Source organism: Podarcis pityusensis (genome assembly GCF_964106645.2).
Source record: "Podarcis pityusensis genome assembly, chromosome: 8".
NCBI classification, from domain to species: domain Eukaryota; kingdom Metazoa; phylum Chordata; class Lepidosauria; order Squamata; family Lacertidae; genus Podarcis; species Podarcis pityusensis.
In genome coordinates, this window is record NC_138033.1 from 9,608,911 (window position 1) to 9,731,648 (window position 122,738).

Genomic DNA, 122,738 nt, shown 5'->3' on the forward strand with positions numbered 1-122,738 from the left:
TAACAACTGCTCCGGAGCTGGGGCCACAGTTGGGGGCACAGCGGTAGTGTCCAAATCCCCAACCCTGCGCCTTAGCTGGTCTATGTGCCGGCGCCATAAGCGTCCGTTCTCTTTTTTAAAAAAAATATTTTTTATTGATTTTCCAATAAAAAACATCCAATTAAATATCCGATCATAATACTTCAATTAAAAACTAAAAAACTAAAATAAAAAAGATCAAATTATAGTTCAAATCGTATTTATTAATTTCTTGGGGCTCCCCACGGTCTGGATCTCTAGAACATATCTCCGCATCTTAGTCCTGCTTCTCCTTGTCGTTTCCACATTTTCCACATCTCGATATTAATGCTTGGTAATTTTTTGTCCCTGGGTCCAGGATTCTCATTCATGTCAAACACCATATACTTTCATCTGCCGAATACAGCTTTGTTAATATAAAATTTTTCCAACTGCCTTTTTATCAGCTCAGCTTCGTCTGATTCCGTTCCAATTCCGGGATGTTGTCCAAATCTGTTATCTTTTATGGCGCAGCAACTCATTAATTGTCCAACAAGCGTCCGTTCTCGAGTGTCACCTGGTACGAACGGGGCCCTGTGACCCCCACTACTGTGGCCGACACCCAAGGAATGTCCCCCACAAAGTTCTGGGCAAAAACCTGGAATAAATGACCGTGGTGTGTTAATATATAACAAGACTGTTAATATATAACAAGATGCTCTGGCTGGCACAGAGCATCCACTAGCATGTCCATTCTAGGAATGTTGTACTTGATTGCTATGTGCTTCACATCCCTCAGGTTTCTCCCCAGAACCTGGTTGGCCAATGGGAATGCTGGACTATCTAGTCCAATGCTGGACTAGATCGCCTGATTCAGCAGGCTTACCTTATGTCCTTGTGTGCTGTGTGAAGGTAAAATTCACATTTGCTGCTCTGTGCACTTTTGTCTCTGGCGCTGACCACCATGTGCTCACCCCCAGAAAATTGCCCAGAAGGGACTCTCACCCCAGACTGAAAAAGATTCCCTTGCACCTGGGCTAATTCCTCCTTATGGTGGTCAATTGATCATTGCTTGATAATTTGTATTCACAATCCCAATGTTTAAGATGCAGGTTGCAGATGATCCGTCACTAACTTGTCCTTCCCTTGCCTCCTCCCCTCAAGGGTTCAAGGCTAGAAGAGAGGAGGTAGAGCGGTCCTCCTTGTCCTCGTGCGCCGGCTTTTGGCCCCTTCGTTAGGGATTGTGGAGAAATTTGATTCAGTTTGCATTTAAAGACGAACACACCTAATTCACACTTCCCATAACAATATGAGAACCGAAACGCAGCCCTCCTTTGGAACCTACTTCTCTGAATTTTGCAATGTAGCAAAATAATATGCACAAGAATACTGGGGTAATGCGGAAATAAAAACACACAAATCAAAATAATATACAGAAATGTGTTGTGTTAGGGGAAATCAATTTGCAAAAATATGTGTACAGTCATACCTTGGATTCTGAACGCCTTGCAAATCAAACATTTTGACTCGTGAATGCCGCAAACCCGGAAGTGAGTGTTCCGGTTTGGAAACGTTCTTTGGAACCCAAACGTCCGACTTGGCTTCCGTTTTAGTGCAGGAAGCTCCTACAGCCAATTGGAAGCCGCATCTTGGTTGTCGAACATTTTCGGACATCAAACGGATTCCATCCAACAACCAAGGTACAACTGTATTAGGCATGACTGCATACGAATGTGTTATAAGGTATATTACAAGAAATTCGCACCAAAATGCTGATTAGTTTTCATAGGGCTTCACAGGAAAGAAACTGATGTGCAAATGTGGAGAGCTATACTTAAGATTGGGATGCGGGTGGCGCTGTGGGCCTAGGACTTGCCGATCAGAAGGTCGGTGGTTCAAATCCCTGCAATGGGGTGAGCTCCCATTGCTGGGTCCCTGCTCCTGCCAACCTAGCAGTTTGAAAGCACGTCAAAGTACAAGTAGATAAATAGGTACCGCTCTGGTGGGAAGGTAAACAGCGTTTCCGTGAGCTGCTCTGGTTCGCCAGAAGCGGCTTAGTCATGCTGGCCACATGACCCGGAAGCTGTACGTTGGCTCCCTCGGCCAATAAAGCGAGATGAGCGCTGCAATCCCAGAGTCGTCCGCGACTGGACCTAATGGTCAGGGGTCCCTTTACCTTTACCTATACTTAAGACTGGGAAAATGAAAAATCGAGAGAAATCAAAATGGACAGACTGGCCCATCCGTCCCTTCCACAAGGATGTTCTCCCTGTGGCCTGAACTTTGCTCAAAAGGAACTGCCAGCTTTGTGTCCCACCCCTTTCCTGAGGAAGGTTGATGCTTGCTAGATGAGGCTTTGCTTTCACTTTCACGCCAGGAGAACGTGAGAAGAAAAGCTGACGAACTAGCTCCAAGATGGTGAGTGGGGTGCAGAGAAAGGGCATGTCAGAGGGGGAACCACCCTTTCTTCATGTGGGAGTGGGGTGGTGCTTCTGGTTCAGCCTTAACATGTGCTGTTGATCCCCAGCACTGAGCTGTTGCTTTATCATCATCAGGAAAAGCGACAGCATCTTTCTTGACATGTGATGCAGTTCACTCCTAAGGAAAGGATCGGCTCTTAACGGCCTCGTTTTAGCTGGCACAGCCCCTATTTAATGCCCCTTTCCTTAGCAGAGCACTGCCCCTGTTTTGCCTTGTGGGAAAATCATGTTGTTGACTTCTCAAAAGTTTTGTGAATCTGCGTAAGAGTTTCTTCAGGATAGAATCTTCCTCTCCATCCCATGTTCCGTGACATCACCTACACGGTTGAAAGTTTGGCTACTCTGAAGTAAGTCCCATTGTTAAATGTGGCTTGCAGGGTATGGGAAAGCAGCCTAAAGATGTTTGGGGAAAGTAGAAGAGCCTTTACTCTCAGGAAGTCAGGTGAGCAGAAGGCAGACTGAGATCTCTCAGGAGTTATTTGTGTCAAATCGGCAGATGTTTATGGCTCCAGGATCTAATAGGATCTTTTCTAACTGAAAAGCTTACCTGACCCCAAGTTAGGTTGCTGAAAAAGGACACGGGTTTGGGGGTGGAGAACCAGGAGTGGGTTTTGGGCAAAAATACTTTTGATCTTGGTCCTGGTACTGATCATAAATTCCTTAGCTGAAAATGTGCTCTGAGGTTTCCCGTTCCTTAATTTTTAGTACTGAGTCTTCTATGTTTTATGTGTTTAATGTGTCTGGATTACCTGTGTTTTATAGATTCCCGCCTCTCTTTTATGATTTTTATTGTCTAAATTATGCCAATAAAGGATGAATGAATGAATATTAGTATATAAATGCAGGTTACACTAGCACAGAAGATGGGGGTAGACTCTCAAAACCTGAGCTGGGGTTCTGTGCAGTGTTCTCGTCTCTACCCTGGGCCCTTGAAGGCCATTCTGTTAAAACAAATTCTCGTTTTAAACAATGGATACATAAAACTCTGCCTTTAAAATACATTCAATGCATCTTTTCCTAGTCAAAGAATCCTGGCATTCTGACTTCTCTGAATTTAGCAATGTAGCAAAATAATATGCACAAGAGTACTGGGGTAATGCGGAAATAAAAACACACATATGAAAATAATATACAGAAACGTGTTGTATCAGGAGAAATCAATTTGCAAAAATACGTGTATGAGACGCAACTGCATGAAAACGTGTTATAGGGTATATTACAAGAAATGCAAACCAAAGTGCTGATTAGTTTTCATGGGAGCTTTGGGGAAAGAAAGTGCACCTGATGTGGGAGTGTGGAGAGATATTGTTAGGATTGGAAAAATGAGAAATTGAGAGGAACCAAAATGGACAGACTGGCCCATCTCTCCCTTCCACAATGGTGTTCTCCCTGTGGCGTGAACTTTGCTCAAAAGGAGCTGCCAGCTTTGTGTCCCACCCCTTTCCTGATAGATAGATGAGGCTTTGCTTTCACTTTCACGCCAGGAGAATGTGAGACGAAAAGTTGATGAACCAGCTCCAAGATGGCGGGTGGGGTGCAGAGATAGTGCCTTTCAGAGGGGGAACAACCCTTTCTTCATGGGGGAGAGTGGTGGTGCTCCTGGCTCAGCCTTAACATGTGGTGTCTAAATTATGCCATAAAAGATGACTGAATGAATATTAGTATATAAATGCAGTTTATTTTTGAATTATGGTGCTGGAGGAGACTCTTGAGAGTCCCATGGACTGCAAGAAGATCAAACCTCTCCATTCTGAAGGAAATCAGCCCTGAGTGCTCACTCGAAGGACAGATCCTGAAGCTGAGGCTCCAATACTTTGGCTACCTCATGAGAAGAGAAGACTCCCTGGAAAAGACCCAGATGTTGGGAAAGATGGAGGGCACAAGGAGAATGAGATGACAGAGGACGAGATGGTTGGATAGTGTTCTCGAAGCTACCAGCATGAGTTTGACCAAACTGCGGGAGGCAGTGGAAGACAGGAGTGCCTGGCGTGCTCTGGTCCATGGGGTCACGAAAAGTCAGACACAACTAAACAACAACAACAAATGCAGTGTATACTAGCACAGAAGATGGGGGTATACTCTCGAAACCTGAGCTGGGGCTCTGTGCAGTGTTGTCGTCTGCACCCAGGGCCCTTGAAGGCTATGCTCTTAAAACAAATTCTCATTTCATACAACGGATGCATAAAATTCTACCTTTAAAATACATTCGACACGCCTTTCCCCTCCTCAAATAATTCTGGGCATTCTGGCATTACCCCTGAGAGTTATGATTCTCAGCAACCCCTAACAAAGTACAATGAGGTGAGGAGAGAATGTGCTTCCAATGTGCTTTAAAACTATAGCATGTATGCAGCCGATATAAACAGTTTCCATTAAAATTTGAGTTCTCTTCATGACGGTTGGGATGGTTCTGAGGCTGAGTTTGAGGCTATTGGATCGAGAATGTGATGACCTTATTTTTGCGCTTTCCTCCCCACTCCACAGAGTTTTCCCATTGCTGCTGCTTGGACCAATATTGAAGGCCTCAGTGAGGGAAAGAGATTTTTAATCCAAGGCTTTGTCCGACCATACACGAAAAGGTTTGTAAAGCCTGCTGGTCACGTTCGATTCCCTTTGTTTTTTGGGAGCTGTTCTGCCCCATCCATCTCTTCCTCTCAGAACTGGCCCTTCTTCCTCTGTGACCAAAATCATGGATGTGGGGTGATGCATGCAGTCCGTCAGGGTAGTGAAGCTGCCGTGTTCTGCTGTTGAATCTTCTTGAGTTCATTTAGGAATAATTTACAAAAATAGTACTCCATAAAGAAATGCTGATTTAAAATAAAATTTAAAAAAGTTTGAAAAGCGTTGTTGCTGATTTGAATGTGTTACTGTGGGGCTTATTTTGCCGCTTGATTTCGTTGCCATTCGTTGTTGTAATAGACTACCACAAAAAAGACACAACAAACAAATAAAAGTATCATAGAAGTGTAGAGTTGGAAGGAACCACGAGAGTCATCTAGTCTACCCCCTGCAATGCAGGAATATTTGTTCAGTGTGAGGCTCGAATCCACAACCCTGAGATTAAGAGTCTCGTGGTCCACTGGCTGAGCTAAATAATCATTTTGAGGTATTCAACACACACACACACACACACAAACACCTGAAAACTAATAACACCCCCTTGCACTGTCAGTTTGCCTTTCTTGGTGCAGAAAGTACAGTGGTACCTCGGGTTAAGTACTTAATAAGTTCTGGAGGTCCGTTCTTAACCTGAAACTGTTCTTAACCTGAAGCACCACTTTAGCTAATGGGGCCTCCCGCTGCTGCCGCGCCACCAGAGCACGATTTCTGTTCTCATCCTGAAGCAAAGTTCTTAACCTGAGGCACTATTTCTGGGTTAGTGGAGTCTGTAACCTGAAGCGTAGGGACATGGGTGGCGCTGTGGGTTAAACCACAGAGCCTAGGACTTGCCGATCAGAAGGTCGGTGGTTCGAATCCCCGCAACGGGGTGAGCTCCCGTTGCTCGGTCCCTGCTCCTGCCAACCTAGCAGTTCGAAAGCATGTCAAAGTGCAAGTAGATAAATAGGTATCGCTCCGGCGGGAAGGTAAACGGCATTTCTGTGCGCTGCTCTGGTTCGCCAGAAGCAGCTTAGTCATGCTGACCACATGACCCGGAAGCTGTATGCCGGCTCCCTCAACCAATAAAGCGAGATGAGTGCTGCAACCCCAGAGTCGGCCACGAGTGGCCCTAATGGTCAGGGGTCCCTTTACCTTTACCTTTAACCTGAAGCGTATGTAACCTGAAGCGTATGTAACCCAAGGTATCACTGTATTGATCTGACGTGTAGAGATCTTTCGTATTTTAATTAATTCAAGAGGATTCTGAAAGCTTCTCTGTGTGAAAGAAACAAGCAAGAAGGTTCATGATGTTTGAGTACTATCTCCAGAGAAGCTAGTACAGCTGGTTTAAACTGGTTCTCTTATCTCTTTCTGTGAAGGTCATGCTGACTATAAAAGTAGGGCCAGAAGGAGCCTGGACTTCCCTTTCACTTTCTATCTCTTTTCCTTTTGGTGTGGTGTTCTGTATACCGTATAGTGTTAAGGTGTAGACTTAGTATAAATTATCATATGTTTAAGTTAAGTCTGCTGCAACTGGATTTCTTAGGGACAGTGCCAATCCTGAATGTATTGGATTTGTGACCATTATGCTCACCTGCCTTCAGTAGCAGTAAAGCTCTGCTGGATGAACTATTAATAGCCTCTGGTCTATTTTTAGGGAATCCTGCAACGTGTTTAAATTTTTACTCTGCTAACTATATCTTATGTACTAAGCCTGGAGTATATTTCACTGTACATTGGGGTTCTGCTCTGGATCAGTATTAAATAGAATTCTATGACATGCATATCACACACTGTAACTCTTCAATAAGCTATAAAGTGTTAATATTACAACAGAACAGAAGCACACACACACACACCAAGTTTCTTGGAACCTGGCTTGCATTTTCTCAGTGGCCAGAGCAAATCTTGAGACTTGGATGTTAATGAATATGTCTTCCCCTGGAATATATATATATATATTTACTGTTTTTGCGTTGTTATAGCTGAGAGCCAGTGAGCATCTTATCACAGAGGTGTATTGGACTGCAGGGGCACATGCACCGGAAGTCCTGATTCAAGCTGTTCCCTCAGCTCTCTGTTTTGTCAAGCAAGGAACTGGGAATCGGGGATAAGGATCTGGGAACAAACTTCAGCCTGTTATTCTTTGGAGGGTTAATTCAGAGCACTGTCAAGTACATGCCTTGATAGAATTATATTCATGCTTAAAAGACTCGGTGAGGATAATCAATGGGCATGCTATAGGTGCACAGAAACTTTACTGTGGTGTTCCCACTTCCTTTTGCTGAGTCCCAGTTGTGCTCCTCCATGACTCCTGCCCTTTCCAAACCTTGCCTTTCTCTCTTGCTCCATTCTCCCCTCCATTTGGCCTTTTCTTTTTTCTTTTTTGGTTTGCATGTTTGTTTTATTTTTGTTTAAATAATACAGAAAAAAACAAAACAACAACAAAAAATTGAAAACAATCCAAAAACATTGAAAACAAATATTACATACTTATCATATAATACGCCCCCCACCCGCAGCTTTCTTCCACCACAATTCGACTTCTTTGAATCTCTATTTCCACCTTTATCTTTGCATTCTCCAAATGTATCATTCTTTGTATTTCTTTTATCTCTTCTCTTTTCCAATTCATAGATATACTTTACATTTTTATTCTAGGCAGATTAGCATATCTTTCTCAGAACAAGATTTTAACATATAATCTTACAAACATTTCCATTCCGTTTTAATTTTTGATTTGACTGATATCTTACGATTGAGGTTAGCTTTGCCAGTTCTAAATATTCATTTAATTTGCAAATCCACTCCTTTTTTGAGGGCAAGATTTGAGATTTCTGTTTAGAAGCAATCACTACCCTGGTTGCCGTAGTTGCATACAGTGGTGCCTCGCAAGACGAAAAGAATCCGTTCTGTGAGTCTCTTCGTCTAGCGGTTTTTTCGTCTTGCGAAGCAAGCCCATTGACGGATTAGCGGATTAGCGCTATTAGCGCTATTAGCGGCTTTTAGCGGCTTTTAGCGGCTTATCAGCTTATCGGATAAGCAGATAAGCGGCTTAACGGCTTAGAAAAAGGGGGGGGAAGGGAAAAAACCCCGCAGGAACTCGCAAGACATTTTCGTCTTGCGAAGCAAGCCCATAGGAGCTTCGTTTTGCGAAGCACCTCCAAAACGGAAAACTCTTTCGTCTAGCGAGTTTTCCGTCTTGCGAGGCATTCGTCTTGCGGGGCACCACTGTATAGAAAAATTCTTTTTTTCCACTTGCGGTATAGCTTTCCCTATCACGCCTAGGAGATATGCCTCTGGCTTTCTAACAATTGGGATTTTCAACATTTTCTTTAATTCCTCATGTATTACTTCCCAAAATTTCTCAATCTCCTCACAACCCCACCACATGTGTATTGTTGTTCCTGCTTCTTTGTCCACTTGGCTTTTCCAGTTCCTTTCCCTCTGCGATCGGCTGCTCTCTCCTTCCTCACAGTGCTTCTGCCCTTCTTACATTTCAGATTTGCAGTGAATTTTCTGTGCGCCAATGGCGACATCGCCTTCCACTTCAATCCGCGATTCGATACGCTAAACCCGATGGTTGTGTGCAACACTCAAATGAAAAGTAAAAAACGGCTCTGGGAGTCCTGGAAGAGCGACGAAGTCTTCTGGGGGGAAGAGGAAATTGCCCCCAGCACACCTTTCAAGCAGAACAGTTCTTTTGAGATGACCATCAATGTTGAGAGTGGCTGCTATCAGGTGCGGTGGGACTGGGATGGTGAGCTAGGTTACTCCATTTGATAGCAAGCAACCTGGAGTGGCGTGGGTGGCGCTGTGGTGTAAACCACAGAGCCTAGGACTTGCCGATCAGAAGGTTAGCGGTTCAAATCCCCGCAACGGGGTGAGCTCCCGTTGCTTGGTCCCAGCTCCTGCCAACCTAGCAGTTCGAAAGCACACCAGTGCAAGTAGATAAGTAGGTACCGCTCCGGCGGGAAGGTAAATGGTGTTTCCATGCGCTGCTCTGGTTTCGCCAGAAGCGGAATGACCTGGAAGCTGTACGCCGGCTCCCTCGGCCAGTAAAGCGAGATGAGCGCCGCAACCCCAGAGTCAGCCACGACTGGACCTAATGGTCAGGGGTCCCTTTACCTTTTTAACCTGGAGTGTCAGCTGGAAAAGGAAAGGCTGAGGAGGAGAGGAAGACTCTCCTATATTCCTGGAACCAGAAATGTTTTAGGATTTAACCAATCCCCAGATGCAGCAGTTGCTGAGACTAGCCGAGTCGCTAAGCAAACAAAGCAGGGATATGCGCCATTAGCAGAGACTCTGTACCAGGCAGCAGAGGGATGCGGCCCCTTCTCCATCTCTGTGTCAGTTAGCAGAGTTGCGCTTAGGATCTCAGCTTGCCTGAAGTGAGCTAGGGGGGAAAGGTGTCAGTTTGTAAGAGGCGGCAGGCTGGAGAAAGGCAGGGATCAGAGCACCATGTGGGCTGGCAGCTTGAATCCAGAATCGTGGCCATGAGAGAAGCAGGACTCATCGTAGGCTCAGGTTGAATATATGTGTAAATAAACCATCTATTATAAAGACACCACAGTCTTCGCTGTGTCTCGTTCCCAAAGGAAACACGAACCCTGCCGGGACCCCTGGAGTCTCGCACTGGTGTGGAGATTGGGGTGGCGTGCAACAATGCTGGGTAAATAACTGGGGAGAAATACAGGGGTTTGCTTTTTTAAACTATTATTTGTTTAAGCCATAAAATTTATATGCTGCTTGATTTTTTTTTGGGGGGGGGGGAAGCCTCAAAGCAGTTTATTTAAGGATCTAGAACTAACCAGCCAATCAGAATTCAAGTTACCTCAGCATGGATTGTATCAGGGCTTGTCCACACGTGACTTGGCTCCACACTTTCTAGGCACAGGTCCAGGTGGCTGTTGTTGTTTATCCACCACCACCACCACCACCCAGGAAAAACCAGTGTTTTACCATTAATCGGAGCAAAATGCAACCCACAGAAAACCCTATTGCTGTTTGCTCTGATTCAGCGGTAAAGAGTGGTTTTCGCCAGGGAAAAGCAGCAGGAGGAGAAGAAATGTGGGATAAGCTCTCAGTGTGAATGTGCAGGCCAGCAGTGAAGTGAGAGTGTGTCCCTGTGGGTAAAATACTGTCTTCTTCAGCACTGTGGGAGTGAAGCTACTGGCTTAAAAGGAAATAATAGGCATAGCTGTCAACTTTTCCCTGTTCTTGCGAGGAATCCTATTCGGAATAAGGGAATTTCCCTTAAAAAAATGGGAAACATTGACAGCTATGATAATGGGGCTAGTGAGCTTGCCTCACCACAACTCGGCTTCCCTACCTAGCCAAAATCTTGTTTCTGACTCACCCACACACTTTTCTCAGGCTTGGGCTAAAACAAATGACACCAGTTATTCTTAATTAAATTTCTCAGTTGCAACCCAAAGCATCTTGCAACCAGTCTAACTTCTGAGCTATAAGCAGCGAAATATTCAGAATTGTTTTCTTGACTGCAAATACGGGATTCAAATCTGTGTGAGATATTATGCAAACAAAGGCAGGGGCTGAGGGGGTAGAATGTTGGGGAAGTGGCAGGTGGAAAGTGACAGTTGTGTTGCATTTTTCTTTTTTAAAATTAAATGTAAAGCTGTAGAGAAAAAAGAAAATGCTCCATCTAGTGGTGGAAGCAAAGAGTATAGAGAAAACAAAAAACCTGGGTAGAAATAAGGCTAAAACAGGGCGAGGATCTGCTCCTTTTTTTTAGGGTGGAAGTTTTAGACATAGAACAACAGAGCTTTCCAAACTGTGAGTCACAGCACATCAGTGCGTCGGCCGCGGTGTGTAGGTGTATCGTGCGAATGCTCCCTGCGCTCCTCCCGGGGCTGGAAAGGGGTTAGTTTAACCTCCGGTTTGTTAGTAAAGCTGAATTACTGTGTCACGGAATGATTCATGTCTAAAAAGTGTGTCACCAACATGAAAGGTTTGGAAAGCTCTGAGGTAGAAGCTTAGCCCCCCCCCCCCCAAGGCTGTAAACCTCTGTAGCATGGGTAGGCAAACTAAGACCCAGGGGCCGGATCCGGCCCAATCACCTCAATCTGGCCCGCGGACGGTCAGGGAATCAGTGTGTTTTTATATGAGTAGAATGTGCCCTTTTATTTAAAATGCATCTCTGGGTTATTTGTGGGGGCTGCCTGGTGTTTTTACATGAGTAGAATGTGTGCTTTTATTTAAAATGCATCTCTGGGTTATTTGTGGGGGCTGCCTGGTGTTTTTACATGAGTAGAATGTGTGCTTTTATTTAAAATGCATCTCTGGGTTATTTGTGGGGCATAGGAATTTGTTCATTCCCCCCCAAAAAAATATAGTCTGGCCCCCCACTTTTAGTATCTTCAGCTCACAGGCAGAGGTACCTGGCCTCCCCCGAGGCAATTGAGCAAGATACTGTGTTTACCGTCCGTCTGCGACCTCCGGCAGGCTAGGTAAACAAACCCGGCGATTCTTCTCATTAGTCGTGAGATAGAACACACCCTCTGCTTCTCTGCTTCTCTCTCCCTCCCTGCATTCTCCCAGGGAGGAGAAATGAGACAGACAGGAGTCCTTTCTACATGTTTTATTCCTGTCACTCAACAGTACATAGAAATGTGACTGCACCCTTCAGTCTCCATTAGAAGAGTCACAACTCCTCCCCTGTACTTCCAGCACAGGTCAGATGACACACTGAGCTAACATCCGGTGCTCAGTACAGAGAATAGGCTCCACCTTTTCTCCAACAGTACATCTGCAAACCATAACATCCTGTTTTGCATTCCAGCCATCTGGAGCTGGCTTTTGCCTTGGTGCTTTTTCCCCAACATCCTCCCCCAAAAGCATCAATTGGCAAAACATGATCCAGAGAAGAGAACAAACAGTTGTTATACATATAACAGTCCCCTGTTGTTTCAGTTCCACCCTTGGAACTCCCCACCACTGGTTTCACCAGTGTACCTCTCTGGTTGTCTGGCTTCCAAGGAATGAGTGCTTCTGCATTACCTTGGCTAGCTACTCTCTGTTGTGTCTTTGTCTCTGACTTAGACACTGCTTTAACCTGCTTTGAGTTGTTAACAATAGCAACACATGCAACAGCTAAGTTAGCAAACTCTTTTGAATACCTCTTTGATGGTACACCCTTTGTGACTCTCCCAGACCTGCGTTTGAAGTTCTGATCCTCTGTGCTCACTGGTTCAACCTTTGGACTCTGTTGAGAACCAGTAGCTATCAGTGGTTCTTCCTTCACCTGTGAAGGTCTATCCATTGTGTGAGATTTTCTCTCAATGACCGTTACAACTGAACTCTCTGAGCTATCACTGTCATCGTCAGTACCACTGTAATCTGTGACATCAGAAAAATCATCAACATCATCTGAATTGCCACCTGTGGGAAATGTTTGTTCTACAACCCGCTCTTGCTCTGGAGCACTCTCTAGAAACTTTGTGAGAATCACCTGACCAGATTCAGACAAAATTACTCTGTAGAGACCCTTTTCATATCCCACAAAAATGCCTCTGGCATTCTTTACTCCACCTGGAGCTTCTGTTCTCACATGAGACCCGAAAACCTTAAAATAGGCAACAGAAGGTTTTCTATTGAACAGCTTCTCAAAAGGAGAACATCCCAACTCTGTTGAGACTTTTCTCAACCACACATGAAGATAGGACGCTAGCGATTCGGCCCAATATTCATGTGGCAAATGTGAACTCAGCAATTGCGCATTCATCCCCTTTTGCAATTCTTTGTTCACCCTTACACAGACCCCCCTGTTCCACGCTTCTGGCGAAACAGCAACTTTGTGGTCTATCCCTTTTCCATCCAGGAACTTCTGAAACTTCTGTAACAGAAAAACTTGTTTGTCATCTGTGAAAAGACAATCAATGTTAGCATCATGCATACTTTTAACCTTGTCACAAAACTCCTGAAACTTTTCTAAAGTTTCTTGCGGTTTCTCCATCATATAAACCCAAGAATAATTAGTGAAACAATCCACACACAAAAGGTAATATTTTGCATTGCCCCTAGATGGTTCTAGAGGACCAATCACATCAGCATACACCCGCTGAAATGCTCTGTCGACCTTCTTGGTCACCTTCCTGGTGCTCACACTGGTCACACCTGCAAGAGAGATTTCGTTAGAATCAGAAGAATTACATTTCATGTAATCACTTTGATCAAAAGTCAACAAATACAGTCCATCTTTCTCTTTGGCAGTAAGAAACAGTTCTCCATCTTTGTAGATCTTGCAGCTTTTAGCATCATAGGTCAGTTTCAGTCCTTTCTTTGCAATCTGCGACACACTCAGCAGATTAAATTTCAGTTCTGGAACCAGGTAAACATCACTTATAGTCAAGTTCAGACTCTCAAGATACACAGTCCCAATTCCTGTTGCTTCCAACTCTTGACTGTTGGCCTGTTTCACAGCGAAGCTTTGCTTCTTCAACGTCGAAAACAGTTGTCTGTGCGGGCACATATGAACCGTCGCGCCCGTGTCAATTATGAACGAGTTCCCAACATCTGGCGTGGTTCCTTTCACCATCATAGCCTTTGCAGGTTTCACCTGGCACTTGGAACGGCTTTTGCCTGACGCCTCAGGCTTCGTAGAGCTGCTCTTTGCTCTTCTTGACTGGCGCGGCTTCTTACAGTTTCGCTGTAGATGCCCAGTCTGTCCACAATTGTAGCATCGGACAGCACTCAATGCTACTCCATGCTTCCCAGTAGCATCAGCAGTGGGGGAATTAGAACTCCGTTCCTTCCTCTCCCTGTCAGCAACACCCATTGCACCTTGTTCAGGAACACCAACAGTTCCAACAGCCACAGTTCCTGCACTCTCCCCTCTGGGGTCAAAGCTCTCCTCAGCTTTCGATGAGCTCTTAGGAACTTGGCCAGCATCATCTTGGCTCACCCCTTCTGGGGTAGTTATCCATCCAGACCCTGATGAATAACTGTCTCTGGTCAGGGGAGATGAGTTAGGCAAGTCTCCCCCCTTCTTGGCATCCATTTTGAATCCAAGCCTCTCTCACTTTCAAACAAGCTGTAAAATCCAACAGTTGTTTTTTTCTTTCTCACGCAGGCAAACTGCAAGTTGTTTACGCTCTTTTGCACCTGGCAGCTAAACTCTGGCTGCTATGGAAAGTCCCTTCCAAGGGCACGTAAACTTGTAGCCAAAACACTCTCTGGTTTTGTTTCGCTTTCCCAGGCTCACACTCACAGTCCAGCCCCTTTGCCAGTAACTTTCCAACTTTCCGTTACTTAGCAACAATGCATTCCAATAGGACAGTTTATCAACCACAAGAATTTGTGGAATGCAGGCTTCAGCCTTTAAGCTGCAGGCCTCTTCCTCCCGGAGCTTTTGTTTCCGTTGAAACGCAGCTCCGTGAACCAGTGAATTAATCAAACTGCGTTCACACTTCTAGCCCGAAATGCAGCATACCTTGAACTTTGTTGCTCTGGAAAACACCTCTTCTTTCCACCAGCTGTCTGTTGAGCCTCTGGCTTCTTTCAGACGCTTGCCTTCTCCCTTGGAGCAGAGGAGGACAATCCACCAGCCTCTCATTCAGAGGTCGATGGATCGAAACCATCCTCTGCTACCATATTTTAGTATCTTCAGCTCACAGGCAGAGGTACCTGGCCTCCCCCGAGGCAATTGAGCAAGATACTGTGTTTACCGTCCGTCTGCGACCTCCGGCAGGCTAGGTAAACAAACCCGGCGATTCTTCTCATTAGTCGTGAGATAGAACACACCCTCTGCTTCTCTGCTTCTCTCTCCCTCCCTGCATTCTCCCAGGGAGGAGAAATGAGACAGACAGGAGTCCTTTCTACATGTTTTATTCCTGTCACTCAACAGTACATAGAAATGTGACTGCACCCTTCAGTCTCCATTAGAAGAGTCACAACTCCTCCCCTGTACTTCCAGCACAGGTCAGATGACACACTGAGCTAACATCCGGTGCTCAGTACAGAGAATAGGCTCCACCTTTTCTCCAACAGTACATCTGCAAACCATAACATCCTGTTTTGCATTCCAGCCATCTGGAGCTGGCTTTTGCCTTGGTGCTTTTTCCCAACACCCACAAGGTCTGAGGAACAGTGGACCGGCCCCCCTGATGAAAAAGTTTGCTGACCCCTACGTGTAGTGTAAGCTGCGCTGATTATCTAAACGGCAGAAAGGAAGGGCAAAAACATGTTAAATTAAGTAGAAAACATTTACATTACTCTGGAATAAGCTTCGGTGAAATAGCTGACAGTCAGATATATCCCACGAGAACTTACACTGTATTACGCCTGGTAATCTTTTAAACACCTGAAGCCTTCTTCTTGTCCCTGCCAACTGGTAATTGAATGCTTTGTTTCATTTTTCCTGTAGGTGTATGTCAATGGAAATCGCTTTTTGGAGTACAAGCACCGTGTTCCCCTCAAAGAAATCCAGACCTTGGAGGTCAAAGGTGATGTCTCAGTGAACTGCTTTGAATTTTCTGAGATTAAAGTGAGTTGGTTTTTCTCCTCTTTCGTCCTTAGCTTAAACTTGCCAGTCTGGTTTATGGGGCATCTAACCTGGGAAACAGCCATTTGTCAAAGAAATGAGGCTCCCCAAAAATAATTTGAGGAGGCCCTCACCTTTTTACCTGCAAAATTCTGGACAGGATATTAATGATTTCTGGGAGAATGCCTGATTTCTGCTTTTAAGTGATTCAGCACAGAGTTGGAAAAGATGGATGAGACTGCATAGCAGTTTCAGGTCTCTGAGGATGAAAAGTTGAAACAAGAAAACAGTTATGATGCAGGTGGCTGGATTTCTAAAGCTTAGTCCCCACTATCTGAAGCCATGCACTTTTCAACATCTGCTCTCATCCCCTGGTATCTATATTTTTGTGTTCCAGGCTCCACCCCCTTACAGCCCTCCTAATTCTGGTGACACCACATATAACAAAGTAAGTCAGTCCCCTGTGTTTATTTGTACTTCTCTCCCAATAATGGATGGAACTGGTAAAGATTTTTCAGTAAGCTCAATTCTGCACATGAGTTTATAATTTTTTTTAAAAAGTCCTCATGAAGATTCATTAGCAGTTTAATTGAATTTATTGTGATATGCATATGTGTGTACAATTTTGCCTGATGGGGTTTTCCCCCGCAAAGCAACTTCCCCTAATAGAATGCACATTCTTGTGTTGTTGTTTTTAAAAATATACTATATGCATCTTTGTACACATTATTTGGCTTGGAAACTGCACTGCAATATTTGGAAAAGTGGCTTTCAAAGAATGCCCGTGTTTTGGTTTGCGTACCCTTTAGGAAACTGTGAATTAGGGAGGTTCACTTTGTGAGTGCAAACTGAATCAGATTTCTCCCCCACGCCAGCCAATACAGTGTATCCTAACTGAGATTGCAGCTCTGCCTTCCATCTCAACACAGCCTGCAGGGCTTTACCATGATGTCCAAAGGCATATTTCCCCCTAAAAGTCACTGCCTCTGCTGGATAACAAAAATTTGGGATTTCTTTGGGTTTGTTCAGAGCAATTATCCTTAAAAAAACAAACAAAAAACTTTGCTTTTACTCAACTTTTAATGCCATATGTATTGAGCACTGTAAGGGACGCGGGTAGCGCTGTGGGTTAAACCACAGAGCCTAGTGTTATGTACTGAAGTTCTCACCCTGGGCCAGCAGGGGGATACTGTAGATAGTTTTCACTCAGGTCCACATATGCAAATAAGGGATTGAAAGTGACTTTCAGTAATTGGATAGTTACAGAAAATGGTTACTGTTGCATTCTAGTGGAGCTCTATATAAGCAGGCTGGCTGAACCCTTCAGTTCAGTTCTGTTCTGGCTTTTGAATAAACAAGAGCTGTTTGAAGAATGATGTGCCATCTGATATGTTCACCCACAACTTAACACCTAGGACTTGCCAATCAGAAGGTCGGTGCTACTTTCAAGGGACACGGGTGGTGCTGTGGATTAAACCACAGAGCCTAGGACTTGCCGATCAGAAGGTCGGCGGTTCGAATCCCCACGACGGGGTGAGCTCCCGTTGCTCGGTCCCTGCTCCTGCTAACCTAGCAGTTCAAAAGCACGTCAAAGTGCAAGTAGATAAATAGGTAGGAAGGTAAACGGCATTTCCGTGCGCTGCTCTGGTTCACCAGAAGCAGCTTAGTCATGCTGGCCACATGACCCGGAAGCTGTACGCCGGCTCCCTTGGCCAATAAAGCCAGATGAGCGCCGCAACCCCAGAGTTGGCCACGACTGGACCTAATGGTCAGGGGTCCCTTTACCCTTTACCTTTATTGAGCACTGCAACAGCAATAAGCAGTCACCCCAGCCTCCTCATGGTTGGGCAAGCTTTGACCCCATTTCCTTTATGGCAGTCTTCCATAAGCCCACCTAGGTTGGTTGGTGATAACTTGGCATTGACTTCATTCTGTGCTTTTCTTTTGTCTCTGCCACTCAGCAGGAAGAGAAGCGTGCCCCAGAAGCAAAGTCAACCAAATAGTGAAGACCCAAGATGAGCCTGCGTGGTCCTTTGGAAAACGGAAGCCCTGGCTGGTTGGGTAAAGGGATGGGTGCTCTTTTCCTGACCTCACTGAGGATAGAGTTCATCTGTTATGTGTGGAATGAAGCAAAATTAAGTAGTGTCATAAAAACCAGTAGTTAGCAAAATATTTGCATGTTTTCTATATACTGTACTTTGTTATTGTTGGCTGTTGTGAGGGCAATGGGAGATTGCAAAACGACAAGGCTTGGGGAATAAACATTGTAAACACAAGTAAACCCAAGGCCCTTCAACAGTCACCACCAATGCTTTGTTACCAGCAGATCCTGCTAGCCGTCCTCAATACATTTCCTGGAAATCATTTGTCAGGCAAATGTTTGCAGACAAATCCACAATTTCCATTGATGTCTTTGGGAATCGGTTATCTCTGTCCGCTCCTGCCATGGTTTGTTCCTAAAATGGCTGCAGCCAACCAGGTAAAGGGAAGCAAAGCAAAAAAACAGATTTGTCCAATCTCTCTCCCCACTCCCTTTCCCCACGGTTTCTGTCCAAAAATGGCTGCCACTGACCAGCCAAGCACAATGAGTGAGGAAGTGGGCAAACTCTGGCTTTTTGGATATCTGAATCTGTGGAGTGTATAGCGAGGTTTGGGCATGATTATTTCTGTTTGGATAAGTGAACTGGCAGATAGTGAGCAGGTGGACAGCAGGACCTGCATGTACTTTATGCTGCTTGTGTTTATGCTCGCTTTTAGGTTGCTTTTTTGTGCTGACTGGTAATTCCATTTTAATATTCTTCTGCTTTAATTTGCCATGTTAATAACTTTGTTAACCACCCACAAAGGTGGTATAGAACTGAAACAAACAAGCTTGGAAATTTGAAATATATAAATAAAAGTGCTATATAAATAACAGAAAAGTGAAATGTGTGAGCCTTTAGGAATTATTGCATTACTTTTATGTGATTTCTCTAAAATGCATGTTACATCTGGGGCGATCCTCCTTTTGCCCATGCACAACCAGGAGCACACTTTAAGACTGCCATTTGTGCATTGGCAGCCATGTCAACTGTTGGGCCGGTGGACGTGGTTTGGGGGAGGAAAGGATTCGTAGGCCATATTGGGACCAGCAGCCAGCTTTACACTATAAAAGATCAAACAGAGACTTTTGATGATATTAAGGTTGGCGGAGACCATTTTCAGCCCACATGCCAGGGGTAGATACGGCCTTCGGCAAAAGCGAGCAGAGCAGGAATTTAATGTTTGCCGTCCTCCGGTAGGCTAATTTCTGCACAAGCACACACCTGTGTTCTCCCTCCAGGAAAGGAAGTGGCATTATAGGAGTTCAGGGAGGCATTCCAGCCAGACAAAACACTTAAGGAGCGTTCATAGTGGGGCCAGAGAGAGATGTGGGGTTGTGGCTGGGTTTTTCAGAAGCAAGTCAGGCAAAGTTTGAACCTGCTGAGTCTACCACGATCTACAAAAATGCAAACGCAACACGCTGGCTAATAACTATTAGTGAATATATAATTGGTTATGATGTCATTCAAAATATACGAATAAGCCACATATATCATACAACACATCAATGAATAGCGAGGAACGCCAAGCCATCTCTCAGTGGAAGACATCTCACAAAAGTCTCGAAGGAAGATGTCTCTCAGAAGTCTCAAAAGGACAGTATATCCGGAATAGTTCAACTGTTTCGGAATAAAGTCTTCATCAGCTGGAAATGGAATACAAGGCATTGCAAGCAATGAATGACAACAAAACTGAGCAACCTGCATGTAAGTTATACAGTAGAACAAAATATATAAAGAGGTACATACTGAATAATTATCAATGAAATATACGTACTAGTAAGGATCATACTAGTGGATCAGTGTTCACTGGATAGTGTCGCTGCTGATGCTTGCAACACAAATGCGTAGGACATATAAAGTTGACCACAAGTGTCTCAAATAACAATTAATTGCAGACAATGTAAAGAAACTTAGAGGAACAGTACGTCAATTCCGGCATCACAATGCAAAGACAACCCATAAAGTGACAGACTTAAAACAGAACAGATTTGGATGGTTTTGAAATAGTATTTAAATACAACGGATTTTATGTAAAATAGATTTTAAATAAAACAATTGAAGTCGAGTTCTGAATTCAACCCCCCAGGATATGTGGATTTAAACAAATAAACAGGTTTCTTGTTGATGCAATAGCTGTTCAAAATCTCGCCCAACGCCACGTTTCTTCTGGTTCACCCATAGTACTGTACATAATAAATCTGTATCCGAATGGTGATGTGTGATGAAGTGTTCAACCAGAGGTGCCTTCATGAGGCTGTCAGGGACAAGACATATTCTATGATGGCCCCATATATTTGGAATTAATCTGCCCAAGCCCCCACTTTGGACCCTGCAGACTCATTGTTTAGTTTTCCCCTGAATGATTTTATGGCAGACCTGATGGATTGGATGGGTGGATCCTGGTCGCAAGGATGTGGAATAGCTGCCTGGGAGCTAGATTGGTGTGCGTCTGTATCCAGAGCTGTAGAAGTGACAGTCAGTGTTATCTTTGACAATACAGACTTACCGTATTTTTCGCTCTATAGGACGCACCCGACCATAGGACACATCTTGTTTTAGAGGGGGAGAACAAGAAAAAAAAAATCTCCCCCTGTCTGCTCAGCGCCCCTTCAGCGAAGCGGCAGGAGAAACGGAGCCCCTTCCATTTCTCCTCCCGCTTGGCTGAAGGGGCCCGGCGCAGCTCTCCCTCTCTGCTGAAGCCAGGAGAGTCTTGCTCTCCCGGATTCAGCCAAAGGAACCCGAAGCCTCTGGCTATCCCTGAAGCCTTCGGAGTGCAGCACGAGTTCTCGCTGCGCTCCGGAGGCTTCAGGTTCCTTTTGCTGAAGCCGGGAGAGCAAGACTCTCCTGGCTTCAGCGAAAGGAACCTGAAGCCTGCGGGGCACAGCGGGAACTCGCGCTGTGCTCTGAAGGCTTCAGGCAGCTATCCCTGAAGCCTGGAGAGCGAGAGGGGTCGGTGTGCACCGACCCCTCTCGCTCTCCAAGCTTCAGCGAAAGCAGCGTGAAGCCTCCGGAGCGCTTCGGAGGCTTCGCGTTGCTATCGCTGAAGCCAAGGAGCCTGCATTCGCTCCATAGGACACACACACATTTCCCCTTAATTTTTGGAGGGGGAAAAGTGCGTCCTATAGAGCGAAAAATACGGTAACTCTCTGCTGTGTGCATTCCTTTGAGTGCAAAGTGCCCTTGGCACTTCCCCTGCTAGCTTGGCCAATGGACAGGAATGTTGGGAAGTGTGGAGAAATACTGTATACAGTGGTACCTCGGGTTAAGTACTTAATTCGTTCCGGAGGTCAATTCTTAACCTGAAGCACAACTTTAGCTAATGGGGCCTCCTGCTGCCACTGCGCCGCCGGAGCACGATTTCTGTTCTCATCCTGAAGCAAAGTTCTTAAACCGAGGTACTATTTCTGGGTTAGCGGAGTCTGTAACCTGAAGCGTCTGTAACCTGAAGCATATGTAACCTGAGGTACCACTGTATATCTCTCTGTGTATGTTTGCAAACGCGTTAGAAAGGAAAAAGTTGTTCCCCACACCCACACATGTAGGGTGACTGGAAATAATCAATCAATCTGGAAATAAATTAAATTTCAGTTAGTAAGAATTTTGGGTTATGAGGCTCCACTGCTTCCAACTATATTTTTATTGAATTATTTGGGAGGGTCAATAAAGAAACAACACAAAGGATTTTTTTCTTCTTTGCTAGCAATGGCTGGAATCTTCTAGGCCAGTAAATGAAGAGGAAAAACAGCCCCAAAGGTCAAAGAATGTCAAAATATGAGGCTATATAGCAGTGTCTTTCATTTCCAGTAGGTTGAACCAACCCTAGCACTTTTTATAAGTGAAGAATTCACAAATACTATGGCCCAATGTGTTGTTTTTACATAAGGTTTCCTACCAGTCTTGGTCTAAATCAGGAACAACCAACACAGAGCCCTCCTGATGTTGGGACTATAGCTCCCATTACTCCTGACCACTGATTATGCTGACTAGTTAGGGCTGATGGGAGTTGTAGTGGGACATCATCTGAAGGGCACATTGTTGGCTTCTCCTGGTTTAAATGGTAGGTGGTAGGTGGCAAAGGGGTTTTCTGGAAACCTACCAGAACCTGAACCCTTCGCACCCACTTTTCTCTCTCACTGCAAGCTGCCGCACTTCAAAAATGCAGACTGGCTTCTTGCTTTATGGCTCATATTCATAAGTTGCTTCTTCTGCCCAGCAGAGTGTGCTACACCATTCACCATGTGAACAAATTTCAATATTATTACTATTTCTGAATGCTTTTTTTACATCTGAACACATCCACAAGGTGTGCCAACCTTAAAAGACACAAGGAGTTGTCAATTAATGGGGCATATGCTAACAATTTATCTCTCAAGAACTTTGTGTTGAAGTTCAAACGGCCTTTCAAACCCTTTTCCTCATGGCAGTCACCTCACTTCTATGCGTAACCACAGAGTTTTGTGTTCAGAACCCAATTCTTTGCAGACAGCTTCTGTCGAGAGCACTAGTTTCGACGAAAGTAACAATTTTCACATGTCATCCTAGGACAGAATGCAGGACTTTACTCATGTGTTTGGAAGCTTGTACTGCAATGCGCTCTACGTGGGGCTGCCTTTGAAGGTGACCCGTAAACTGCAATTAATCTAGAATGCGGCAGCTAGACTGGTGACTGGGGGCGGCTGCCGGGACCACATAACACTGGTCCTGAGAGATCTGCATTGGCTCCCGGTATGTTTCCGAGCACAATTCAAAGTGTTGGTGCTGACCTTTAAAGCCCTAAACGGCCTCAAAGGCCCAGTATACCTGAAGGAGCGTCTCCACTTCCATCGTTCAGCCCAGACACTGAGGTCCAGCGCTGAGGGCCTTCTGGCGGTTCCCTCATTAGGAGAAGTGAGGTTACAGGGAACCAGACAGAGGGCCTTCTTGGTAGTGGCGCCCACCCTGTAGAACACCCTCCCTTCAGATGTGAAGGAAATAAGCAGCTATCTTCTCTTTAAAAGACATCTGAAGGCAGCCCTGTTCAGGGAAGTTTTTAATATTAATGCTGTACTGTTTTTAACATTTGATTTGGAGCCGCCCAGAGTGGCTGGGGAAACTCAGCCAGATGGGCGGGGTATAAATAATAAATTATTATTATTATTATTATTATTATTATTTGTGGAGAAGAAAGCAATGAATCAGAGTTGCTTTCTGAACAGACTGGATCCAACCATTCTTCCTTCCTGTCGCATATGGAACAAAGTTTCCCTGCTCTTCTAAAACTGGTTGTCCAGGTTTTTTTGAAAATAATAATAAAATCTCAAAATGGCATGCTTTGTTTCTAAATGAATGAATGAACAGCTTTGATGGTTGCAAATTTTCATTTGCTAGCATCTCACCACCCTTCACATGCAAATATCTCGACATGCTATTTTTTCCCAGTACGTGAAACCATATTTCATGTATTGTTGGTCAAACTTTCAGTAGTTGTGTTCTTTCTCTGCTTTCTGGGGTTTTTCAGAGGATCATCTTCTGTGTCTTCTACTACTTTCTTTTGCTTTCAAAACCTATTTTCCTTCTCTGTCACCTGCCTTTATTTCTCCTACTTTATTGCACTTCTTGTCCTCTGTCACCTGTCTTGGTTTTGTTTTCCTCCTTTTGCTTTGCCTCCTTGCCCTTTCTCGGCACGTTTTCTGCTGCCACTCTGTCCCTTGTCTCATCTTCTTTCCAAATCCTTTATCCCCCCCCCCCCATTTTTTTAAAAATAATTTTTATTAAATTTCCAATTAACAAACCAATCATATCACATTAGTTCCAAATTATACCAATACATAACAAACTCCAAATTTTTTCAAATATTTAGCCAAATTTTAAATTTTTGTTGGGGGTACCCATGCTTCGAGTTCAGAAAGGGTCCAATTCTCTCATATTTCTGCTGCTTTGATGTTCATAAGTCCCATCTTTCCATCTCTCTGTTGTTATCCTTTACAAATCCCCTCTTCCAATCTTCTTGTTATCATTTTTTCCCTTTCTTTATAACCTCTGAGATTATCTCCACAAGCGAGTTGAAGCAAACACCCCCCCATTTTTTAAATTAATTTTCACAAAATTATAAACAAACAAACAAATAAACATACAAACATAAATCATAACCTTATTAAAATTACACTCATTAACATTGTTACATGACTTCCTTACGTCCCCTTGGTTGAATTTCCATGCATATCCTTTTAACAGCTTTCCAAATCATAATTCTTATAAACTTAACTTAGTCTATTAACATCCTTATATCTTTTCAATTCAAAGTTAAACATGTTAAACATCACTTAACGTATATAAATTCCTAAGCCAATCTGTTACCTGCAAGCTATTTCCAATTAGTTTAACTTAACAAATTTAGCTAAATCATCATTAAATTTTGTCTATTCTTCCTGATACTTCTCCTCCTTCTGGTTGCGCACTCTTCCTGTTAGGTCGGCTAGCTCCGAAAAATCCATCATCTTCATCTGCCATTCTTCCACCCCTGGTAATTCTTGGGTTTTCCACTTTTTAGCTAGTAAAATTCGAGCAGCAACTTCCCAAATCCTTTATCAACAGCGGCCTGCATGCTGCCTTTTCCCCTCTGCTGGCATTTTCTTCCACTTTCTCACCCATTTCAATCCTTTCCCCCCCCCCCCCATGTTCTTCTTTCTTTCACCAGGTCTATTTACCTCTTGCAGTCTCTGGGAGACAGGTAGGCAAACTAAGGCCCAGGGGCCGGATGCGGCCCAATCGCCTTCTCAATTCGGCCCGTGGACTGTCCGGGAATCAGCGTGCTTTTACATGAGTAGAATGTGTCCTTTTCTTTGAAATGCATCTCTGGGTCACTTGTGGGGCCTGCCTGGTGTTTTTGCATGAGCAGAATGTGTGGTTTTATTTAAAATGCATATCTGGGTTATTTGTGGGGCATAGGAATTTGTTATTATTATTTTTTTCAAAATATAGTCTGCCCCCCTGCTGAAAACGTTTGCTGACCCTCAGCCAGGACTTGCAAACAGAGGAGGCAGATTGTGAGGGATTGGCAGAGGAAACCGAAGAGAATGAGCTTGTGTCTTTTGGATTTAAGGTAATAATAGATTGCAGGCATTAATTAACTAATTTTAACTAATAAAAATTCAAAAGAAACTTTCAAAGGGAAAAATTTGAAAGCACTTTAAGAAAGATTTAGAAAAGTGGGCCCCCCAAATTCTTTGTTGTGGGACTATATATATATATATATATATAATCACAATTCACACCATTCTAAAAATGGAAGTCCTATTGGACCAGAAAGAGCCCAGATGTGCTAACCACATGGGAGGTGCTTGTCTACTTCCTCCTAGCCAAGGGGAAGTTGTGAAGTACCAAAGATCTTCAAATCAAATCGAAGAGAGATCTGAGAATTAAAATGGAGAAGTCACCATTCACCCAATTAACAATTGTTCGAGTGCCTTTTTAATAACATATATAAATGCCTATATTTCAGGCATTTGATGACCCCCCCCCCCCGCACGAGCTTTGGATATAGAATAGGGCTCCAAAAGGCACCATTGTGCCGCTATTAAGCTGCCCTTTGTCCCCGGATTCCAGAGGGCATGCTATACCGTTCCTCAGGAGGCAGGAACAGTCTGCCAACTTTTGGTTGCTCCAGAAGGGGACAGGCAGCCTCTCCTCATGACTCCAGACATCTCAAAGGAGATTTAGGTCCTAGACAGAGCTCTGGAGATATCCACCTTCTGGAGTTACAGCGAAAACAACAACAGGAAAATAATAATAGAAGAATTTATTATTCATCTAATTTCCTGCTCCCCACTTCCCTTTCCTGGACGATTTAGGAACGACAAGGAGGACACCAAATAAGGAGGACAAAGACTCTTCTTTTGCCATCACAGCACCCTCATTGCAGCCACATTGAGTGGAGTGCTAGACAGGGGGGAAGCAGATGGGTCTCCTTATGCTTGCTCTGCAATTAGATTATTCACTCCAAGCATATTTTGGGGGAAATGTAGCAATCAATCAATATCAAATGAAAGAGTGTAGGCCAGTGAAATCTCACCAGCTCTTTGACACAGAAAATCTTGGTTTCAGCACCATTTTTCTGTATGTGGGTTGCAATGTGATGGGGCAAGATTCATCAAATTTCTAGTCAAGATTAAAAAGCGCTGGCTGCGATTCTTGCATCCCCATGTTTCTTTATGTTATGCTTATGGACAGGGATGAGCGAAGCTGTCAACATCCGTTTCTCTCAGTTTATCATTTGTCCTCATTTCCACATCAGTTTGCAAAAAAAGAGGAAGCAAAAAAAAGCTCCTTGTGATGACCCATCAGCATTTTAGTCTGAATACTTCCTAATATACACATTTTTTACGTAATTTTGCCTGAGACACACATTTCAGCAAAGCAATTTGCCCTAATATTTTGCCCATTGGTATGCTACTTTCCACCTCCTGGCAAATAGAAGGGGAAGAAATGGAGGCAGTGAAGAGATTTTACTTTCTTGGGCTCCATGATCACTGCAGATGGTGACAGCAGCCACAAAATTAAAAGACGCCTGCTTCTTGGGAGAAAAGCAATGACAAACCTAGACAGCATCTTAAAAAGCAGAGACATCACCTTGCCAACAAAGGTCCGTATAGTAAAAGCTATGGTTTTCCCAGTAGTGATATATGGAAATGAGAGCTGGACCATAAAGAAGGCTGATCGCTGAAGAATTGATGCTTTTGAATTATGGTGCTGGAGGAGATTATTGAGAGTCCCATGGACTGCAAGAAGATCAAACCTATCCATTCTGAAGGAAATCAGCCCTGAGTGCTCACTGCAAGGACAGATCCTGAAGCTGAGGCTCCAGTACTTTGGCCACCTCATGAGAAGAGAAGACTCCCTGGAAAAAACCCTGATGTTGGGAAAGATGGAGGGCACAAGGAGATGGGGACGACAGGACGAGATGGTTGGATAGTGTCCTCGAAGCTACCAGCATGAGTTTGACCCAACTGTGGGAGGCAGTGGAAGACAGGAGTGCCTGGCGTGCTCTGGTTCATGGGGTCACGAAGAGTCGGACACGACTAAACGACTAAACAACAACAAATGCTACTTTCACCTGTATACATACACTTCACCTCGGAATGTGCAGTTTTGTAAACATCGGAGAACTGCAAAATTCAGGGAAGTGTGAATTTCAAAGGATGGGTGTGTTCCAGTTGTCTCAGAATGGACAAATTAGGAAAGTTCACCTTTAAATGCAAGCCAAATCAAATGTCCCTACTTGAAACTAAACTCATGCAAAACAAAAAACAAAAAAAAACCCTACAAAAATGAGAAGTGGAAGTGTCACTGAGCTCATGACATGACACGTAACGTCTTTCTCTCTTTTACAGTCCTGGTTTTTCCCCCTTTCTGATGTCTCTCCACCTGGCTGCAAAGTAAGCAAAGTGCGAACTCAGAAACTGCAACGAGAAGAGGGGAGGTCAGAAAACCTGCCAGCCTTTTTCGTCGATGATGAAGGTGTGAAAACGAAACTGCCATGTGTGACTTACTTGGTCTTCCTGTTGAGCTCCGTCGTGCCAATCAGACTGGGGAAAGGCAGAGCCGATGCTAAAAGGACCTGAGCAGGTGTCGAGATGGTGTGATAAAGATGTTCAGAACTGAAAAGCTCAAACAACTCCACACCACGAGCCCCTATTTATTTATTTAATAATGTTTCTATACCGCGCGATCATTGAAAGAAATGCTCAAAGTGGTTTGTGTAAAGAATAGCGCAAAAAAATTATTGGCAAAATAGGTAAAAACAATTGTTTTAAACATTTGAAAAATAATACCAATAGTAAGCTTAAGGTAAACGTAAAGGTCCAGTCGTGACCGACTCTGGGGTTGCGGCGCTCATCTCACTTTATTGGCCGAGGGAGCCGGCGTACAGCTTCCGGGTCATGTGGCAGCATGACTAAGCTGCTTCTGGCGAACCAGAGCAGCGCATGGAAACGCTGTTTACCTTCCCGCTGGAGTGGTACCTATTTATCTACTTGCACTTTGACGTGCTTTCGAACTGCTAGGTTGGCAGGAGCAGGGACTGAGCAACGGGAGCTCACCCCGTCGCGGGGATTCGAACCGCCGACCTTCTGATCGGCAAGTCTTAGGCTCTGTGGTTTAACCCACAGCGCCACCTGCGTCCCTAAAAACAGATTAAAACACATGCTAATATTCTATATATCTGAACAGGCTTGCAATACTCCACCTACCTGCTTGCCTACCTTTTTTTAAGAACTGGAATGCAGCAGACCATATGAAGAATGAGGGGAAGGAAAACTGAACCAGAGAGTTACTTCCTCCTACGTCTGCTATGCAAATTGGGAATCTGAGCTCAGATTGTAGGGGGAAGAACCTGCTGAGCAACTGCTCTGTGCATATTACTTTTGGTTTTGTTAGTTTGAATGATTTTTATTAAATTTAAAGAAAGGCACACAAAAGGAACCGTCTCATTCAATGCGAACCAATTAGCTGAACGTAAAGTGGCGTTGGGGATTGTTGCAAATAAATCATCTACGATAACATCATCACTTGGAAGAATTGAGCAGACAAATAAATAAAATCTCGCTTGTTCCACTTTTTAATTAATAAGCATCTTCCTTGCAGGTTCCAGGCTGCCTTTGGCACTTTTTTCTCCCTGTTGCTCTCATGTGCCTTCAGCTCGACTGAAGATGGTTGAAGCTGCATCAAAGAAAAGTGGGGGTCTGTTCAACCTGGCACGTTTGTGCACCAAGAAAAAATCGTGGTGGGCCTTTCTCTGAGAGATGGTGTCTGCAGATGATGCAACTTTGACAGCATACCAAGAAGCTCTACAGAGACCCATCAACTCTTTTGTCCAAGTCTGCAGAGAGTTTGGTCTTAACTTCACCCTGCCATGTGTGAATCCCTTGCATCAGGTTGTACATCCATAGCAGTGACCAAAGGAGGGATGACCTCTGGGAGGAACACAGAGAGAAGAAACACCATGGTTCGTCTGCAGAAGCACAACCAGACACCTCCATCTGCCCCAGCTGCAACAAAACATGTCTCTCCCATATCAGTCTCTAAAGCCACAGCGGGCGCTGCAACCTTCTAAGCATTTGACTTCACCCCCAAAGGCCCTCTCCTCCATTAACTCCCGAGGCAGACGGACGCCAACAAAATTCAAGGCTATTCGTTTGGAAATCTTTCCAAGCACTTGGAAATTGCAACTCTTGTTCCCTTGGTCTTCACTTCAGATCACCTTTGTCCACATCCCAAACTCTCATTGCTGCACCACATCAACCCTCTTCTGGGTTACACTTTGACTTTGTCCCTCTGTTTCTTCACTGGGTAAAGGTAAAGGGGACCCCGACCATTAGGTCCAGTCACGGACGACTCTGGGGTTCCGGCGCTCATCTCGCTTTATTGGCCAAGGGAGCCGGCGTACAGCTTCCGGGTCATGTGGCCAGCATGACTAAGCCGATTCTGGTGAACCAGAGCAGCGCACAGAAATGCTGTTTACCTTCCCACCAGAGTGGTACCTATTTATCTACTTGCACTGCGTGCTTTCGAACTGCTAGGTTGGCAGGAGCTGAGATTGAACAATGGGAGCTTACCCCATCGCGGGGATTTGAACCGCAGACTTTCTGTTCGGCAAGCCCAAGGCTCAGTGGTTTAACCCACAGTGCCATCTGCATCTTCACTGGGTAGGTATTGTCAATTTTAGATTACAGTGGAACCTTGGTTTAGAAACTTAATCCATTCCAGAAGTCTGTTCTTAAACCAAAGCATTCTTAAGCCAAGGAGTTCTTTCCCATAGCAGTGGGGGACTCAATTTACAAATGGAACACACTCAACAGGAAGCGAAACATGTCCTTATTCCAAGGCAAAGTTCACAAACCAAAACACCTCCTTCCGGGTTTGCAGCGTTCTTAATCCAAGTTGTTCATAAACTAAGCTGTTCTTAAACCAAGGTACCACTGTACTTGATGTGCAAATCCCTGTCTAAGGAACTGGAGGAAATGTGGATGTATCACCGAACTAGAGTGTAGACCAAGTTTTTGTACACATTCCTTCAGAGTCTATCTTTCAGGGCCACACACCAACTGAGGGCAGGATGAAGCCTGTAGCAGGTGGGGCCGGAGCAAAAGTGGGAGGGACCACCCCTTCTCTCCTTCTTTCTGCTACCCCTTTTATCTGTCTTTTGTTTTGGCCACTCTGAGAACAGGATCCTGAACTAGGTGGCCATTTTGTCTCACCCAGAAGACACTTCTTACCACCTGCAGACAACAGCTTGACTGGATATTTCAAATTAGACAGTGACCTTCAGTGTTCCTTATCTCCGCAACTCTTGCCAATGTGAACCATTTTGCTCTGCCAAATCTCCACTTGCGGCTTTTGAGCGGCTCCTGAGCTCTTCCTCCTCTGTTTCCAGAGATCCACCCCACACACTTCCCACTTTTGCTGAGTGGAAGCAAGAACCAGTTTCACACCATGCTCCTGTGCATGCATGTGTCTGAAGTTCTCAAGATCTTGGAGTGCAGGAATGGCAATCAGCCCTCTTGGGATCTCCGTGGAGAGGAAATGAGGTCCCCTCAAGAATTTCAGCAAGAGGCCATGCGATGTGGATGCTTCTGTCACTTGCATCAAAGGTAAGTGTGCTGGTCCCGTGGGTTACCCAAGAGGCGAGGTCCAAGTCCGGTCCGTGGTCAAAGGTGCAATGTGGAGGCAGTGCGTAGTAGCTGAAGCTGGGTGCAGGGCAGGGAGTCGGGTGAAGTCAGGAACAGGCTTGCAAGCAGGGAACCAGGGCAGGTCAGGAGCTCAGGCAGAAAAGCAGGACAGGGTTCAGGCAGGAACTAGCAACCAACAATATTGCTCCCGCAACTTGGGACTGGGGCTGGCCGGCTTTTATCTGCCCCGAGGCATAGGGCGGCCCCGATCCTCTGGTGACTCGCTTTTCCTGGCCTGGAGGCGAGCACTCCTCCTGCGGGAACTTAGTTCCCTCCGCCTCTCTGCCCTGAGCCTCTGCAGCTCAGGAGAGGCTGGAGGGTTATCGGACCCAGAAGCAACCTCAGCTTCCCCTGACAGGGCTGAGAGTGGAGCACCTGCAGGCAATGGGTCCTCCATCAGCTCAGGAGCCAGAGCAGACTCACCTGGTGCCTGCACCTGAGGATCCAGCACAGGTGAGGACCCTTCAGGCTCATGCCCCAGCCCCGGCTCAGCTGGTTCTGGAGGTGGGGAATCCTGTGCAGGCTGGGATCCCTCAGGGTCAGCATCCGAGTCTGAATCCCAGGCCATCACAGTAAGAGGCACAGCATCTTGCCCCACCCACCCCACTTTGCCTCTGGAACCTGCGCCTTTGGCACTTGGAAGATTGGCCAGGTGGGAAGCCAACTCTCAGGCTGAAAGAGGGTTCTCAACTCCTGCTGCAGGTAGCCAGCTTGTGTGAAACAAGTGTATTGGCTAGAATGTTGGACCAGGACCTGGAAAACTAGGGTTCAAATCCTCCCACTCAACCATAGGCGCCGACTCCTAGGGGCTGAGGCAGTTTCACCGCCCCAAATATTCAGAGGACAATGTTTGATGTCACACAGGGCTCCCCCAATCCTCTGGAGAAGCTGGCGCCTCTGAACTCAACTCACTGTGGGCCAGTCCCAGTCTCTCTAAGCCTGACTTGCTTTGTCATGATGTCAGAAGCCAGTGTGGTGTAGTGGTTAAGAGCGGTGGACTCGTAATCTGGTGAACCGGGTTCGCTTCCCCGCTCCTCCGCATGCAGTTGCTGGGTGACCTTGGGCCAGTCACACTTCTTTGAAGTCTCTCAGCCCCACTCACCTCACAGAGTGTTTGTTGTGGGGGAGGAAGGGAAAGGAGAATGTTAGCCGCTTTGAGACTCCTTAAGGGGAGTGAAAGGCGGGATATCAAATCCAAACTCTTCTTCTTCTTCATGAGGACACAAATAGGGAGGGGGAGAACCATGCGTGCACCTCCTTGAGCTCCTTGGAGGAGACGTGGGAAATAGTAATAATAATACTAGCAGCAGCAGAAGCAGCAACAACTTTCATAGAGGAAGTTGCCTTACATCCGGCAGAGGTTGGACAATCTAGCTTTTGTCTACATTAAATGGCAGTGGCCATCCAGGAATTCAGGTGATGAACATTCACAGCCCTACCTGGAGATGCTGAGGGTTGAACCTGGGACCTTCTGCATGCAAAACAGATGCTCTTGCCCTTTCCCATGATGCACATGTATGTGTGATTCAGTTTTTTAAAATGACTGGCCAGGGTAGGGCAGGGGACAATGGGCAACCTTGGGTGCAGAAAAGAGATGGCCAGCTTGTGGGCCTCCTGAACAAACTCAGATTGGTTGAGTTACGAAACAGTGGTAAATTAGCTGTACATATTTATTCCTGTTCTCTCTTGGCATGTTTTATTATTATTTTTTAAATAATTTTAAAAAACATCAACCAGAAATGTTTCTGATGGCTGTCCACAATTGAATGTTTTCACACCTCTGCTAGTTAATTGCGCCTCCTGGTTTCATCAGTTCTACAGATATGACTTCAAATTCCCGGTCGGCAGAATTCAGGCTGAACGTTCATTTATGCGTATTGTCTTGAGTGTACAGACACAAGTCACCCCTTAAAGTTTCTTGACGATCTGAGCCTGGAAAAGAAACTGTTGCGTTTCTTAAAATCAAGAGTTTCACTTCTCTTCAGTCTGGCCTGGGTTATTCCAGTACAACAAAAGAGGTTTAAAGATGCTCTCAAGGCAAATCTAAAAAGAAATGCACAGAAAATTGGGAAACATTGGCCTGCGAGCGCTCCAGTTAGAAAATAACCTTTACCAAAGGCATCATGGACTTTGAAGAAGCATGAACTCAGGGTGAAAGGGAGAAATGAGCTAAGAGGAAGGCAAATTTGACAAATCCTTACTGTGATCAACTCCTACCTGGAAACCAATGTCCCCACTGTGGAAAGATGTGTGGATCCAGAATTGGCCTCCATAGTCACCTACGGACACACCGTTCATGGAAGACAATCTTACTCGGCTACGAGTGATCGCCGAAGAAGATTCCAAATGTCAATACAGCCAGCCAGTACACTCCCTCTGATCCAGCTACTCCTGTTTGTTTCATAATAAGGCAACAGATAAAGTAGAGTTGACTGCAGGCACATAGCAAGAAAATGTGCAGCTGTTAGGGAGTCTTTCACCAGCAGAATCCCAAATGGCTCAAATCTACTCAGATAGGGAGTGTTTCAATTCGGTTCCAATTTGGGTTGCACTTTGCCTAAGGTTCTGCCTGTTGGGTTCAGGTTCAGTCCAGCCAAGGTTTGGCACTGGATTCAGCCTACCTTCAGGACAGTGTTGCCAACCATTTTACCAGTCCCTGCTCCTGCGCTTATAATAATGAACCACGAACCTTAGCCCTGTGCTAGAAAGGGATTCGCGTCATCGATCCTGCCGGGCAAGCTGATAAAACAGGGGCTGGTGGGAATGCACAGAGACCTTGCTCTGATTTTGAAGTTCAGGCTCAAGGCAGAAGCCTTGCTGTGATTCAGAGTGAGATGAAAGGAGAAGGTGACGGGTAGGGAGACCTAAACTTTTAGTGGCCCCTGTGAAGGTTGCACTATTGTAACTGCGTTACAACCACATTGCAGTGGAAGACCTTAAAAGGTAAAGGGTAAAGGGACCCCTGAACATTAGGTCCAGTCGTGGCCGACTTTGGGGTTGCTGCGCTCATCTCGCTTTATTGGCCGAGGGAGTCGGCGTACAGCTTCCGGGTCATGTAGCCAGCATGACTAAGCCGCTTCTGGTGAACCAGAGCAGCGCACGGAAACGCCGTTTACCTTCCCGCTGGAGCGGTACCTATTTATCTACTTGCACTTTGATGTGCTTTCGAACTGCTAGGTTGGCAGGAGCTGGGACCGAGCAACGGGAGCTCACGCCGTCGCGGGGATTCGAACCGTCGACCTTCTGATTGGCAAGTCCTAGGCTCTGTGGTTTAACCCACAGTGCCTTAGGTGTTAGCTAAATATGAAAAACAGGGGGAGTTGCGATCTGAGGCATGATTGGTTCTTTTGGATTCAGGAGCCAGTCTATGAATACTATGGCAATATGATGGTATCATTTGACTGGAATTGCAGGATCTACTACTTGTATAGCTAGCACATGTGAAAACCCATATTGATACTGTGATGTGTGATATTTCAGTGAATCAGGCATAATTGGTGCAGACTGGGGACTCCTCCAGAATTCCCTTTGTGCCATACTATCTCTTTTTTTGGTCCCTGTGCTTTTGCTGGGCAAACCCATGTTTTACCGTTGAATCGGAGAAAACGGCAATTTCCCCCCCGGATTTGCCTTTTGCTCTGACTCAGCAGCAAAACTGAGGTTTACCCAGGGAAAGAACTGGACAGACCCCCCCAAAAAGAGAGAGAAATAGAATGCTCAAAGAAAGAGATTTAAATACTGGATCTGTGCTTGGAAAGTGTGATGCAAAAGGTAGCCTGGATGAGTCCTTACTGATGCGAAACACTTCTTCTATATGTAGCGATGCCTACACACACACACACACACACACACACACACACACACATTTTTATTTATTTTCATGGTACAGAAGATACATTTTGAGAAAACAGTTGTTACAACAGTAAACAAGTAACTTGCCCTGATAAAATCACAGGCTTTTATCATATCATGTGTTAAAGTTTCATTTGATTAAGAGATGGTGCCACATTTTCCCACGAGTGCTGGGTGGATTCCTGCCATGTTCTGAACAATTTATGTGTTTAATAAACATTTGCGATGCCTATTCCGGGTGACTCGGGTGATCTACACTTAGGAGGAAGAGTTCATCTTCTCATGCACTTGAGACAACACTCTCTTTCTTCTACATGCGCTTTAAAAATACAAGATCTCTGTACATGTTTGCATCTGGTGAGGGGAGCAGGCTTGGTAAAAACAGCTGGTGATCCTAAATCAATTAATGATTCATTGTGATGAAATATAGTTTATCAGCTTCTGGCTTCAAGTATGCATGCGCGTGCACACACACACACAGCTTTCTTTCTCCTTTTTAATGTACATAATGGATTCCACTGAGGGAAAGTAGGTTTCACTCCTACTTTCCACTTGATGCTGAATTTCTTATTGAGAAGTGCCTCTTTCAAAGCCTCATTGGGAGGTTTCTCTCTGCCCTGGATTCTTCGACCCATCCAGTCGTCGCTGAGAGGAGGGAGACATGCACTCTGCACGATGTCAGGAGCCTTGGCAGGCCAGGGGGAGGCAAATCTCCAGCCCCCTTTCATGCTGTGCAATCACACCATACTTTTACCTCAACAGACTTCCTGCCCTCCGCTCAGCAGAGAGAGGATATAAAATAGTCTAGGCCAGATCAAAGGCTCCATCTTCTGAAGAACCTCCTCCCGTGTACTCCGTTGGGCTGCGTGAAGTCTAAACACTTCTAGCTATGGTGAGTTTCTCCATCTCTGGTTATATTTGTGATTATATAATCAAATAAGGCATAGACAGTGCTGAATCTAATCTACTTTGCTCTTAAAACTGGGTTAATTGTTACGGTATGTGTGTGTGTTTGTGTGTGTCATTTTCCCCATCCACAGAGAAGTTGCTTAAAGTGGGTTACTAATATGAAAGAAAACCTACCAATAACACTTAGCTGATGATATTGTGGTCTGGGTTTTGATGGGGCTACGCAGGTTTGTAGACTGCACATCCCATAAAGCGGTGGGCAGGGAACGCAAAAATTAACAGAGCATGGGTGGGTGGGGAGCCTGATGCCTTGAAAAAACAAGCGCGGGGACAGAATGATAGAATGGCAGAGTTGCAAGGGGCCGCAAGAGTCATTTAGTTCAACCCCCACCTTGCAATGCAGGAATATTTTGCCCAGCATGGGGCACAAACCCACAACCCTGGGATTAAAAGTCTCGTGATCTACCCACTGAGCTACCCCATGTGAAATAACTTAGGAACACACAGTTTGCCAGAGGGCATTGAAGGTAGGAACTGTTCTCACTAGACTGCTAGCCTTGTTGGAATGGAGCTGAATATCAGGCTACATTCAGATCAGACATGGGGAATCTGTAGCCCTCCACATGTTGTTAGACTGCAACTCCCAGCACTGACCATGCTGGCTGGGCTGACGGAAGTTGGGAGTTCAGCATTGCCTAGAGCACCCCAGGTGCCATATCCCAGATATTAGATTCAAACTTCCAGCATCACCGTTCTAATAAGCCCCTCTGAGACATTTAAAGAATCAAGAGTTGTGCCGCGAGAAGCAACATTGCCAAAAGCACGGACAGCCACCCATCCAGATTTGCCTTCTGAGATTATTTTGCAGCCTGATCCTTGTTGCTGTTGTTGTTGTTTAGTTGTTTAGTTGTGTCTGCCTCTTCGTGACCCCCTGGACCAGAGCACGCCAGGCACTTCTGTCTTCCACTGCCTCCCGCAGTTTGGTCAAACTCATGCTGGTAGCTTTGAGAACACTGTCCAACCATCTCATCCTCTGTCGTCCCCTTCTCCTTGTGCCCTCCATCTTTCCCAACATCAGGGTCTTTTCCAGGGAGTCTTCTCTTCTCATGAGGTGGCCAAAGTATTGGAGCCTCAGCTTCAGGATTTGTCCTTCCAGTGAGCACTCAGGGCTGATTTCCTTAAGAATGGATAGGTTTGATCTATAAGACATTCCCTATGTTTCCCTCCCTGGTCGCACTGCCCTAGAGGCATGTGCAGAGTTCTTTTAAGAAAAACCTGTGATTGTTCCTATCAGCCTGATCCTATGTGCATACAATTGGGGAGCAGGGAGTCCTACTGAGCTCAAGAAAGCTCACTCCCTGATGTTTGAAGGATTCCAGTCTCAGATTTGTTTCCTCTAAAGCTACAGAGGAGCAAAATGGAGAACCTCCTCTAAACCTATTTCAGGTGACACTATACATGTCTCTAATCTTCAAGAAGATAACTCTCATGAGCAACAAACCAACGTTACTGATGAAATGGATAAGCCACATGGGGATATTTATGACACTTATATTGAAATAAATGGGGTGGGTGCTTGCAACTGTAGAACAGAGATTCATTCATAACTATTTTAGAGACTGCTGCTGCTGCAGTTGACTTTCATTTGCAACTCATGACCTGTAATAGCTTTTCTTGTTAGTCGCTGGATTTTGACTGTGCTTGCCATGATTGTAGTAATGGTTTTGCTATTTTTCTTAAATCTTGTTTCAATGTATTACCTGCCCTTCACCCTAAGGTCCCAGGGTGGGTCACGACATTTTAAAATACATTGAAAACAGTTTAAGTTTTGGAGAGCGACTGCAGGTCAGAAAAGACGACGCTGTGCTAAGTGGGTCAAGATGCTGACAGAAAATAAGGCATCCCGTATGCTTCCCTCCCCGATCCCACTGCCCTAGAGGCATGTGCAGAGTTCTTCTTTTAAGAAAAATCCGTGATTGTTCCTATCAGCTGTTTGGAGAGAGGCAAAGGAGCTTGATTGCCTCCTTCCAACTTGTGCAGGATACAAACCAGGTCAGGCTATTTATCTGTCCATCTGTGACCTATGCGGCGTGCATTTATGGGATGTCACACCTCAAGGCTCTTCAGCTATGCACACAACCAAACATTTAAAGCACATGCATGCACCCCAAGAAATCCTGGGAACTGTAGTTTGTTAAGGGTGCCGGGGAATGCAGTTCTGTGCAGGCAAACTACAGTTCCCGGGTTTCTTGCGGGGGGGGGGAGTGCTATAAATGTAAAGTGTGTGCCTTTGCTGTTTTTGCCAGAACAGACTTATCAGGGCTGGAAACTGTGACTGACGGGGCTCTCTGGGGTGACTCACCTCCTGCCTGATTCTTTTCAGATTTGGAGGTGCCAGGAATCGAACACAGGGCCTTTGCTTTCGTGGTTGCTCATGTGTTGTTGCCCCTGAACTCCCAGGCTTGTCCACATTTATCTTTGTACAGAGCAGCTGGCTGGAGCAACGGCTGCATTTTGAAGTGCACAGCTCTGGCAAGAGTGTGGTGCTCACAGCTGAATGGGAGCGCATGGTTCCCCCTCCCCCAGCGCACTTTCACAGCAGGAGATCTCTTTGATCTCTTCGCATTCCATGATCGTTGCATCTTGGCCGACAGTGACAAAAGTAGTTTTCTTCTTCTTTTAATCTTTTTAACCGGGCCTGTTTGAAGCTGTAGAGCCCACAAGACGGCTGCCTACGGTGATCAGATTTCATCTCCTGGTCGACTTGAAACGAGTCGGCCGGAATCAGGAGCGGCATTGGACCTTAATTCAGGAGGAGGGTGGAATTTGACCCAGTTCACACTTAAATGCAAGCTCACTCAATTTGCTGTCCAAAACAACACAAAAACTGAAAGGCAGCCATCCTTCGAAACCCACACATCCGAATTTTGCACATCCGAACGTCTACAATTTAATGTTGTATTTTAATCTTGCTTTTAAGTTGTATTCATTCAACTTGTTTTTATTATTGCTTGTTAGCCGCCCTGAGCCCAGCCTTGGCAGGGGAGGGCGGGGTATAAAAAAAATATTATTATTATTATTATTATTACAAAAATGCATATGCTAGCATAAAGTGTGCATTGCATTGGACGTATTAGGGAAATCAGACATTAAAGTATATAACATTGCTTTGGAAAAAAATGTGTAAAATGAGAAACTGAGGAGGAACAAAAAATTGCCATACTTGTCCCTCCCTGAGCATAATGACAATTGATTCTGGGGGGAAAGCTCAGTTAATTTAAAAGGGAAGATTTACACTGGAGTAAAGGATGCAAGATGTGTGTGTGGCTCTTTCTTTTTCTTTTCTTTTTTCTTTTTGCTGTTACCTGCATTGAACTTGTTTAGAGCAACATTTTACGTGTTTCCTGGAAGTGTGTGTGTGCATTTAACCGCGTTCTGGAAAGTTACTATTCTTGGGTTAACCCAAAGTTGGTTCTCTTGCAGGAATGCAGCCCACATGTGTGTTTGGTGTGTATGAGACAGAGCAGAAGTATTATTTCTCATGGCTATCACACTCCCCCCCCCCTCCTAAACTGCCATCTCTGGCATGCAGTCCTGCAGGCCAGGATCGTTTACTAGAACTAATTATGTACAGTGGTGGATTCAGGAGCATCGCAAACGATGTGCAGCAACCATTGACTTGTGCTTGTGGTGGGGAAGCTGCTTCAAAGGGTGCGATGTGTCAGGGCGGAAGTTGAGGGGGTGAGGAAGGGAGAGGGACCAGTGAGAAGGTAGCGAGGGAGACATGGAGATGGGCAGTGGCAAAAGAGAGAGGGGAGAGAGAGAGAGAGAGAGAGAGAGAGAGAGAGAGAGAGAGAGAGAGGAGGTGTGGAGAGGAAATGGCTGCTGACAATGTAGGGGGAGAGATAAGGTTGCAGATAAGGTTGCAAGAAATAGAGATGGGTGGGGAGGTGATGCGAGAAAGAGGAGGGGGTGAGAAATTGAGAAAGGAAGGGGGGCAAAGCTGTTCTTTTGTGTCCTGCTCATGATGTTCCTAAGAGTGCTTTACCTGAGCACTGTGGGAATCAACATTCTAGGCCCGATAAGTGCTGATTCAGCAGGGTTCTTGCTGCACCCTTAGGTGAAGCAGGCTATCTGGAAGTATGAATTTAGGTAATAATAATAATAATAATAATAATAATAATAATAATAATATATTTATACCCCGCCCATCTGGCTGAGTTTCCCAATCAAGTGTTAAAAACAATACAGCATTAAATATTAAAAACTTCCCTGAACAGTGCTGCCTTAAGATGTCTTCTGAATGTCAGGTAGTTGTTTATCGCTTTGACATATGATGGGAGGGCGTTCCACAGGGCGGGTGCCACTACCGAGAAGGCCCTCTGTCTGGTTCCCTGTAACCTCACTTCTCGCAATGAGGGAACCGCCAGAAGGCCCTCGGTGCTGGACCTCAGTGTTCGGGCTGAACGATGGCAGTGGAGACGCTCCTTCAGGTATACAGGACCGAGGCCGTTTAGGGCTTTAAAGGTCAGCACCAACGCTTTGAATTGTGCTCAGAAACGTACTGGGAGTCAATGCAGATGTCTCAGGACCAGTGTTATGTGGTCCTGGCGGCCAGTCCCAGTCACCAGTCTAGCTGCCACATTCTGGATTAATTGCAGTTTCCAGGTCACCTTCAAAGGTAGCCCCATGTAGAGCGCATTGCAGTAGTCCAAGTGGGAGATAACTAGAGCATGCACCACTCTGGTGACACAGTCCAAGGGCAGGTAGGGTCTCGGCCTGCGTACCAGGTAAACGTCGCATAGGATTCACTGCCCAGTCCTGATTTATTTTTGGGTGGGTGGGTGGGTGTCAAGGAACTGGGCAGAAGAGGAATAGTGGAGACCGCCTCCCCAGCCTGACCCTAACAGGGAGGAGGAAGAGGAAGACAGTATTACAACAGGGGTTTGTGGGAGGTCACAGCTCAGAGGCAGAAGAGGGGGGAAGTTGGGAAATAATGGGAGTGGAGCAGGAGGAGGAGGAAGCAGGGTGACAGCTGATGCACATGGTGTCTTTGGAAAGCATTCCAGACCCTCCGTCTCCCAGAACCCGGCGAGCCTTGAAAGTAGGAGAGCAAAGAGCTCAAAGACAGAGAGCACATAGCAGCACTCGTAGAAGTGATGAATGAGGAAGTGGGAGAGACAGGGGTGTGTGGAGATTCACTCGGGACAATGTCATTATCCAAGAGGCTGGGTTCTACAGCCCCTCTCTGTAAATATTGAATAAAAAAAGGATGGTGAGAAACCTTCCCTTGTCTTTATACTTTCCTGGGCAACCAGCCAGGAGCCGCTGACAGCATCCTGACAGTGGGTTTCCTACTGCTTACGTAACTTCATTTATTAAACTATTAGACTATACCTGTGACGATCCTGCGATGGATGGGATTGCAGTTATACAGTGGTACCTCGGGTTACATACGCTTCAGGTTACAGACTCCGCTAACCCAGAAATAGTACCTTGGGTTAAGAACTTTGCTTCAGGATGAGAACAGAAATTGCGCGGCAGCAGCGGGAGGCCCCATTAGCTAAAGTGGTGCTTCAGGTTAAGAATAGTTTCAGGTTAAGAACAGACCTCCGGAACGAATTAAGTACTTAACCAGAGGTACCACTGCAGATGAGTACAAGCTGAGTGATGTCGGACTAACGAACATCTCAAAGTTCACTGCTCCCCTATCAGATTTCTAGGGCAATGCTGCCATCACCCCCGAAAGGGCTTTTGGAGTCTAAAACTCAGCGACTATTTCTGACTAATTCCAAAACTGCCCGTCTTTTGTTCTCTTTTTTACACACACACACACACACACACACACATGGTGATGACATTACTGTATTTTTTCTGTGTATTAGATGGGGTTTTTCCCGCTGGAAAACTAACCTCAAAAATGGGGGGCTCGTCTTATACATGGATAGTGCATCGGGGGGGGAGGGCAGCTGATGAGAGACGCGAGGCGGAGATCGCCAGTGGTGTTTTTGCGAGTGAGTTTTGGATGCGTCCAGGGCTGCTGAGGATTGGCTGCTGTTGCGGCAATAGGGTGGGCGATTTGTGGTTCCTGTTGTGTTGCATTCATTGACGCGTGCAATCCTCCCCCCCCAAAACTCAACAAGTCTGGGCAACTTCCCCCCATTTTCTTAAATTTGAGTCCCCCAAAATAGGGGGCATCTTATACATGGGGGCGTTTTATAGACAGAAAAGTACAGTACCTCAAGCAAGGGCAGGGGAGTCAAAAGACAACTCTGTTTTTGCCATACTTTTGCCGCAGTAGGGTCCTTCCATCAGGTTTGCCCCCAAACCAGCTCTATCAAGCACCTCCTCATGCTCCCGAGCTGAGGGGGTCATTATAAGAACTATTATTTAAGAATTGGCACCTAAGTTTTCTCAGAGAGGGGCTGTCTAGTTTTGATTGATTGTAAGCCACTCTTGGAGCCTTTTTTGGGGTGGTAAAAATGCTCTAATTAAATAACAAATCAATAATACCACACTTGGGGAGGGGGAGACAAACTGCCAACATGTGCTAACTTTGGAGAGCCAAAGGTACAACGAGAGAAGCATCTTCCTCTGTGCCGTGCTCATTCGTTCCCCGAATGACTCTGTTGACAGGTTTCGAAAGATGTGGTGGTGTCTTGAAAATCTGCAAAACCGCCTTCACCAGAGATGGTTGAGGGGCGAGTGAAATGAAGTGCGTACACCACAAGGAACCAACGAGCTAAGCGTCCCCTCTTCAACTCTCAAAAATAAGCTTTTGAATTGTGGGGCCGGTGAGGCGACGCGGGAGTGGAATGAGGGGCAGATGAGGGGAGGGGTCCCAGTGGAACAGCTGGGGAATCCTAGTGGTGCTTCAGGTTAAGTGGTGCTTCAGGTTAAGAACAGTTTCAGGTTAAGTACAGACCCCCGGAACGAATTAAGTACTTAACCTGAGGTACCACTGTATATGCTGCAAGCTGCCCAGAATGGGTGTGGCAACCCAGTCAGATGGCCATGGTACAATTATTATTATTATTATTATTATTATTATTATTATTATTATTGACATATACTCGGAGTCGAGAGTGGATTTCATGCTCTTTATTCAGCTCGTAGTGGTGAGGAGGAATCATAACAATTATTATTATTCCTTTTTAGTCTTATGTCTGGAATCCAGGTGAGGAAGCTGACATTGCCTCTTTCATGGACAACAGCACAGACCTCAACTACTACTATAGCAACAATGACACCTTGCTCTGTGGCCCCGACACCACCCAGGCCTTCAGGCGCTATTTCCTGCCTCCCTTCTACATCCTGATTTTCCTCCTGGGGCTCTGTGGGAACGTGATGGTGATTGCTGTCTTGCTGCGTGCCAAGGAAGCCCTACCTGGGACGGATGTGTTCATCTTGCACCTGGCTGTCGCAGACGTCCTCCTTGTCTTGACCCTTCCATTCTGGGCCGTCCAGGCCGTGCACAGCTGGGTCTTTGGGGACGTAATGTGCAAGATGGTTGGCAGCGTTTTCAAGATCAACTTCTACGCTAGCATCTTCTTCCTGGTCTGCATCAGCTTCGACAGGTACCTCTCCATTGTTTACGTCATTCGCATGTACAACAGGGGCAGGTCCTCTCTCATCTTCCTCAGCTCGTTGGCCGTTTGGGTCCTCTGCATTCTCCTCACGCTTCCCGATTTCATCTACCTGACCTCTGAACCCGATTCCCGCCAAAACGCCACCTCGTGCACCCTCAATTTCCCCCCGGGCTCAAGCTCAGCCAAGTTCTTCATTCGCATCTTCAGCCAACTTCTTGCCTTCTTCCTCCCACTGGTAGCGATGACCTGTTGCTACATCAGGATCATCCTCAGCCTCATGAACTCCAAAGGCTCCAAGAAGAACAAGGCCTTCAGAGTCATCCTGGCTGTGGTGGTGGTCTTCTTCCTCTGCTGGACTCCCTATCACTTGGTGGAGTTTATCGAGAACCTGATCGACTTCAACGCCCTGCAGAAGGATTGCGAGTGGGAGGCCAAACTGGACATGGCCGAGACGGTCACCACCAGCTTGGGGTTCTTCCACTGCTGCCTCAACCCACTGCTCTACGCTTTTGTGGGCGTCAAGTTTCAGAACAGGTTCCTCAGCCTTCTCGAATCCTTTGGCTGCGTCAGCCATGCGTTCCTGCAGAGACATGCCAGGAGCTCCAGCCACAGGAGAGATTCAACTTGGTCTGAAAGCACAGAGGCCTCCTACTCAGGGCTCTAGGAAGCCTAGCGTTTCCCTGTTCATCCAGAGTTTCCCTGTTGTTGAGCCAGCCAGCCAACAGCTTTTAAGAGAGTCAAAAGTGGCATCCCTTCTCGATGCACCCATGCATTTACATTTGCCCCACTCTCAACACCAGCCAACCTGGGTTTACAGATTTCTGAAATAACACCCACACACGCCCTTCACAACCTATTTGCCAGGGGTGACAGTCAGATGAATGTTCACACTGTGAGCAGCGGTTGTTTCTTTCGTACCGCTTTTTAAAAACAGTGAAAAAGTTATCACTAGGCTAGTGCTGAATGGAGCCTCCTGAGGTCTGGGCCTCAATGTAATTCAAAAGTAGGCTTCCAAGATTCCAAAAAACTACCCTTCAAAATATGGGTTTGGGGATTTTGATTCTTGAAACGTCCGTTTCCATCCACAAGGATTTTCTAGGGGGGGTTGCTTTCTGGTGAACATAGCTATATCACACTTCACTTAGACAAGTCACACCCCTTTGGTGTTTACGTTCAGGTTTTGTTTTTTTCTTCACTTCCTCACCACAAAGTCTCAGACGAAGAGTTGTGACTTCAGAGTTTCTGAGACTCGCACCCAAGACATTTTGAATGTAAATATTTTTGAAACTTTAAAGTTTGATTCACCTTCTGCCCAGTGAGCAACATGGAACCAGAGAGCTCTCTTGAGCTCAATTCTGGCTTCTGAGATTCCCACAGATGTCTAGTTGGCCGCAGTGAGAGCGGGATGTAGGTCTAGCTAGGTCAGGGGTATGGAATCCTTTTCCGCCAAGGGCCACAATCCTTTCTGGGGGCCACATTCCAGTGGTGGGTGGGACCAGAGGCAAAAGCAGGTGAAGGAGCAAGTCTGCATTTTTTACTTTTGTATTGGGGAGGGGCAGAGAGGGAATTCAGCATACTGTGCAAAGGTGAGGATTCTGATATGCACAAACATTTCTCCATCCATGCAAGTAAAGGCAGGACCACAGGCCAGGGGCACATTCCTTCCAGAGAGGGGAGCCAAGTGGGGGGGCAGGGGGCCGCCACCCCAAATGTCCCCATGACACACCCGCATGCCCTGCTGTGTGTGCGAGTGATGCCAGGACGCCCCGTGACATCCACACATGCTGGGGTGAATGCTGACATCACGTGGCCTAGGGCCACTCAGTCACGGGGGCAAGGCAGCTCGCATGCTTCCATGCAAGACCCTCCAAGTGTCCCTGTTTTCCAGGGACGGTCCCAAATTCACAGAAGCCGTCTCAGCTTCTGACTTGATCCCGGAATGTCCCACTTTTCCTTAGGACGTCCCTATTTACATCAGAGAAATCTTGGAAGGCACGGAGTTTTGCGACCCCCCCAGCCAAAGAGATAAGTAACTATACGACCTTTAGAAGACGTCTGAAGGCAGCCCTGTATAGGGAAGTTTTTAAATGTTTAATGCTTTATTATGCTCTTTTATATGTTGGAGGCTGCCCAGAGTGGCTGGGGCAACCCAATCAGATGGGCAGGGTATAACTAATAAAACTATTATGGAATAAGACGTCCCTATTTTCATCGGATAAATGTTGGGAGCATGCTCTGAGATAGGTGTTTGGCCTGATCCAGCCTGGTTATATTTCCATGGGATGTCCAAGGGAGCCTGTTGAACCGGGTGCTGGAGCCAAATACGTGGGGAAGACTGATGCCTTCACACCCTGGTCATCAGCTTCCAGCTGTCCTCTGTCAGAAGCATGATGCTAGGCTAGATGAGCGCTTGGTCTGACACAGCAGGAATCTTCTAAGGTTTTTCGGTCGGTTCCATGAGCGCCTGAGCATCTCATCTGCCACAGCTGTGCTCACAAAGAAAATATGTCATGGGTAAGTGCCTGTACCTGCAGCTCCCAGAATTCTTTGGGGGAAGCCACAACTCTTCATAGTGGTATCATAGCACTTTAAATATGTGAATGTGGCCCTAGTAGATCACCAATTAAAAGGGAGTCCAGCTGAATGAAGGCCCCTGCGCCACCTTGTGGACAATGTCGAAAACTACAGACACCCAAGTACCAGAAAAGGGTTGTTCACACAACAGGTATACAGTGGTGCCTCGCAAGACGAAATTAATTCGTTCCGCAAGTTTTTTCTTCTTGCGAGTTTTTCGTCTTGCGAAGCACGGTTTCCCATAGGAATGCATTGAAAATCAATTAATGCGTTCCTAGGGAAACCGCTTGCCAGGCTGGCGGTGCGGAGAAGGGCTTTTCTCCCCACCGCAAGCCTTCAGGACAGGTACGGGAACAGAGGGGAAGGCGCGCAGCGCTTTCCCTCTGTTCCCGGGGCTTGCGTGGGAGGAGGGTTTTTCCTCCCCACCACCAACATTCAGAACAGCATTCTGAATGTTGGCGGTGGGAAGGAAAACCCTCCTCCCACCCCAAGTCTTCAGGAAAGCCATCCGAAGCTGGGCGGCGGGAGAAGGCGTCCCCCCCCCGCCCGGCATCGGAGCTTCGTTCCGAAGCCGGGCGGCGGGAGGAGGTCCGAGGACAGTGGGGAAGACGCGCTGCGCTTCCCCGCTGTCCCGGAGATTTCCCTATGGGCTGTCGTCTTGCGAAGCAAGCCCATAGGGAAATTCGTTTTGCGAAGCGCCTCCAAAACGGAAAACCCTTTCGTCTAGCGGGTTTTCCGTCTTGCGAGGCGTTCGTCTTGCGGGGTACCACTGTAAATACCTGTACAGTATGCACTCTTTAGATGTTCAAATAAACACGTTTAAATCAGGGTGTGTGAACCCTTCCTCCGGAAAGCTCCATGCTTGTTTATTCTAGATGACATAGGCTGCAATACTCACCCCACTTACCTGGGAGTCAGCCCCACTGAATTCAATAGGACTTATTTCCACGTAGACGCCGTGAAAATTGCGCAGTAAAACATCAACTAAAATTTACACTCAGGCGGAATATGCAGGTGGGGAACAGGATCTCATCCACCAGCCCAGTGTGTCCAGAGGCAAAAGCAGGCAGAGCAGGGAAGGGAAGGTTTCACCTTTTTACAGCAGGCTAGTTTTGACACCTGTCACTCAAACATGTCTTCTCTATCCCGGCAAGCAAAAGGCGCAATCACATTTCAAAAAGGCATTTGTTGTTGCTTCGTGACCAAGTGGGGATTTGAACCCTGGTCTCCCAGTTCCTGGTCCGATACGCCAACCACTGTACCATTCCAGGCAGGCAAAAAAAATAGGGTGCAAAGCAGGCCTGAGGGGAGGGTGTATGGGTAATGAGGGGGCCTGGCCTGTGGAAGCATTCCCAAGGGCCTGATAGAGCCTGTTTAGCCATGAAACATCGCATTGCAGGGGGTTGGGCTAGATGACCTTTGGGTCCCTTCCAACTCCAAGATTCTATGATTCTGTGAAAATATTTTCTGTTGTTCTAGGCTGCATCAACAGAAGCATAGTGTCCAGATCAAGAAAAGTCAGAGTACCACTGTCAGAGCTGCTTCCAGATCCTAGCTCACAGAGGATCACGCTAGCCAGCGATCATTAAATAAAAGTCTTTATTGAGTTACAGTTTCCATTCTCAAGCTGCTGCGTGCAACTCTACGTCTAATGGTTAGATCGGCGAAGCTCCATCTGAGTCTCCGCCCCTTGTACACCAACTTAATATCCTAGCCTTGCTCCACCTTTTCCGCCTGACTGTTCTCCTCTGGGTCCCTCTGCCCCCCGGGGTCTCTTCCTTCCGGGATTCCTCTGACGCTGACGCTGACCCCCCTGACTCTTCTCCCTCCTTTCGGCGGGCTTTAGGACCTGGCTCCCTTTCCGGGCTGCCTACTGCGCCACCTTCCTGTGCATTTGAACTTGGCGCGCGCGCCCAACCTTCCACCTTCCGTCTGACCGTTTCTTCGCTCCCCGATGGAGGTGTGGCCACTCCTGACTCGTGCCCTCCCCCCTGTTGTGAGCTGCCAGCGCTTGATCCCTGGCGCCCTTCCTCTTCCCTGCTCTCTGGCGGTGACGCTGGTCCCGATTTCCAACTGCTCCCCTCTGAGTCCCCTCTGGCTCTATCTTCCTGGGGTGTCCCCCTAGGCTCCCCCCTTGCCCTGGCCACTGGTGCTCCTTTCTGTGAATCTTCTGATTCACTGGAAAGACTCGGAGATCTCGGGTCGTCGTCATCACTCATCTTTTCTTCTGCCTCCTCTCCCTCGCTCTCTGTTTCCTCCCTTGCCCTTGCCTCTGCTCCTGAACCCCTGACAACCACTCTATTCTGCCTTGGTCAAACCAGACCTGGAGTACTGTGTTCAGTTCTGGGCACCACAATTTAAGAAGGATATTGACACAGAGGCATCTTCCCCTTAGGGCTTAGTGGCTCGTTGTGCCAGGGCACTGGTCTCTCAGGGGCGCCCCAGCAAGTGGGGGAGCTGTGCAGCTTTACTGGCGGCCTCCCCTTTCCCTGCACGCCGCCAGATGGTTGGCAGGGCGCAACGAGCCACTAAGGCCTATGGCTCCTCCTCCGACGCCACCTCCTCTCCCTCGGCCACGGGAATCCCCTCAGTCGCTGCCCGCCGAGCCATTGTCGTCTGAGGGAGTGGCGGGAGCGGTGGTGGTGGGAACGGCTCCTGAGGGACCTCGTCCGCGTCAGCGGTGCCTGCCGCCCCACCACCACCACTCTCCGGGGCACAGGCGGCGGCGTGGCAACCACCTCCTGCCCCTCAAGCCACTGGGCAGCAGCGATAGCGCTGGTAGCGGGCTGTCGTTGTCAGGCAGCAGAGGAGGAGGAGGCACCCCAGAGCCTCACAAGCAAGCGCGGGGTTCCGGCAGTATGGCCAGCTACGCCGCTGCAACAACATCGGCGGTGTCTTCTATCAGCGGTGGCTCCCGGAGCTGCAAGGTGGTCCGCAAGTTGGGCCTCAAATTCTAAATTCTGGGGAAGGGAGGGATATTTACACAATGGCGCCAGATGTGCTTAAGACGGCCCTGTATTGACAAGCTGGAATGTGGGCAGAGGAGGGCAGCCAATATGATCATGCGTTTGGAAACCAGACCTTATGAGGAACGGTTGAAGGAGCTGGGTATGTTTAGCCCAGGAAAGAGGAGGCTGAGAGGAGATAGGACAGCCATCTTCAAATATCTCCAGGGCTGCCACATGGAAGATGGAGCAAGCTTGTTTTCTCCTGCTCCGGAGGCTAGGACTCGAAACAATAGCTTCAAGCTACAAGAAAGGAGATTTCGACTCAACATCAGGAAGAACTTTCTGGCAGTAAGAGATGTTTGACAGTGGAACGGCTCTCCCTCAGGAGGTTGTGGACTCTCCTTCCTTGGAGGCTTTCAAGCAGAGGTTGGACGGCCATCTGTCATGGATGCTTTAGCTGAGACTCCTGCATTCCGACTCTACATTTCTATGATTCTATGGAGACTCAGCAATAATAATAATAATAATATATTATTTGTACCCTGCCATCTGGCTGGGCTTCCCCAGCCACTTTGGGTGGCTTCCAACAAAGATTAAAAAATACATTAAAATGCCACACATTAAAAAATGTCTTCTAAATGTCAGGTAGTTGTTTATCTCTTTGACATCTGGTAGGAGTTCCACAGGGTGGGCACCACTACCGAAAAGGCCCTCTGTCTGGTTCCCTGTAGCTTTGCTTCTTGCAGGAAGGGAACCGCCAGAAGGCCCTCGGAGCTGGACCTCAGTGTCCGGGCAGAACTATGGGGGTGGAGACGCTCCTTCAGGTATACTGGGCTGAGGCTGTTTAGGGCTTTAAAGGTCAACACCAACACTTTGAATTGTGCTCAGAAACGTACTGGGAGTCAATGTAGGTCTTTTAGGACCGGTGGTCTCAGTGGCTGCCCCCAGTCACCAGTCTAGCTGCTGCGTTCTGGATTAGTTGTCGTTTCCGGGTCACCTTCAAAGGTAGCCCTTTGAATGGAAGGAAAGTTGAATACTCTTGCGTTAGACTGCCATTAAATGCACGGGGCCAGGAAAACAGGCTCACTGCTTTTTGACTTCCCCATCTGGGACGCTTTTGCAATGGGGGAGGGTTTCTTGGGTTTCACCTTGTTTTCCGTCACTGCAGCAAACGTTGGTGTCTCCTCCGGAATTACGACTTGGGCCACTTCCACATTTGGAGGTGGGGAGAGGAGATGTGGGGAAGGTGCAGCAGGGCCAGGCTTACCCCATAACTCGAGGGCTCAAAGCAATGGTTTGGTAGCAGAAGCAAACATGTCCGACGACTGGGGAGATTACTCCGATTACATAGAGGTACGTAACTCTCCCTTCGTGTAGCAATGGGGATAGCTCCCTGCTCTGTCAACGTTTGGGGTTTTAAAAACTGGCCCTGCTCCTCTGCCTTTAAGCCAGGGTGAGCTGGTGGGGAGTTGAGAAAAAGGGCAAGCATCCTGCGCCTTTAATAGCGATGCAGAAGAGGAAGGTATAGCTTGTTGCTCAGAGCACACGCTGTCAAAATCACCTCTTCTACAACATGCCAATTAAAAGCACAGGAGCCCCTGTCCTGTTTGTCACTTGGCCACCTTTAAGAGCAGGCTGAGACACAACGTTAGCGATGTTCACATACACACACTCACAGACGCCTGTTTACCTGGGGTTGGCTTGGAATAAGAAAGCTGTTTCCCAAATTGTGAAGGGTTGCCAACTTTTCTTTCAGCCAGGGCTCTTCTGCCTCTCACCGGTGAATTATAGGCTGGAACCCATTCGTTCAGCACCTGCTTAAAGTCCTCCCTTATCAGTGGGACTCCAGGCATGGCTATTTTGGGTTGGATCCTGTGCCTTTGCTGCCGGGGGAGGAGTGCTAACCTTTTTGGGGTTGGCTGACACATTGGCCCAGGGTCAGTCCTGGGTGTTGGGATGAGGGTGTCACACGTTAAATTGGGGGGGGGGGGCTTGGTGAGAACATGTGGAGTCCTCAAGGCAGCCTACCGAAAGGCTTTCCCACCGGCGACCCAAACTCTTTGACAGATTCCCCCCCCCCCATTCATTCATTGTGAAATATGGTAAATAATGTCGAAGTTAAAATTTGGGGTGGGGGGGATAACAAAAACAAAACAAAACCTCTCTTCTTTACATTCCAACTCAGAATTTTTATAATTCATTCATAGTCAAATCTGGCAAATAAATAAATAAATTCAAAGTTTGAAATTTGGGAGGGTGACCCCCCAAAACGATTTTTACATTACAAGAACAGGGACTCACTGTCTGTGAAAAAATGGGGGGAAAATTGAAAATGTTTAATGGACACATTTTGATGGGACTGGGGATGGCATATAAAGCCCTTTTGGTATCACAGTATCACGGGTCTAGGTCAGCAAACATTGCCGTTGCCATTATTTTAATCAACATTTTGTTTGTGTTATATGTGTATGACGCAGTGGAGGGCTGGGTGGAGGCACCTAAAAAGCTTTCGGCATCTTGACCCCATAGTAGGGGACTCTCAGGAGCAGACAGTTTTATTAAAAGCTGAAATAAAAACGGCGAGACATTTTTGGTGGCGGTGGGGAATGTATTGAGTGACCACGAGAAAACCCTTTTGTGGGGGTGATGGCGCCAGATGAAACCCACAGACCAGCTGCTGCTGCTGCTTCTGCATTTGCCTCCAAACCTTTGAAAATTATGAAACCCAGTGGCTTTGTCCCAAATTAAAAAAAACGTGCCGTGAATTTGTGCTGGAAGATTTCCTTCAGGACGAGTGAGTTGAATCCCCAGAGACTCCCCAGCTCACTGTCTCCCTCTCTCCTTCCTAGTACCCCACGGGCTACCCCGAAATTGACCCCGGAACAGCCCCCTGCACACAAGATGAGGTGGGCGCCTTCTCTCGTTATTTTGGCCCAGCGGTTTTCTCCGTGGCCTTTGTGGTGGGCTTGGTGGGCAACGGCCTTGTGCTGGCCATTTTGGGCCGGCGCCCTTGCCCTTGGCTCTTCGCGGACTGCTACCTCTTCCAGATGGCCGTCGCGGATCTGCTGCTAACCTTCACTCTCCCTTTCCGCGCCGTCCAGTTCACCCAGGGCTGGGTGTTTGGAGAAGTCTCCTGCAAGCTCGTGGGCGCCATTTCCACTGTGAACAGCTACAGCACCGTCTTCCTCCTGACGTGCCTCAGCGTGGAACGCTACCTGGTCATCATCCACGCCATGCAACTCCACCACCTCGTGAAACTTCCCCACACGTACCTGCTCTCCACCCTCGTGTGGATCGCCTGCTTCGGCCTGTCCGTGGTGGACCTCCATTTCCGTTCCGCGACCTACGCGCCGCAGGCCGGAGCCGTCATCTGCCACCTGAGATTCGACGCCCGACAAGCCGAGTCTTGGCGGCTGGGCCTGCGCTTGGTTTCCTTCCTCTTCGGCTTCTTCTTGCCTCTCCTGGTAATGGCGGTCTGCTATTTCCGTGTCTTCCATCGCCTGCGCCAAGCCAGCATCTTCTGCAGGCACCAGGCTGTGCGTATCCTGCTGGTAATTCTGGTTCTCTTCGTCCTCTGCTGGGCGCCCTTCCATGGATTCATCTTCGTGGACAGCCTGCAGCGCCTGGGCCACGTGGCCCGAGACTGTGCCAGGGAGAAGATTCTGGATTTTGGGTTGCTTTTCACAGAGAGCATGGGCCTGGTCCACTGCTGCCTCAACCCCCTGGTGTATGCCCTCATGGGGGTCAAGTTCCGGAGAGAGCTTTCCATGTTGTTCTGTTGTCGGGACAGGGATGTAGAACGCCAGCGCAGGATCTCCGACTGGGAATTCAGCCAAGCCACAGAGCACACCATCACCCGACCCGCAGACTATTCCATCATGATGTGAGCATTAGGGGCGAGAGGAAGCCTAATTCAGAGGACCAGATCTCTTTCTCAAAGAACTGGAACCCCAGGAGATAGAGAAACATTCTGGTTTGTTAAGTATAGCAATTCACTGAAATTGTAAATGCTTGTTGTATACATTTGCTACGCGTCTAAATTGGATTGGTTCATAACGGAATTCTGGTGGTTCTCATGTGATTGGCTAATGTTGGTCACAAGGGAGGTATCCAATGAAGGAGAGACTCTTTCATGCGAAGCACGAGGACTGTGTGTTAGAATCCACTGTGAACACTGCTACGTGGAGTAGAGCGTCGGGGTGCTTCTGCTTGAAAGAAAGAGAGTAAAGCTGCAGGAAAAAGTAAAAGTGGGAAACTCTCATAGGACCTGTGGCTGTAAATGTGATGTTTTCATTCATCTATAATTGTAAGTTTCTGCAAGTAAAGTTTTTGAATGTTAAAATCTGGACATGGGTTTGATTTCCAAATAAGGGTGTCCGTTAGATATACGATTTAAGCTACTTAGCTGTGATTTCACTACTCTTACTTCAACATGGTTATGGTGGAAATCAATATTTAGTATCATTCATTGGTTTATAGATATATAATATAGATCAGGGGTAGGCAACCTAAGGCCCGGGGGCCGGATGCGGCCCAATCGCCTTCTCAATCTGGCCCACAGACGGTCCGGGAATCAGTGTGTTTTCACATGAGTAGAATGTGTCCTTTTATTTAAAATGCATCTCTGGGTTATTTGTGGGGCATAGGAATTCGTTCATATTTTTTTTCATAATATAGTCCGGCCCACCACATGGTCTGAGGGACAGTGGACCAGCTCACGGCTGAAAAAGGTTGCTGACCCCTGATATAGATAGATAGATGACAGATGATAGATGATAGATAGATGATAGATAGATAGATAGATAGATAGATAGATGATGATAATAATAATAATAATAATAATAATAATAATAATAATAAATTTTATTTATATTCCGCCCTCCCCAGCTGAAGCCGGGCTCAGGGCAGCTAACAACAATCAAATAATCAAACAATCAAATAATCCAACATTCTAAAACATTTCATTATAAAAATTAATTAAAATCAAATTAATGGCAACCGTTAAGCAAATTTCTGTGCAGGTTGCCAGAGGAGGGAGTCAGGCTGGGCACTGACCAAAGGCCTGGTGGAACAACTCTGTCTTGCAGGCCTTGCGGAAAGATGTCAAGTCCCGCAGGGCCCTAGTCTCTTGTGACAGAGCGTTCCACCAGATTGGAGCCGCAGCCGAGAAAGCCCTGGCTCTAGTTGAGGCCAGCCTAACCTCTCTGAGGCCTGGGACCTTCAGGATAGATGATAGATAGATAGATAGATAGATAGATAGATGATAGATAGATAGATAGATAGATAGATGATAGATAGATAGATAGATAGATAGATAGACATAGATGATAGATAGATAGAAAGATAGAAAGATAGATAGATAGATAGATAGATAGATAGATAGATAGATAGATAGATGATAGATAGATGATAGATAGATAGATAGATAGATAGATAGATGATAGATTAGATGATAGATGATAGATAGATAGATGATAGATGATAGATAGATAGATGATAGATAGATATAGATAGATAGATAGATAGATAGATAGATAGAGATAGATGATAGATAGATAGAAAGATAGAAAGATAGAAAGATAGATGATAGATAGATAGATAGATAGATAGATAGATAGATAGATAGATGATAGATAGATAGATGATAGATAGATAGATGATAGATAGATAGATATAGATAGATAGATGATAGATAGATAGATAGATAGATAGATAGATAGATAGATAGATGATAGATAGATAGATGATAGATAGATAGATGATAGATAGATAGATATAGATAGATAGATGATAGATAGATAGATAGATAGATAGATAGATGATAGATAGATGATAGATAGATAGATAGATAGATAGATAGATAGATAGATGATAGATTAGATGATAGATGATAGATAGATAGATGATAGATGATAGATAGATAGATGATAGATAGATATAGATAGATAGATAGATAGATAGATAGATAGATAGATAGATAGATATAGATGATAGATAGATAGAAAGATAGAAAGATAGAAAGATAGATAGATGATAGATAGATAGATAGATAGATAGATAGATAGATAGATAGATAGATGATAGATAGATGATAGATAGATAGATGATAGATAGATAGATATAGATAGATAGATGATAGATAGATAGATAGATAGATAGATGATAGATAGATAGATAGACAGCCAGACAGACAGACAAACAGATAGATCCCAGAGACAAAGTCTAATTTCTTCAGTCTGTCTCTTCCCCTCCTGCTGCGTCTTATCAGAGGCCGGGTGAAGAAAGGGAAACCTCCCCCAAAGTGGAAGGTTCCAGCCTTGCAACAGCTTCAAAGGTGGTTACAAAACACCGAGCACGCAACTGACATCACCCTCACAGGAATTACCGTAAAGATCATCTCCTGTCTTGGTCAGAGGAAGTCGATTGTGCACACCCCCCTCATCCTGAGAAGTAGGTTTCATCATCACCCTTCAAGGTGTTCGGTTTGCGGAGATATCTCTGAACCCTTAACTGCTGATTGCCACTTCCCCCTCTCTCGTTGGCCTGCTCCTGTGCCTTTAAACATCACCCCAGAAACGTAGGGATGCCGCAGGTGAAGAAGCCTTGTCTTGTAGGAGAAGCTTCAGCTACCGAATGCCATGTGTCTACCGTGACAATTTGAGCAACAAGGATTGCACACCTGCTACTGTTGGACCCGTGTCTTGTCTTGGCAATGGACTGGATTACAGCCAACAAACTGAAGCTCAATCCAGATAAGACTCAGGCTCTGTTGGTGGGTGGTTCCCTAGACCAGATGACTGGGAGCTCACCTGCTCTTGATGGGGTTACACTTCCTCTGAAGGAGCAGGTTTGTAGCTTGGGGGTCCTCCTGGATCCTCTGCTGTCGCTTGAGGCTCAGGTGGCCTCAGTGGCCTAGAGTGCCTTCCATCAGCTTCAGCTGGTGGCCCAGCTGCACCCCTATCTGGACAGGGACAGCCTAACTCCTGTTGTCTATGCTTTGGTAACCTCAGGATTAGATTGCGTGTTTAGACCTTTTAACCTCCCCCTTAAATAAATTCACTCAAATTTTGGTTTGGTTTTTGACAGAATTTAGGCCACAACTTTATTGATTACAGAAAGTGACTGGTTGCAAAGGCTCTAGTTCGACTAGCTCCCTGCCATGCAGGTAGCGCTGACCCTGGGTACCAGCATAGGTCAGCCAAGGATGAACACCTGGATAAGCGGAAAGCCGGGAACCGACTATGTCCACCACCCAGATGTCTCCCTGGACTCAGGCACAGGCACAACCCCTCTCAGGGTTGACCAAACTATTGAGTCCCTGGATTCCTTTAACGGAATGCCCTTCACATAGGGATGGGGAGAGTGTTCCCCCATCTCTAACACCTGAACTAGAGCCTATCCGCAACCTTACAAGTTGTGACGATTTGCTATGCGGCAGGCAAAACCCAAATGGCAACAGCCAATCAGCCAAGTGGGGAAAATTCCTGCCATGCCCCTGTCCCAATGACAGACGACACACGACTGCATAGCAAGGTCAAGCGCAAGCCCTAAATATAGGGAGAGGTGGGCGGGTGGTCCGATGCACTGGCCCAAAGAGGAAGCTCAGGGTCACGTGCATGGGCAAAAAAAGGTCTCTCGATCCGTTTGGCTAGTGTCCCATTGGCCTGATTAAACCCAGAATCGAGGGACCTACCAATAGAGTGTTGTGGCTATCCAATCGTACCCACCCACAACACAGGGTTTGGTTGTCAGGTCGCATGGCAACACGTGCCCTCTTTGAAGGAGGACACAATTTACTGCAATGCGTTATACGTAGGGCTGCCTCTGAAGACAGTTTGGAAACTTCAGCTAGTGCAGAATTCAAAGGCCAGATTGCTCACCGGAGCAAGATGGTTTCAGCATATGACCCTGATCCTGGTCTGACTGCACTGGCTGCCAATTACCATATTTTTTGCCCCATAGGGTGCACCGGCCCATAGGGCGCACCTAGTTTTTTTGGGGGGGGATAAAGAAAAAAAAATTATTTCCCCCCCAGGGGCGGGGCTGGGGCGGGGGAAGCCCAAGCTTTCCCCGACCCCAGCCCCCAGAACAGGCTGCTATCCACAAGCCTGGGGAGACCGGCGCGACTTCCCACCGGTCTCCCCAGGCTTGCGGATATCTGCCCGAGGCACACTGCACAGCGCGCCCCAGGCTTCGGTATACAGGCTGCTATCCGCAAGCCTGGGGAGACATGCGGGAAGTCGCGCCGGTCTCCCCAGGCTTGCGGATATCTGCCCGGGGCACGCTGCTCAGCGTGCCCCAGGCTTCAGGATGCAGGCTGCTATCCGCAAGCCTGGGGAGCCCGGCGGGAACTCCCGCGGGCTCCCAAGGCTTGCGGATAGCTTCCTGAAGCCTGGAGAGCGAGAGGGGTCGGTGCGCACCGACCCCTCTCGCTCTCCAGGCTTCAGCGAAAGCCTGCATCTGCCCCATAGGACGCACACACATTTCCCTTTCATTTTTGGAGGGGGAAAAGTGCGTCCTATAGGGCGAAAAATACGGTAGTTTCCGGGCCCAATTCAAAGTGCTGGTTTTGACCTATAAAGCCTTAAACGGCTCAGGACTTCAATACCTCAAGGACTGCCCCCTCCCATATGAACCTACTCAGACCCTGACATCATCTTCCGAGGCCCTTCTTCATGTGCCTCCTCCTTAGAATTGATGCACCACGCTGGGTTCAGGACTGAGTACCATAATATACGACTTTCAGATATCCTCATACCTTAGGAATTTGTCTGTACCTACGGTACCTATCGGCGTTTATTTACCAAAGCCAGACTAAACGTATTTCCCTCGGAAGTTCTAAATGGCGGGCTGAGAGGCATCCCCTGTCGGAACAGGCTTTGTTTATGTTCCCAGGACATCGATTGTACGAAGCATATCCTACTGCATTGTGGGCAATATGAGCAAGCAAGGGGTTAACTGATCAAACCCCTACTGGCAAATTTGCCAGGAAAATCCGAAGCCTCCCATATTAAATATCTTTTGGAAGACAGGTCAAATGATATTACACTGGCCGTGGCTAAGTTTCTTTTGGAGGTTATAAGAAACGAAGATGATTGTGCCCTAGATAAAACAAAATGACTTCCTTGGTTCCTTCCATCTGTCTGTCTGGTCGTTTTAACTGTATCTAGTTTTGAAATTGTTTTGTGGGTCTTTGGGCCGCAATAAAGTTTTGGTGATGATGAGTACCATAATAAATAAACCTGACAATGAGGTAGGGTGCCCATACTAAGTTTTATTTTTTAAACACAGCAATGTAGTGCAAACTCCTCCTAGTCTTTTCCGCTTTCTGATCTTCCCACCAAGTCCATTCCAGTTTTCTACCTGTTGAAGACTTCTCCCACCTTTAAATCTTGGGAACTTTAGTTCTGTGATTTCCCTAAGAACTACAGCTCCAAAGAAGGCACACTTTAGAGATTCTTAGTGTACTCACAAAACTACAATTCCCAATATTGGGCGCCACAGTTTTTTGGGGGGGCACCAGCTTTCACACTTTTACGCAGGCGGTTTGTTTTGCTGCAGGGAAGATAATCAGTTGTAGCCTTTTTCCTAGATGAGGAACCCCCTTTTCCTTGAAGAAAATCCTCAAGTATCTCATTCGTTGGCAAGCACCTCTTGGATCCAGGAGTGGTAGTTGCACACTGTTGTGTACACGCCAGGCCTGTTTTTCTGGGCACATCCAGCACCCCAGGACACAACGCCGGTCAATTTTCCATTACACACCAGAGGCCCACCAGAATCTCCCTGCAGCCAAGAGCAGACAAACAAAACATGACTGTCTGAACTAGAATAAGGGGAGAAACTGAGCCACACAAGAACACCTCTCTCTCTCTCTCTCTCTCTCTCTCTCTCTCTCTCTCTCTCTCTCTCCTTAATCCTTCCCTCCATAGGAATCAAGTACATTTCCCCGCAAAATATTAGTTATTTGTGTAGCCGAAGCTGTTATAAAAAATAAAAAACATAAAATGGAATAAAATAACGTTACACGCTTAAGATCATTATTGAAGCTGGGCACCATGTCAAATAAGAGCTTGCTCCCCTAAAGAATTTAACTTGTCAACTGTACAAACTTTTGTTCTTAAAATTACCGCTCTAAAGGCAAGGTAGGCCACAAGAATTAGAGATGAATCTGTCGATTTTGGTTTCTCTCACTTTCCCACTTCTCTAATCCTAAATTGAGTTTTCCATGTTTTGGAAGCAATTTGCAATAATAATAATAATAATTCCTAGAGAAAAGTGGTGAGCTTTTTAGCGCAAATTTCTCCTAATGTACTTTTTTTGCAGTTCTGACAAATATGCACACTTTTTGCAAGCCGCTTTCCCTAATATAATGCTATTTTCAATGCTATTTTCACCAAAGCGTGCCTTTTAATGGACACTTTGTGTGCATTTTTGTTTGGACAAGTGCAGCACAAAATTCAGAGACGTGCAAACTTCGAAGGATAACTGCATTACAGTTCCCGTATTGCTTTGAAAGGCACAAATTAAGTAGTTTCTCATGCAAGGAGAGGAACATCAGAGAGAAAGTGTTAGTGTTGTTCATGATGAGCTGATTTACTAGTTTCAAGGAATGGATCTTGAAGTGATGTGCAAATGGCTTTAGATACCTGTTAGATCCATAAATTACCATACAGGATATATTCAACACAAACAAAACAGCGACAATTTGTTGTTGACAAAGCACAGCTGGACATATAAAGGGCCCCATTACCTGATTCAGTAGCTTAGGGCCTCATCAAACCTAAATCCGGCTCTGCTGATGGGGCTTCTCCTTTTTCCCCTTCCCACCCCCCCAGTTCAAGAAACCCAGTTTCCCTCTTACCTGGCAAGAGTCTTTGCCGCCCTCTATGTAGCCAGCGCAAAACATGTTTTTAGTGATGCGTCCAGGATAGGAAGTCTGGCAGGCAGAGGAGGACAGAATCGGCAACTTCAGGCATTGCAGTTTGTCTGGGTATTCGACTGGGGGAAGAACAAAGGTGAGTCTCAGTTAGCGACGGTGTGAATCTGACCTTTTCGGCTCCCCAGTCGTAAGTTCAGCTCTTCACAATTCCATGCTGGTTTGCCACGGTTATTATTTTGTAAAGAAGGGTCTCAGGGCAATATCTGGTACACAGGCTGAGACCCTACCTGCCCGTGGACTGTCTCGCCAGAGTGGTGCATGCTCTGGTTATCTCCCACTTGGACTACTGCAATGTGCTCCATGTGGGGCTACCTTTGAAGGTGAGCCGGAAACCACAACTAATCCAGAATGTGGCAGCTAGACTGGTGACTGGGAGCGGCTGCCGAGACCATATAACACCAGTCTTGAAAGACCTGCACTGGCTCCCAGTACTTTTCTGAGCTCAATTCAAAGTGTTGGTGCTGACCTTTAAAGCCCTAAATGGCCTCAGTCCAGTATACCTGAAGGAGCGTCTCCACCCCCATCGTTCAGCCCGGACACTGAGATCCAGCGCCGAGGGCCTTCTGGCGGTTCCCTCACTGTGAGAAGCCAAGTTACAGGGAACGAGGCAGAGAGCCTTCTCGGTGGTGGCACCTGCCCTGTGGAACGCCCCTCCACCAGATGTCAAAGAGAAAAACAACTACCAGACTTTTAGACGATATCTGAAGGCAGCCCTGTTTAGGTGAGCTTTTAATGTTTAATAGGTTATTGTATTTTGGTGTTCTGTTGGAAGCCACCCAGAGTGGCTGGGGAAACCAAGCCAGATGGGCGGGGTATAAATAATAAATTATTATTATTGTGAGGGATAAACGCCGTACCTCCTGAAGTCCGAGTGTTCCCCCAGCCTGAGACGAGGCAGTCCTCTCCTGCGCTGGGGCAGCTTGGGGAAATGTCAATGGGCTGGACAAAGGCGTTGAAAGTGACCGGCTGCGAGAGTTTGATCAACATGAAATCGTTGTCCGTGGTGCGCGCATCGTACCCAGGATAGCGGATAGCTTTCTCCACCTGGATGTGCTGTTCAGTACCTTCCTCCTGACTGGTGTCATGCTCCCCAAGGTGGGCCATGAGAGTTCGGGGGCTGGAGAGAGAGAGAGAGAGAGAGAGAGAGAGAGAGAGACTTTGGTGTAAACTCAGAGTGATTCACAGTAAACCTTCTCGAGAGCAAAGAAGCACAAAGCCAGAAGCAGGCAGGTCATGATTTTAACCCGGCCTCAACCTTGTGCTCCATCCAGAACCTGTGTTTTTAAAATCACGGCTCAAAATCACTTCATCAAAAATATTTTAAAATCACGCCATCAAAAATATGTAAGAGAGCAAAAGCAACAAAGAGGGGCTCTCTGAGCCTGCGCAGAGTGCCTTTCCTGCGCCACTACTTCATACCTGCCAAGTGCCCCAGGAAAAATGGGACACCCTAATTTTTTTCGCGCAGCAGCCAGCCTGCTTATATAGAGCTCCACTACAACGCAACAGTAACAACTTTCTGTAACTATCCAATCACTGAATGTCACTTTCAATTCCTTATTTGCATATGTGGACTTAGTGAAAACTATCTACAGTATCCCCCAGCTGGCCCAGGGTGAGAACTTCAGTACATAACAAAAAATATATTTTGCTATCACCTGACCCACTGGGCCAGCCAAAGTCCTCTCTGATGCCTTATCCAAATAGTGTCCAGCATGCATGGTAAGTTTTCCAATCGGCAGATGATTGTCTTTTAAAGAAAAGTTATTTGAATGTCTCCTAGTTTCTTTATGGGAAGCAGGGAGAGCAATATGGGGTGTGACTTTGAAGCAGATTCTATGAAAGTTCTGGACCCAAAACTGTTGTTTTCTTAGTGTACACATCTGGCTTTCCCCAATATACTGCCAGTTCTGTAACTCAGTTGAATACCCCTGCCAAGCCCTTTCTGCCCCAAGGAGTCTGCAATGCAGCCATGCTTGCTTTTTAAAGAATGATCCATATAAACCCACTGACCCTACACATTAAACTCACGTTTTGTAGCAATGGGCAGCCGAGATGACCCAGCGGTCATTAATGAGGGAACCGCCACACCACCGGTAACCAGCACCGTAGGTTAAGAAGACTTGCCAAGGCTGGGAGTGAGCCGGACACTCGTACCCGGCGATGATCTTATCGTCGTCATCGTAGCCATTGAGGGGTGTAGCTGCTGCAGGAAGACAAACAGGCGTGCACCGTCAGTGGAGATTGGGGGTTGCCAGTTCCTCCCCCTGGCAGGGGCTCCTGCACCTTAACACAAATGACAGGCCTTTGTGCAGCCCAACAGGGTCTTGAGAAGCCTTCAGATTTTAGTAGTTGTCTGGGACTGGGAAGGCAGATCCCGGACATCCTGTTTGTTATCACGAGAGAAATGATATATAATGAGATGAAAAAGATGTTGAAATATACATTTATTAAGAAACCAGAAGCATTTTTACTTGGCATTGTAGGAGATGATATAAATAGACAGGATTGTAAGTTGTTTTTATATGCAATGACGGCGGCAAGAATATTATTGGCGCAAAAATAGAAACAAGAAGAACTACCGACGAAAGAAGAATGGAGGATGAAACTGATGGACTATGCAGAGCTAGGTAAACTAACAGGAAGGATTCAAAACCTACGGGACCAGAGATTCTCAGAAGACTGGAGTAAATATACGAACTATTTGAAAAGTAATTGTAATGAAGAGATTACGCTAGTAGGATTGCAAGAAGTTTTGTAAGGAGGGTTATGTGAAATATTGCAAAAAAGACTATGAAGAGAATTATTAGTTAGTGATAATTAAGAGTAATAGAAAAAAATAGAAAATGCAGAATAAGTGATAAAAACAGAAAATCACCAGAGGAGCTGACGGAAGTCAAAAACATTGTATAAGATAAGAAATTCTATTATATGAATGTTGGAAATGATATGTTAAAAAAACCAATAAAAATATTTTTTTAAAAAGAAGAAAGAACAGCGGTCGTTTTGGTTGCCACGATCTCACATGATTTCTTGTTGCAATTCCCTCCCCCACCACGTGTGGCTTTTTTGGGGCCGCGATCTTGCATGGCGCCCCAACACACACGTTTGTGAGCATGGTGCCTTAAAAAAACCCCACTTTTTGGGGGAGGGGACCATGATGTGAAATTGTGCGAGATTGCAGCGACCAAAATGGCTGCCACGCTCTAGCAATGAAAAAAGGGGAAGATGTTGCTTCAGAAGATGTCGCCCTGGATTTTGCCTTCAAAGTGTTGGAGGGTATGAAACTAGGGAGGGGCTACAGATGCATGGTGGGCAGAAATACAAAGCTGGGAGACTGAAACTGATTGGAGATGGAGATGTTAGAAGGAGAACCCACATACTCAGTGACTACTACTAGGCTAGCCATGATGGCTAGGCTTTACTCCATGGTTGGAAGAAGGAGTAGGCCTCTGAATGCTGGTTGTGAGGAATCACAAGTGAGAAGAATGGTCTTGTGCCCAGATTCCTCTTGAGAAATTCCCATTGGGTCATCTGGTTGACCAACATGAGAACTGGATGCTGGCTGATCCAACAGATGTTCAGATATTCTTAAGAACCACATCGCAGCTTTGGCTTGAAACCCCCAACAAAACCACAACCATGAGCTGTAGTTCTGTAGCTAAATGTGCAAAGCCCTCAGCCTCAGGCCACTTAGCTGCCCAAGTCACGGAGGGGGTTCCCATGACCACGTTAGACTCATGGGCGTGCAGTTCCATCACTATTATATAAAGCATTGATGTTGTTGTTGCAAAATAGGAGATCAATCCCTAGTGCTCTCTATAGGTGAAGGAAATTGAAATTGAATTGAAATACTTTATTGTCGCTTGTACAACTTGTATAGATTGAGATTACACGAGCACTCCCCACTCAGCTCTCTTAGTCTTATTTCCCCTCGTTTACTGACGCACACACACCAAATCCGAAAGTCAGTTGCCCTGTTGTTATCTTTTCATTCAGCAGCCTAACAGCCCACGGACAGAAGCTGTTAGTCGCCTGTTAGTGCAACTAATCCTGCTTCTATATCTTCTGCCTGAGGGCAGGAGATCAAGAAACTGCCGGCCAGGGTGTGAATCATCCCTGAGAATTTTCCTCACTCTCCTGAGGTAACGTTCTCCCGCTATTTCATCCAGTGGATTCACGGGACAGCCCATAATATCTTGTGCTGTATTCACCACCCTCTGTAGGCACTTCCTATCAGTTGGTGTCAAACCAGAGTACCACACCGTGATGCATTATGAAAGGACACTTTCTATTGTTGACCGGTAGAAGATCATCAAATGTTGATTGACATCGTTCTTTCTCAATATTCTGAGGAGATAGGGCAGGGGTCTGCAACCTTTAAGACAAAAAGAGCCACTTGGACCCGTTTCCGAAAAAAAACAACTGGGAGCCGCAAAACTCGTCATTATATAAATAACTTTTTTGTCACTTTCTAATTATTTCTTTGTTTGACCCCTCAGAATTACACCTCCTCATAGAAATAAACGTTAAATTAACAAGTTACCTTTTTGTGTGTGTGTGTTCTTCACTCCCCTTCAAAACAGTGACCAGCGTACATGCCCCTTTCAATGCAGTGACCAGCGTACATGCCCCTTACAATGTAGCGGGCGGGCGGGAAGGTGACGTCGGGACGGTGCGTGACTAACGCACGCACCGCCCCCATGCGACGTCACAGCCAGTACAGCGCCCGCCACAGTGGGGAGTGTCGGGGCGCACAGTGCGCCTCCTCCCCTCGCTAGTATCTGCCCCGGAGCCGCGGCAAAGGTGTAAAAGAGCCACATGCGGCTCCGGAGCCGCGGGTTGCAGACCCCTGAGATAGGGAATGCCCCTATCTGGCAACATCACCTCAGATGTTAGGAGGGGGCTTGGACTAGATGACACTTGGGATCCCTTCCAAATCTACGATGCTAAGCTTCAGGAGAAAGAGAGAGAGAGATCTTACCTGCAGCACCCAGGAGAACTGCCAACAGGAAAATCGCCATTGTGTCACAACGAGACAGAACAGTGGTCACCCTGGATCCTTTATATTTTAGCCATCGCCTCCCCTAATCTCACAGCTGCTCAGTTGACAGGCCAAAAATAGAAAGAACAGCCCCCACTATCTACGTTTTGAGGGAAATAGTTGTCAGTTCCACCTGACACATTCCCTGGATGGGAATTTTAAAATAACCCAGAACGGCGCACCCTGTTCTAAAAGCAGTCAAGGTAATGTAGGCCTTAAAGCAAAGAGTTGTTTCTTCCTCCTCCTTCTGCAGTCCGTTCTCAGCACTCAGGCTTCCATGGACTATTTGCCTTCTCTCTCATAAGCCGCTATTTGGATTTTTGAGACCTAAGGGTGTTAATGGCAGCCACAGCTGGACAGAGCAACCAATCTGTAGGCAAGTGAGGCAAATGGAGTTTCGGATCCAGGAGATGTTGGGTTCTCCTGGCTAAAGTGGGGTTGTGCTGGTGTAAATTCAGCTGGCTTAAACCCCTCAAATGGGACATCCGGGAGGACTTGCACCAGTTCCAATCCTCCCTCACTTCAGCCATGTGGACCTAGTAACCCGTGAAAGAGGGCTGGGAAACTGTGGCCCTCCAGATGTTGATGGACTCAGGCATAGCAGCTTGGCCCTGCAACTGTGGCCTTGGCGCCGCAATCTGTGGGTGCCCGGCCCCTTCGTGGGGAATTTTGTGGGTGCTCGGGCACCCAGGACCCCAGGGAGCTGGCATCTATGGATGGACTCATCTGTCACCTGGGAGATGGAGCAAACTTGTTTTCGCCTGCTCTGGGAGTCCACGTCATCTTTCATGCCACACACAACACTTCACTCTGATTGTGATGGTGAACAGGCTGGCCGATGTGAGCAAACAAAGCTATTCGCAGTCAGCTGCCGGCCTTGAATGTTGCTCCACGATCGATGAGCCTCACTCAGGCAAGACACCTCACTTCCCCCTGAGGGTTGGACTGTCCTGCCATGACTTTTAATAAGTACAGGTTTTTGTCCCCGCGCCAAAGAAACGGAAAGGGTCAAGTTTACTCCGACCGCAATTAAATTACTAGCGCTTAATGGGTTGCTAATTTCACCAAAGGACAGCTTGACTGGCGACCCTGGCACGGAAACACAAGGACCAGCTTGTTTGCCAGCAGATGACGGTCTGGGCTTGGCAGATGACGTTTCTGCACCTTGCCAAGTTAAACACACTTCAAAGGCACCTGTCTGGGAAAAATATGTACCCTCAGAGCAGGGGCGAATTTCTGAGGGGGTCAGGGAACAAATAGTATTTGGCTGCAAGCTGTAAGATATCCCAACGGCAATCTCACACACATGCCATGTTTGAAAGCTGGTTTAAACTAACCACAATTACCTTGAATTTCTGCTTAACCCTCAAGAAAGAAAGGCATTTTCGCTGGCCAGCTTTAATTCAAATCCATCCAACCTCCTTTGGGGAAGATTCTCAGAAAGGGTGGAAGAACTTGCCCATGTGAAGACCACCTGGTGGAAACCCTTACACATATGGTTCTTAATTGTAAACTGTATGCTGATCTCCGCCAGCAATTTCTAGATCAACTCTGCATCCCCAAATGGAAACCAGAGTTGGAGGTCATACATTTTCTATTACTGGGGAATGATCAGGAGCTCACCAAGTTAGTGGCTAAATATCTCTATTTGGTTTTTTGTCGTTGAAATACACTGCAGACGTCTGATCTCCCCGGAGACCTAGAGATGTGACGATAGACTGCTCTGCCTCCTTTCTTTTAGCACATGTTTTGTGCCACTGGGGAAGTGGTAATTCTGTATTGATTTGTTTTGGTTTAAAATTATTTCTTGAATGCTGGTGCCACAATAGGTAAGAATTTAAAAATATGCACCGGTGTGAAGGTGTTCAGTGCAGATGTGTACGGGTTCACGTGGGTGTGTATTACTTACAGAAGTGTGTGCTTCTCCACACAGTGCATAACTATGGGAACTCACACTTGCAGGAGGCTGTGAGGGTCACCAACTTGGATGGCTTTTTTTAAAAAAAGGATTGTTGGACAAATTCATAGGGGAGAAAGCTATTGATGGCTTCCAGCGGTGATGGCTCTGCTCTGCTTCCATGGCTTCTGGATACCAGTACAGGAGGGGAGAAATGCTCTTGTGCTCAGATTCTTCTTGTGGGTTTCCCATGGGTGTCTGGTTGACTGCTGTGAGAACAGGATTCTGGACCAAATGGGCCATTGGGTTGATCCAGGTGAAAGAGGAGAGCGCAAAATATGCGCTGAAGCTCAAAAAAACGAAGATCATGGCCACTGGTCCCATCATCTCTTGGCAAATAGAAGGGGAAGAAATGGAGGCAGTGAGAGATTTTACTTTCTTGGGCTCCGTGATCACTGCAGATGGTGAAAGCAGTCACGAAATTAAAAGACGCCTGCTTCTTGGGAGAAAAGCAAGGACAAACCTAGACAGCATCTTAAAAAGCAGACATCACCTTGCCAACAAAGGTCCGTATAGTTCAAGCTATGGTTTTCCCAGTAGTGATGTATGGGAGTGAGAGCTGGACCATAAAGAAGGCTGATCGCCGAAGAATGAATGCTTTTGAATTATGCTGCTGGAGGAGACTCTTGAGAGTCCCATGGACTGCAAGAAGATAAAACCGATCCATTCTGAAGGAAATCAGCCCTGGGTGCTCACTGGAAGGACAGATCCTGAAGCTGAGGCTCCAAGACTTTGGCCACCTCATGAGAAGAGAAGACTCCCTGGGAAAGACCCTGATGTTGGGAAAGATGGAGGGCACGAGGAGAAGGGGACGGCAGAGGACGAGATGGTTGGACAGTGTTCTCGAAGCTACCAGCATGAGTTTGACCAAGCTGCGGGAGGCAGTGGAAGACAGGAGTGCCTGGCGTGCTCTGGTCCATAGGGTCAAGAGGAGTCGGACACGACTGAACGACTAAACAACAACAGGAGCGATCTTTTTCTGTTCTCATGTTTTTATGAGGTGGTCCCACTCGCCCACACTCAGCACCCCTGTCCACAAGTTCCCTGTGAAGAGGGATTGACTGTTAAACCATTCTGGGAATTGTAGCTCTGTAAGGGGGAATAGCGGCCCCCCCCAACAACGCCCAGCACCCCTAACAAACTACAGCTCCCAGAATTCCTTGAAGGAAGCAACGACTGCTTAAGGAGATGTCATATTTTAAAGATAAGGGGCGCATGACGCCTTAGGTCCTGGTTGTCTCAAGGACAAGGTGAAGCTTTATATCCCAGCTCAGTCATTGAGGTCATCTGCAGGAGTGAGACTGGTTGTTCCCTGAGCTGGAAAGGCTCATTTGACCAAAAAAGGGGGGGAAAAGGAGCCTTTATTGTCATTTGCTCACTGTTGTGAAATTCTCTGGCAATAGAGAAAGCAGGTAACTTCCGCTTCCTGGGGGGGGGGGGGGAATCTATTCTTTCAGGCCTATGCAGTCAATAAAGAAGGCATCTTTCCACAACAGTTAGCTGATTTCTGGTTTTAACTTGGTGTATGTTGTGTTTCTTTTTAATTGTGGAGGTTTATGTAAATCTGTTGCAGTCTGCTTTATCTTTTTTTTGTTTTTTAAAAAAATAGAAGGTAAAGGTAAAGGGACCCCTGACCATTAGGTCCAGTCGTGACCGACTCTGGGGTTGCGGCGCTCATCTCGCTTTATTGGCTGAGGGAGCCGGTGTGCAGCTTCCGGGTCATGTGGCCAGCATGACTAAGCTGCTTCTGGCGAACCAGAGCAGCACACGGAAACGCCGTTTACCTTCCTGCCGGAGTGGTACCTATTTATCTGCTTGCACTTTGACGTGCTTTTGAACTGCTAGGTTGGCAGGAGCTGGGACCGAGCAACGGGAGCTCACCCCGTCGCGGGGATTCGAACCGCCGACCTTCTGATTGGCAAGTCCTAGGCTCTGTGGTTTAACCCACAGCGCCACCTGCATCCCTCATTTTTTAAAAAATAATTGTTTATAAATATATTTGCTTTAAAAAGAAAAAGAATTAAAGAAGTCTTGGATGCACCAGATGATGGTCTTATTATTTGCAGCGCTGAGTGACCTGAGGTCAAGCCTTAATAAAAAAACATTTTAAGCAGCGGTGACACCAGAGACTAGCAGTTTGTTCATAATTGGTAGTGGCGTGGGAGTAAATTTTGAGGGGCAGGAACTTGTCATGAAATCTTCAGAACAGATTACGGGGAACCTCCAGCTCCTGGGCCAAATTAGGCCTGACAGGAATCTTCATATATTTTTCAGGGTGTCACCTGGTGATTGACAAGAGGGCAACCCCACCCGTCTGTCAGCGTGGCCTGTGGAGGAGCTCAGGATTTAGCCAGCCTAGATCCTGCTCCTCCCTCCCACCCTATAACCATCAAACCTGTTCCTAGCTAGACTTCAAGGCAACACATCAGATTTTATTATTGCCTGTGGCATGACTGCAGCTGTACAAGTGGTTGCCTGGGAGTAAGCTCCATGAAACACAGCAAGGCTTACTTCTCCGACAATATAATTTCAACTTGCAAAACACACTGGGCTTTAACAAAATATCTTCAGCCAGCTGGAATGCAGCACCTTTGGCTATTAATTAAACAATCCTGCAGAGAAACATCCACCATCTAAATTGCTATCCTGAAACAGGAGAGCGGTCAAAGGAAAGGGACGACGTACCCAGCCTCTCCTGGGTTATTTCCCAGAATGGCTTTTTTTTTCTGTGATAATTTATCACAAACAAGCTTGAAAGTTACAAGGTCATATGTTTTCCAGGACAAGGAGGGTCTGTCCATTACCCTAGTACTCTGGAACATATCCTCACTCTTGCTGTGAAAATAGTCCCAGAGTTCTGTTTCCTTGTACTACACCACTGCAAATTTGTCTCCTAAGCAAACAGGGTGGAGATTAAACAGAAAGGCACATGTATTAGTGTATGCCATGCTACTGGACCATTGTAGGATGTTTCAAAGCTCCCCACAATGGCAAAACCAAGACGCCACGCTCTCCAAATTCTTAGGTTTTTAATCATTTATTATTTCGCTTGTGCGATTTTCTCCAAGCCCTGGAGGTGGCGCTAGGCAGCAGAAAATGTTCAATTGAAGCAACGGAATCCTCATCAGTGAAGATGGAAACATACCTATTGTGGTTTAACTCAGTGTCAGGGTCTGGGAAGGTCCCCCCAGGAATCACAACTAAATATCTGTGACAGATGACCCTCTAAGCTCTGCTTAAAAACCTCCAGTGAAGGAGAGTCCACCACCACTCGTGGGAGTCTGTTCCACTGCCACCAGAAAGTTCTTCCATATGTTTAGTCGGAATCTCCTTTCTTGTAAACTTGAAGCCATTGCTTCAGTTCCTAACTTTGGGAGCTGCAGAAAACAAGCATGCTCCATCCTCAATGTGCCAGCCCTTGAGATATTTGAGGATGGCTTTGATACCTCCTGTCATTCTCCTCTTCTCCACGCTAAACACACCCAACTCCCTCAACCGTTCCTCATATGGCTTTGTTTCCAAAAGCCTTTATCATCTTGGTCACCCTCCTTTGCACACCTTGCAGCTTGTGCATATCCTCTTTAAATGGTGGTGCCCAGAACTGGACACAGGACTCCAGGTGTGGTTTGACCAAGGCAGAATAGAGCGGGAATATTCCTTCCCTTGATCCGGACACTAGACTGCAGCCTAGAATAGCATTTGCCTTTTTTGCTGCTGCATCACTCTGTTGACTCATGTTCAGCTTGTGGTCTATGAAGACCCCTGGATTCCTTTCACATGCACATGTGTCTCTCCCCCCCCCCCCATCCTATATTTGTGCATCTGATTATTTCAAATATAGAAACTTACATTTGTCCCTGTTGAAATGCATAGTCAGAATGCTGAGAATTCTAGCTCCCTCTAACCTCGCGATATCTTCCCCAAAGTTCTTAAGGTGACAGAATGAGTGGCAGGTAGGGGAAGTTGGTGGGTGGCAGAAATTAAAGTCAGGTTGCATTTGAAAGAGAACTTACCTCGTTTGTGCTTTCCGAAGCATTGCAGGAATCAAATCGCAACTGTCCTTCGCACACTTTTTCGAATTTTGCGAGTGAGTCCTCAAGCCAGGTAATGTGTACAAGGATGCATATGCTAATGTTTGCAAAAAAATTTAAAAAAATGCATGCGGTGGTGGAAAATAAGGAATGCCAAAATGGCTTTGCAAAAAAAAGGTGTAATTATTGTTTTGTCGTTGTGATTTATTGCATGCCCACCACCCTAAGGTTCCCAATCAAAACACAATATTGCATTCAAGAATGTGTCTGTCGGGATGCATTCACAGCGAGAAGCAGGCGAATTTCCACGACGACCTTTGAACATAAATAAATAGAATGCAAACTGATGTGGAAATGTGGAGAACCCAGCTAGCGACTGGAGAAAAATGAGCTGAGAAAAACACACACCCTGAAATGCCTCTCCTTATTTTGTAGCTAATCGGTTGAAATGTCAACACTTTCCTCCCTCCCAAAGAAAGACTGCAACTCACAAATCAGCACTTCAGCAGGAAAGGAGCTTTATTCATTTCCTAAGCATGGGAGCATCTTTACAAGCAAAATGTATGAAAAAAACGAAGGCTTCCCTGAGCCTCAGCGACTAGTCTCTGCAGAAGGGAGAAAGGTGGGCGACATTAACTCTCACTTTGCAGCAGGTGGTAAACTTGGTCGGAGAGTATGTCCGTGTAGGTCTTAATCCTTGACACGCTGTTTTCGTACATGTTTCTGGAAAGGATAAAGGAAAGAAGGGTTGAAGATGTATAGTCAGTGGCCACATCCACACCATATATATTTAAAGCATAGTGGCGCCGCTTGAAACACTCATGGGATCCCCTTTTCCAAAGAATTCTGGGAGATGTAGTTTGTTAAAGGTGCTGGGTGTTGATAAGAGACCCCGCCCCCATTCCCCCAACAGATCCATAATTTACAGAGTTCCCCAGGAAGAGGGATTGGCTTGCGAAACCACTCTGTGAATTGTAGCTCTGGAAGGGGAATAGCGGGCCTCCTAACACTCTAAGCACCCTTAACAAATGAGAGTTCCCAGGATTCTCTGGGGGAAGCCATGACAGTTTAAAGTGCTATCATAGTTCTGCAAATACAGATTTTGAACTCGGAGTGGACCCACTGAAATTAATAGATCTGAGTTAGTCATGTCCATCAATTTCAATTTCTGAGTATGAGTAACACTGGCTACAACCCGAAATTATTGGAAAACCTCCCTCCGTCCACCTCCTCTCTGGTTGTCCCCTGCCTTATTCTCACATTATTGGCTTTGTGACTTCCAGATTTTGGATTTTCTTTAGCCAGCACTGGGCTGTGCTGGAAACTTGTTCCCAGGCCCCTGTGACTTTCTCCTTAACTTGAGCGAACAGTTCCGGATCCTCGGCTTCTCGTTTCTCCAAGCGATAGCTGGAGACTTCTGCAAAAAAAAGGTGAACAGAAAAGAAAAAAAGGTAAACTGTTAAGATTTGGGGGATGAATTGCTTTATTTATTGTTTGCGTTTCTCGGGTGATTGAAATGGTGACTTTTGTTTTGAAGTTATTGTAAGCTCCTGAGAGCTTCCTGTTCAAAGAGAGATGTAAATTCATTAAGGGAAATGAAACCACAGTTTGTTCGGTTTGGGCCTTTCCTTATGACCAGGGCCAGTCCATGGCATTTTGCCGCCTGAGGCGGAAGACAAGATGGCGCCCCCACCATTCTGTATACAAAGGGTGACTAGGCTGGCTGTGAAATCTTACTTTAAAGCCGGCATGCGGATAACATCTCCCCGCACACCTGAGGGCAATACGCTAATTTAGGGGGTCCCCTGTCAGAAATACCTCGGCTTAATGTGGATTGTGAACTCGTCGTGTCTCTTTTAATTGTGTGCCCAGGCAGAGACACACACACACACACACACACACACACACACACACACACACACCCCAACCCCAAGGGCCACCCGGAAGAAATGAATGACTCGTGACAACATGTTATGGGATTAAATTGGCCAAAACTTTATTTAAACTTTCAGATGTAGGAAGACCTTGGCTTAGGCATTGGGTGCGTATCTCTCCCAGCCCCCAGCTGGGGATCTGAAGAAGAAGAAGAAGAAGAGTTTGGACTTGATATCCCACCTTTCATTCCCCTTAAGGAGTCTCAAAGTGGCTAACAATCTCGTTTTCCCTTCCTCCCCTACAACAAACACTCTGTGAGGTGAGTGGGGCTGAGAGACTTCAAAGAAGTGTGACTGGCCCAAGGTCACCCAGCAGCTGCATGTGGAGGAGCGGAGACGCGAACCCGGTTCACCAGATTACGAGTCCACCGCTCTTAACCACTGCACCATGCTGGCTCCCTGATCTGAGGCACATCAGGGTAATCAGGTCTGTCTGGATTGGCTCTGGAAGACACCATTTCACACCAATGATGGGGAGTCCACTGACAACCTTTCAGCGTATGGCCAGTGACTCCCCTCCGACTCAGCCCCTTTAACGGGGAACCCTGGGATTGCTGCCGTGGGGGGTAGGGTATGCATCACCACTTCACGCCCCCGCCTCCAGGGCCGTATTTAGGTTTGATGAGGCCCTAAGCTACTGAAGGTAATGGGGCCCTTTATATGTCCAGCTGTCCTTTGTCAACAACAAATTGCCGCTGTTTTTTGTGTTGAATATATGCTATATGGTAATTTATGGACCTAATAGGTATCTCAAGCCATTTGCACATGTTGCCATGCAACCACTCCATGCAGAATGTAGGCACCCTATATACAGTGTTGCTGTACGTAGGTTTTATTTTAATTGTTTTTTATCTTACATTTTGGAAATGTACACCCAGTTGTTTTTTCCCTTTAATTTTTTTGGGGGTCCCCAAAAGAGAGTGGGACCCTAAGCAATAGCTTGTTTAGCTTATACATAAATCCAGCACTCCCCCCCCCCCATTTAGTTGTGACATCTGCTACGGGGAAGGCGAAACCTGCCAATGCAGAGAAATTCCTTCCCAGTCCCTTAACAGCAGGGGGGGAGGGGGGGAAAGCTCTGGAGCTGACTGTGCGCTCTCAGGTAGGCTCCGCCCCTTTCAACTACGCAAATAGCTCCGCCTCCCCCTGCCACAGATAGGTTCGTTCGAACTGAGGCTTGGCGGGAACCCCAAAGGGCTGTGACATGGGGAGGACTAGGAACTTCTGCCGTTGTCTCAGGGATCGGGGCGCCGCGTGCGGCCACACAAATGGCGCTTTCCAGTTTTGATGGGAGAGTGGTTATTCCACTGTGGCGTTCGCCTCCAACTGCTGCTGCCCTCTCTTCCGTAAATCTGGAGATTCCCTATGCAATCGGTGTAGTTCCCTGGATTTTCAAAGCCAAAGGAATCTCCAGATTTAAGGAGGAGAAGTGTGACGTGGAGAAGGGGCAGGGCCGTCTTACCCATAGAGGCTAGTAGCGCAGGGCGCTAGGGCGCCAAGTTCTGGAGGGCGCCAGGGAAGAGGCGAAGGCTGGATGTGGCATCAGCTCGCCGCCCTCGCCCGCCTTCGCCATGCCGCGCCGAAGCAGCGCCGCGCCCGGAGCCTCCGTCTGCCGTGGCCACCACAGCACGAAGTGGCCAGCTGAGCCAGGAGGCGCCGTGTTCAGTCTCCGCCTCTTCCCCGGTGGAGGAGCCGCCCTCCAGCTGCTGCCCGCCTCCTCCAGCCCCACTGGCAGCGCCATCCTACCTAAAAAAACTCTGGGAAATGGGGGGTGGCGGCGCTGGAGGGAGCTTTGAACCACGGCACTGGATATGCTTAAGACGGCCCTGAGAAGGGGGAAGGAATTCAAGGAGATGCAAAGAATTTGTAATCCACATTAAGTCAAAGTATGGATGGGCCCCTAGGGACGCAGGTGGCGCTGTGGGTTAAACCACAGAGCCTAGGACTTGCTGATCAGAAGGTCGGCGGTTCGAATCCCCGTGACGGGGTGAGCTCCCATTGCTCAGTCCCTGCTCCTGCCAACCTAGCAGTTCGAAAGCAAGTAGATAAATAGGCACTGCTCTGGCGGGAAGGTAAACGGCATTTCCGTGTGATGCTCTGGATCGCCAGAAGCGGCTTAGTCATGCTGGCCACATGACCCGGAAGCTGTACGCCGGCTCCCTCGGCCAATCAAGCGAGATGAGCACCGCAACCCCAGAGTCGGTCCCGACTGGACCTAATACCTTTACCTTTATGGACGGGCCCTTATCCCTCAACAGGGAGGAATGGCATGGGGCTCTGGAGGAACAGCCAAAGAACTGCCACCATTGTCCGTCCCCCCCATCACCATAGCATCTGCAGCCTGAGACAGTTGCCTCAGTCTGCCTAATGGTAGCGTTGGTTCTGCTTACAAGAAGTAGGAGTGTAAATGAGGTGCAAGCTTTTTACATTTAGATCGTCAGCAATATACAGTGGTACCTCGGGTTAAGTACTTAATTCGTTCTGGAGGTCCGTTCTTAACCTGAAACTGTTCTTAACCTGAAGCACCACTTTAGCTAATGGGGCCTCCTGCTGCTGCTGCGCCACTGCTGTGCGATTTCTGTTCTCATCCTGAAGCAAAGTTCTTAACCTGAGGTACTATTTCTAGGTTAGCGGAGTCTGTAACCTGAAGCGTATGTAACCTGAAGTGTATGCAACCCGCGGTACCTCTGTATAGTCTTTCCATGAGGACTAGTGGCAAATTATAGCCTTACCAAAAGGTTAAAACACACGTTTTCACTTCCACGTGTCTCAGTTCAGCATGCCATGAATGCCAAAAGACACATCTCACTCTGAAAAATGTTAATGTTTTCAGAACAAAAACTTCTCATGGACAGATTCTGATTAAAGCTGCCACATCAGAATATATGATAGTACTGTTGCCACCAACTCCTCCCCCCAGGCAGCAATTCAACAGGTGACCTCCTGCAATTAAGGATGGGGTTCCTGTACCTTTAATTAGAGTTGCCATATGTCCGGATTTTCCAGGATCTTAGACAAGTGAATCGAAAAATCGCTTTTTTAGGGGCATTCATGAACAGAAGCTCAAAAAAGCTCAACAACTTTTGGGGTGTCCTGGTTTTTACTTTTTGAAATATGGCAACCCTACCTTAACTGTGCAAAAAATTTGGAAGTGCAACTTATCTTGCAAAGAGAACCAAAAGGCTGAAGCAGTGACATTCCACCTCTCACATAAATCTCCGTCTTCTGCATCCTGACTTGCATTTTATCAGCTTAGTGGGGTTTAGATGCACACAAACGGTAAAAAGCGCAGGGAACTTTCGGATTCATTGCAACCATTTGGGATGTGCCCTGTTCAAGGGCCCTTTCGCCTGATCCTATCTGCCTTTTACGCTGCACATCGGAACATAAAACCACTTGTGATTTCCACTTTATCGGAGACCGAAGCACAGCCGTCAACTGCTGTACACACCACAAACATTTAACGCACGCTTTTTTGCTGCCACCCCAAAGCATCCTGGGAACAGCACATCTTTAAACTGTGGAACTCTCTGCCACAGGAAGCAGTGGTGGCTGCCCACCTGGAGGCTTTAAATGAGGATTGGACCAATTCATGGAGGTGAGAGGCTATCAGTGGCTACTGGCCAAAATGGCCGTGCCTCTGCTGGAGCCATAGGAGGAGAAATGCTCTTGTGTTCAGGTCTTGGTTGTGTGTTTGGCATCTCAATGGCCGCTGTGAGAACAGGTTGCTGGGCTAGGATGGGCCACTGGTCACTTTTTATGTTCTTATGATTCACCCCTCACAGAGCTACAATTCCCAGCAGCCTTAACAAACTACAAATCCCAGCGATTTGGGTGCGCTCGCTTTCAATGTACGGCGCATACAGATATCCATATACAGACACGCCTTCTCAAATCAGCAATCGGAGGAAACTTGCCTGAGCAGAAAAGCACTAACAGGATCGACACGGCCACAAGTTTCAGATCCATTTTCACAACCGCCGCCTAGGATGTCGAAACACAAACATTTGCTTAGGTAAACCAGGTTAGGAAACAGGCAAAGCTGAGCCCCTCGTGGGATATAGCGGGTCCTGCTGTTTCCCAGCCAAAACAAATCCCCCCCCCCATGCAGCTCAGTCGGTTAAGCGCGAGACTCTTGATCTCTGGGTCATGGGTTCGAGCCCCATGTTGGGCAAAAGAATCCTACATCGCGGGGGTTGGACTAGATGACCCTCGTGGTCCCTTCCAACTCTACAATTCTATGATTCTATTATCTTTATTATACTTTTTGTTTTTAAAGAGCCAGAGCTGGACCTAGACTGTGGAGATACATTTCAAATACTCTGCTGTGAAGTTCGCAGAATGACCTGGGGCCAATCACTGTTTCTCAGTCTAGCCCACCTCACAGGGTCGTTGTGGTGATAAAGGGGTGGTGGTCTTGGATGAAGGGCAGAGGGCACAAGATGGCAGTCGATATCTTATTCATCCCTATCCACTTACTGCGGAGTCCCTGGAGTTGCTGACCCAACGGCCATGATATGTGTTTGCTGAAACATTTTGAATCTCACAAATAAATCGTTGCCAGATAAACCGCAGTCCTTTCTCACCCTCTGTGCTAGGAGGGAGGATTGCAGTGTTCGGGGGTTTTATTTTTAAGTTGAATTCAGCCAAATGAGCAGATTCATCACAAACAAAAAACACATTTTGCTTTCGTTGATGGAAGGCAAGCAACTCTGGCAATGTGCATTCTGCTGTGACCTCTTTTGCAATGTCATACTTTGAAATATTTCAGATGGCATTTTAGCTTGTTAATTTGCATTATCTTGAATCTATACTTTATATTTGATTTTCTTTTGCAATGCTTTATTCTGGATTGGGTTTTTAAAAAAAAATAAATTGAATTTTATGTTACAAATTTAAATTCAAACATTAAACATCAACATCCTCATTTAGGAGTCCCTGAATGCTTCGACTTCCCTCCACCTTTCTGTGGTTACCATTGTCAAACTTTTTCTTTTTAACCGCTTCCTTTAATTTTCTCTATTTATTTATTTATTTTTAAATAATCCGTTTCTACCATAGTTTTTCATACTATTCTGGTAAACCACTTTGAGATTAGATAGATAGATAGATAGATATAGATGTAGAAATGAAAACAATTTGATTGGTCCTAAAAAAACAGGATGCTGGACTAGAACATTTCGACCTGATCCAATTAATCTTCTTATGTGCTTAATGAAGCTACCATAAATTCACAGTACACATTTCGATGTATAATGCTGAAGGTTGCCGTTCAGCAAAGCCGAGGAGGGGAACATGTGACTGGACTACAACTCCCATCATACCTGACCGCTGGCCATGCTGGCTGGGGCTGATGGGAGTTGGAGTCCAACACATCATCTGATGGGCCACAGATCCTCCAGCCTTGCAGGAACGGATGCAAACTTTTCAATAGCTTCTGCCTTTCGTATCTCTAACATCTGTCTGAGATGCAGGGAGTAAGCAGGTGAAGCTCTCCCCGGCATTAGATATTTAGTGGGAAACGTGCTTTGTTTCGGCGTAGAATCACGTTAAAGCCACAAGAGCATGTCCGGTGGAACAGACTCCCACAAGATCTAGGTGAGATTCCTGCATTGCGGGGGGTTGGACTAGATGGCCCTCGGGGGGGGGGGGGGGAGTCCCTTCCAGCTCTACAGTTCTATGATTCTATGAAATACGGCGGCTAGTAGAAATGGAGACTTACCTCTCAGTTTAAATTGCTGCGTTCCTTCCTTTTTGCTTTTAGGGAGACCTAAAACTAAGCAAAGAAGATATACAGGTAAACAGAGCCCATTATGGAAAAACGGTTCTTCCCCTTTCGGAATCAGAGGTCAGCCCTTGACCTCCTTAGAACAAGAATTCCAAAAAGCCTGTTTGATTTCCTACCTTGTTCTCAAATATGCAAAAATATAAATGGACTGTGGGCAAGGCATCCGAGGACAACAGGCAACATTTTTTTAAAAAGGTGGGGGAATTATAACACCAGTTCCTAAATTCTGCAACACACCCCCTCCCCCGGCATTGGTCCCTGGGTCTCCAAGGAGCACATCTTAATGTGACAGATCTCCCTGTTGGGTCCTGGCATGGCCTCAACTTCCTCATCTGTTGCATGGGTACAGGAGTCAAGCACGCAGACAACTTCTCTCCCCCATTTTCCCTTGTCAAACCTGGCTCCTGCTGGTCTTTCCAAAGGTACAAGGGAGGTGGCCGCAGAGTTAAGCCCCTGAGCAGACAAGCACACTCACTCTCTGCAGCCGTCGTCGTCCGTGTTACCCTTCCCTGTCCCAGAATTAGCCACCGCGCATTTATATGAGACGGCGCTCTTGCACCCACAGCCCCACCTTCTCCCACAATCCTCTTGGCCAAATGGCACATCCCCTGACATGTCCAAAGTTCAAGCAAACAGGTCTGAGCTGCAACACCGATGGACGAGAGTTTCCAGCGAATATTCGCCATTAGGAGCCAGCAGACTGTGGGGCTCAGCTGAACAAGGGTTGGGACACCTGCCCATTGATAAAGTTATCCCATCCATTACCAACTTTGGAGGCCCGAGAGTTTAGGACATGAAGCAGAGCCCTTCTGGATCAGATCAAAGGTCCATCTAGCCCAGTGTTTCCCAAACCTGGGTCTCCACCTGTTTTTCGGACTACAGTCCCCATCATCCCTGACCACTGGCCCTGCCAGCCAGGGATGATGGGAGTTGTAGTCCAAAAACCACTGGCGACCCAAGTTTGAGAAACGCCGATCTGGTCCAACGTCCCATTCTCACAGTGGTCAGATAGATGCCTTTGGAGGCCCCTCTAGGAGTGCAACAGTGCTCTCCCCATCTTGGGATTCGCAGAAACTGGTACCTAGAGACATACTGCCTCCCACAGGGGCTGTTAGCTACTGGCAAGCCGCTGGCCTAATCCGTATGGAACCAGCCCTCCATATTAGCAGCTTAAAATGCAATGAGGTCACGGGAGGCAGGGATGTCTTCGCCTGATACACAGGACCTCCAGGGGTCCTGATTTTCCAGTCCCGGAATTACAAAAGCCGCCCCTGGCTTCTGATTTGATCCTAGAAGGTCCCTATTTCCCCTGCCAGCGCTGAGTTCTGGGAGCAGGAAGAGCCGGCGTTTGTCCAAAGTGATGACGATGGCGGCTGTGAGGGAGCATCCCATTGCCTCTCCATGGCTGCCGCTGCCAGCCTCCTCCCTTGGGCAACTCATAATAATAATAATAATAGTTAATTTTATTTATACCTCGCCCTCCCTGGCCAGAGCCGGGCTCAGGGCGGCTAACACCAATAAAATTAAAAACATAATAGGGGGAAAAGAGAGGGGGGAACCAATTTAAAATAAAGGTTAAAATGCAATTTAAAATGCAGCCTCATTTTAAAATAGCTGATAAATCAAGACCATAAGGGGAGGGAAACATAAGGGTCAGACCGAGTCCAAACCAAAGACTCTGTCTTGCAGGCCCTGCGGAAAGATGTCAAATCCCGCAGGGCCCTAGTCTCTTGTGACAAAGCGTTCCACCACGTTGGGGCCAGTACTGAAAAGGCCCTGGCCCTAGTTGAGACCAATCTAACCACTTTGCGGCTCAGGACCTCCAAAGTGTTGTTATTTGTGGACCTTAAGGTCCTCCATGGGGCATACCAGCTGCTGGAGAGCAGAGCAGGAGAGGCTGGCACCCCTGAGGCCCAGCCCTGTGTTGTTACACTGGCTCTGAGGGGCAGGCAGAGGGCAGGGCTGCCCTGGGTGGGAAGAAAGGGGGAGCGGAGCACAAGGAGTCTTGGTGTGTGTGTGTGTTAAAAAAAGATGCTTTGTGATCAAAAATCCAAATTAATTTCCATTATTAAGTGACTTCCTCGAATCCTTCCTAACTGATTTTCATTAAATCTCATTTAGCAATTTTCCAATATTCACTTTCTAATATAATTAACTAGTTCAAATTATTAACTTCCTTTCTTTTCATCATAATCTCAATCCATAGTATTATACAATTCAAAGTACTTTAATCCTAAACCAATTTAATACTTGCAAGTATTTCCACTTATGTTATTATAATATTTAGCTAGATATTCCTTAAATTTCTTCCAATCTTCTTGATATTTCTCCTCTTTCTGATCGCAGATTCTATATGTTTGTTTTTATTTTTATATGTTTTGTTTTTTGTGTTGTGTTGTATTGGTTATAAATTTGGAAAATGAATTAAAAAAAATTTGAACAGTAAAAAAGATGCTTTGTGCATCTGCATCTAATTCCGCCCCTTTCTTAAATTTATTTATTGGTGTGTGTTTCTCTTTTTGTAAATCTGCCAAAGAATAAATAAAAATAAAAAACGGGATTAAGGGGTTTTCTCACGATGGTGGAGAACGTGTGTGCTGTTTTTCATTGGTGACAAAGTCGCCCTTCTTTGGGTAGCAAATGCTCAGCATGGACAAAAATTTTCACCAGAGGGAGAAACTCACGTCATTTGAGGGAAAACGTGTCAAAGGGAAAAACTGGAACACTATATTCGGGGATGCCATCTTTCCATTTGTTTCTCCTGAGAGCACAGTGGTCATTTTGGGCGCTGTGATCTCTCATGTCATGGTTCCCCCCCCCCCCCAAGATTATGGCCACAGGGAAGGGGGAACTATGGTGTGCCCAAAATGGCCACCATGTTCTCGCTAGGAAAAAAAACGGAATGTCACAGTTTTTGCAGGACAGTTGAGGGGGGTTGGGTATGTTCACATTACTGCTTCCGGTTTTCTAATTGGATTGAAGCTGGTTTGAGGGGAAAGCACTCATCGAACAACAGGATTTGTCAAGAAACTACAGGATTGCCATGCATCATGAGTAATGTCATATGAATGTGGCTTCGAAAACTAGCAGTGGTTGTGAGCCACAATGGGAACATGGCCTCACAAGAGCAGGCCCTGAGGTTGCCCTCGCCTGCACGCCTCCCTTCCTCCTCCCTCAGGGCAAAGCTGGACAGCTTCAGTCCACAACAAGTGTGTGTACGTGTGTGTGTGTGTGTGTGTGTGTTTAAGTTTTCTGTTTTATAAATTTAGAGTATTCATTTAAATAACCTTAAAATATCAATGACTTCCCTTCTTCTCTTTCCATGGTTCGTTTTACATGACATAAATCCCTGCATATTTTACATAAACTAAACCATTCAATACTGTATTCCATTATTACATCCATCAAAACTTATTTACACTGTTGAATTTATCTTAATGCTGCCAATGTTTTCAAGTGTACACAATTTCCCCTCATATATTCAAGAAATGTTTTCCAATCTTCTTTAAACATATGTTTTTCTTGTTCTCTTATTCTATATTTTAGGTCTGCAAGCTGCACATATTCCATCAGTTTAAGTTGCCGTTCTTCTTTAATTGGGACCTCGCTTGTGGGCTGGTCCACAACAATTTGTAGTGATTTCAGATGGAACAGCGAAGGCATTGGCTCTGATGGGCACTTTTCTAGGAGGAGGAGGCCTCAATGAACATGGCTACCTTGGTGTTGAGATAAGATGGAAGCAGGCCAGAGTGGCTGGGGAAACCCAGCCAGATGGGCGGGGTATAAATAATAAATTATTATTATTATTATTATTATTAATAATAATAATAATTAGTACAGTGGGATGATTCTGAATGAGGAATTGAGCTCACACACCATCTTGCCCTGGAGGATATCTCAGTCAGCAGAGCACGAGACACTTAATCTCAGGGCTGTGGGTTCAAGTCTCACATTGGACAAACGCAGTACAGGAGGTTGAACTAGTTGACCCTTGAGGTCCCTTGTAACTCTATGATTCCATGATTCTATCCGCAGCAGCAAAGTGTTAACTATGCCTGAATACAACACAGGAACCTCCCTGGAAAAATTCCACAAAGATGCAGGTTGGGCATAACTTTTCTCTCTGTGTGTACAGTCATACCTCAGGTTACAGATGCTTCAGGTTGTGTTTTTTCAGGTTATGGACCCGCCGAAACCTGGAAGTACCGGAACGGGTTACTTCCGGGTTTCGGAGGTCGCGCATGCACAGAAGCGTTAAATTGCGCTTTGCGCAGAGGCACTGAATAACAACCCGCGCATGTGCAGATGCGCCGCTGCGGGTTGAGAACGTGCTTTCCACACAGATCACATTCGCAACCCGAGCGCCCACTGTATACACAGCGTGTAAAGTAGTTGTGTGAATGCACCGACTGCACCAGAAGCAGTGGAACAAGGCCTTTGCCCCCAACCCGCCACACCCGGCCAGTCTGTGCTCGGTGATGTCTCCATCCCAGCCCCGGGCTGGACCTTTCTTTGAAGCGCCTCCCCCAGCAATGGGCAAGGCCTGGTAGGCTGTAAGTCCAAAGGGCTGTTTATTCAAGGATGCAAAGTGATGAGCAGGCAGAGTTTGGGCAGACAAGGACAGTTTGCTTAGGCCTTGTGCAATGTTTGTCCCCGGTCACTGATCAACCAACTTTATTCTGGAGGAGCTTCAAAAAAACCAACCCACCCCCCACCTCTCACAAGCAGAGGAAATCTCTAGGCACCAAGCGGGGGACTTGGCTGGGGGGGAGGAGAAGACACTGCTGGTTTATAACTAAGATCCATCAGTGTGGCTTCCTGATAAATACTCCTTTCTGAGAACTATCAATCAACCCTGGAACATGTGATGGGAGTGTAACAACAGGGGCTGCTTGAGAGCACCCAGTATGTCAGGCTTTGTCAACCTGATGCCCTCCAGATGTTTTGGACTACAATTCCCATCAGCTGGGGCTGGTGGGAGTTGTAGTCCAAAACATCTGGAAGGCACCAGGCTGACAAAGGCCATAATATGCTTTCCTCGGGAGCGACACATTTCAGGGATTAGGGGGCAAAATTTTTTCCTCCAAGCAATGCGGCTTCCAGGCAGCCCAGACACATTTCTTTTTCAGATATTAACAACTGTTCTCAGATTTTATTGCTATTGTTATTATAAGGTTGCCAGCTGACCAGGAAAAAGAAAAGCAGTTTGATCTTGAGACATGAGCAAATGTAGCTTTTCACTGTGATAGGAATTTTGAGGTCTTAGATATATGGCAATGTTCATAACCGCACGTACATAGATCAGCACAGGAAAACCAACCTGAAGCCATTTTGATTCCTAAACTGAGCAAATGTTTTCTCTGCAAGGTCAAAGGAAAATGGAAAAGCCTCCCCATTGTCTTTTCCTTCACAAATCCTGTCTTAAGGGTATGTCTGTGTTTGAATAGGGTGTGAGCCTGTGACATGGCCCAGGAACTAAGTATTTATCATTACAAAAGATTAGCCAGGCTCCCCAGGCAATCCAATCAAGTAACCTGCCAGACAAGAGATAAACAAGGACAGGAGAAAAACAACATTCAAATTTCTGTTTAGACCGCCTTTTCTGTGATGTAGGTATGATGTATCTGAGGGGTGGTCTTAGGTTACACCCCTTCTGTGATGTATGTATGATGTTTCTGGGGGTGGTCTTGATCTACAGGGTGGCAATTTCAAAAGTCTTTATAAGGCCTTGCGGCCATTTTTCTGGGTCTCCCTCCTCCTCTCCTGCGGGTGTGGGAAGCACCCTGTTGCAACAGTTCAATAAAGATCAAGCTTACTAGCTGCTTTGCTTCTCAATATTCTCTGGTTGGCCTCTGTTGTTCTGTCCTACCAATAGGGAACCTATGTAAGGACTCTATATGGGCTCTTGGATACCCCATAAGGGAAAAGGCCAATTTTTGTTTACAACATCACCCAGCGTTAAGGGAACTATGAACTTCCCCTGATTCCTGTAGCTGCAGCTTTTGTTTCAAAAAAGAAAAGAAGAAGTTGGCAACCTTCCAGTTGTGGGCGATCGCTTGTCTGTGTTATTTACTCATTTCCCTTTTTCTGAATCTCCCCTTTCCACCCAGAAGGGGAGCAGACGCACAGGAGGTCAGGAAATGTTGCCCTGATTCCATGCGGGCTTGAAGAGCGTTGAAAAGACTTTTATTCCAAGATCGAGGTGACAACCCCATAAACTTTGCAATGCAAAGGAGAGCGAGAAACCAGTTTGGTTTGGTACTGATGGTGCTCATCAGTACATACACACAGACACCCACCCACTCTGCACCCACCAATCCCCTCACACGCCCTTCCCTCTCTCCTGCTATGGAGATAAAAATTGTGTCTTCCTTTCTACAGCGGAGAGGAGATGCTTTGGGGTGTTCAATGTTGTTACAGCACAAAATAACTTGAGATGGAACCTCTCTTGCAGCCTTACCACCTTAAAAAAGGTCTATGCCTGGGGTGACGGGTGCCGCTGTGGTCTAAACCACAGAGCCTAGGGCTTGCCGATCAGAAGGTCAGCGGTTCGAATCCCTGCGACGGGGTGAGCTCCCGTTGCTCGGTCCCTGCTCCTGCTAACCTAGCTCCACAAGATGCACCTGACCATAAGACACACCTAGTTTTTAGAGGAGGAAAACAAGAAAATAAAATTCTGAATGAAACAGTGGATGTATGATTTTTGTGGTTCATGCTGTGGCCACAGACATGTGATTTGATGGTGAGTTTGGGGTATTCCAATGCAAAAATCCTGAGAATCCATGTGGATCCGTGCTTTGTAACCACATTTTTGTGCCATTGCGGCCCAAAGCAACAGTGGATGCATTGATTTTTTTGATGCAGGCTATAGCGATGGACATGCTATGTGATTTGATGGTGAATTTGGGGTGACCCAATGCAAAAATCCTGAGGATCCATGGGCTTTTACCTCCCCCCTCCCAGGCAGCCTCCTTTATCTCTAGCGTCAATCAGCTGCTTCCTTTCAACACTCCCTTCCCTCTTGTTTGCCTTAGTGTCTTTTCGTTAGCTGGAGCAGTTTTTTGCTCCTCCTTTTCTTCTAATTTCTCTCCCCATTGCTTTAGTCTTCCTGTCTCCTCTCCTTGCAAGTTTGCTGTCTTTACCTCCCCCCTCCCAGGCAGCCTCCTTCATCTCTAGCATCCCTTATCTCCCTCCCGATCACTTGCCGATTAGCGGCTTTGTTTCAACACCCACTTCCCTCTTTCAAAAAAAAAAAAAAAAAAAGCATGATCTGCTTTTCTCCCCTGGGCAATTCAGCTCCAGGGACCACACAATCGCTCCATAAGATGCACTGACATTTCCCCTTACTTTTTAGGAAGAAAAAAGTGTGTCTTATGGAGCGAGCGAAAATACGGTATCTATGTTGGATATTCTCTCTCTGTGTGTGAGAATCATTTGTTCCAGAAACAGAGAAGAATGGAGAAGAAGATTCAAGAAGCAGCAGAAGGCTGAGATTGTTTTGTCTATGCAAGGACATTTTCTGTGGGAACTCGGCCCTCCAGCTGTTTTGCGACTACAATTTGCACCATTCCTGACCACTGGTCCTGTTAGCTAGGGATGATGGGAGTTGTAGTCCCAAAACATCTGGAGGGCTGAGTTTGGGGATGCCTGTTCTAAACCATCCATCAGAGGTTGATGGATTGATCCAACAATCTAAGCCCACCACCCTCCAAAGTCCAACTTGGAAAAGTGGGTTGGGACCATTCACCTGTCCATCACCTGATGTCACAATGACATCAGGGAAATGACACCTATTTGAGGCTGTGTACATACTAGACTTCAAACACGTTGAAAGTATATTCTTTGCCTCAAAGAATTGTGGGTGCAGTATTTTACTCCTCACAGGGTTACCATTCTCAGCAAATGTGCTTTAAAGGTATATTGCATATACACGGACCTGAGTTCAGGAGAAAGTTGCTCTAAGTGATGACTAGATGATTGGCAGTTGCAGCAACCTCCTTTGAAGATGCTTGGCATTAGGAGTGCACCTTCAGAAGAGGTTTAGGATTGTGATTAATGGGAAACCCTTTGCAGTCCCTACAGAAAGAAAAATTAAAAGCAGAGCATTTTTCCCTCTGCAGAGGAAGCGGATTAAAATCAAAGCTGTATCTTCTACCCTTGCTTGGATGCACACACAACAAAGTTCAAAGAAATGTGCATTTTGAGGGATGGCTGTGTTTCGGTTCATTCCTGCATCTACAGGCGTTGGCTAGATGACTCTATGGTTCTATGTATTGTTTTGCAAAGTGTGAATTAGGCAAGTTCACTTTTAAATGCAAACTGAATCAAATTTCTCTCCCATCTCTATTTCAGGGATCTGGGGGAAAGGCTGGATTTTGTACTTTTGTCATCTTAAAACAGTTAGTCCAACCTCACTCTGTTTCTCTAGCATACACGCACACATGGTCTCAGATGCAATTTTCTTTGAGAATTCACTCCTGCGACTTTCAGAGTTCTTTTGTGAGAGAAGATGATGGGGTGTGTCCTTTGAAGCGCAAACAACTTCGGAGTCTGACCGTGTGAAAATTTGAACGCACATGAAATACCTTGTGGGAGGGGAGAAGAGAGGAAGAAATAGTTTTGCTGGTGGGGCAACTTCAGGAAATTGCTTGAGAACTTGGGAAGGGGGAAGGAACCCAAATCACAATTATTCCTGCCCCACGATGAAACCTTTGGAAGAAAACCTAATCAATAAACAGATAACCATTGCAATAACAATCGAGATTACAGAGCGAGGAATCTTCTGTTTATTTGAGGGTAATAAATGATTCCAATAAATGCATAACAAAAAAATAGAAAATGGAGGAGCCGAGGAGAGGTATACCCATGTAGCCCTGCCTCCTCCTCCCAGATTTTCCTGCACCTGGAGAGAAATAGATGTTCCTCCACTGCAACCTGCTGGCGGTGGAGAGTCAGATGCAGATCTCCCTTCCAAACAGAGGTGTGCGATGGTGAGGGAAGGGATGGATTCAGGCAGAGCCATCGCTGGAAAACGTCGCCTTGACTTTGTCCTTCACCTGCTGGAATCTTTCAGAGAGCCAGTTCCTGCCAACGGGAAGGCAACAGTGAAGGAGCCATGCCCGCCCTCGCCAGGGTCTGTGCAAGACACGGCACTTGATCGAGGTGGGCACCACCCCCCCTCCCACCCCCCACGCTACCCCTCCTCCTCTCCTCCTTCCCCCAATTGGCTGTTAAACAGTTCTGCCCCCTCTAATGAGGAAAATAAGTGAGGAAAATTCTCAGGGATGATTTACACCCTGGCCTTTCATACTGCATCACAGTGTGGTACGCTGGTTTGACATCAACTGATAGGACGTGCCTACAGAGGGTGGTGAATACAGCACAAGATATTATGGGCTGCCCTGTGAATCCGCCGGATGAAACAGCGGAAGAACATTGCCTCAGGAGAGTGAGGAAAATTATCAGGGATGATTCACACCCTGGCCGGCACTTCCTTGATCTCCTGCCCTCGGGCAGAAGATATAGAAGCAGGATTAGTCGCACCAACAGGGTAAAGAACAGCTTCTATCCGTGGGCTGTTAGGCTGCTGAATGAAAAGATAACAACAGGGCAACTGACTTTTGGGTTTGGTGGGTGTGCGTCAGTAAACGAGGGGAATTAAGACTAAGAGCTGAGTGGGGGGGGGGTGCTTGTGTAATCTCACTGTATACAAGTTGTACAAGTGACAATAAAGTATTTCAATGATTTTAATAATGCAATGGCGGCGGCAGCAGCCTCCTGAAATCTGCCTTGCCCCCTTCTCTACCTTGCACAGAGGTGAGCAAGGTCCTTCTTCAGGGGGAGGCATTTTGGGGGCAAGGGGGCCTGACGGGGAGCGCAACCAGTCCCCAAGAGTGTCTAAAATGAATTTCTAGCTGCGATATCAAAGGGGCAGTGACTGTGGAGAGAGCTTTTTCGCCCTGCTGCGTTCTGTCCCGCTCTACTCTCTCCACCTACTGGTGGCTGGAGGAACTGTTGTTTCTCTTGAATACCCGTCGAGATTGGGGAAAGATGTTGCTCTCTGCAGATCCTTGCTACCACTGTGGCCCCTTTTCCTTTGCAACCCCCCCCCCCCCGCAGAAATGCAGGGCCTGATGCCTTCTAGCCAATCTAGCCGTAATCTAGTTGGAGCCCAACTCTGCACTCTGAGAGAGGAAATATAAGAACCCGCCTTATATGTAGTCTGAATCTTGGTCTATCTAGCTCAATGTGGTCTACTCAGACTGGCAGAGGTTCTCCGGGGCTTCAGACAGTGGCCATTCCTAGCCTTTCTCTGGAAATGCTAGGTGTCAGGCCTTCTGCATGCAGAGCCACTAAGCTACAACCCACAGGAGCTTTCGGGTTCCTTCTGGGCCTTAATGAGAATTGGTGAAAATACATAATTCAGATTCATCAAGGAGCATGACTTTGTTGTTGTTGGAGCTTCTTTTTATGCCATCCCACTTTCTAAGTAGAAGAGTTTGGATTTGATAGTCCGCTTTATCACTACCCTAAGGAGTCTCAAAGCGGCTAATATTCTCCTTTCCCTTCCTCCCCCACAACAAACACTCTGTGAGGTGAGTGGGGCTGAGAGACTTCAAAGAAGTGTGACTGGCCCAAAGTCACCCAGCAGCTGCATGTGGAGGAGCAGGGAATTGAACCCTATTCAGCAGATTATGAGTCCACAGCTCTTAACCACTACACCACACTGGCTCTCTATTCAAGTAGTTAGGTGAGATATTTTGCTAGGCTAGGGGGCTCAGGGCAGGTTCCGTGGCGCACAAAACTCTGTCTGCTTCATGTGTCTCAGCAGTTGCCCCCCCCCCGAAGTCCACACTATGGCTCTGAGGCACATTTGACGCGCACCCTTTCCCTCAAAGAATTCTGGGCACTTGAGTTTATCCCTCACAAAGTTAGAATTCCCAGCAACCATTAACAAACTGCAATGCCCAGAATTCTTTTTTTGGACTGGGATAATTCTGTGCGTACACAGCCCCGGGTTTCAGGCCTTGCAAGGAAGCCACCGGAAATTCACCTGGCTTTGGAGATCGGCTCACTGTTGTGGAACTCCTGGAAAGCTGTTTTGGTCCTCTCTCCAGCGTTGTCAATAAAAGTCTGAACATTGCGCTGGAAGTTCTCAAACCTTTGAGACAGGGAGGGCTCTGTCGGCTCAACCTCAGCGGAGGCTTAGAGAAAGCAAAGAGAACAGCGGCAAAGGCAGTGAGAAATGGATTTGCACAGCTTGGAAACTAAACATATCTGGTTTTGCAATATGCCCCGACTCCCCTCCTTCCTCCTGCTGTTCTCTGATTCTCTGGTTGGCCCTTAACACGTCCTTGTGTTGCATCTCCATCGACATGAATGATTCAAGTGAACCAAGGTTATGCAAAACTGCCAAAAGCTAACCTCGGTTAGTATGGCACAATCACATCTTACGTGTAATTAGCTAGCGTGGTTTCAACCTTGCACGGTTGAACCAAGTTTCAATTGAACCAGGGTATGCAAACCTAGCTAAAAACTAACCTCGGTTAGTTAGGGCTGCCATATTTTGAAGAGCAAAAAAAGAGGACACATTTGCCAACTTCTACTTTTAACTATGGATTGCCATGACGACTCTCATTTTTAATACCCCTACTATATGTAGGCTATAGAAGCTGTGATATATTGCTAGTATTCATGTTCTTAACTTTCAACAATTTCCATATAAATTTTGATTCTCGCCAGTGCTATAGTATCTCAAACCTTCCTAATGGCTGAAGAGGTGATAACAGAGAGATTGAACTCTCTCGTGCCACTTACACAGTCAGCTATCAGACAAAATATTCATATATTTCCAATTATGACTCCAACCTATTATGAAGAAGTCTGACGTAAAATACAAATTACAGCCAATTGAACTTTTCCCTTTTTTGCTTAATAATGAAAGGCAGATTCCCCTCCCCACTCCACACACAACAAAAGGATGCATAAAGGTACCTAAATTAAAAAGTAAGGAAGAACGTATCCTGCCCACATAGTAAAAAACACAATTTTTAATTTCCATGCCCTAGTTCAAAAGCCACTTAAAATCCATGACCTTTGGGAACAATAAGCAATAAGGGAAAGGGGAATGTAAAGGACAAAACAGAAATATAAAAAGGCAACCTAGACTGTGGGGGCGAAGCAATTGCTTCTATACCAGCAAAACACACGTGCTCCTACAACTCTGAGCCACCATAGCATTAAAGAGAGATGCCTCCTCTATTTCTTTTTAAGATGCACAGATTGGGGGATGAACCCCTGCATTTGATGTGGGTAAACATGGAAAATAACCACAAGGAAAGGGGGGGGAGGGAGGAGAGACAGAACATGCAATCGACTGAGACAACACCTAGCGCTAGGAAGCCCCAACCTTGGTTACAGCCAGCGCAGATGTAAAGCTGAACCATGGTTAAGGCTGACAAAGGAAGGGAGGCTCATTCATGTCAAAGTGCTGAGAAGGAGACAAGAGGCAGAGCCTGACCTCTCCCAAACTCTTAACCAGGGTTAAGGTATCAACCATTAAGCCTTTGGCGTTGGGCCATGGGGCTGCTGTATTACCCCAAAGCAAAGTGGTGTGCTATGGCTGCTACCTCTGTGGTCTAGTTTTCTCCTCTGGGGGAGAGAGAGAGAGAGAGCATCCAGCAGGTGGGGCAGTCTACCTGGTTATGGCTCTGCATTCTAGATTTGAGGCGAGAGGTACCAGCTAAAGGAGCCTGGAAGAGCTGCTCTTCTGTGCTCAGCCAGAGTGGAAGCTGGGATGGAGCAAAGACAGGGTGGTACCCTAGATACACAGAGAAGTGAGACTGGGGACCCCCTGCTCTTTCTAAACCCACGTCAATCAAGCATAAGGGGGAGGTTGGATTGCAGCCTATGTGTTTTTATTCATGAAACAAACAGGATTCCTCTCATAAAGCGCACACCACAAAACTCCAAAATGGGAAATCGTTTTGATTTTGATTTCTTTAAACCTGCGATCTCTAAGGTTCCTCCTGCTATCTGTTAGATACGTGCAACAGCAGGGATCGTTCAGTTTGCGACTTAAGGGTTAATTCTGACGCTAGCAAGCAAGCCAAAAAAGGAACTGGTGGAGGTGTTGCTTAGCAACTAAACAAAGTGGCATGCTCTTTGCTGAGATAGCACATGCTGTGATTGGCTGTGAAGTTCTGGAGGAGCTTTTCTCTGTATGTTCGGCTGAATGTCTTCCTGCCCTGCACAAGGCCTGAATTAAGAAACAGCCCCCACCACCACACAAAAATAATCCGCTCTCTAGTTCTTTCTCCTCAAATTATACAGTGTTTTGTTCTGTTTTCCTCAGTAAAGTTTTACCAAGTCTTTTCTCATTATATAAGTGACTTTTGTTAACACTCTCCAGATCACGTCCAGCCCGCCTCCCCCTCTTATTTTTAAGCCTCTGTTGCTTCCAAACCTCGCACCCACTGAACATCAATGCCCAACACAGATTCTGCCCACAAACTTGGCCAGCTGCAGATCCAAACCTGGCACTGATGGGAAGCCAAATTTTCTCTGGCCAGGAAAAAGAAGTGTTGGTGCTTTCATACGAGAGAGAAAAAAATATGTTGCCCAGCTGCAGTGATAGGATCTGTACAGACATGTCAAATGGGAAGAGCTGTCAGAGGGAGGGGCTTATTTTGGGCCCGGGGTGTGTGTGTCCGGGAGCAGGAAGGTGTGGAAAGGATCCTTTGCCAAACCTGCGTAACTAGAATTTCCAAATTAGCCAGTGGAAGGGAATAGATGCAGTCTAGCCTGTTCCAGTCGCATTGGTGGCGCTGCATAATGAGCTAAGAAAAGGTTTTCGGCTCCTACCTGTCACAGCAAACAAAGCCATGAGGACCACTGCCACGGAAACCGCAAGCTGCATGGTGTTGGCAGGTCTTCGAGTTCCTGGAGGAAAAAAGGAAGGAAGAAAACAAGGGCATATTTGGGGGAACTGGTTAATAACGGTGACAATGGTGTTGAAATGCTCGTGCGCTGCCTGACGACTGTGCCTAAGGTTTCCTCCACATGACTAAGTAATCCTGAACTGTTCTCACAAAATTTGTGTGGAGCTTCAATGTCATCAGCCGTTCATTGAGCGTTCATTCTGATTCGCCTGCAGGGAGGTCAGATGACATTGCATCCAGCCAGCTATATCACCTCATGCTTCCCAGGGCTTTCCCCATTACTTTCCTTCCAGCAAGAAGTCCAGTTTTGAGAAGTGGGTTTGTTGCACGAGATTAACTTCAACCGTGCAGCCTGAGTTTGCTGGTACGTGATCAAACCCTACCCGGAACTAGCAACAGCCTGGAAGCACCGTAAGAGGCGCAGGGGCAGGGACTGGTTTAAAAGAAGAGAGAGTTGGCAACCCTTGCAGCAGAAATCTTCCGCACCTTTACCGGGTTCAATACACATTGTAAAATTCTCAGCAAAACTGCAAATGGCTTCTTTTTCTTTCGCATGTGCTCCCTCACTGCCCTCCCGTCCCGTCTCTGATTCCCCACCTCCACCCAGAAATGGAATGATGTTCTGCCTCCTCTCTTGAAGGACGGCGACAGACGATTGCCACCTGTCACCTGAAAAGGCACCGGTGCGTTTCACAGCTCGCCAGCTGACAGGCAAAGCTTCCCCCCCAGCATAGCAACACAGTTATGGGAGGATCCTTCACCGGCTGAATTTCTGCCTGGTATGAAACTCACGATGGCATGAACTCTCCATTAAGGAAGGAGGAAAGGCAGGGGTCAATGCAGCCGTGTTAGATGACTCATAATAAATTTGAGTCTTTTGCATGGCTGTCTACTCTTGGTTTTGAAGAGCTTCCGACAGCGATTTTGGGGAGGGGGCGTGTCAAAGCTTCACCTGCTTCATGCAGCTGTTAAAGGCAAAAAAGCACAGGAAGATCCTTTTATACCAGTGGTTCAGTATTGTATACTCTGGCTGGCAGCTGCTTTCCAGGGTTGCAGCCTGGAGACGTCCCATACCCACCTAGAGAGGCCGTGGATCGAACCTGGGATTTTTTGCATGCAAATCAGGTGTTCTACTATGGCTAGGAAGGGACGCGAGTGACGCTGTGGGTTAAACCACAGAGCCTAGGACTTGCCGATCAGAAGGTCGGCGGTTCGAATCCCCGCGATGGGGTGAGCTCCCGTTGCTCAGTCCCTGCTCCTGCCAACCTAGCAGTTCGAAAGCACACCAGTGCAAGTAGATAAATAGGTACCGTTCTGTCGGGAAGGTAAACGGCATTTCCGTGCACTGCTCTGGTTCACCAGAAGCGACTTAGTCATGCTGGCCACATGACCCGGAAGCTGTATGCCGGCTCCCTCGGCCAATAAAGCGAGATGAGCGCCGCAACCCCAGAGTCGGCCACGACTGGACCTAATGGTCAGGGGTCCCTTTACCTTTACTACGGCTAGAAAATTGCAACCCTCTGTTAGTGGCAAAAGCTAAATCAACATCTTGGAAAAATGAGGCAAAAAGCTCTCTTAGGGTTGCACTTCATTGCCACCTCCCTCTGCCCACTAAACTTTCTGAACCTTTCTCCCCTCTTCTGAGTCTGTAGTCCTGTCTGTTTGCCCCCACACCACTCCCCAATCCTGCATTTTGCTCGGTCTCATGTTCTTAGATTTGCTTCATTTTTTTTTAAAGGCTCTGTTGCTGTTTTTTAAAAGCAACGCAGCAGGCAGTCATTTAACAGGTGAAGCTCTCCCTGGCATGGAGATGCAGCGAAAGCAACAGCTTTCCCTGCTGAATTTCTGTGCAGTAAATTCCCGCTGTTAAAGACGCAGGAATGAGGCCACTCAGACAGAGAGAGAAAGTGCTCCATCTTCACACACTTCTCATTTAAGATGCCATCGCCAGGGGCTCTGCATTAACTTGCCATGTCTAGATTTTGAAATAATAATAATAATTTGACTCTAATTTAGTCACCCCATTTGAATTCCCCTTTCCCCACATGCCAACTGAATCCATTTCTATATTTCCACTTACTTGCAGCTGGGAGTGGAGACGAGAATCCAAGGTGAAATCAGAATTCCTTCCCAGCTGCTCCAGCTGCTCCCTATAAACCTAGCACCCTGCCTCCGATATCCGCCCCTCAGAGGGCAGCAACCTGAGCCTTGCTGCTCTTTCTCCTCCCCTCCGCAGTTAGGAGGTTGCTCCATCCCTCCCAGGAATTTAAACCGCAGCCAGGGATGCTGTAAGAAAAGAAGGCAAGTGTGTGTGTGTGTGTGTGTGTGTGTGTGTGTGCGCACAATCCCATTTCCTCAAACTTTAAAGTCACTGGGAAGTTGTGGGTGGGGGAGAGAGAAGGAACCACCTTCCACGCAGCCCAGTTTGCTTGTACTTTTGGTCTGCCTGAGCAGTTTGCAAAAAGGCTGGGGGAAAGAAGAGGCCAGCCTCCCTTCTTGAGGCTTCCCGGATAGGGTTTTGCCTCTAAGATGCTTTCGTGATCTGGAAGGATAAATAGCCCTGAGGCACAGTTAAAGGATAGCTCAGCTGGTTAGAGCATGGTGCTGATAACACGAAGGTCGCAGGTTCGATCCCCCTATGGGATAGCTGCATATTCCTGCGTTTCAGGGGGTTGGAGTAAATGATCCTAAAGGGTCCCTCCCAGCTCTACGATTCTACGAATAATAATAATAATTTATTATTTATACCCCGCCCATCTGGCTGGGCTTCCCCAGCCACTCTGGGCGGCTTCCAACAAAATATTAAAATACAGTAATGCATCAAACATTAAAAGCTTCCCTAAACAGGGCTGCCTTCAGATGTCTTCTAAAAGTCTGGCGGTTGTTGTTCTCTTTGACATCTGGTGGGAGGGCGTTCCACAGGGCAGGCGCCACTGCTGAGAAGAGATCATGGTCTCTCAAGTCATATTTCCCCCCAGTTTTTAAGTTCACACATGGAAGCACTTGCGCCTGATTCTCAAAACGCCCAGTCTGTGGGGGCTTCCTGAAAGTCTCAGATTTGGAATTTACATTTTCAAAGGTCGTCGTCTGTCTCTAACCTCTAAGGCAGGAAAGAGAGTCCAAAACCTTCTGAGGTAGCCTCAAGGCCACCACAACTTGGAAGGCTACAAAAGAGGAATTGACAAATTCGAGGAAGATAAGGCTATTCAATGGCTACTAGACATAATAGCTATGTTCTGCCTCTGCGGTCGAAGACAGTAATGTTTCTGGAAACTGCCGGAGGGGAAAAAGCTCTTGGGCTTGCAAGATTCCCACAGGTATCTGAGTGACCCCTGTGATATGCTATCCATTGGCCTGATCCTGCAGACTCTTCTCATGTTCTTTGGGTCAGCAACATGCATAGGATGTGAGTGGTGAGACTCAAAAAGGAGGCTCCTTTGCTCAGTCAGAGAGCTCATGTTTTGCAAGCAGAACGTCCTGGGTCTAATCCCTGCTACCTTCAATTTTAAAAGAGATGATCAGATAGATAGCGATGATCTTTGCTGTGCTACTGAGATTTGTTAACTGCCTTGAAGACCTTCCTAAAGACAGAGAGCAGATAGGCTGACGAAGCAAGTAAGAATACATAGCCCTGAACACAAAGAGTTGGTTTCTATACTTCAGGGGTAATAATAATAATAATAATAAATTTTATTTATATCCCGCCCTCCCCAGCCGAAGCCGGGCTCAGGGCGGCTAACAACAATAAAACAGTACAAAAGTACAGCATAAACAACAGTCTAAAATCATTCGTTATAAAATTAATTAATTCAAGCCACTGGCAACCATTGGGCCAGAGCTCCGCAAAGATTGCCGAGGGAGGGAGTCAGGCTGTGCCCTGGCCAAAGGCCTGGTGGAACAGCTCTGTTTTGCAGGCCATGCGGAAAGATGTCAAGTCCCGCAGGGCCCTGGTCTCTTGTGACAGAGTGTATATTCTCACATTGCGTTTTCAGCTGCAACACAGGAAGCTGTCTCCTACTGAGTCAGACCATTGGTCCATCTCGTTCAATATTGCCTACTCTGACTGGCAGTGACCATCCAGGATTTGGGGAAAGGAAGGAATTGGGGAGTTTTGTATGCTTTTACCCATCCCTCCTCTCCCCCTCCCCATCCCACAACACATTTAAACGTGTATTTTCTCTAAATACATGCATTTTCAAAAATGGGAATTCTGATGCCTTCAAACAGTGAAGAATTGCATTGCAGGACAGGAGAAGTGTGAAGTCCAGTGGATCGCGAAAATATGTGCCACACATTAGTCCAAGAGGTGCAGGTCAGAAAATATCATGCAGGAATTCACAAACACCATCTTCCTCAAGCTTCTCTACTCATGACAAATTGGTTTATACAGCATGTTAATTCTATTTTGTGAAGCAGAATCTCCCTTCTTGCTCTTCTTCCTTGGCCTGCTCCAGAAGTCGGCAGAACAGGGCAGGTGTCAAGGTACAAAGCTGTTCTTAGTCCCATTCTTCCAAGACTCTGAGCCACCATCCTAGTCCTCATGAGGCAGGCGGTACAAGAAGTTTGTAGGCTGCACAGGATGTCATCCCCTTCCCTGGGCAGGGCTGGGGGAGAAACCCGATTCAATTTAAAGTCAAACTTGCCTAATTTGCAATTTCCGAAACAACACGTGAACTAGAACACAGCCGCCTCTCAAAATTCGGACTTTTCTGAATTTTGTTGTGCTGCTCTCCAGCAGTGACAGCAGAAATGTGTCCGTCTAGGTTAAGCGTGCATATGGACATGTATATTCATGACAGTGACATGCAAACACGCATTGCGTCAGGCGAAACTGCTTCCCCAAAGCGTGTCTACAGTACTTGTCAAAACGGCACGCAAATATGTGTTGATTGGGCAAAATTCGCACTAAAATGCTGGAGAATATTCATGAGACTTTAAAAAAAAACCCCAAGACTTTCAGATTGCTGCAGAGCTGTGGAATTAAAGAATGGGTGTGTGTGAGAGGGAATCTTTAATTTGTGAATTAAAGATTTGGAAGGTTGAGAAGCTGAGAGAACCAAAAGCTCCCAGAATCTGTGGGGCAATCCTGGGATGTTTTTTGAAAACTTTCTTCTCTCACTCCCCACCCCCTCTCTCTGTATGCCTCCATCTGTTTCCCAGAACAGATACTGGGGGTCTTACACAGGCCATAATCCCTGAGGAGTCTCAAAGTTTGAAGCCTTCCCCACAGATGTCAGTGGTGGTAGAAGCTTCTAGGACATGGGCAGGCAAACTAAGGCCCAGGGGCTGGATCCGACCCAATCGCCTTCTAAATCTGGCCCAGGAATCAGTGTGTTTTTACATGAGTAGAATGTGCCCTTTTATTTAAAATGCTTCTCTGGGTTATTTGTGGCACCTGCCTGGTGTTTTTATATGAGTAGAATGTGTGCTTTTATTTAAAATGCATCTCTGGGTTATTTGTGGGGCATAAGATTTCGCTCTTGTCCCCCTCTTCAAAAGATAGTCCGGCCCCCCACAAGGTCTGAGGGACAGTGGACCGGCCCCCTGCTGAAAAAGTTTGCTGACCCCTGTTCTAGCATGTACCCCCAGAAATCTCCCATTATTTTAAAGCAGGCCCTTATTTGTGTCTTATTCACCACAGCATCACACATCTCTCTTTAACAGCCCTTTTGTCTCTAACCTATACAGCTCTGTGGAACAAACAGTCCCGTTCCACAATGTCCCTTTTCTCCCCAGTTTTTGACCTGGCAACCCCACTCATCCGGCCCGGGAGGAGAGGAGGAGCCTGGAGGGGTTATTTGCGTTCATTGCAAAATGTTTGTTCGGAGATCCAAGCCTCATTCCTTTCCCCTTCCCAGTAACAAAATGCTGAACAACAGTAACCCCCTCCTGGGATCTTTTAGGATTTATTTTATCTCGAGGTCCACATTTTTTAGATAAACAGCCCTGGTTAAGAAATCCTTTGTTTTTGTTGAGAAACTCAACTCTCCCACACCCTTTCTCTTGTGGAAATTTTTTCTTCTTTCTTGCACTGTAGTCCTTAGTCCACACACACACACACACACACCCCCCCCCCACGTTTTATTCTAAACTCAATGCAGGCTTGCATATTTGTACACACAGTCTAGATCTATTGCCTAATTTTTGCCCCTGGAAAGTGCTTCTCGGGTCCTATCTCTAGAAATAACAGTCTGATCTTGGGGGGGGGGGGGCAAGGAGACTTCTGAGATCAAGACAGGAAAACAACCCCAGAGAAAAAGAGTAAAGGTTTTTAAGGCAACTTCAGCAAAGGGGTGAGCAGAGTTGAGGTGGGGAAAAGACCCACTTTGTAGAGCAAAACAGCCTTCTAAGCGATCGACAAAACATTTCTAAGCTATTTTGGAGCTCTAGCGCTCGCAGGCAAAATACCACAACGATATATAACAAGGGGGATTATTTAGCTGCGATTCCTGCGATGCGTAGGGGTGTACTAGTTGGCACCCTTCCAACTCTACAATTCTGTGATAGAAACTGGCTTCATTCTGAGAATAAAAGCTTATTGCAGATTGATTCTGCATTACCACATACTGCGGTCCATTCGAAAAGAGATTAAAACAGATAAGAGTATCAGAAGAGTCCTGCTAGATAAGGCTGATGGCCCCTTCTGTCTGGCATCCTGTTCTCAAAGCAGCGACTCTCAAGCAAAAGAGGCCTCTCCCCTTCTGGGATTTCCAGCAAATGATATGCAGAAACACTACTGCCAAGACAGTGGGGGCAGAGCATAGCCATTGTGGCTAGCAGCCATCTGTAGCTTTCTCCTCCGTGAAGCTGGTGGTCACCACTGCTTCCTGTGGCAGAGAGTTCCATAGTTTAACTATGCACTGAGTGGGCGGTCCCAGAAATGGGGCGTTCATCCACCCCAGTGACCCCGTGAGTAGTCATATGTACAAGATCACAGTCACCCTACGCCAGTGTGGTGTAGTGGTTAAGAGCGGTGGACTCGTAATCTGGTGAACGGGGTTCGTGTCTCTGCTCCTCCACATGCAGCTGCTGGGTGACCTTCGGCTAGTCACACTTCTCTGAAGTCTCTCAGCCCCACTCACCTCACAGAGTGTTTGTTGTGGGGGAGGAAGGGAAAGGAGAATGTTAGCTGCTTTGAGACTCCTTAGGTAAAGGTAAAGGGACCCCTGACCATTAGGTCCAGTCGTGGCCGACTCTGGAGTTGCGGCGCTCATCTCGCTTTATTGACTGAGGGAGCCGGTGTACAGCTTCCGGGTCATGTGGCCAGCAGGACTAAGCCGCTTCTGGCGAACCAGAGCAGCGCATGGAAATGCCGTTTACCTTCTTGCCAGAGCGGTACCTATTTATCTACTTGCACTTTGACGTGCTTTCGAACTGCTAGGTTGGCAGGAGCAGGGACCGAGCAACGGGAGCTCCCCGTTGTGGGGATTCGAACCGCCGACCTTCTGATCAGCAAGTCCTAGGCTCTGTGGTTTAACCCACAGCGCCACCCGCGTCCCAGCTGGTGAGACTCCTTCGGGTAGTGATAAAGCGGAATATCAAATCAAAACTCTTCTTCTTCTTCTTCTTTTTCTTCTTCTTCCTTCAGCTGGAGCATGTGCAGGGAGGAAGGGACATGAATGACTTAATCAAAGGGAGGGTTTTCAAATGTGTTTCCAGTAACTACACCCATTTGGGTGGGTGACAGGATCTAGAACCAATCTAGATTGACAGCAGCATGCTGAAAATGTGCAAGGACAATTCCGGATTGAGAGGGAAACTACATTTTGTGTTACAAGCGAGTTAGTGTATACAGAGCTTTAGGCACGCTATAATATTTTGGAAATGTGGGCTATCCACAAATTATATGGTTCTTTTCTGTTTGTACCACTTAGTGGTAAAACACTGACTAGTATTGCACATGTATGCAGCCACCCAGAACCCTCTCATCAAGGTAGGGAGCTCAAGCAATAGATGGACCACTATATTATTTGTGAATCAGGCCTTATTGCAGACCTGCCAAGTGTCCCTATTTTCCAGGGGCGTCCCTGATTTAGAGAAGCCGTCCCAGTTTCTGATTTCATCCCAGAATGTCCCACTTTTCCTTAGGACGTCCCTATTTTCATTGGATAAATGTTGGGGGGTACAGAGATATCCAATCCCTGAGCTGTCTGAAGGCAATCCTGTATTGGGGAGGCTTTTTTAAATGTTTGGTGTTTTATTATATGTTGGAAGCTGCCCAGAGTGGCTGGGGCAACCCAGTGAGATGTGTGGGGGTATAAATAGTAAAATTATCATTATGGAATGGGACGTCCCTATTTTCATCGGGGAAATGTTGGAGGGTATGTTATCGTTTGCAAGTAAACATACAGAGGGCCAGATTGCTAATCTAAAATGCATAACATACTAGAACTGGCCATGAGATTCTCTGTTCATTTTAATCAATTAATTAATGACGAATGCATTTATCAAGGTAGTTTTCAAAATAAAAAAGTCACAAAGCCCATTTAAACAACAACAGAATGAAAACAAAGCATTAAAGCCCAACATGAACAGAAGTTTAAAACCATCCACCTCAAAGCAAAGCAGGATAATAGTGTTTTTCTGTCAAAAAACAAAGAAGTCGTCATCAGTTGATTAAACGCAGATGATGAATTGAAGGTTTCGTATTAGAACGGTACAGGCTACTTTCCTGCTTTTTAATTTGTGTGTGTGTGTGTGTGTGTGTGTGTGTGTGTGTGTTTTAAATAATCATCACCATTATTATTTTTAAATAAGCCATTTCTTGTCCTTTGGACCTTTTTTTAAAAAAGAGACCTCCCCCCCCCCCGATTCCTAGCTCAGGTTTTCTGCCCGTGTTGCGCAAGCTCCCGAAACACCAGCTGCATCAGTAACCAGCCAACCCCAAGCAAAACACAAAGTCTCTTTTCGAAAGTGCAGCCTCATCGCTTTCCAAGAGAGTCAGCCTGGCGGGGGCCCCGCAGTTTGGAGAGAGCGTGGAAGAAAAGTTGCCACAACCATAGAGGTCTGGATTTGCTCAGGGAGCAAAGTCCCACGGGCATGCCTCAGCGTCAGCAGGATGGGACGGGGCAGTGACGTCACAGTGCCCTGCGGCAGTTCTCACGCACAGGTGTCTTGAGGCCCCTGCTGTTTCCTCCTCGTTCCTTTGCCTATCGCAGGGATTATTTTAGCAGGGGATGCTTTTTCAAGCTTCCATTTGTCTCCGTGCTGGGAAAAGCTGCCTGTTGAATAAAGCTACAGTCATACCTCATGTTAAAGGTAAAGGTAAAGGGACCCCTGACCATTAGGTCCAGTCGTGGCCGACTCTGGGGTTGCGGCGCTCATCTCGCTTTACTGGCCGAGGGAGCCGGCGTACAGCGTACAGTCATGTGGCCAGCAGGACTAAGCCACTTCTGGCGAACCAGAGCAGCACACGGAAAGGCCGTTTACCTTCCCGCCGGACTGGTACCTATTTATCTACTTGCACTTTGACGTGCTTTTGAACTGCTAGGTTGGCAGGAGCAGGGACAGATAGAAGGAAATGAGTCCTCACACAGCATACAGTTAAACTGTGGAACTCACTGCCACAGGAGAGGTGCAGGTTTCTCATGGACACTTGGAAGGCCACTGTCAGAACAGAATGCTAGAGAACTAGATATCCTGTCAACCTGACCAAGCAGGTCTCTTCTTATGTTCAACATTGGATATGACCCTGAGTTTCTATCCCCCACCCCCCGGCCAGTTTAAATACAGTTCCCCAGATTTTGGAATGTTTGCCATTTTTTAAAAAATCACCAAGAGTTTAGTGTAAGGTTCTTCTATTATCGACATTATCTGCAAGCAGCTTTGCCCGATACAATGGTTTCTTGTATGCTATTTTCAATAATAAGAATGTGCATTTTTATGACGGCTTTGTGCCTCCCCAAATATGCATGCTTTTTTTTTTTGCATTATTTGGTTGGAGAACTACGTTGCAAAATGTGGAGAAGTGCAGATTTCCAAGGATATTATTTATTTATTATTAAATTCCTGCGGGAATTTCTTCTTTCTTTCTTTCTTTCTTTCTTTCTTTCTTTCTTTCTTTCTTCTACGAAAGAGCGAGAAAAATCCTCCCTCTATCCACTCGTTTTCTGTGCCACGCATGGTTTTCATAAACTTCTAGCATGTTGCCTCTGACTTGCCTTTTCCCTAAGCTAAAAATGCTGCCGCCTTTTCTCATGGAGAGTCGCTCGATCCCTTTGATCATTTTCTTGGACATAACAAAGCCAAACAAATGTCACCAGCCAGGCCTGATTCCTCCCCAGCGCCTCTCGAGGGCTGCAAATAATGGTTGTCACACATCATCTGGCCAATGAGCCGCATTTGTGTCTGGCTGGATATTCTCATGCCATGCAGGCTGTATTTGTATTCTTCTATGTTCTCAGTCATACTTTGGCGGCTTCTTGCCCCAACTTGTTTCTCTTCTTTGGGCCAAGCTGCATGGGCAGCTTCCCTAAAAAGGACTTGTTTTTCCACCCCGTCCACAAAGAAATGTGCATTAAAATAAAACACAGGTACTTTCTAAATACTGTACTTTCCTGTCTATAAGACGCCCCCATGTATAAGATGCCCCCTATTTTGGGGGACTCTGGTTTAAGAAAAAGAGTGGAGTGGCCTATAAGACGCCCCCATGTATAAGACACTCCAAAATTCTGGACATTGTTTTTTAGGGAAATAATCTAGTCTTATACACGGAAAAATACGGTACTGTGGATACCACTGGCTGATCTGGTGCCACGATGCTCCCCAAAGCAAGTTCTGCCTCTCGAAGGACATGTCTCTGCTTGACTCTGAAAGTCTTATTACCATCTCTTTGTATCATGTGCATGCGTATCAATCACTCTGAGACACGCAGGGCGAAATCCCAGTTTCTGGTACCTGTTCCTAGTAAACCATTGCCCCTTCTCTCTTTCTCTCTCTCTCTCTCGATGTGAATTCGAAAAGTTGTCATCGTTCAGAGTGTATGCATGCATGTCTGCTGTTGCTGGCATTTGTCTGTCTCGAGAGACAATGGAGTGTGCCTCCGGGGGTGAAGTCAAACCGCTGTATTAGCAGCACCGAAGTGACTTCCTTGGGGTGAAATCCTGGGCAGTGTGGATGGAGGTCCGGGGCTGCCCAGACGACAAGACTCCCCTCCCAGTCTCGCTGATGTGGTCTAAAGGAAAGCAGGGCAAGATGTCTGGCACCAGCTGGGCTTCAAGAGTTGCCAGAAGGAGGCGTACAAGGCACCATCCAACCGTCTTAGGGACTACAACCCAGGTTTTTGTAGGGTTTCCTCCTTAGCCATTTCTTCTCCCAAAGATGTTCTGCAAGGCAGCGGAGATTTAGGATCTGAGCATTCCTTCTCCTAGATAGGTGACCTTCTTAGGTGGATGAGCCCCATCTGCCCCTCACTTCCTTCTACAGACTGTGCAGTAACTGCCTTCTTGACCATTGGACCCACTCTTGGTCTCATCTGCTCAAACCGCATCCAGGGAAGTCCCTGACTCACTGAGGGTTTGAGACCCAGCAGCTACCCTCACCTGGTTTAGCAGGCCAGTCAAATCCATTCCTCAGTTGTAGCTGCTGTCGTCTGCTGACAGCTTCTAAGAGCCACAGGTGAGGGCTGAATAGAGGGTGCGGACCAAAGGGGGGCAAACTACCCCAGAAGGAGCATGATGTGTCCCCCACCAGAGGTGCTAAAGGGACCCCTGACCATTAGGTCCAGTCGTGGCCGACTCTGGGGTTGCGGCGCTCATCTCGCTTTATTGGCCGAGGGAGCTGGCGTACAACTTCCGGGTCATGTGGCCAGCAGGACTAAGCCGCTTCTGGCGAACCAGAGCAGCGCATGGAAATGCCGTTTACCTTCTCGCCAGAGCGGTACCTATTTATCTACTTGCACTTTGACGTGCTTTCGAACTGCTAGGTTGGCAGGAGCAGGGACTGAGCAACGGGAGCTCACCCCGTCGCGGGGATTTGAACCTCCGACCTTCTGATTGGTAAGTCCTAGGCTCTGTGGTTTAACTCACAGCGCCACCGCGTCCCTACCAGAGGTGCTACCCCTCGCCTTAACACCCCATACGCATAATATGTCATCCCTCATAGCCTCTGATGCTGCAATGGGTGAAGGGGAGGACAATTCCCCAAGGGATTGTGGGGGCAGCCATCTTGGATTGCCACACTGTAAGTAGCCAAGGGATTATCCTTGTTGTGAACAGCTAGTTCAGAGCCAAAGGGCAGCCAATGAACCAGAAATAAGAGAGTCCGATTGTTTTTACTCTGGGACAGTTGCCAGAATTCATTGTGCAAGTGCCAGAAATTGGCAGGGTGAGCATTATGTTTTTAATTGAAGCTGGGCTTTTCAAAAAGAAAAGAAATACATTAGACAACATCTCTGGTCAACTGTACAGTCCCAAATAGGTTGACCAACACATGCAAAGGTACATGTGGAAGATATCTTCACAGATGCATGTCACATGCTCTGCTGAGCTCAGGCAGGCAGGCAGGTGAGGGCAGCGGCAGAGCAACTTGCCGACATGGCAGCTGTGGGGATTGTTATCACACCTGCCTTCCCATGAGACCTGAGTAGCGATCTGCCTTGGACTCTGCCCCATGGCTCCATCAGGCGATCAAAGTTGGCATCTTTACAGAAAGCGACGAGCCACCACACAGGAACAAGGGAAGCTGCCTCATACCGAGCCAAACCATTGGTCCATCAAACTCCATAGAGTGGTACCTCGGGTTAAGAACTTAATTCATTCCAGAGGTCCATTCTTAACCTGAAACAGTTCTTAACCTGAAGCACCACTTTAGCTAATGGGGCCTCCCGCTGCTGCTGCGCCGCCGGAGCACGATTTCTTTTTCTCATCCTGAAGCAAAGTTCTTAACCTGAAGCACTATTTCTGGGTTAGCGGAGTCTGTAACCTGAAGCGTATGTAACCCGAGGTACCACTGTACTATCTACATCATGGGTAGGCAACCTAAGGCCCGGGGGCCGGATGCGGCCCAATCGCCTTCTCAGTCTGGCCCATGGACGGTCCGGGAATCAGCGTGTTTTTACATGAGTAGAATGTGTGCTTTTATTTAAAATGCATCTCTGCATAGGAATTCATTCATTCCACCCCCCCAAAAAATATAGTCCAGCCCACCACATGGTCTGAGGGATGGTGGACCGGCCCACGGCTAAAAAAGGTTGCTGACCCCTGGTCTACACTGACTGGCAGCAGCAGGCGGGAGTGTCTTCCAGCCCTATTTGAAGATACCAAGGATTGAAACTGGCACCTTCTCCCTGCAAATCAGATCTATGCTCCTTCTCCAATTCAGATGGCCCCTTCTTCCAGGCCCAGAAAACAATAGACTTAACTTCTTCCTCTTTAACCTCCATCCTATCTAATTCCATCAGGGCCTACAATCCAGTAAGTTCCCAAGTGCATCATTTTATAGTATTCATTTTTGCCTGGGCCTGTGTGTGGCAGGACGGGCAAAAAGAAAGAAACAACTTGAATATACCTGGGAAAGCAGAAACAACCCCGAGTTTTTGCACCTGGGTGTTCAGAAACATCCTTCATTGCAGGGGGCTGGACTAGATGGTCCTCAGGGGTCCCTTCTATGATTCCATGCTCCCTGTGGAGCTGCAAAGGTATGCTGCTGATTCGGGATAACCGATGCCGTTTCAATTACTGTTTACCTGTTCCTCCTGCTCTGTTGTCGTGCAATGCAAAATGAGACATGAAACTCCATCACAAGAAAGGGAGACCCCTGTATCCAAAGTACATTTTATTCAGTTAACAGGTCAAAATGGGAAAGAAAGAAAAAAACACCAGGAAAGCCAAGAAATTGTGGTGAAAGGAATGACACAAGTGTCTTGGGTGTGAGGTGTTAAAACGGGGAAACAGGGCAGAGCGCCCTGTTCTTGTCAGTGGTTCGCAGGTGCAACAGCGGTTACTAATGGAAGACCTAGAAAGTGCTGGTCACCAGAGAAAAGTGTGTGGAATGTTAATTGGCCAAAATGGCAGCACTCTGGCCAAGTAGAGCTGGACAGGGAGGGGGACCTGCCGTGCGGTGTGAGGTTAGTATACAGCAAGGACCGTCAATGCCTGTCCAGCCAAAGAGAGCCATCTTGGTTCCCATAGAAACGGAGGTCAGCCATGTTGCTCTTCCTGGGAGCACAGGCCTTAGGCCTGTGCCTGTGCCTGCACCTGCGCCTGAGCCTCCTTGACTTTCTCCACAAGGGCCTGGATCCGGGTGGTGAGGTCCTCCACCAAGGGGGCAAACCACTCGCGCACCTTTTCGGCCGTCTGGTCAAAGGAGTCCTTCAACTCCTGAGCTCGGCTGTTGAGTTGCTCGTGGACCATCTTCCCTTGCTCGCCCACGGCCTGCGCCAGGGCCTGGAAACGCTGCTGCCCCTTCTCGCGGATTTTGGAGAAATATGGCTCCAGACTCTGGCGCATGGCTTCCACCTTCTCGTCTGCGCTGGTCTGCACCTCCGCCCTGTAGGCTTCGAACTTCCTCTGCAGGTCGTCGACGTCCTTCGTGAGGCGCTTCTTCATCTTGCGCATGTAGAGGTTGAACTGGGACCGCAGCACCTCCATGTTGTGGTTGAGCATCAGGCGCGCGTCATTGGTGTACTGGACCACCTTGCCCTTGGTCTCCTCCATGTCGGTCCGCAGCTTCTCGGACAAGGCCGACATTTCGGTCGTCAGGCGCTCCTGCACATCCTGGGCGTAGGGGCCTATCTTGGAGCGCAGGTTCTCTGTGTAGAGGTCCAGCTCCGCCATGGTGTCTGTGATAAAGCCGCTGTGGAGAAGGAGGAGGTAGCAGGGAAGGGTCAGAATCGTGTCACCTTGGTCATTCTCTAGCATTAGGCCCTGCCGCCATAATTCTCGCAGGCCTCAGAACTCTCCAGACGGAGAGGCCATGCAGACAACCAATCTATCCTGAGGTGAGCTTGCCCACCTTGGAGGAACATGGGTGCCTGTACCAGCCTGCTAAGTGGCAAGGAGAATTTTGCCACCCTGGCGCCACATTCACACCATACATTTAAATCCCTCGTATACCTCACTAGCAAAACTGGCAACTGCAGATCATCTGGTTATCCTTCTTGGACTACTGGTTATCTCCTGCAGATCATCTGGATATCTCCTGCTTGGACTACTGCAATGTGCTCTACGTGGGGCTACCTTTGAAGGTGACTTGGAAATTACCAGTTAATCCAGAACACGGCTGCCGGACTAGTGACTGGGAGTGGTGGCCAGGAACGTATAACACCAGTCTTAAGAGGATTTACATCGTCTCCCAGTACATTTCCAAGCTCAATTCAAAGTGTTGGTGCTGATTAAAGCCCTAAACAGCCTCATTGACCTTATATACCTGAAGGAGTGTCTCCACCCCCATCGTTCAGCCCGGACATTGAGGTCCAGCTCCAAGGGCCTCCTGGTGGTTCCCTCACTGCAAGAAGTGAGGTTACAGGGAACCAGGCAGAGGGCCTTCTCGGTGGTGGCACCTTCCCTGTGGAACGCCCTCCCAGCAGATGTCAAGGAAATAAACAACTACCTGACATTTAGAAGACATCTGAAGGCAGCCCTGTTCAGGGAACAGGGCCCTGTTCCTTGTTTATTTTAGTGTGTGACATTTTAATGTATTTTTAATCTTTGTTGGAAGCCGCCCAGAGTGGCTGGGGAAACCCAGTCAGGTGGACGGCATTTAAATAAGGAATTATTATTATTATTATGGTTGCATTGAAGCCACAGTCATAGCACTTTTACAAACTACAGTTCCCAGGATTCTCTGTGACTGTTAAAGTGCTATAAGAGAGCCTTAAATAGAAGGCATAGATGGGGCTACAAGTCTTACATGTGAGATAAAATGGTCGTCTGTCACCAGACTCTGTTTGAGCCATGAACAAAAAGCTGTCAACCACTCAGCCAGTCTGAGCTTCAGCCCCTGCGACTGACAAGTGCCAACCAAGTGTTTGTGGTTGGAAAATCTAGCTATTAGAGCTTCCAGGAAACAACAAAGCAACACATTTAAATTATCAGCCATTAGCTTCCCCCTTTAATGTCTCCCACTTCCTCTATCCTCAGGGCAGGATTCAGACCTTTGGAGACCCTAAGCGCTTAAAAGATTTCGGTATCCCTGTAGATATCTAATTAAAAATATCAGCAGTAATAAAGTGTGAAATAAAACTTTCTTTTTTTGAAATGAAACAAAACCTACAGTAAGATGGAAAATTATGTTTATTTTCCTATATTCGTATATGAATAATGTTTCTTTCGTTCAGCTGCACCATATGGTCTATATCAGGGGTGGCCAACTCTCAAGAGACTGCGATCTACTTTCAGAATTAAAAACTGGCAGTGATCTAACACACACACACCTGTTTTTCGGGGGTTCAGCTCAAAGTGGTTGAGCTTTAAGGAGGAGAAAACCCCGTTTCTTAGGAGTTAAAAAAAGCTGTTTTGGGGGGGACTTCTGTTTTTGGGGTGGCTAAAGGCATGGGACAAAGGTCACTCACAAAAAGATCGCTACGGATGAAAACAGCGGCACAGAGAAAGCTCCATCTTCCCTTCCAGAGATCAAACAACAATGGAGGGTGGGACGAGGGGGTGGAGCAGGAGTCAGTTTTTGTGGACATCCCTGGTCTATATGGTAAATCTGGCAAAGGGAAATTTCTGTGGTACCCTCCCCCTTCCATTGATGCCCTAAGGATGTGCTTATTTTGCTTAATGGTTAATCCAACCCTGTCTATCCTGGCTACACTCTCTCACATCGGCTTGTGACTTACATCTTCCACAGTCAGCACCGCAGAGAAAGTGGACCTGTTCTGGGATTTATGCTACTCTTCTTCCAAACAACTATTACTCAGATAAAAGCTCACCAAATTAAGCTGACTAACGCTGGGTACATACTCTTGTTTACTCTGCATCCAGTGTGACCCCAGTGCTGGTTTAAAAAGCAGTGTTTACATGATGATTATCCACAATCCATATCTATCCTGTTGTTTCTTACGGAATACTGTGTCTTGGTGCATTTCCCCCCTGCAAACCAGCACAATTCAGAGTATTGGTGCTGACCTTTAAAGCCCTAAACAGCCTCAGCCCAGTATACCTGAAGGAGCGTCTCCACCCCCATCGTTCTGCCCGGACACTGAGGTCCAGCTCTGAGGGCCTTCTGGAGGTTCCCTCACTGAGAGAAGCAAAGTTACAGGGAACCAGGCAGAGGGCCTTCTCAGTAGTGGCACCCGCCCTGTGGAACGGCCTCCCACCAGATGTCAAAGAAATAAACCACTATCCAACGTTTAGAAGACATCTGAAGGCATCCCTATTAGGGAAGTTTTTAATGACTGATGTTTTAATGTATTTTTAATCTTTTGTTGGAAGCTGCCCAGAGTGGCTGGGAAAACATATGGACGGGGTATAAATAATAAATTATTATTATTATGGAGGAAAAGAACATCCAATTGTGTTTCAAGCTGGCAGTGTGTGTACAGCCTAAATCATCCTTCAGCAGGAGCCTGGAGGTAATGAGGAACCACTCTGGAAGATATCGTGGCCATTTCAGGGTGTGAACCAATCTGACAACGCCAGTCTCTAATGCCAGGCCCCAGTAAATTTCAAAGCTCTGTTGGTTCCAGAACAAATGAGGGATGCAAGAACTGAAGCAACGTTTTGCAAAGGACCTGACAAATTTGAAAATTCCAAGGGCTGATGTCCAAACAAACAAAAACAGAAGATTCTAAAATCCAGGGTTTTTTTAACTTCAGAAATTGTACAATTCCGATTGGGATTCCTGCTATGTAAGTGTGATATGGGCTGTGTACATACTATACCTTTAAAGCACATTCAAAATGCATTCTTTCCCTCAGAGAATTATGGGAACAGTAGTTTACCCCTCACAGTTACAGTTCCCAAGAGCACTTATCAAACTACAGTGCCCAGAATTCTTTGGGTGTGTGTGTGTGAGGAAACATGCTTTGAATGTGCTGTAAAGGTGCACAGCTTCATTTCCACCCCACTCCCCAAAATATGTTTCAGTTCTAATCATCAGATATCACCCATCTTAAGATCTATGTCATTCTATGAGATTTAAGAGCAATGTGAGCTTTGACTTTTTGGAGTATGCACTTGGGCTGTGAAAACTCCAGTTGAGCACGTGTCATTAAAAAAAAACCCACCTAGCGCCTGTACCCACTTAAAAGGAAGAAGCAAAATCACTCACTCCAGTTCCTTGCTGAGCTGCGAACTCTTGATTTGAGCAGTGGCATCATCAGCCGCATCCCCAATCCTGGTCACTACATCCCTGAAGACATCCACCGTCTCCTCCCATTTGGATTTTGTCCCTTCTTCCGGGACAGGGTTGGCCAAGGAGCCTGCGTGGATTAGGGAAAGGAGGAAAACATTCAAGGATCTAGAAACAGGCCAAACTCACGTCCCCCCAAGCTGAATGAGGGATGCCTGTCAATATGTCACCAGGTTGCAAGTGAAGGACCACACATATCTGCTCGTGGGTCCCTGGAGCACAGATTCACACAAAGCGGCAAAACGTCCTTGCAGGTTATTAACAGGATTTTTTATTTGAAGTGCATATGCAAAACAAAGGTACAGAGCAATAAGTTTACAATCTGCACACCTAGTCAGGGTGTGCCCCCTTTATATAGATTTGCAGAATAGAATACCACATGATCTTTTGTAAACCGAAAGTTATGGCAACTTTCTATGTCCTTATATGGGCTTGACCTTATATGGGCTTGCTTGCCCCCTTCTTCCTGCAATGGCCTCACACCAGCCTCTCCACGCCATGGCAATATGCGTTCCTGAGTCTGCTTATCTCTTTACAACCTTGAATAATAAACATTTCAGTCTGTTCCATCAATGCCAGCCTTGTTCTCCTGATGGACCTCGACACGTGTTCACATGTAAAAAATGTGATTTGCACTAATAGCAATAAGATGGGGCTTTGTTTCTTGTGCCCCCTGTCTGGGGTACAATAATCTATTCAGCTTTGCTCTTATCTTTTTTACCCGCCTAAGCCAGTCATTCTGAGAGAGGAGAAAATGGCTCAAACAGTTTTTGGGATCATATAGAGAACAACATTCTAATGGCCCCTTCACAAGCCACTTACAAAGTGAGGCCCTTGGAATCAGCGAAGCCACACTCCTGCGAGTGATGGCAAGGAGGCAAAACATGAAGGGATTTATGCAGCGTAGTCCTGCTCAGAGGAGACCCACTTAAAAACAATAGGCATGTGTCCATTGATTTCAATGGGCCTCCTCTGAATATAACTTTGTTGGAGACATATCCCCAATTAAAAAGTTACTTCCTGTTGCAGGGGGGAAGTGCCACCATCTTGTCGCCTCTTCCCATCGCTAGCTAGCTAGTGTCTCGGCGACTGGAATGGGGTGGAAGGGCTTGAGCGTGTAGTTTGTGACTGCCCAGTGCTTTGGTTCAAAATGCCGGTCATTTCGCAAGCCCAGATGGAAGTGCCATTACACCTCCTTCCCTTGTGTCATCAATTGATGGCACAAACGTCCTTACTTAATCCCAGCGGCTCCTAGGGCTGATGCTACTTTCACAACTCAGCATTCCTAGATAGGGTGACCCATTGATGGGGCCAAAGGCTGCGGTTGTTAAACACAAGTCCTAAACTAACCTTGACGAGGCACCTGCATGCCGGAATAGGCAAATAGTGGCCTACTTCAGCCTAGGGTGGTCAGTCCAGACCCCCACAGAGCCTTCCCTTCTGGGGAGCCAAGCCCACCCCAACCTTTCCCCATTTGTTTGCAGGTTTATCGTGCCCGGCCTTCTGAGAACTCCCCTCTTTACCCTCAAAACAATCCTGCAAGGTAGGCAAGGCCGGCTGACTCAGAGTCAACCCTCTCTGAGCAGGAATTTAAACCTGGCTCTCCCCCAAGTTTTAGTCTCATGCTCTAACCACTACACCGCGCTGCCAAGCAGTGAGAGGAGGCAAAGGACTCTACAGCTCCCTCCTTCCACAATCAGCAATAGGTCCCTTCCCTTATTTCATATTACACATTACACAGTTGCACAAGTGAAGCGCTCTGTACCCCTGAGAGATGCTACCAGCCAGGGCCGGATTTAGGTTTGATGAGGACCTCAGCTACTAAAGGTAATGGGGCCCTTTATATGTCCAGCTGTCCTTTGTCAACAACAGATTGTCGCTGTTTTTTGTGTTGAATATATGCTATATGGTAATTTCTGGACCTAACAGGTATCTAAAGCCATTTGCACATGCAGAATGTAGGCACCCTATATATAGAAATGAGCAAACCAGTGATATTTTAGGGAGCGGGCTAGCAGGTGGGGCCCATTACTTACATCCTAGGAGCCTACACAACACAAAACACTGTTGCTGTATGTTGGTTTTATTTAATTTGTTTTTTATCTTATATTTTGGAAATGTACATCCAGTTTTTTTCCTTTAATTTTTTGGGGGGCCCCAAGAGAGTGGGGCCCTAAGCTATAGCTTGTTTAGCTTATACATAAATCCGGCACTGCTACCAGCCAGTGCAGACAGCCCTGAGCTAGATGGACAAGTGTCCAATTTTTTTTATAAAGCAGCATCAATTGCACAGTGAGCAGGACAGAGTTTTAAAGCCCATGTGGCCAACATCCCCATAATTTTAAAGCACAAAAGTCAAGCTAGCTCAGATTTCTGGCCACTCCCCACAATGCAACCCTGATGTTCTGATGGGTCTAATCTACCTTCATCCCTCTTTCCCTCTTTACATTAGCTCACGCCACACACAACTTGTGGAGAAGCAATATTATCCCAACAAACCATGGCATAAAACTAAGAGCTGCTTTGCTGGGTTGGACCAAAGGTCCCTCTGTTCTTAGTGTCATTGACAGTTGCTTCTGAAGAGCTCACAAGCGCAGCTGCGGTCTGTTCCCCTTCACCAAGGTATACTGCCACCATTTGTGGAAGTTCCACACCCACGGAGGATAGAAGTCTGTGCTGCACTTGAGCTAGTCTTTAAGGAGCATTGGGACAGAGGGGACGAAGGGTGCTTAGCTCGTTTTGTGCGTCCGATTTTATTCAAGACAAACCACCTCTTCCAATTCCGCCACTCACCTCCCAGCAGGACGGCTGTGAAAAACAGGGCAAGGAATTTCATGATCACCGACTTTTCTGGACCCTTCTGAGAAACGGAGACATTACAAAAAGGGACAAAATTAGGTAATGGAGTGACTCGAGGGTGGGTGTGGGTATTTTCCTCCACCAGCAGGAATCTTTAAGAGACACACACAGGATTAATCGCAGCCCAGCCAACGATGAGACTGTATCTGCTCAGTCCTGAAAGGGAGACCCCCACCGAATGCCATACCATTAAAAAAACACAACCCCCCCCTACATTAACAGATTTTTCTCCAAATGTCCTTAAATCGAAAACAGCTCTTTTCCCTTGGTCTCTTGGTCCCAGTCCACAATGCACATTAGAACCCACAAACCCCACACACCTTCAAAACAAGAAAAGCTTGTGCAAAGTTGCCAGTTATCCTGCTATGCTCTCACCTTCTTTTACCTTCTCTTCCTCTGGAGTCTGGAAAGTGTTTAGCCAGACCCTATGTGCAGACTTAAATACCCAGCTCAGCTGGTAGGAAAGAGGGGGGGGAAGGAGGCGGGACTGGCAGAGTCAGCAGCAGCAGTAGTCACAAAATTTTGCCAAAGTGGCATCGAGGACAAAGTTTAACACACACACACACTTTGCACACACACACACTGCTAGGGAAAGTGTTAACCCTGAACTCACCAGAGAAAGAGAGAGAGAGAAAGAGAGAGAGAGAGAGAGAGAGAGAGGAAAACAAAGTAGTTAAAGCAATGTTTTTTTATTGCATCAAGTATGTGAACTTTTGACTGACACAAGTCTCCCCATCAGGCAGAATAGAAGTTGTTAAATAATTCTTTTTCCTCTCTGCCTGAAGAACGTGGAGAGGGGCTCTCACACATTTCCCATGGCCATCTTTCTCCCATTTTTTTGCAGCTACAGTGGCACCTCGGGTTACATACGCTTCAGGTTACAGACTCCACCACTAACCCAGAAATAGTACCTCAGCATAAAAACTTTGCTTCAGGATGAGAACAGAAATCGTGCTCCGGTGGCGCAGCAGCAGCAGGAGGCCCCATTAGCTAAAGTGGTGCTTCAGGTTAAGAACAGTTTCAGGTTAAGAACGGACCTCCGGAACGAATTGAGTGCTTAACCTGAGGTACCACTGTATTTGGACAAGCTTCACTGAAAATTGTTTTCTTGCACGAAATGAATTGTGTTCTTGGGTGGTGGGGAAAAGATGGCATTGATTAAAATGTGTTTATGCTACAGTGAGGCCCGAAATGGGCAATCGAAGTCAGACTGAGTTAACATAAAACAGTGGGACAGAGTTGGGGAAAGGGTGATTCAGAGGGGAGAAGCAGCAGCAGGAGGCCATGCAAAACTCTTATCCACCGATTTCTTCTCCCCTAGGCTTCTGTTCCCAGTGGTGACAAACTCATATTGGAGTACCCCAGCAGAAGTAACAGGGAAGAAGATGGGGGGGACATTTGCCCCATCTCTCCTCCAAACTATATCCTCCCCTCTACTGCCATTCAACTGTTTTGCTGTTGAGACTGTTCAAGTCTGTTGCTGAATGTGTAGCTTATGAGTGTCTGAAAACAAATGTACAGTGGTACCTCGGGTTAAGTACCGTGTTTTTCGCTCTATAAGACGCACCAGACCACAAGACGCATCTAGTTTTTGGAGGAGGAAAACAAGAAAAAAAATATTCTGAATCTCAGAAGCCAGAACAGCAAGAGGGATCGCTGCGCAGTGAAAGCAGCGATCCCTCTTGCTGTTCTGGCTTCTGGGATAGCTGCGCAGCCTGCATTCACTTCATAAGACGCACACACATTTCCCCTTACTTTTTAGGAGGGAAAAAGTGAGTCTTATAGAGCAAAAAATACGGTACTTAATTCGTTCCGGAGGTCCGTTCTTAACCTGAAACTGTTCTTAACTTGAGGTACCACTTTAGCTAATGGGGCCTCCTGCTGCTGCCGCGCCACCGGAGCACGATTTCTGTTCTCATCCTGAAGCAAAGTTCTTAACCCGAAGCACTATTTCTGGGTTAGTGGAGTCTGTAAGCTGAAGCGTCTGTAACCTGAAGCGTATGTAACCTGAGGTACCACTGTACATATTTCTACCACTTTTTCAGGCACACACAAGTGAATCCAGACAGTAAGAGACACAGTCAACCGTACACGGTGATTTTGTGAGATTTTGGACCCTTGGAAAATTCATCTGGGATTGTCCACACCCCTACGTGACAGGTCGCAATTGCCAGATCTGTCAATAGACAGACACCTCAAGTAATACCAAGGGATATCAAGTCAACTCATAGGAACAGAATAAGCTGCCTCATGCTGTGTTAGACCCTTGGTCCAGCTAGCTCAGTAATGGCAACGGCTACTCATGATTTCAGGCAGAGGTCGCTTTCAGCTGTACCTGTAGATGCCAGGTGTTGAACTTCGGAACTCCTACATGAAATGCAGGTACTCTTGCCAATGTTTGTCTACACAGGTGTACGTCTCATTGAGTTCAATGGGGCTTACTCCCAGAATTGCTCATAGGGTTATAAACCAAAGAGGTTTATCCACGCCCTTTATTGAAACTACCTAATTCATATTAGTGGGCAGCAAGAATAATATTTCATGTTATGGGAAAGGAACCAAGAGGTGTTTGTTGCTCTGTTTTAATCCCATATGAAACAGGAAAGGGTATGTTATTGCACACCTGACAAAACTAGAAAGGGGTTGAAATTTATCAACCAATGCACTCTTACGCCACTTCAACAGGCATGGCTTTCTCCAGAGCATCCTGGGAACTGTTGTTTGTTAAAGGTGCTGAGAGTTGGTAAAGGTAAAGGGACCCCTGACCGTTAGGTCCAGTCGTGGCCGACTCTGGGGTTGCGGCGCTCATCTCGCTTTACTGGCCGAGGGAGCCGGCGAACAGCTTCCGGGTCATGTGGCCAGCATGACTAAGCCACTTCTGGTGAACGAGAGCAGCGCACGGAAACGCCGTTTACCTTCCCGCCAGAGCAGTACCTATTTATCTACTTGCACTTTGACGTGCTTTCAAACTGCTAGGTTGGCAGGAGCAGGGACCGAGCAATGGGAGCTCACCCCGTTGCGGGGATTCGAACCGCCGACCTTCTGATTGGCAAGTCCTAGGCTCTGTGGTTTAACCCACAGCGCGACGACTGCTATTCCACTCCCAGAGCTGCCATTCCCAGAGTTCTCTGGGAAGAGGGATTGCTTGTTAAGCCGCTTTGGGAATTGTAGCTCTTGGGCGAGGATACGGATCGCCTAACAACTCTCAGTACCCTTAACAAACTACAGTTCCCAGTATGCCTTGGGGGAGATCCATGAGACTTAAACTTGTATAAAAGATCTTTAGATATATGGTGCAAATGTAGCCTTGGCTGCTTTGGGTGAAAAGCAAGATCCTGAAGCTGAGGCTCCAAGACTTTGGCCACCTCATGAGAAGAGAAGACTCCCTGGAAAAGACCCTGATGTTGGGAAAGATGGAGGGCACAAGGAGAAGGGGACGACAGAGGGCGAGATGGTTGGACAGTGTTCTCGAAGCTACCAGCAGGGGTTTGATCAAACTGCGGGAGGCAGTGGAAGACAGGAGTACCTGGCATGCTCTGGTCCATGGGGTCACGAAGAGTCGGACACGACTAAACGACTAAACAACAACAACAACAAGATAGTGTCTGGCTCACTGAAGCCTTTCATTCAATGCAGTGGTGTCCAGACGTTGCCCTGAATCTTGTTTCGCCATTGTCAACAGAGCAGTGCCTTCCAGAGCACCTGAGCTTAGGAGGCTGCAGATCACATGATGCAGTCCACTATCATCTGGCCACCGCTCCCCACCCCCCGCATTTGCCACCTGAGGCAGCCAACTCAATCTGTCCAACGGTAGGGCTGGCTGTGAATGTTTCTCCCCACGGTTTCTTTGCCCACAAATAAAGAGTACAGAATTTTGAGAGGCCATTTTGTGCACAACTTTAGACAGAACTTTTAGAGGCGAGGTGGGGTTTTACTGGGGAAAACATCATTCTTTGCTACTAGGATGCAGGAAATCGTGGGTGTCCTGTTGCAAACGTCTGGGTCGCTGGGACGGAGGAGACTTCTCTTCTTGTGACTCTGTTGACTGGAGGGATTTCGTAAGGGTTCTTCGAGAGAGAAGGGTTAGCAGGGTTGTGAGTCAAAGAGGTGAATTCACCCTGCCAGGCACATGCTGAACTGAACAAGAAACCGAGGCCTAACAAAATGAGCACATGCAAGGCACAAACTCTTGCAGACATGCACAACCCGTGACAGTCTGAGGTTCTTTCTTTTTAATGTATTCTTAATCTTTGTTGGAAGCTGCCCAGAGTGGCTGGGGAAACCCAGCCAGATGGGCGGGGTACAAATTATTATCCTTATTATTATTATTCCTTGTACCACCAGCTGTTTTCTAGACAAGTGCTAACAGGCCTCTTGCTGCCTTAGCAGTAGAGCAAACCGGCATACAGTGGTACCCCGTAAGACGAATGCCTCGCAAGACGGAAAACCCGCAAGACGAAAGGGTTTTCTGTTTTGGAGGCGCTTCGCAAGACGAATTTCCCTATGGGCTTGCATCGCAAGACGAAAGCCCATAGGGAAATGCTGGCGGTCGGGAGCAAAGACTTTCGCCCACAGCCGGCCTTCAGAAGAGGGCCTCTTCTGAAGGCCGGCGGGGGGGCAAAAGTCTTTGCTCCCCCCCGCCTGCCTTCCCCCCCACCTGCCCCGGGCGATCTTAAAATGCTGGGGGTCGGGAGCGAAGCGACCCCCAGCATTTTAAAATCTCCCCCTGTCCCGGGGAGATTTTAAAATGCTGGGGGTCGGGAGCGAACGCTTCGCTCCCGACCCCCAGCATTTTAAAACGCTGTTCCGAAGCGGGGCGGGGGGGCGGGAACACCTGCCCCAGCTGTTCCGAAGCGGGGCGGGGGGCGGGAACACCTTCTGAAGGCGGGCGGGGGGCGAAAGTCTTTGTCCCCCCTGCCTGCCTTCCCAGGGGCTTTTAAATCGCCCCGGACAGCGGAGAAGTCCTCCGCTGTCCGGGGCGATTTTAAAATGCCGCCCGCCAGCATTTTAAGATCGCCCGGACAGCGGAGAAGTCCTCCGCTGTCCTGGGGTTTTTTAAAATGCTGGGGGTGGGAAGAAAAGCCCTTGTCCCCCCCCCCCAGCCTTCAGAAGAGGTCCGGGGACAGACTGTCCCCGGACCTGGTCTGAAGGCGGTTTCCCTAGGAACGCATTAATTGATTTTCAATGCATTCCTATGGGAAACCGTGCATCGCAAGACGAAAAACTCGCAAGACGAAGAGACTTGCGGAACGAATTAATTTCGTCTTGCGAGGCACCACTGTACATACAACCTGCGTGACCCACCAAGACAAATGGAGCCCACAATCCATTCAGCTTGGCGGGTCGCGGAGTTGCGTGGATGGATCTGAGGTAAAGTGAGGCGGCTGTTTCAGGCAGCAAATGGAATAACAACCACCAGCAAGGGGACGACATCACAGGGATGTGCCTTTTCAGCAGTCAAATGTATTGGGCTCAGGGTAACATTTTGGTTGGCAGTTGCTTTGGGTTGCTCTGGGTGAGATAAAGAGGGTGGCAAATTTAATAATAATAATAATACAGTGGATGCTTGGGTTGCAAACGTGATCCGTGCAGGAAGCAGTCTGCACACTTCCAGTACTTCCAGGTTCGGCGCGATGCGTAACCCAAAATCACGCAACCTGAAGTGTCTGTAACCTGAGGTATGACTGTAATAATAATAATAATAATAATAATAATAATAATAATAATAATTTATTATTTGTACCCCACCCATCTGGCTGGGTCTCCCCAGCCACTCTGGGCGTCTTCCAACAAAAATTAAAAATACATTAAAATAATGATATATAAATAACACCCTTTCTGTTGCTGGAGGGCCTCCACTTCCTCCTCACCACCCACTGACGTTGGCCACATGCATACCATACGTTTAAAACACAATGATACCATTTTAAACTGCCATGGGCCATGGCTTCCCCCCAAGAATTCTGGGACCTGCAGTTTGTTGAGGGTGCCGGAAGTGGCAAGGAAATGCTGGTTCCCCATCCCAGAGCTACGATTCCCAGAGTGGTTTGGCATTAAATCCTTCTCCCCAGGGAAGTCTGGGAATTGTAGCTCTGGGAGGGGGGGGGGTAGGTGTCTCCTAACAACTCTCAGCATCCTTAAGATGCTCCCAGAAATCTTTAAATACATTGTGTGAATGTGGCCTTTATCGCCTCGCAGTCGCCTCTGTCCTTGTTTGGCCTTACTGCTCCTCCTGAACCGCAGGAGTTTAATTGCCAAGTCTACCACTGAAGCCTTTTTTACTGTGAATCCCCTGTGGCGTACCGGGAACAGGACTCCAAGCCCCCAGATTTCCTCCCACCCCGGATAGCTCAAACTACACAGCCTGTCCAGTTTTTAAGGAAGGAAGTCAACAAGAGAGGTGGAATTCCTCCACCACAGACTGTATTTTGGGTTGTAGGCTCGGCTGAGGTGCTGTGATGAATACTACAAGTAGGGTCTTTGAGGTGCTCTAAAAACACCTCGGTGTCTAAAAACACCTGGGTAGGAAGTTCTATGAAACAGTGTTGTTGTTTTTTAACATCAACGCCGTTTCACACACCCTTTTAAGCACAAGCACACACACACAAGTGCCTTTCTCGAGCTTCTAGCTAGGAATTAAGCTGAGGCACAAGGGGAGTTTTATTTTCCCAGCAGAACCCTTTCTTGCTTTAATCACGACAGGTAAAAAAATTCAACGGGTGACTTTTCCCCCAGTCTGGAGATATGGCGATGGGGAAGAGATCACCTCTTGGGACGTCTGCCTGTATTGCAACTCTGAAAGAAACCGCTTGCTTCCGGAAGCCAAAGTCTTCAGCTGGGCCTACAAAACAATATTCCTCTCCACACCACACCACTGTTTCTTGTAACAATTGGGCCTTGAGCTTAATTGGCTGTGTTTGCAAGACTTATTAATATAGTTACTGGTTAGTACCATGTTGCCAATTGATCAGAACAGCACTCTCTGCTCTTCTGCAGCTCTGGGTGGTTTTTACCTCCACGGCTTGGAGGCGAAACACTGTCATCTGCTAAGTAGCTCAGAACAGGCTGCTGTTAAAGGCACAGCTGCAGTGGCTGGCTGAAAAGTTGGCAAACCTGGCTACTGTTTACCACCTCCTCTCCCACACCCTCCTGTTATTGCTGCTGGTGAAATGTCAAAAATAAGGTGAAGTTCTTCCTCTATAGGTCTTCATCTTTACCCCAGGAAAAGCTTTGGCCGCTTGGTTTATCTGCATTGTTGTTGTTTAGTCATTTAGTTGTGTCCGACTCTTCGTGACCCCCTGGACCAGAGCACGCTGGGCACTCCTGTCTTCCACTGCCTCCCGCAGTTTGGTCAAACTCAAACTTCAAGAACACTGTCCAACCATCTCGTCCTCTGTCGTCCCCTTCTCTTTGTGCCCTCCAACTTTCCCAACATCAGGGTCTTTTCCAGGGAGTCTTCTCTTCTCATGAGGTGGCCAAAGTATTGGAGCCTCAGCTTCAGGATCTGTCCTTCCAGTGAGCACTCAGGGTTGATTTCCTTCAGAATGGATCGGTTTGATCTTCTTGCAGTCCATGGGATTCTCAAGAGTCTCCTCCAGCACCATAATTCAAAAGCATCGATTCTTTGGCGATCAGCCTTCTTTATGGTCCAGCTCTCACTTCCATACATCACCACTAGGAAAACCATAGCTTTAACCATACGGACCTTTGTCAGAAAGGTGATGTCTCTGCTTTTTAAGATGCTGTCTAGGTTTGTCATTGCTTTTCTCCCAAAAAGCAGGCATCTTTTTATCAAAAGACACAGGTGCAGGGCTGGTTTTAAAAGCTGGCAACCCCAGGGCTAGGCAGCTCATCGGAAGCCCCTTCTAATCCCACAATTTGGCGGTAATTAATTCAGAATAAAAGAATGGGATCCTGGGAACGTCCGCTCAGAAAAGGAACTAGCACACAGCTACCCTTTTGGGCTTCAATGCAAAGCGTGCTTCTCATTTCAAAGTCTGACCTAAAGTAACCCTCCTTAGTGCTGCTGAGACCAGAGGTCAGGATGACCGTATCTGAGGTTCATGGAGACACGCTGAAAACATCTTGGGGGTTTATTTTTCTAGCAGATAAGCAAACAGCTGGGGCTTCGTCACCACGTGGTGGAAACTGCCTCCAGCTAGTATTTTCTTCCTGACAGAGATCCCTGCATGCCTTTAGGGACAGCCTGCCTCAGCCTGCTTCTTTTCCAGATGTTTTGGGCTCTGATTCCCACCAGCCCTGCCTGAGTGGCAGGCGGAAACATCTGGAGAAGAAACAGGTCAGGGAAGCCTGCTTTAAGAGCAGCCTTGCTACAGGTCCAGCTTTGCGGGGGGGCATAACATGCCTTTGAGGGGCACGGGTGGCGCTGTGGGTTAAACCACAGAGCCTAGGGCTTGCCGATCAGAAGGTCGGCGGTTCGAATCCCCATGACGGGGTGAGCTCCCGTTGCTCGGTCCCTGCTCCTGCCAACCTAGCAGTTCGAAAGCATGTCAAAGTGCAAGTAGATAAATAGGTACCACTCCAGCGGGAAGGTAAATGGCGTTTCCGTGTGCTGCTCTGGTTCGCCAGAAGTGGCTTAGTCATGCTGGCCACATGACCCGGAAGCTGTACGCCGGCTCCCTCGGCCAATAAAGCGAGATGAGAGCGCAACCCCAGAGTCGGCCATGACTGGACCTAATGGTCAGGGGTCCCTTTACCTTTAACATGCCTTTATATTACGCTCTATTGTTCACAGTATCATAGAATCGTAGAGTTGGAAGGGACCTCCAGGGGCCATCAAGTCCAGCCCCCTGCAATGCAGGAATCTCAACTAAACCATCCGTGACAGATGGTCTTCCAACATCTGCTTAAAAACCTCAAAGGAAGGAGAGCCCACCTCTTCCTGAAGGAGACCGTTCCACAGTTGAGCAGCTCTTACTTGTTCCAGGGTCAGTTTATGGTACCGACTTTAACCACTGCACGCGAAACTAACACTTTAACATTCAAACCAGAGGCATTCCCTTCCCATTCATCTGGGTCCCACTCAGATGCGGCAGCTAGACTGGTGACTGGGGGAGGCCATCAAGACCACATAACACCGGTCTTGAAAGACCTATATTGGCTCCCAGTATGTTTCCGAGCACAATTCAAAGTGTTGGTGCTGACCTTTAAAGCCCTAAACGGCCTCAGTCCAGTATACCTGAAGGAGCGTCCCCACCCCCATTGTTCTGCCCGGACACTGAGGTCCAGCTCCGAGGGCCTTCTGGTGGTTCCCTCCCTGCAAGAAATGAGGTTACAGGGAACCAGGCAGAGGGTTTTCTCAGTAGTTGTGCCCTCCCTGTGGAACGCCCTCCCATCAGATGTCAAGGAAATAAACAACTACCTGACATTTAGAAGACATCTGAAGGCAGCCCTGTTCAGGGAAGTTTTTAGTGTGTGACATTTTAATGTATTTTTAATCTTTGTTGGAAGCCGCCCAGAGTGGCTGGGGAAACCCAGCCAGATGGGCGGGGTACAAATAATAAATTATTATTATTATTATTATTATTATTATTATTATTATTATGTGTGTGGATCACCAATGTGCACAAAACAGTTTTTTTCACAGCCTTAAAGGGCAAGGTCTTGACCTTTTTTCCCCATGAAGAAATGAGCGTCTTCAACGCTTCAGATCAGAAATACAAAGCGTCAAACCACATTTTTGAAATGAAAACAAA

The 122,738-nt window shown here is 46.9% G+C and overlaps 7 protein-coding genes and 2 long non-coding RNA genes across 15 annotated transcripts; 4 read left to right on the forward strand and 5 right to left on the reverse strand.

Moving 5' to 3' along the window:
* The first annotated feature begins 2,297 nt into the window (after positions 1 to 2,297).
* Positions 2,298 to 18,497, forward strand: LOC308484467 (galectin-7-like). Of its 6 annotated transcripts, none has more exons than XM_081019453.1 (6): positions 2,300 to 2,415; positions 4,962 to 5,056; positions 8,579 to 8,816; positions 15,460 to 15,579; positions 15,974 to 16,024; positions 17,541 to 18,497. In XM_081019453.1, exons 1-6 carry the CDS (start codon positions 2,413 to 2,415, stop codon positions 17,577 to 17,579), a joined length of 546 nt encoding a protein of 181 aa, XP_080875579.1. In that variant the 5' UTR covers positions 2,300 to 2,412; the 3' UTR covers positions 17,580 to 18,497. The 6 variants fall into 6 exon arrangements, 5 of the variants coding, with proteins under 5 accessions (XP_080875580.1, XP_080875579.1, XP_080875578.1 ...); XM_081019452.1 differs by having other exon boundaries at positions 2,301 to 2,415; positions 17,538 to 18,497; XM_081019454.1 differs by lacking the exon at positions 15,974 to 16,024 and having other exon boundaries at positions 2,298 to 2,415.
* LOC308484637 lies at positions 8,667 to 9,466 on the reverse strand. The gene is made up of 2 exons (XR_013990065.1): positions 9,213 to 9,466; positions 8,667 to 8,869 (listed from the first exon to the last, which is right to left on the reverse strand). It is a non-coding gene; the product is annotated as an uncharacterized lncRNA (long non-coding RNA).
* Positions 18,498 to 29,309: 10,812 nt separating the features above from the next.
* On the forward strand, positions 29,310 to 44,909 carry CXCR3 (C-X-C motif chemokine receptor 3). Its single transcript, XM_081019103.1, has 3 exons — positions 29,310 to 30,286; positions 34,979 to 35,108; positions 42,284 to 44,909. Exons 2-3 carry the CDS (start codon positions 35,106 to 35,108, stop codon positions 43,376 to 43,378), a joined length of 1,098 nt encoding a protein of 365 aa, XP_080875229.1. The 5' UTR covers positions 29,310 to 30,286; positions 34,979 to 35,105; the 3' UTR covers positions 43,379 to 44,909.
* Positions 44,910 to 49,548: 4,639 nt separating this feature from the next.
* On the forward strand, positions 49,549 to 52,504 carry LOC308484046 (C-X-C chemokine receptor type 3-2-like). The gene is made up of 2 exons (XM_081018541.1): positions 49,549 to 49,589; positions 51,086 to 52,504. The coding sequence occupies exons 1-2, from the start codon at positions 49,551 to 49,553 to the stop codon at positions 52,121 to 52,123; spliced, it is 1,077 nt and encodes a 358-aa protein (XP_080874667.1). The 5' UTR covers positions 49,549 to 49,550; the 3' UTR covers positions 52,124 to 52,504.
* A 4,988-nt stretch (positions 52,505 to 57,492) lies between these two features.
* On the reverse strand, positions 57,493 to 65,274 carry LOC308484378 (trypsin-like). Of its 2 annotated transcripts, XM_081019286.1 has the most exons (6): positions 64,953 to 65,274; positions 64,160 to 64,319; positions 61,207 to 61,381; positions 60,033 to 60,292; positions 59,098 to 59,234; positions 57,493 to 58,019 (listed from the first exon to the last, which is right to left on the reverse strand). In XM_081019286.1, exons 2-6 carry the CDS (start codon positions 64,197 to 64,199, stop codon positions 57,870 to 57,872), a joined length of 762 nt encoding a protein of 253 aa, XP_080875412.1. In that variant the 5' UTR covers positions 64,200 to 64,319; positions 64,953 to 65,274; the 3' UTR covers positions 57,493 to 57,869. The 2 variants fall into 2 exon arrangements, with proteins under 2 accessions (XP_080875412.1, XP_080875411.1); XM_081019285.1 differs by having other exon boundaries at positions 64,160 to 65,274.
* A 5,434-nt stretch (positions 65,275 to 70,708) lies between these two features.
* On the reverse strand, positions 70,709 to 78,481 carry LOC308484645 (apolipoprotein C-II-like). The gene is made up of 5 exons (XM_081019563.1): positions 78,405 to 78,481; positions 77,864 to 77,917; positions 76,059 to 76,125; positions 71,468 to 71,624; positions 70,709 to 70,930 (listed from the first exon to the last, which is right to left on the reverse strand). Exons 3-5 carry the CDS (start codon positions 76,108 to 76,110, stop codon positions 70,840 to 70,842), a joined length of 300 nt encoding a protein of 99 aa, XP_080875689.1. The 5' UTR covers positions 76,111 to 76,125; positions 77,864 to 77,917; positions 78,405 to 78,481; the 3' UTR covers positions 70,709 to 70,839.
* A 3,584-nt stretch (positions 78,482 to 82,065) lies between these two features.
* LOC308482482 lies at positions 82,066 to 86,768 on the forward strand. The gene is made up of 2 exons (XR_013989301.1): positions 82,066 to 85,844; positions 86,282 to 86,768. It is a non-coding gene; the product is annotated as an uncharacterized lncRNA (long non-coding RNA).
* On the reverse strand, positions 86,693 to 94,103 carry APOC1 (apolipoprotein C1). Its single transcript, XM_081015579.1, has 4 exons — positions 93,950 to 94,103; positions 91,793 to 91,870; positions 88,983 to 89,133; positions 86,693 to 87,013 (listed from the first exon to the last, which is right to left on the reverse strand). Exons 2-4 carry the CDS (start codon positions 91,845 to 91,847, stop codon positions 86,938 to 86,940), a joined length of 282 nt encoding a protein of 93 aa, XP_080871705.1. The 5' UTR covers positions 91,848 to 91,870; positions 93,950 to 94,103; the 3' UTR covers positions 86,693 to 86,937.
* Positions 94,104 to 105,627: 11,524 nt separating this feature from the next.
* On the reverse strand, positions 105,628 to 113,489 carry APOE (apolipoprotein E). The gene is made up of 4 exons (XM_081019256.1): positions 113,398 to 113,489; positions 112,957 to 113,023; positions 110,083 to 110,233; positions 105,628 to 106,662 (listed from the first exon to the last, which is right to left on the reverse strand). The coding sequence occupies exons 2-4, from the start codon at positions 112,997 to 112,999 to the stop codon at positions 106,041 to 106,043; spliced, it is 816 nt and encodes a 271-aa protein (XP_080875382.1). The 5' UTR covers positions 113,000 to 113,023; positions 113,398 to 113,489; the 3' UTR covers positions 105,628 to 106,040.
* Positions 113,490 to 122,738: the final 9,249 nt, after the last annotated feature.

Excerpts from the sequence above, each read along its gene's own strand:
- LOC308484467 (XM_081019452.1), top strand. Across the intron at positions 5,057-8,578 it reads GTCCGACCATACACGAAAAG|ATTTGCAGTGAATTTTCTGT; the intron begins GTTTGTAAAGCC and ends CTTACATTTCAG. Across the intron at positions 16,025-17,537 it reads GTGACACCACATATAACAAA|CAGGAAGAGAAGCGTGCCCC; the intron begins GTAAGTCAGTCC and ends TCTGCCACTCAG.
- LOC308484046 (XM_081018541.1), top strand. The coding sequence starts at position 49,551 with ATGTCCGACGACTGGGGAGATTACTCCGATTACATAGAG. Across the intron at positions 49,590-51,085 it reads ATTACTCCGATTACATAGAG|TACCCCACGGGCTACCCCGA; the intron begins GTACGTAACTCT and ends TCTCCTTCCTAG.
- LOC308484378 (XM_081019286.1), bottom strand. The coding sequence starts at position 64,199 with ATGGCGATTTTCCTGTTGGCAGTTCTCCTGGGTGCTGCAG. Across the intron at positions 61,382-64,159 it reads AGTTCTCCTGGGTGCTGCAG|CAGCTACACCCCTCAATGGC; the intron begins GTAAGATCTCTC and ends GTCTTCCTGCAG. Across the intron at positions 60,293-61,206 it reads GCTGCCCATTGCTACAAAAC|CCCCCGAACTCTCATGGCCC; the intron begins GTGAGTTTAATG and ends CTCTCTCTCCAG.
- LOC308484645 (XM_081019563.1), bottom strand. The coding sequence starts at position 76,110 with ATGGATCTGAAACTTGTGGCCGTGTCGATCCTGTTAGTGCTTTTCTGC. Across the intron at positions 71,625-76,058 it reads GTTAGTGCTTTTCTGCTCAG|AAGTCTCCAGCTATCGCTTG; the intron begins GCAAGTTTCCTC and ends TTTTTTTTGCAG. Across the intron at positions 70,931-71,467 it reads GAAGTCACAAAGCCAATAAT|AAACATGTACGAAAACAGCG; the intron begins GTGAGAATAAGG and ends TATCCTTTCCAG.
- APOC1 (XM_081015579.1), bottom strand. The coding sequence starts at position 91,847 with ATGCAGCTTGCGGTTTCCGTGGCAGTGGTCCTCATGGCTTTGTTTGCT. Across the intron at positions 89,134-91,792 it reads GGCTTTGTTTGCTGTGACAG|CCTCCGCTGAGGTTGAGCCG; the intron begins GTAGGAGCCGAA and ends GCTTTCTCTAAG. Across the intron at positions 87,014-88,982 it reads GAGCCGATCTCCAAAGCCAG|GAACTGGCTCTCTGAAAGAT; the intron begins GTGAATTTCCGG and ends TCCCGTTGGCAG.
- APOE (XM_081019256.1), bottom strand. The coding sequence starts at position 112,999 with ATGAAATTCCTTGCCCTGTTTTTCACAGCCGTCCTGCTGGGAG. Across the intron at positions 110,234-112,956 it reads CACAGCCGTCCTGCTGGGAG|GCTCCTTGGCCAACCCTGTC; the intron begins GTGAGTGGCGGA and ends TAATCCACGCAG. Across the intron at positions 106,663-110,082 it reads CAGCTCAGCAAGGAACTGGA|CGGCTTTATCACAGACACCA; the intron begins GTGAGTGATTTT and ends CCTTCTCCACAG.